Below are 144,179 nucleotides of genomic sequence, written 5' to 3' on the forward strand. Positions count from 1 at the left end.
TTTGACCGAGTGAAATGAGAGAAAGTGTTGGAAGCTTTCGGTGGGGTTTTGTCTTTAGGGTTTTATCGCAGAATTTTGGGGTCCTTGTGGCCCTTTCTTATGCTTTGATTTAATAATGTTGTCGTGGAAAAAGTTGATAAAATTTCTCACGAGACGTTGCTCTTTGGTTTATTGCGTCTTGATATTTTCGAATCGCCTTCTCATTCGCATTCATCCCTAACCAGCTACCTGCTGCATATATAGTATTGCTAGTTCAGTCCTTCAAACTGAATTGATTCAATTTAACCGTAGTTAATATTAGTAATAAAAAGTGATTGATGCGATATAAAGTAGAAGAAATTTGTACGAAAATGTGAAAAAATTTTATATTTTAGTGAATTTTTTTTTATTTGAATAACAATAAAAAATTAAAATGTTTTAAGGTCGATTGTTTTGAAAAAAATGAAAATAAATGAGGGGAATGGGTTCGTTGTTTGTTGCCAAACACTCCCTATTATATTATGTATATAGTTAGATAAATAATTTTAAAGAATAATGCAATATTTCATAGTTTTATAACAAAATATATATTAGTCAACTTTAAACCGTGCCCTTCTATTTCAAATGAAATAGGAAGCTTATATATAAGTCAATTTTAAATAAAGTTAGGATCGTGTGATATGCGTCATTATAACTCAAAATCCAGTTAAATTTATAACAAAAACCATAAATATAACTTAGAAATTAACCTTGTTATCTTCCCGAGATGAAATTCAATGACAAATTTTGATAAACGTACATTATCTTGTTATATCAAGTTAGAATACATATAATCTAAGAGCTGTCACATGGAAGTTTGTTTTCTACCATGCTTCCTAGCTATATATGTTTTTTTTTAGAGTAAAGCTATTCCTCGCACAATCATTTATCACACCAATTTCAACAACGGCAGATATATATAATGCATTTTAAGTGATTGATTAAGAAAACTACTTAAAATATACAACATCAATCAATGTGAATGGGTGTAGCAAAAAGCTTAATTAATTAATTAATTAATTTTTTTTTTTGTGTTTGGTAGCTCAAAAAATATTTTAACTTGACCTAAAAGTGAAAATAGGTTTAATTTTTTTTTAATTAATATCTGTATTTTAAAAGCAGAAAACAACCAAAATAAAAAATAAAAGAAAAATAAAATTTGAAGTAAGATATCCTGATGATTGCACCTTGACGCTAAATGTATTTCCAGCTTCCCAGTCATGGAAAGCGGCAACTTCTTGGACCCCACTCTGGTGCTGTTATACAAGATCCCACCACGTATGTATGGATTAGGTTTCACCTTTTTCTTTTCGATCTGCTGGTCTTTATTAAAGACTTTTTGTTAAACCCACTTTTGACCATTTTTATTTATTTATTTATTATTATTATTTATGTATGCCGTAATTTTGAGAAGTTCACATGCAACTCTTCAAATAACAGCTTTTAATCTAAACAAAAAATTTGTCGGTTGAAGGTACTTTCAATTTTCTTTTTTGAAATTACCAAAAAGCCCCCCTTGGTTTTCAGATTTTGTTAACAAAAAATGTTACTCGAATGTTTTTATTTTATTGTGGTGGCATCGTCAATTAACCTTTGAATTAATTAACGATTGTTTTGCTTAGTTCATTTTCCGCCATTGGATCCGTCTATCTAATTTTTTATTTGAATTTTAAAATGAAGTCTACCAGATGGCCTATTATGCATGCATGGTGCCTCCGAGTTTGGGGGGACTTTCATTTTCTTTTTTCTTTTTTTAAGGGTTAAGCATCTATGTCCCCGACAAAAATAGAATTAAAGCCCTCAAAAACATTTACTCTACTATAACTACTACTATAATTTTTTTTTTTTTTTTTTTTTTTTCACAAGGAAAAAGGAGGCAAAATTTACTTTACAACAACTCTCAAATTTCCCTCAAACCCTCAATCTCACATTCAACCCCAAGAAAAAATAAAAAAGATGTCATGCTTGAAAATACTGCGAGGCGAGAGAACTGAGAAGAACGGCTTTGGAAACACCACGAGGTCCACGATCTGGTTGTGCATCCACTGTTGGCCGTCCATCCACCGGTCTACGCACCACCTGCAACAGTCAACACTCATCACCGTGAGTTATCTACTCTGACTTCTCTGTAGGCTCTAAATCTCTAATATGATTTTGCTTTGAAATTTGGCGCTTTTTTAAAAGAAAAATTCTAAGGTGACCATAAAACTCTGAGGAACGGCAAAGTCGGAGTGGGGGTTGAGGAGAAAGAGTGAAAGATACCATTTTTTTTTCCTGTGTTGTGTTTCAAACTTTTCGGCTAAGTGTTCACTGTGTAGTCTGTGTCTGGTTCTGTGATTTCTTTGAGATGGCGTGACTCGTGAGGTTGAAGACAATGAAGATTGAAGAGAGAACTGAGGTGCAGACAGAGGGAGGGGAGGCGTGAGGTCAGGGACGGAGGGAGGGGGGGCTGGCAGGGGCCATGCCCCCCCCCCCCAAATTTCCTAAAAAAAAAAATTTAAAGGTGAGAAAAAAAAAATAATCTAAAAAATTAAAAAATTTAAGGTAAAAAAGAAAATTTAGCTTACTTGGCCCCTACCCAAAAAAAATTTTCGGCCCTTGGCCCCTGCCCATAAGAACTTCTGGCTCCGTCCCTGCGTGAGGTTGAAGACAATGAAGATTGTAAGAGAGAACTAAGGTGCAGACAGAGGGAGGGGAGGTGTGAGGACGGTAAGGTTGAAGAGAGAAATTAGAGTTGATAGTGATAAGAAAAGACATACTTAATATTCAAGAAGTCTGATTCGTCTGAAGAAGATAAGGAGACGGGCCGAACAACTGAACAAGGTTTACCTTTAAAAAAAATGAAAAGATGAGTGGCGTCAGGGCATGGGACTGTGGGGAAAGAATTGCGGCTTTGAGTATTTGAGTGGATTTTGGAAGGACTGAACAAGGTCATTTTCTGAGTTGTACTTGTCTCCTTGACTAATTCATATTGACCCTTGAGATTATGAGAAGAAGGGGATTGCGAATTGGGGGGGCATGGGTGGGAGTGTGCTGTGTGGGACATTGTATTCTTTGATCAAACTTTGAATTGGTCAAATATTGTATTCTCTGGTGGGGGAGAGAAATGAGAATTGAGGAGGATTATGTATTGGGGAGACATTGTATTCTTTGGTCAAATTTTGAATTGGTCAAACATTGTATTTGTATTCTCTGATGGAGAGATCGACACTAATTTATTATTTGTTTTTATTGGTTTGCAGCATTCCATTAGCACATTATTGTCTTTAGTTTGTTTTCAAGAAATCACTCAAGCTCAAGATAACGTTGATTCATTGAAAGGTACTCATTTTGCTTAGACCCTATTAATTGTGCATAATTTATTTGTCAAGTAGTTTATATTTTTCTGTGTTTGCTATTTTGATTAGATAAAAATTTTTAATAGTTACTTACTTTGATTATTGGATTTTTTTTTTCTTCCTAATTTGATGGGTTTGATTTGGTTAATTATTCGTTACTTTTTCGCTTGTTAATGCTAATAAGAACTATTATAAGTAAAAAATTCTAACAAATATCTTATATTTCGGCCCCCCCACCAAAAGATTTCTGTCTCCGCCCCCGTATACTTGTAAAACTGATATGAAAACTTCGCGTGTAGTTGTTGGGATTATTTGTTTGTTAAACACAACAGAACAGAACAGAAGAATTAGGAATTAGCTTCAAGAGAACATGGCATGAGTATGCGCATAACAAAAACAAAAAATAAAAATAGCATACTCACATAGTTGCAATCGGCTACCACTTGTGCAAGGAGACTGATTCTATTTCTCTACCAAAATCACACAATATGGCTAGGGTTAGGGTTAGGGTTAGACACCTCTACACTTTCTCCCGAATATCTGATTAGTGATCAAGAGCGTGGACTCTCAAGTTTTGTGCCTCTTATGCCAACACAAACTCCTTATGTATAGGCTCATGTAACCTATTGGAAGTAGAACTAGAAAAAAACCATAGCACCACTCCAAATACACCATCACTTAGGGTTATAGTGCTTGTGTATATTACGTCAAACCCATTATAGGGCATAGATTATAATCAGCTTAAGGAGGGACCTAGAAGAAAAAATATAAAACTAGCTCTAATAGGCCTATGATACTTTTCATCTGATGACTTGTCCTAGGTTACTATATATTAATTACAATTGATTCTACTAAAGAATTGTAATTGCGCTTATAATATTTATTTTTGGGTTATTCAAATACTTCCAATGACTTCTTATATTTTGCATTTGACCCCTCCCTAAAATAATTTGTGTCAAATTAAAGTCATAAAATAACTGTCACTTTAATTCACTACCTCTTATCATTGAGTATCCAATTTAATCTGTTGATTATTTTCATACTTATAGAATCTCATTTCACGTTGTACATAAAGTTTTAGTAACTCTTATTAAAAAATTCAGGCCCGAGATTAAGAATAATAAATTCCATTAAATCTATCTAAAAGTGGATATTTCATATAGTTTTGATTGAATCAAAAGATTAAAGATTCCATCTTAAGGAGTAGTATTCCTACAATGTTATATGTGATCATCAAAACATTGAGATTTTGAACGCTAACTAATTAAAATAATTAATTTGAAGTGTAACTCATAGTGCCTCCATACTAATTAACATGTAATTAGTTGGATTTACTATCTCAAACACTAATTATCACTGTAAAATATTGCGGAAAACATAATAATAATGATCTAAGCGACAATTAAATATCTCATTTATCATTAACTAGCATCGATACAAGCACAGAGCTTCCAAAGAATTATAAATAAAAGGGAAAAATATAAAAAAAAAACCCATGAACAAACAACCCTTTTTAAAATAGCCCCCGGAATTTCCCCATCAAGTTGGATGGAAAATGGACTACGTGCCGTTCACGTGACAAATACTGACCTGATCTTCCCATAATGCCCTTATTTTTACATTAAGGCTCGCCCGACATCGTTTCAGCTATAAGATGAATGCTATGAACATTAACCATGCTGTAAACGATTTGGAGCTCTGCCCACACCTTCGGTGATGCCCACCCACCGCACCAGCTTGAGATCTAGCGCTTGGCCATTGAACGCCACCCACGCACCAGCTCGGCGATACCACATCAGTTCCAAATCTAGCTTTCTTGATAGTAAGTCCTCTCTCTCTCTCTCTCTCTCTCTCTCTCGATCTCTTTATGTGGCCCATGAGCCATAGTCCTTTGCTTTTGTTTAAGGGGTGGGTTGTTTTGTTTGATTTTGAAAATGGGTAAGATCTTTTTTGGGTTTCCTATGTTGTTTTTCTTTGAGTAAGAATCTAAATAGTTGATTTTTGGATAGAATGTTCATTTTCGTTAGTCTCTAAAAGAGAGATTCTGTGTTCTTTAATTAGTCTCCACAACGTGATTTTTTGGTTTGTATGAGATTACAAAAATTAGAATTCATATAGGCTAATATTATCAGTTTGGAGTGTTTGTCTTGAACTGGTGGAATCACTTGAAATATGGATTCATTGTATATAATTCAATTCTGAAATTTTCTTGTAGAATACCAGGCTGTCAAATATTGAATTTTGCATAAGTACTTTTGAGTGTCTTTGCAAAAGCATTCAAAATACATATGATAGTTATTACATTCATGGAACAATATTTACTTGTAGTTGCACTTTGCTTAGTGCATTAGTGCTTGTTTGAAAGCATGTCATTTTCAATGCATCTACATATAAATCTAGTTTCCAAAAAATTATCTTTTGCGTAGGCATGACCAAATAATGTCGGCAAATAGTGATACATCAAGTCAATATCTGTTATGTTACTGTGGAGTTCTTGCCCGTGTAAGGAACTCTTGGACTACTTCCAATGTTGGCAGAAAGTGGTACGGCTGTATAAACTATAAGGTAATTTTTAAAATTAATTTTGTGTTTTATTTTTTTGTTAGTAGTTTATGACATTTTTGCCTATTTTTTTCACGCAGAAAGTTGGTGATTGTGAGTTTTTTGGGTGGGCTGATAATGAAATGTCCACGTACGAAAGAAAAATGATGGAACATCTGAAAGACATGGAAGAAAGAAGACGTGCCGATATTGATAGACTTGAGAAATTGATAGAAACAAAATACAAGGAGAATATGGATCAATCTATTAAACTTCGGCGACATTTAGAGTTATGCCAAACTAGTGGGAAGCTGTACCAATCTAGGGAGAATATGTATCAAGCTGCCTTAACTCTTATCATTTTGCTTTTGTTATTTTATGCTATTGGTTATAGTAGATCTAGTGGTAGTAACTTGATGATAAGATGAACTTATGGAAAGCAATTCAGTTAAATTGGTTTTGTACTTTTTGCTTTACTACGTGCGCAACAATGGTAGTTGAAGGCATGTATTAATTTTTGATTTGGATCTAGTATGTACTTATGATTATCAGTTATGAACTAAATGCTTTGTCCATGAAGATGTTGGAATTGTTATATAGAATGCCATTTCAATCTGCCAATGAAGCACAAAACAATAGAAGCTGTAGAAGTCTTAACACTAAAACAAAACCAACACATATTATGACAAGCTTTAAGGCACTTGTCATGGGCTCAAGCTTTAAGGCAACAACAATAATGGTAGTGTCGTTTCGTCTCTGCCTGCCAATGATACACACTGAAAAGCACAAAGAATTCCAAAACCCAATATATATAAAAATAATAATAAAAAAAAAAAGACAAGCGTGAAACCTACTCTGCCAAAAATCAATCCCTTCCCACCTTTTCTTTCAGACACTCTTCTATACTAGTCTCCAAATCCTCACAAAGTGGAGAGAGAGAGAGAGAGAGAGAGAGAGATGGGTGTGAGACTGGGCTTTTCCTTTGTATAATGAATGGAGGACTGAAACTCTTCTTCTCAAAAGAAAATGGCAATTCAACTACATGATGAGCGACAAATAGAACAACAAAACTCTTCATTCTTATTGGATGCTCTATACTGTGAGGAAGAGAGATGAGAGGAAGAAGAAGAAGAAGAAGAGGAAAAATGAGAGGTTGTACAAGGAGAGAGTGAGATATACAACAATAAAAGCAAAGGTATAAAGAAACCTTCTTGGAAGATGAAGAGCTTCATTACCAAATTGGTCTAAAACATAATGATACTAAGAGTATAGCTTTTACAACAAAAGTAATCCATCACACAACATTACAACAATACAACCCATCACTTTGATATCACAAAACATAGCCATCACTGCTATGAAACAAGCAAAAAAACAACCGTACTATGTTGCATTCCATTCCTATACTTTGCAACCACAAAATGTATGCTCTAATATTTTTGCCATTCCGCTTTTTCCTCTTTTTCTTATTAGACTCCACTACTTCAATTGCCTTCTTGATTGTCGGTACAATATTTTTGTCTCTAGAGACAGGCTTTGATGAACATGCAACTAAACCTCATTTTCCTGGCTGAGAATACCCTAGTGGCTATGAAGACCATTGTGGCTAAGATGTAGTTATACATCATTTTCCTAGCTGAGAAGACCTTTGTGGCTGAGAAAACCTTACTGGTTGAGAAGGCACTTCATACAACCTCATTGTGTTGACATTACCTTGAAATTGTACAGACACATTAAAGCAGCAGACCAAAATTACATAAACCAATAGAGTTAAAAATCAAACAAGGTACAACACTTGGAAGATGAGTGTTTTGAGTACTCACAATAGCATTGGTCTTAGGTTGAGGCTGTGACAGAGAAGACAAGTGTGGTTGATGAGGTCCATACAACCTTACTATGTTGACAATACCTTGATACTGTAAAGACATATTAAAGCAGTATACAAAAACTACATAAACCAGCGTAGTTTTTTAAAAAAAAAAAATGTAGAAGAAGAAGAAAAAAAGAAAGAAGAATAAGAAGAAACAACACTTAAAAGATAAGTGTTTTGAGTACACAATAGCACTTGTATGAGGTTGAGGCTGTGAATAAGAAGACAAGTGTGTTTGAGGAGGTCTATACAACTTTACTGTGTTGACAGTACCTTGAGACTGTAAATGACACATTAAAGTAGTAGACCAAAAATACCTAAAAGATGAGAGTTAAAAATGAAACAAGGTACAACACTTGAAAGATGAGTATATTTAGTACTTACAATAGTATTGGTTTGAGGTTGAGGCTGTGATTGAAATTGACCTAAAATAAGCATTATTTTAGATATATAAGGCAAATGACAAAACATTACAATCAATAAGCATAGAAAGCAAACAAAAAAGACATACACTGAGCACATAATCCTACTCCCAAAATCTAGGGCATTATAAAAGGGGCTTTCAATTTAAATAAAACCCTAAACAAACAAGAATCCAGAAAGCACATGGTCTTACCCGTAAAATCTAGGTCATTATAAAAGAGGTGTTCGATTTTAATAAAACCATAAACAAACAAGACTCCAGACAGCACGTAGTCCTACCCACAAAATCTAGGGCATTATAAAAGGGGGCTTTCGATTTTCTCATAAAAACCAACTAAGTAAAAGCATGATTGTGCTTCAAATCATGCAGATTTTTTTTGCGAAAACATAAAAACCCAAAACAAAGAGCGAGATTTGTTATGGGTACTCAAATTTTTTTTTCCCAAAACCCAAATTTATATATCAACAATTTACCTTTAGTAGACCTTTAGTGGCCAAAACCACAGATGATTTTGGTATTGCAAGATTGAATCCTTTAAACCCTCAGATCGCATCCACTTCATTTTTTCGTTTCTTCCAAGAAACTTCGAGAGTCTAGGTTTCACTCAATGATGATGGGTAGACTTTTAGGTCATTATCCAACCTAAAACAACCATTCGTCTTACCCGTATGGCAGAATGGTAAATTGAAATGAGATTTGGAATGCCTTACGCTTCTATCAACTTCCATGGGCTATTTAGGAACTTCACGGTGTAAAAATAAGGGCATTATGGGAAGATCAGGTCAATGAACGAAATGTCGTCCATTTTTCATCCAACTTGACGTGGAGACCTAATGGAGTGGCCTTTTTAGAACACAATGGTAGTTTGATGGGTTATATTAGCACACTTAGAAATTTAGGGTGCTATTTTAAAAACGGTTGTTAATTCAGGGTTTATATATATATATATATATATATATATATATATTTCCTAAATAAAATAAGGAAAAACTTCACTTACCACCTTCGATCTTTTATCGCTTTTGCAATCATACCCTTAATCTTTAAAAAGTTTTAATTTAGGGCCACAATCTTTCAATTATTTACAATGTCAATCTTTTCGTTCAAATTCAGCGTTACATCAAACGGTTGACAAGTAAAATGTCCCTTATACCCTTAAGATGTTTATAAAATTACAAAAAAAATTAAAAAAAAAAAAAGAAAAAGAAAACTAAAGTCTAGTCCACAACAGGTTACATTTCCTTTTTTTTTTAGAAAGGTAGGGTATTTTGGGGATTTCATTTTCTCTGTTAGGATTTAAAACTTAATTTGGATAGGGGGTTAACATTGGAAAAAATAATAATAATTAAAAGATGGTGACCCTAAATTGACATTTTTTTTTTAAATTTTTTTTTTAAGGGTATGATTACAAAAATGATGAAAGATTAAGAGTGGTAAGTGAAGTTTTCCTAAAAAATAATCACATTATCTTACTATACTATGCAAATCTAAGTATATGAGCCCTTCGCCTAGGTGACATCTTCAACCCAGTGAAATGCTCAACCCAACAATCCAGAAAAACCTACTAATTTGCAAAACACCAAGGTGTTTCACAAGTGGAAAAGCAACTACTTAAGTCCATGACTTAGTAAGTAAATTATCACGAAACTTGATGCAATGAGTCTTAGGTATCAAACCATATTATGTAAACTGTAATAATTGAAAATATCATGGGTTTTACAAAATTAATAAGTGTTACATCTGTTATTATGCCAATAGGAAAAATTGATTTATTTTGATATAGAAAAAGTATAATTCCACAAACAATTCACAATATAATGTAATACAGAAATCATGCTAGTGGAAATTGTATACGTAAATATACATAATCATAGTTTTCAACCATATGGTTTATTCGACCTTTTAACCTCTTCTCTATAGGGTTGGGTTGTACCAAGGGACCTGTTGTACAACATCGGTGCCTCGATGTTGCTGCATACCATCTTTTACTAGTAGTCCGACCAAGTGTGACCTCATTTGCTTACAGTACAAATGATGTCTATTTGTAATGACCACCAATCAAAAATGGTTGTGCCACTCACACTATAAAACCATCGGATCTAAGACCAAATATACATATAAATATCTGGACCATAGGGTCAAGCCCATATACATATGTGCTCGTCAATGACAATCCACACTTATACTATAATATGGGTATATAACTACTATTTTGACTTAAAAACAAAATCTACTATCTAAAGCTCATGTGAGAATTATTTTCCTTAAGATAGAATATCAACTTAACCCATATCATTGGAAATTAGCTAAGCATGATTATATACATAATTAAACAGTAAATGCATGTATAAAAATGAAGGATTTTAGAGCTGGGTTTAGCTTATTACCCTAAGATAGAAATTTTCCAAGCTTTGAGAAGCAAAATCCTCCAATAATAACCCTATGTCTCTCCTCCTTTCTCTCTCTTTTTCACTCTAGGGTTTGGGTGTCTAAAATGGGCGAAAATGGGATCTAGGTTTAATCCTGTGTCCTTTTATATACCTCTTCCTCGCTGTATGGTTCTAGAAAATTCAAAAAAAGCAAAAAAAAAAAAAAAAAAAAAAAAGAAAAAGAAGAAAAAAAAAAAAGAAATCTAGAATGAGAGCATCGAACGTGGCCTTAAGTAAATCGCTCGTTGATCCACGTGTATCAATAGATCGATGGTAACATCGATCTTTCCATTATTGCGGATTTCTAAATTTTAAAACCCCTTTCAACATCTTTTGTAAACCATATTCTCGTGGGTGTAAAAGTATATATATTTTATAGAAATTTCTATACTAACATAATTTAAATTATTTAAAAGCTAGTGTGACTTGTAGACCAATATTTATTTTAAAATAATTGTCACGTAATTATGTGGAGTGTTAAATTTTGACTACGAAATGTCTCAATCGTAAATGTATGAAAGTGACTTATACTTTACATTTGAGTTCATATTTCTCTCACGATTGAGAATCAATGCTATAAGTAGTCGTAAGTTCAAGTTATTATTTTAATAGAATATAGTTATCAAAGAATAAAAACTCATGCGGCCCGTTTAGTGCATCATATATGCACCAACATATTAATCACAAGTGTAACACCCCGATCCCATATTAGGAAGAGATGAATAGCTCACATAGAGTGAGTGGTTTATAAAGATACTCATAGATTCTAAGTCCCACATTGGCTAGTTACCAAGTGAAACTGGGCTTTATAAGGGATTCTAGGAAAGTTCTAAATTGACTAATTCTTTTGGTGTCATAGCGCAAATGTGGCTAGCGCTTTTTCCAAGGTCGTTACAAGAAGTCTTCATTTCACATGACCAAGATAGATTATCATGATTGATATGTTATAGTCTTACAAAAGGAATATCCAATTCCGTTATTGATTACAAACTATAACTTTACAAGTTATAAGGTTTATCATTTAAGATTTTCGTGTGATAATTTCATTAACACACCTCAAACCATATTCAATATAACTTATGGATATACATACATGTATATGATAAATAATAATCAATTGATGCATACATGTAAACAGTAATAGGCCTAATGTTCTTGAAATAAATGAGTAAATAAACAACTTTATTTAATAAAACTAAAATTTCATACAAAGTAATTGAACTTTAGGGCATAAACCTTAAAAATCTCTTACTTTCCCTCAATTCCAATTCAACATACATTTGACATCCATTCCCTCTAAGTGAGGATCAAAAAACTTCTAATTCAAAGTCTTAGTGAAAGATTCTGCCAGATTCTCAGCTAAGGTGATCTTTTTCCATAAGATCGTCTCCCTGATGGACTATCTCTCTAATGAGATGATACTTGCACTCTATGTGTTTCCCTCTCTTAAAGTTTCTCGGTTCCTTGCATTGTGCAACCACACCACTATTGTCCTCGGGGTAGTAATTCCTTGCTAGAATCTCCTCCTTTGAAGCCCAATTCTAATGGTGCTCCTCTTGTTAACTTAATAGGAAACTGCTCCATCCTCATAACACCTAGATCCATCAAGAACTTCCTGAGCCAGACAACTTTCTTTGTCGCTTCACAAACCCATAACATATTCAACTTCCATGGTGGGATCAAATATGCAAAATTGCTTTGCATTCCTCCAACTAACAGCTCCACCACACAAGGTAAAGACATACCGTGAGGTGGATCTCCAGAAATCAAGTTCTCACTGGAAGTCAGAATATGTGTAACCAATGGCTACCAAATCCCCATTCTGGTACGATCAGATAATCTCTCACTGCCCATGCCAACTACAAAACATATATTTGGTCTAGTACATAGTATGGCATACATGAAGCTTCCCACTGCTGAAGTAGTAAGAGTCGCTTTCATCCTCTCTTCCTCTTGACGTGTCTTAGAACACTGTGTCTTAGAAAGAGAGACCTTATGCCTGAAGGGAATTAATCCCTTCTTGGATTCCAGATTGCTAAACTTAGACAAAATCTTGTCTTTGTGTGCAAATTGGGATAAGCCTCACATTTTACTCTTGCGATCTTGCAAAAGCTTGATTCCTAAGATTTAGCTTGCTTCCCCCAAGTCCTTCATATCAAACTGGTTAGACAACTAGATCTTGATTGTTAATAATGTTCTTACATCATTCCCAATTAGTAGGATATCATCAACATAAAACACTAAGAATGTCACTACCTTATCCTAACATGTTTTTTACACACATGGCTCATCAGGGTATTGACCAAAACCAAACGATTTGATTGTCTGATCAAAACTAATTTTCTGTGATTTGGATGCTTGCTTAAATCAATAAATGGACTTTTACAACTTGCATACCATATGATCCTGGCTTTTAGCTACAAGCCCATATGGTTGCATGATATAGATGTCCTCGTCAAGATGACCATTTAAAAATGCCTTCTTGACATCCATTTGCCAAAACTCATAATCTAGATGAGCGGCAATGGCCAAGAAAATCCAAATAGACTTAAGCATGGCTACTGGTGGAAAGGTTTCCTCATAATCGATCCATTCTTTTCGAGTAAAACCTTTTGCAACAAAACTTGCCTTGAAGGTTTCAACCTTCTCATCTACCACTCTTTTCCTTTTGTTGTCCCATTTACAACCTTCGAGTTTAATGTCATTAGGTACTTCTACAAGTTTTCAAATTTTTTTGGAATACATAGATTCCAACTCAATTTTCATAGCTTTGACCCATTGGTACGCATCCACATCATTAACCACCTCATCTTAGGTCTTGGGATTCGACTCAAGTTCTTCCAGGATAGCTTCATAAGCTCTCCCAAGAACATGAATATGTTAGGTACTCTAACAATCCCCTCACTACAATGCGCTATGATGATACTAGGTATCCCATTAATAGTAACTTGTGGTGTATTTGATACAATCATCTCATCTCCAAAAATATCTGGAGATGTGTCTGCTCTAGCATCTGACATTAATTCTAGAACCACCCTATTCTTTGACTTGTAATTGTTCATATAGTTATCCTCGCGGAATTTGGCGTTTGTGATAGCAAATACCTTCCTATCCTCAGGATTATAGAACAATTGACCCCTTGTACCTTTTGGATATACAACAAACAAGCATACTTCTTTCTTTGGTTCCAACTGATGAGTTTTCTTTCCCTCTTAGCACATGTTAGGTTCAAGAAATTGGCTTCATTCCGTGTCCAAAATCTTATGTGTAATTGTTTTGTTGAAGGCTTCTGTGTAAAAATGTTAATAGATTTGAGGTATTTCAAAGTTACTAGTACGTCCCGTTCAAAGCCCGTCACGATGAAAAAGCGATGTAAAGCCACCGGGAAGTCTTGGCCTTCTCCCATTCAAAGCCTATCACAACAAAGACGTGACGTAGAGCCGCAGAGAACTCTTGGCCTACTTTCGTTCAAAGCCCGTCACAATTGAGACGTGATGTAGAGCCATAGAGAGAAGTCTTTGTCTAGTCAACCATAGCAACCCATCATGACGCAAGATGACTCCATCATGACGTGAAGACAAAATTATGTGCGATTAAAAATGCTCATTTTGGCTCTCTCTTTCCCATAGCTCTGAAGCAAGCTTTGGATGTTTTTGGTTAGGAAGATTGAGAAATCCTTGTTCCTAGAATCCTTCTAGATGTGTGCCTTCCTTCACCCTTGTGTACTCAAGTGAATATTTCTAAAAGCTTGCAGCTTTTCACTATTTGGGGGTTTTTGTTATTGAGTTGCTCAAAGCATATCATAAACATTGCTTGTCCGCAAAGAGTCTACTGAAGGAGTCGTTAAGGAAATGCACATGAAGAAGATTGGCTAGCTAAGAGGCAAGCGGGAAGCTTGTTGTCGTACATAGTCTTAGATTTACAAATGGGGGTTTGTAAGTTTCTTTGTCTGTACTTGGATCTTCTTCATGATAGTGATTTCTCGAGTTTGGCTGCCCCGAAGTGCTTTTTTCTTCTTCTTTTCTCCTTTGATTTGTTCTTAGGATTTTATACTTCGTAACAAAATTGTTTGTCCTTGAGTTCCATTAGGAGCCGAACAACCCCAAATATGGATGTATCTCATACTAGGCTTTTGCGTAAACCACAATTCGACATATGTTTAGGGAACAAATTTTGAAGGAACCAAATTAAAAAAGTATGTTGCAATATTTAGGGCATATCCCCAAAATGACTTAGGTAGAATAGCATAATTCATCATAGCCCTTACCATCTCTAAAAGAGTCATATTTCTTCTTTCTGCCGCACCATTTTGCTGGAGAGTCCCTGATGCTGTCAATTGGGATAAAATCCTAGCCTCTAACAAGTAGTCCTTAAAGTTCATGAAGAGGTATTCGCCACTTCAATAAGATCGAATAGCTTTATGTATTTGCCTAATTGATTTTCAACTTCCATCCGAAACTCTTTGAACTTTTCAATGGCTTCAAACTTCCAACACATTAGGTATACATAACCATACTTGGAGTAGTCATCAGTGAAAGTAATGAAATACTCATAACCACTCATAACCTCCTCGTGCCTTGACACTCATAGAACCATATACATTAGTGTGTACTAACTAAAGCAAATCATTGGCCTTATAAAATTTTCCTAAAAATGGTCTCTTGGTCATTTTACCCTCCAACCAAGATTCATAGACTATGAATTCATCAAGATCCAATGGGCCCAAGAGCCCATCCTAAACTAGTCTTTGGATCTACTTGGATTAATGCGTCCAAGATGTAAATGCCAAAAATACGTTTCGTGAGTAGAAGTTATCTTTCTCTTTAATGATAAAGAGCTAGAACTTAGTTCTAGAATAAACTTATTAACAACTTGTAAATCAAGAGTAATAACATACAGACCATTAATAATATTTCCAAAACAGAGAAACATTTTACCCTTCTTTATTACTGTGGTATCCTTCAAAATATAGGTATAACCTCATTTACCTAGATGTGTTATAGAATTAAATTTCATAGAATACATGGTACATAACAACAATGTGTCAAAATTAATACTCTAGATTCAAAATATAAATTGAAAAGACTAAGGATTGTGTCCTAACCCTAACATAAGCACATAAAGGGAATAAAAACCACACAATAAGAAACACTTATTGGACAATAAAAGACATTCACAACACAACCACAAAATCAAAACAAAGATTCTGGTTATGAAATGGAAACCCTTTGAGCACCTTAAAGGTAAGACCACTCCAGGACAACCAAACTCAGAAGATAGCTATATTGAAAAAAATTAAAATACAGGCAAAGTAAACTTACAACCATGTGAAATACTTAGAACAGCTGTATGACAATAAGCTCTCCATTGGCCAATCTTCTTCAGTTGTCTCTCCTTACTGACCCTTCAGTAGACTTCTTGGTGGTAGAAAGTTGTGTATGGTGTGGTTTGAAGGAAACAAGTTCCAAGTGAAAGAAATCTTTAAGCTTTTTAGGAATCCTCACTTTGGTCAACAATGGAGAAGGAAATGATCTTTCTCAAGAGGTTTTAGGCCCCAACAATGGTTATTTCTTCCTTAGAGAGCAAATGGACATTCATTCCTATTTATAGGAAAGAGGATAAGGTCAGCTAAAGATCCAAAAAGGTGGGATTTCAAAGTGTAGAAAATCTTGCGACGTCATGACAGCAGCTAGGGTTTCATCGTTAACTTTCTGACATTTGGAAGGCAACGTCATGACTTCTATCAGAATACTATCTGACATTGTCAAACAGAAGATCTTGGATCTCCTCAATGTTAGCACTTGAAATTGGCGTTGTCAAACAGTAGCTCTCTAGAGATCCAACATCATGACGTTTATCTGACAGCTATATGATGTTGTCAAATACTATCTCTCTGGAGCTCCAACGTCAAGGCTTCAATCTGACGAGCATCTGGCTTCTAGCACTCTTAGTTCTTCAAAGCTTCAGATAGGCGACGTCAGAACGTTCATTTGAGGTCTTTGCACCAAACAATTCGATGATGAATAAAATTTACAAGCAAAGTTTTGAACACCGAATAAGGTCGATTTCTAAGACCTAACATAAATTAACAACTTCTATGGATAGAAATGGAACTCTCGTCCCATCTCCAAGTGTCAGGTACATCTCTCCTTAACTCAACTTAATTTTCACTCAAGCTTACTCTTTGAGTTTAAGGGGATACTAAAATCCAAATGATATTCTTGATTTATTAGATTTTGTAATTAGATATTAGATTTTGATCATTACATAATATCAGAATATGATCCTTATCATGTAATTTACATTTCTTATATTTTATATTCATATGGCATAGAAATAGTGATTATCGATGTACTATCAAAAGAAGTCAATAAAATTAAAATGTAGCCCTAAAGGGCATTAGTATAGTGGACGTAGGCCTCTAACGTCGAATCACCTCGAATCTATATATATACTTCTTGTAATGTTCGGAACATTATTTAATAATTAAAGTATAAAATTTGAGTAACTAATTTGTTAAGTTAATTTAGTGTCATTAAAAATGCAAGAGAATATTTTTAAAAGTCCAAAGAAAAGAAAATAGAAAAGAAATAGAAAATAGAAAATAAAAAGAAAAGAAAAGAAAAGAAAAGAAATAAAATAATAAAATAATAAAAAGAAAAGAAAAGAAAAAGTAAGTTAGAAGAATGAGGTGCACAGACGTGCACCTCAATTAAAGAAAAAAAAAAAAAAAAAAAAGGGTCGTGCAGCAGTGCGCCTCTTTTGGGACCCGTCTGGATGGCACTTGTATAATAGAGGCAATGCGCCTCTTTTGAGAATATTTTTGGGATTCTTTGGCTTTTCTCTCATTTTCTCTTAGGGTTTTCTATGAAAACCTTAGATCTACGAAAACTGAAGCCCTATACCTTAAATCTAACTCCATAAACGTGATCTACATGTGATGATCTACATTTTGACCGATTATTTTGAGGTAAATCCTTAAACTCGTGTTTTAGAGATTTTTGGTTAAATCTTGTAAAATATGGGTTTAATCTTGATTATTATTTAGGTTTTGTACTATTTAGAGCTTGAAAAAATTCCCCAAACTCCGGGTATTGTTTGGGTGAATTTTTGGGTAAGTTTCTTCAAACCCTAATTCATGAGTATTTAGTTTAAATGGTATTTTATGAGATTAACCCTAAGATTCTCTTATGGGTTAATATTATTTTTAATATTTTAGTATTATATAAGGTTAGGTTAGTGAACATAATTTATGGGTTAGTGTTTATTATTATGAGTATGTGATTAGGATGTAATTTTAATGTCTTAACCCTAAATAAATATTTTGGGTTAGGGTTATTTGGATTGGGTTAGCATTTTTATATTATGGGTACGTGTTTGGGAACCCTAAAAATTATATGGGTTTCCCATGGGTTAGCTTTTTAGTAATTTAAGAGCTAAATATTAGTATAGTGTTAAAGGAATATAAAATAATTACAATGTGTTATTTTTACAGTGGCACATTGCAAGAAGTTGACTATGAAGCTTGGTTAAGTTTGATATCCGCGTAGCCATGTGAGTATTCTACTCACTGAAGAATCCTAAGAATTTAGGTTTACATTTTGATAATATTTGGTTGTATTTATGATTATGGAATTTGTTGATAAAAATATATGTGATTGAGTTGTGATATATTGGATTGAGAATTGTGATGATAAATGAATGTTGATGATATTTGGTTGTATTTATGATTATGGAATTTGCTGATAAAAATATATGTGATTGAGTTGTGATATATTGGATTGAGAATTGTGATGATAAATGGATGGTGATGATATTTAGTTTTATTTATAATTATGGAATTTGTTGATAAAAATATGTGATTGAGTTGTGATATATTGGATTGATAATTGTAATGATAAGTTGATGATATTTTGTTATATTTATGATTATGGAATTATGGATAAAAATATATGTGATTGAGTTGTGAGATATTGGATTGAGAATTATGATGATAAGTTTATATTGATATGCTTGGAATTGCTTAGGGTTGAATAACATGAAGTTGGATTGATGGTTTGAGTAGTATGAGATTATGTGTTAAATATGTTTTGTTGTGGAATGTGGTATGTGTTGAAAGAAAGATATTTGGGAATACATGTGTAATAATATGGATATGGTGTGGATACTTTGATATAATGAGAACTCAATAGTTGATAGATGGTAAGCCCAGTGTTGTAGCATCTGGTACAGTGGTAGACTATAGGGTTGTGGCTCTTGGTTGAGTGGTCTGCCCTGCAGGTTGTAGCCTTACGGGTGTGACAAGGTAAATCTAGAGTTGTAACTCCTAGCACTTGTGAGTTGGTAGGCCAGAGGGTTGTAGCTCTTGATTGAGATATGTGCCCTGCGGGTCATAGCTTTACATACGGTATTGAGGTAAGTCTAGAGCCGTAGCTTTAGCACTCGTGAGATATGTGCCTTGCGGGTCATAGCTTTACGGGCGGTATTTAGGTAAGTCTAGATTCGTAGCTCTAGACACTCGTGAGATGTGTCCCCTGCGGGTCGTAGCTTTACGAGCAATATTAAGGTAAATCTAGAGTCTTAGTTCTAGCACTCGTGAAATGTGTGCCCTGCGGTTGTAGCTTTACGGGCAGTGTTAATGGTAAGCCTAGAGTCGTAGCTCTAGCACATGTGAGTTGATATTCTTGAGTTCTATGCACAAGTCTAGGGTTGTTGTTCCTAACTGTGGAGTTGGTAAGTCCGGAGTATTGCTTATGGTTCGTGTGGTATATTGTTGTTAGAAACTATGATAATATATAAGAGTGTGATGAACGATGTGATTTGTATTGGATGATGTGTTGTGTGTGGACTTATGATTTGTGAATAACATTAAAGAATCTTGCATGCATATATGTTTGTGTGCATTATTTACTTAGAGAGTCTTATAACATTGAGGTCTTGTTACTCCATATCGAGGCGGTGAACTCACACTTTCACGTATATGGATGTAGCTAACACCACAACTGTATAGATGAAGCTTCTTTGGATGCAGGTACTTGTGATGCGGAGGATGATACCGTTGTAAACTACTTGGGTACTACGACTAAAGCTTGTCACTTGCGTCGTAGGGGTATCGGACATGGATAGTCCATTTTGATGAATATATTGTATATGGCTAGTGTGACTTGTAATACTTTGATTGTAGCCATTCTTTTGTTATGTATAACTTATACTTAAGCCTTAAACAGATAGACATTAATTGGTTCTTTTGTGCAATAAACAGTTTATACTTATGATGTTGACTTTCGCTGTTAGATTTTATATTCTGTTACTTGAATTCTATTACTATGATATATCAAGTACATGTTAAGGAATCTGTACTATGAGTTGGCTTAGTGACACGTAGTCATGCCACTGTGATGACTCATTTGTATGTTTTCAAAAAAAAAAAAATGGGTCGTCACACTTCTTGTTTCTACTTCTCCTATTCTATCTTTTCATTGTTATTTTAACATGATATCAAAGCATAGATCTTGCGATCGAACCTTGATACCACAGCTTACTCTCAAGTTTAGTAAAAATATTTGACGTATTAGATCTCACTTGTTGAATGAGAATTTGAGCCCACAAGTAAGGGTGAGTATTATAATATTAATTAAATTTAACATTTAACATTTTTTATTATAAATTTAAGTTTTTGAGATAATTGATGATTTAATACCCTTTATTTCAAAATTAGAGAACATACATTCCTTTTTTTTCTTTGAATTTAATAACGCAAACCTTTCATAGATGTAGAACTTAAATATTACGGCATTCAATAGTTACAATGTCAAGAATACAAAGAAGGCTTTCCTCCATATTAACTTGTACTTCTATAAGAGAAAGCGTTTCCTTGGCTAGCCTATAAGCTACTCCATTTGCCTCCCTCCTAACATGATTCACTCTCTATAACTACAAACTATTAGGCATAACTCAGGCATCTTCAATCAATCTGGATTGCTTCACCTCTAGTTCTATATGTTGATGTCTTAGTTCCCTAGCAAAAAATGTTGCCCTTAGAGTTGTCATAGCTTCAGCCATAACAGGGTCAATGATATGTTGTCGAAGGGCTAACAAAATCGCCAAAACCTCTCCTTCGTGATCTCTCACAATCACCCCAATGCCCATCTTACCTCCAGTCTTATCTATCGCTGCATTTCAATTAACCTTCAAATGACCCACTGCGGGCGCTTTCCACTTTTGAATAAGAACATACATTCCTTAGTTGCTTTAGTAAGCATCATATTATTTCTAACCAATAATATAACATCAAATTACAGCATATATATCATTTTTAACCAATAATATATCATGAATTTAAAACGATAAAATTCCAGAACTCCCTTTGCAATGTTTAACATATGGTAAAGCTCAAGTCCAAATGTAGCATATATGATTAGGATGAAAGCAAGTAGAGGCAAACCTGATAACAGGAGAGAAAGTTTGCTTATAACCTACACCCTCATTTTGAGTTTGTAGTTCTCTATACAACAATCTTCCTTTTCTTTTATCTTGAGAGCTCATAGATATTCTCGATGGCCTTTCTAGCAGGAGGCAAATCTAAAAGTTTCCAATTTTAATTTGCGCTCATAGACTCCCCCTCACCTCTCGTGGTAGTCATGCGTTCATCTCTAAATTATTTAGATCATTTCTTACCCATTTTTATATGCTCTATTTTCAAATCTACTATCGAATTTGTGGGACGTAAATGTGAGTTTCACAAATTTAATGGTGAATTTGAAAATATGACGTATAAAGATGGGTAGGAGATGGTTTGGGAATGAATTTGTATCATTTTTCATTTCAATACTATTTTACTATCTTGATGCCGCATTGTCAATTTGCTGTCGATTTTTATTTTTCCCTTTTAACAAGAGCTGGTCCAACAGTAGATTAGCAAAGCCGCGTCAAAAGAGTGAGATAGTCATATGGTATATAACATTACTCTTTATAGTACGTATGACTCATGCAAAATACTATTATCCACATTCCACTAGGCTAATGTGGCAATGCCCATCAGCTCTTGTAGGTACTACCACATCAACTCAGTGAGACAAAGATTTTTCGTAGACCAACTCAATCTATAAAAATAACATGTGTCTCTTTCCATGTGAGGTGTACATTCTTTGTTTAATAGTAAAGACAAAGTTTGATAAAAAAAATTATTAAAATATATTTGCTTCTCACATGCTATTTAAAAAGAAATCCAATTTGGATGAAAATTTTATCCTGTGTTATATTATCCATGAACTCAAAAAAGCAAGAATATTTTTTTTGGGGGGGTTGAGAGAAAAGCAAACAGCCCACATTGGTCAAATAAAGGTTTGAGCCCTATAACCCCCTGGCCCAATGCCAACGGCGACGAAAAGGAATGCTGGCCTAAGATTCATTAGCAAGATTAAGCCATTTGTGCATGCGGTGGCATTGGATCAGCTCCTTAAACTAAATATTTTATGCATTTTCTTTTTCTAATTTTAGTAATAGGTTTTAACAAAGAGTAAGGATTTTTATTCTTCATATGTGACGTGACTTTTAAAATAATCATAAATCTAATGATAATTTTAAAAATTACATCACTTTTAGAGTATAAAAAGGGAATAAAAGTCATTCGTTTTTTTTATCTCGGGCTGTATGAATTGTAAAGACGTATACAAATATGCTAAGTCTTACATTATGTTAAGAGTAATGTTGTTTAATAGACTGTTATATGACTTTCATATAATTTCATTAGATTGAATACATGGAGTCCCATACCTAATGCTAAAAGCATACACTTGAATGCGTTATATATATATATATATATATCTTCTCCACAATCACAGTTTTGTATGAAAATTTCGAGTTGTCAATCGAGGGGAAAATCAATCTTCTTCTTTTCTTTTCTTTTTTTTTCTTTTTTTAAGACAAAAAAAAAAAAAAAAAAGAGTATGCCATATATGCTGGCCGGGTTATGCAAATGATATTTGTAACACACTAATTGTTAATTAAACAATGAATTATGTTCTATTTTATTGAATAAATTCGAGATATATGCACTACTTGCATTTTTTAATCGAGAAAATTAAAGGTCAAATATTTTGAGTATCACATGCACTACTCACTCATCAAGTCACTGAACATTAATTTCCTTGTCACCGTCCTTTGAACTTCATTTGAGGAGCAAAACTCAACTAAGAAATGGGGCCTTTACAAGTCATCTTCTTTATGGTTGCTTTCACCACATGAGCTTGGCTATTTTGATATTTGGTTCTCGTAATTAACATGGCATCTTGACTGTGTTTACCATTATTTACTGGTGTGGAGATAATTTATCATGGATTCCACTCAAGCAACTCACTACATGAAAAATAATCTGGCAGTCATTGATTCCACTCAAGCAGTCCACTACATGAAAAATAATCAGACAATGATAAGCCCGCCAATGAACCAAATCCAAAGAGCTTCAAATTTGAAAGGGCCAAATATCTCTAAAATCAAGTATTCTCCTCCTCCCTAGCTCTCTTTCCATTTTTTTTTCTCTCAAATACTCCACTGACTTAAACATTAGAGGCTCTCCGGTCCCTAGGGAGCCAACAGTTTTCGTTGACTTTCTTTCTTATTTTGCAAGTGATCCATTGTCCGATCTGGCAGTTCGGAAATCTGTCCTCATTTTTCTGAACATGCAAGAAGGATTGGGTTAACTGGCCTCCTCCTCCTTCTCCAAATGTATGATCATCCATGGCAGATCTGCACTGTACTCATAGCAGCTTTGCACAGATCTGTGCTCATCCATAGTAGATATGTGTTTGTCAGTTTCAGATTTGGATTTATCCACCCCAGATTGTATTTATCAGCATCAGATCAACAAGCTACATTCAACCCTTCTCTCTTATTCTCTATATCTGCGTTTAAAAACTCACAAACTTCATAACCTCTCTTTTACTCCCAGTGAAAATCCATTTTTCTGTAACGCCTCCAAAATTAATTAACTGGTAATTAATTTGATGTGCCTCCTTGACCCTATTTACCAAGTAAATAAGCTCCAAGGGATTTAGGACACCTTGACCAAACGGCTAACAGGGGAAGGCTGGGTCACTTGTATTATAAGATAACTATCACTACACCAAATCATAATAATAACCAGGACAATAACTAAAACATCAGAACATAACTTAACATTGGAATAACATCAACTACCTCAATTAAAGACTGGTCACGATGTCAAATATTAAACTATTACAACACAAGTCTATTAGTTATAGGAACATCAAAGATCCAGAGATACCTAGGCCCTTTGATCGGTGCGACAAAATACATTGTACAACACCCACAAATTAATGACCTGAACTTATCTACTAAGTTTTCCTTATATTTGAACCAACAAATTCTTAATTTCTCCTGCTATCATAAACTGTCAAAACAAGCGTAGCTAGTATGTTCGGTGTCAACTAACAGTGTATGTTCCGTACTGTTAGAGCATTCCCCAATCGAGGGGAACCACGTGTCCAAACGGTCTACACAAAAGGAATCTCCCACGACTATAACAAGGGGTACCCCTATAGTAGGTAATTATGAGCTTCTTATTCACTACTCTCTACATCTTCCATTGTCTTTTTTCACACAAATTCACTGACTTAAACATCAGAGGTATCCCTAGCCGGCAAATTCAACAAGCCTCCTTGCTCACCCTCTATCCATTTTGTAGGCATCCTCGTTTGACTGCAATTAGGTACCTTGGGTAAGAGAAAGAACGGGCCAAAGGGGAGCTCTTGGGTTTTGGAAAGAAGAAAAATGCTAGCTACTTGTATAGCCATCAGTCGCAGTACTCCTAGATCTTGGCTCAATAGGTAAAATAATAGACTGTAATTATATTATTTCATACTAGTTGGGCTAGCTTGTATGATGAACGACTTCACCCTCGCCTAAGAATAAAAATTGTATTATATTCTCGAAGAAAAATATTAGACTTACAAATCTTTTATAAGTATTTGTTGACATGTACGTGTTAGCACACGATTAGAAGGTGTTAAAATTTCTAAGTGACTAATGTGGTTCGAATCACATGCCAATATTATTTCAAACAAAATAGATACTGTCCGCATTAGGATTTAAAGTTGATACATCTAACGATACATATAATGTCAATATTGACACATCTTTTAAAAAAATTAAGAAAAAAAAAAGTGACATCGTACATACCGTTAGATGAACTAACTTTAATGCTATCGATTTCATTTAAAGCCAATTACATTCATCAATTAATTGTCACCTAACTTTTGGTCAGGCCTGCCAAATTAGGGTTTACTTTTCTTATTTTAAGTGAGAACATACACTTTTGTTGCCACTGAAACCCATGTTTCACATTCAAAATTTCTTTCGATCTCTCTTCATGGTCTCCACAAAAATCCAGTCTTTCACGTAACTTTACAACTCTAAAAACATATTGTATAACTCATACTATTATATATAAAAGAGAAAACATGGGTGGAGTGATTCATCCAACATTTCCCAAGTACACTTTTCACTTTGCAAAGGAAATGAACCATTGAATATATGTTGAAACTTCAGAAAGGCAAAACCAGACGGAAACTCAGCAGAGAGGCTCAATTAGTGAAGTGAAGTGGCACATGTGCTACACATTCATTATAATAAGAAAACATCATTAGATTCGCTATGATCATCTCAAGTTCATCAACTTTTTTCGTATACATTATTCCAGTTCGTGACCTTGAATGGTTTTAGGGTTTCACCATACTTTTTTTTTTTTTAATCTCTTTTTATTGTACTAAACAAGGAAAAAAGATAGCACGGCTTTAAATAAACAAGCAAAACAGACAATAGTTGTCTGCTTTGATTTAGAATGGTGTCACAGAAAAGGAACCTTTTTTCTTTTTATTTTTCTTTTTCTTTTTATTATTATTATTTTTTATTTATAGTTATCACTATCATAAACTGCATTTGCAGGTCATGAGTGGAACCCAAAGACACAGAACTGCTCTCTCTCTCTCTCTCTCTCTGGTAGTACTATATATTTTATTACTGTCCCTTAAATCTAGCATGCTTTAACTGAAAATACGGCTTTTGATGGACTGAAATGATGGAACATGATTATGGTGGGTGTAATGAGATGCAGGGAATCAGTTCAGACTTCACATTTAAATTCCTCAAGATTTTCTTTTTCTTTTTCTTTTTTTTAGGAGTTAAGAGCTAGAGGAGACGATCTCAGCAAAAGCAATTTCAAGAATTTGGGGAGAATTTTCAGGGTCGAGAAATCTTATTACAAAAAACCTTTATTTACCATCCATTAATCACAAAAAAAAAAAAAAATACCAGTTGTTTTTGGGTCTTTTTTTAAATGATATAAACAGTAGAATAAATGACGCCAAAAAATTAATTTCGTTTAGTCCATCATCATTTGCCAACTACCGCAAAATTTGGGGTCGAGAAAAAATTGTAGTCTTTTTTGTGCAAACGATCGATGTAAATTATTTACGTCGTTCTAGCTTGCTCAATGACACATGCAAGGGACCAAGATAATTTTTGTTATTTTAACAAAAACAATGAAGACTATTTTTCGTTGTTTAGCAAATTTTAAACGTTGTTTCTTTCTGATACAAATGATAAAACCCTAAAACTATTTTTGACAGTCTAAACTTTGATCAATTATGAAATGGTCTTTTTATTGTTCTTCACATAATTATCAGACTATAACTGTTTTTTTTTTAAATATATATATATATATATATATTAAAAATCACTTGGCTCCTCAAGAAATTTTTATGGAATTAGCTTTGTTCTAAATGCAATGATTTATTTGTTTTGACTTTTGAAATAGGAAATCATAGTTTGCGAGATGCCCTATTATAACCCTATATATATATTTAAAACAAAAAATTAAAAAGAAAAAAGAAAAAGAAAAAGTACATGGTTTGACACTACCTCTGATTAAAGAAAGAGCAAACATAAGGAGATAGTAGTACAGAGTGATGTGAAGTAAATTAAAGAGGTACAGGTTTTTGTCTACCTAGCTTTGGCCTAAAAAGACGCTTCATGGCCTGATGTCCTATCATATCATCAGACAGCCTTAGCAACTCCAAAGTCCACCACATTACTTGCTTCCCACTCGATCATTTTAAACCAAAAATCAACCTTCTCAATAGTCTTTCTCTTCTTTCTTTTATTTTTCCTCACAATTTTTTTTTCTTTAATTGAGATTAACATAAAGTGACTTGATTAAATTGTTAACAATTTAGATAAACAACCAAGGAGATCACATGCAAATAACTTTTTGACTGTCGGGCCATCCATCCAATTCATCTAGATGCGGGATTGTATAATTGTTGATATAATGGAGCTAAAGTAAAAAAAACACAGTTAATTAGAAGGTAAAAGTTTGAATTGAAGTGGCAACTTTTGCCAATGCCTATCTCCATACAGAATTGATGGCGACCCTGTCTCTTGGAAGGAGCTTTCTGCCAAAACATAGCCTGAAATTGAATACAACAAGGCCTACTGAAACAAAACCCGACATGGGCTACTGCAGCCCCCATCAGGCTATCATAGTGCTATGCTGAACTGCCAGCAGGCACTGTTTGGTTTCACACGTTTCTTTCCCTGCAAAAATCGCTTTTGCCCGACTTTCTTGCATAGAGATTCCAATTGCCTTTTAAATCTTTTTTTCAACATAAAAAAGTTAGTGGTAAAAAAGTAGCTAGTGCTGTCTCCAACTACAAACAAGTTTTCACTTCCCTCGTCAAAACAACAAAAGCAGTAGCTAGCAGCAGCCTAGCACAAGGGCTCAGTTAAACAAAAAGGCAAAAAATGAAAACAAAAGTTAATAGCAGCTCCCCGAAGTGCTCATCATTATGCTTCAATTTCTCCTCACTCTTTTCCACTTGCTTCTCCCTACTTTCTCCTCTCTTCTCTAAATCACTGAAATGCTAATGTTGTTCATCTGTTAGAGAGCCAAAAATAAAAAAAAAATACTAGTGTAACTATTTCCCTAACAGCTTCAGTGTCTCATCAACTTCAAAGTCCCAGTAAGATGTAGTAGACTAGTGTAATAGGAAGAGCTATTAGCATCCCAAATATAACCCTGCAACAAAATCAACACCAGAGTTCATATTAATATCAAAAAATTGTTGTGATGTTGTTCATCAGAAATTAAACAAGAATCAGACTAGTGTTCTAACCCAGTGCTCAGAATGTCAGGATGAACATTGTATTCCTTAGCAAAGACAAAGGGGACAATCCCTTGGGGAAGAGCTGCCTGAAAATATAAGAGCATATTTTACATTTATCCACAGGCAGAAAAACCAGACATGGTTTAGTTTTAGGAACACCATTTCACCTGTACAATGGCTATGTGCAAAAGAACTCCTCTTAGTCCAACAGCAAATGAGGCGGCAGCCATGACCGCTGGACCGGTGACGAAACGAACAGCCATGGCAAAGGTAGCTATGGAGTTCCCACATGCAATAATTTTGGGCTGCAATGCCATGAACAAACCTGCAACCCCATCAAAGAAACAATGAGACAAAAATCCAGCCATTAAACACCACTTTCTCCTCCCATCAGATTAACATACCAAGACTAAACATGGCCATTCCGAGACCAGCATTAGACAGAATGGCTATGGACTCGGCTATGATCTTAGGCATTACAACGTTCCACCTGTAAAATTACAGCACTGGTTAGTGTTTTCTCATGTGTCTTTTTCTCAATTGCTAATAATAAAAAAAAACTAAAGCACTGATTAAAAGAACTAAATTAATAATTAAACAACTGCTTTAAAACTAGTGGACGATTTAAGTTTACATACTTGAATGAGACCAAAGACCAGGTGAGGCCAATCAGGCTGGAGTAAGTATTGGGATTCCTAATGAGCTTTCGCCAGACCATAATCAAAATGAGTCGGGTCATAACACTAGCAGGCGGCATAGATGTTTGCTTTGATTCACCGTGAGCACCACTCTTTGGGTGGAGCTCCGCCGTGGAGCTCGAGCCGAGCTTCGAAAGCACGGGGCCTTCCCGGTCAACCCCATTCGCCGCCTGCCTGTTTCCAAAGCTGAACTCGTCCCGACCAAACTCATCATAATCTAAATATCAAACACGAGAGAGAACTGGATTACTATCACATAAAACATGAGAAAATGACACATCAAAAAAGTGTTCCTAGTGGTGACAAACATGGGGCCAAGAAAAACAGGGGATTCTGTTCCGAATCTGCACAGAAAATACGTTGAACAACAGACAAAATACAACAACCCCCACTCCAAAATTAACCAAAACCCACATTCAGTCGGGCACATCAACAACCAACAAAATTTCAAGGGGGTGACAAACTCACATTCAATCATGCCCAATGGTCAACAGTGTCAAGCACATCATGTGAAAAAAAAAAAAAAACAGCAACCAATGTCAGATTAGTTTTCAAACCTTTTTGGTGACCAACCCCACCAAGCTCATTCCCATATTCTCCACCCCTGAAAACATGGATCCCACCTTCGGAAACAGGGGAGGCGCTTGAGCTCCAAACAAACATGTGAAGGTCCTTACCTCCATCACCACCACCGCCCCCATTGACCTTCTTCTTCGCACCGGGAGAGAAAATACCGGCACTCGGAGGAGCCGGGTAAGCCCCATTTGCTCTCGCCGGGTTCCCGAACACGCCGGCTCCGCCGCTCTCCTCGTCGAAACACAGATTACCGAAATTGGATTGCCTCGGGCTCACATTGGTCGCGTTCTTGCCGTTCACCATGGAGTAGAAATCAGTGTGGTTGAAACTCGAACCTCTAGGGGTGGGATTTCTTGAGGACTGGAGCGAGTAAATCTCGGCATTCGTCAAATTAGATGGCCGTGGAGTGAGCGAAAGACCGGAATTAGGCCCATGGGAACGCCGGGAGAAGATTTCAGAGCGAGACGAAGTTGATTTTCTCACCGTAACATGGAGTTTCCCATCTTCACCTACTTCAGCTTGGGTTTCAAGCGGTTCTTTCCCATCCAAGGAAATGATATCAGAATCAACTCTGAAGGAAATAATCGACCCAGCAGTGTCGGGAAATTGCTCAACGATCAAAAGCCTGGCTCCCCTGTATTCAAACAAAAATAGCATCAAAGTGTACCAAATGATGCATTGGAGGACCACTATCTGAACCATGAGGGTCCCTGAGGCGTCTCCGTACATTCCCTTGAGCAAAGGGATTCCCATGACGAGCGTGTTGGGGAGACTGGAAAGAGAGAAGAGGGTGATGGACCATTCCAGAGAGCCTCTCGAGCTGGTTTTGGACCAGATGGCTAGGACCACCAAGACGATGACTTTTTGAAGAGTGTCAGCGGCTATGAACCTGTAGTTCATGGCATAGGGGTCGTTTGTTGAGATGAAGTGAAAGGAAAGGAGCGGGACTGCAAAGAGTGCGACAAAGCGGTTGATGCCTGAGCATTGGTCGGGGCTAAAGATTTTCCACCATTTCACAGAGCCGTAGGCTAAGATCATAGCAACATACAGCGGCACAACGGCTGTGAGAACGTGGTACATGTCTGTGAGGTTAATCATTTTTCTTCCTTAAATTTTTTCTCCGATGGGTTTTTGGTGGGTGGTTCCCAGATGGAAAAATGGGGTGAAACAGGAAACCGAGATGAGGAAAAACCAGTCCAGCACTTGATAAAGGGAGGTCCTTTAAGAGTTAGTCTAGTAAGTACAGAATATAAGCCCAATAAGTTAACCCATTTTCTTTAGAAACTCAAAGAGACAACGCTAAGAAAAGAAGAAAAAAGGAGTGGAAAAGGGGGAATCGCCGGAAAAGACCGGAAAGTTGATTTGCCGACGAGCGTTAGTGGGAGAGAGAGAGAGAGAGAGAGAGAGAGAGAGAGAATAGCAAGTGGGACTGGGAGGGAAGCCAAGTGTTATATTATTATGGCATTTTAATGGCAGACAAGGAAATAAAAGCTGAGGGCTTTTGTTAAGCTTTTTTCTTTACTGCTAGCCTTTTTGGATTGGGAAAATGAGAGAGAGAGAGAGAGAGAGAGAGAGAAATGGGTATCTCAGGGCAAAGGAAAAGTGATTCTTTGAGAGAGATGAGAGGGCAGAGGAAAAGCAAGAGGAAAGGGAAAACCCAGAGCCAGAGGAGAGCTTCCAAAGATTCTTTTCACTTTCTGCAATTTATAGACTGTCCTCCCCATGGGCTGATCAGAAAATATTTCCACTTTTTCTCTCTGTCGGAAGATATATTTTGCACTTGATGTGGACCCCTTAATCATTTATTTATTTTTCTATTTGTGTTCATATATTTATTTTACTTATATTTTATCATATTGCACATATGAGGATGCAAGAATTCGTGTGAACAAGGCTAAATCTTTTTAGTAATTAGTTTTTTTTTTTTTTTTGTACTTTTAAAATAATATTACTTTTAAAATTATTATTTAATTTATAGTAAATTACTATTAAATTTTGATCAAATTATAATTTTAAAAGCACATCAATTTTATAAGGATACAAGAGAAATATGAGTATAACGACTAGAATTCCTTTTAAATTTATATGACAAATTTTTTTTTTTTTTTTATTATTTTCTCTTTGTCACATAATAAAAATAAATAAATAAATAAATAACCTTATAAATGTTAGAAAAATAAGTGAATTGTAGACCATTTCGCTTCGAAGTGCGAAGGAAAATTGTTAAAGGGACACATAATTGGTAGAAAATGATTTACATGGTCGATATTATAACATAATTCTTTTAGCAAGCAATTGAAAGAACCTGAACTCAAAATTCCTACAACCATAATAGATTGAACCATCAAACATTCCCCTCACATCAAAACAAACAAAATAAATAAAAATACCACTAAACTATCACTCCAATAGTTAAAAACAGCAAGATAAAATATAGGAAAAAAAAATTGATTTAGGTGCTAGAGGAAAAAAAAAAAAAAAAAGGGAATTAAATTTGGACCATTAAAAAAAAAAAAAAAAAACTACAACACGTGTTATAGTTTATGTTTTTTTTTTTTTTTTTTTTTTGGCATATGCGTATATGCCCAAAAATATATATATATATGAAAGGAGGTTGAACCCTTTCTAGAACTTGAGACCCGAAGAATATTTATTGGGCCTTAGTGTCTCCAATATTCACATATGCCTTTAACCTCCAAGAAAGTACAAGTAGCCGTGTTGAAAAGGCACCTTTTAAGTGGATATTAAGATGCTTTTACTAAAACATGCCATATTAAAAACATAAATTATTTGAAATAGTCTTTAAATCGCCATTTAAATTTAAAAATAACATTGCATAAACCAGCAGAGGTTTCAACGCCAAATAAGGATTTGCCCGGCTCTTAAAAAGACTCGGCTTGTTTATGGTTCTTTTGAAATCATAGATGAAACTATTGTCTACAATTTGTCTATTTCTGTACTATCTTTTATGTTTAGGCCCTTTTATTGAGGTGCCAACCCATTTATAATTGTTCGATTCCATGTAACCCATTTCTCATATTTGAATAGAAAAAAATAAAATAAAATAAATTATTTTCTATATAAAATACAGAATATGTATAGATGATCTTTGCATAGCTGAAAAATGTTAAAATGCTTAAATCTTCCTGAATCAATCTACATTATCAATTGTTTTATTTGTATCAAATTCTAGATAATTTATTGAGTCTACGATTATTGTTGATTTTAATTGTGATAACAAAGATTACATTTACACTTTAGCTATAGGTGCACAAAAAAAGGAAATTACGTATCTTATATCTTACAAAGAATTTTACATTTACAGGTTTAATTTTTTTCTTGTAAATGTCTAGTGCTTTATTATTAGGGGAAAATACTATAAAGGTTTTTAAGGTTTAACATTTTATCAAATCACTTCATTGGATTTTAAATTGATTAAATTACTCCTTATAAATGCTCCGTTATGGAATCGCTCCCACCATACACTTCTTGTTATGATTTTTAACAAAAATTGTGACACGTAGGCGTAAGACCACATTATACCCAATAAAATAGCTTAACTTGTATAGAAAATGTTATTACACTTGACACATGGCCAAAAAAATCCCCAAAAAAGTAACCAAAAAAAAAAAAAAAAAAAGAGGAGGGGAAGGGAAGGGTGGTTGGTGGGGTGGTTAACCTTGACCCTACGGAAGGCATCAATGGGTTGCGACCCACCCATGCCCATTCGTGGAAGGCATGGGTCAAGACCTATCCATTAGGGATAAAAATGCAGATGGATAATAACCACCCAAATCCGCTATCTACAAATGCAAATACGAATAGCCTTTTTAAAGTATGCGGATGTAGTTAATAACCGCAACCACATCTGCATTCCATTTTATATATATATATTCATCGTGTGTCGTAGATCTGTTGCCATCAACATCCACTTATGAATGTGTTACATTTAGACTTAATTTAAGTTTTTTATGTTTTGAATTTCGGGTTTTGTTTTTTAATGTTTGCTGAATTTGTAATTTATGTTTTTTTATATTTGCTGGATTTGTCATGTTGTTGAATTTCACTGCTAGAAAAACTGTTCTTATTTGTTTTGATTTAATTGCCTTATATGCTCTTCCTTTATTATTATTTTTTCAATAGTTTTTTTTTTTTAAATCCCTTTTACCAATTATAGATAGATGATGCAGGAAGCTAAATAATATATGAGATGAAAATTTCATGGCAAAATTATTAATAAGTATGATTTGAATAATAGTTTCCACTATAGATAATGCATTTTTGTATTTCTACAAGAATGAATTACAACTTCAAGGCCCAAAATACCCATTACCTTATACGTAGATAACGGATGATAACTGCATTTAATAACTGCGTAAATGCGGATAGTAATGATAACTGTATTACCTAAAAGTGATAACTGTATTATGCGGATGCAGATGCAGATATTGCTAATAACCGCATCTGCATCCTCATTTTCTCCCCTACTACCCATACCTCTCAAAAGTAGTAGCACTCCTCTTCTCTGCTTATCCCAACATCTTCTCCACCAAACACCTCACAAAGACTCACAAATTCCCGCACAATATGATTCTTTCTTGGACGAGTCCTGCAAGTTGCTACTACCCTTTAGAGTCATCTAGGAATAGAATTGGATTTTCAGGGGTTCAAAAGTCAGAACCAGCTCATTATTCCTTTCCTCCATCTCGTTGTCAATTATCCTCTCACTCCTCAATGGGATGTTGGCCTGGATTAGTTCATAATGAGAACTGCTTGAAGCATCTTCATCAATCATGTAGTATGTAAAATTGTCTTCAAATTGACTCCAAAGCTCCTCTTCCTTTACCTAATATGAGTGCATGAACTAGCTGCTCCACTTGTAATTCTAGCTTGGCTATGGATTGAGAGTGGGAATGCAACAATTGAGTGGCTGCCACAAGTTTGCCAAGGGCTGCCAACACTGTATCTTCAAAGCTAGCACTATATAGAAATGATTGCCATTGCTAGTGGGGGAATAGACATCGAATGGAGGATACGCTTGATTGTTGAATTACGGATATGCTTGATTGTATAGTTCGTGACATTGTAGGGCAGAATTTCCCGTGGCTTGATCTTGCCAAGAGAAATTAGGATGGTTTCTGCATCCCGAGTCATAATAATCGGAGTAAGGATTATTCGCTGGTCTGGAGAAAGCAACTATCTCTAAATCAAAGTGAGTTTGATAACCTTTATATGGGTCCATAGCCATGGTTCAAGGTCAAGGTCGCAAAGATAGAAGTGACAAAGAACAACAACTAATCATAACTAAGTAAAACAAATAAATATATACAAAAAATAAAATAAAAATACAAAAAAATTAGGTGTATCGCTCTTTGCAGTGCAGTAGCTTCAGTACTACTGATATGGGAAGGTGCGCTCAAGCCCAATATGAAAGTGTTGAACCTGAAACAAAAAAAAACTAGAACAAAAGTTTAAAAATCAAATATACACAATTTCCTAAACTACAAATCAAATTAGATTTAGTCCCAAAAACTTAACAATGTGACTGTAACAACTCCAACAACGGCACCAAAAATTGATAAGGTTGTAAGCGCATCAATAATAAAATAAATCATTTACAATAGAACGAATCTTTATAGGATAGGTTCTATGTGAAAGTGTCAAACCTCAAAGACTATGTGTTGTTGTTAAGTTATTGAAATTAACTTTAATCTAATTTAGAAAAGATATTTGGTTTTGATTTTTTAATTGAAACTAAATAAAAATATAAAAGTAATATAGTATGGATAAGATATAGGGAATTGATTTCACCACTAACATTATAATAATGGTAAATTGCATTTAACATGAAAATTTTACTTACATGAATGATATGACTTGTGTGTGTTTGTCGAGCACCCAACGATGTCGTCAAGAAATTTCTTTTATTAAGAAATAAGCATAATTCATCTTTCGGCAAGATATGAATGCTCTACCTAAACTAGGGTGTAAAACAATTCATCATCCCTAGGCATGGGCTATCAAATATCTTAATTAGTTTACACATAATCAAGGGATAAGCATAACTTATCTTTCGGCAAGCATAAATTGATTTACCTAAATTAAACTAACTAGGGTGTAAAACAATTTATTCTTCTTAGGCATGGCCTATCAAACCCTCTTGAATTGTGTCCATTTATACTGTTGTAAAATCATCGTTCACGTAATTACAGAAAATATGCACTTTGAGTTCAATTAATGTCACGCCCCCATTTTGGGATATAAAGGGAAACGCGAACTTGAGTGCTAAAAATATTTAATTGGAAGCGTGCATTTACAACAGATAAATTGGAACTTCCTATTTGATTATTCTTGTCTATTAAACTATTCTTTACAAAGCCATGAACTCCAAAAAGGAACATACTATACAAAGTAAAGATTTGATCGGTCTACAATGATCTATTACTCTTAGCGAAGTCTACGCCAATACCAAGAAATGACATCGTCTTACTGGGTCATTTGAAAAGATTTGGGGGAAAAAGAGGGGTGAGTTCGACAACTCAGTAAAGAAATTACAACACAAAAGAAATAAAACATGCTATAAAATCTTCATACCATAATCCTTAGTCATGCATAATGACAGTTTATGCAAAAATATCCAAAATGAACAATTAAACAGAATTTATGAGTAAGTGAATGAGGAATATGAGTAATGGCATAAGAAATTTAGTTATGCATAATGACAGTTTATGCAAAAATATCAAAATGAACAATTAAACAGAATTTATGAGTAAGTGAATGAGGAATATGAGTAATGGCATAAGAAATTTATAATGATCCAGTAAATTCTTTTTATCTATTTTTTCTTAAAACTGTAACTGTGGTTTAACCCTTTACAGACTCTACACCGCTATTACCCGTGAGCGGAGCACGTTGGCTTTTGTCCCAATGACCTATGGACTCAGCTTGTCGTCACAGGGCAGAGTCACTGAGTTGAGGATCTTCCCTAGGTGAAGGCCAACCCCGACCTGTAGCACACACCGTCTTTCGATATGCTTGTCTTGCTACCCTATATGGTACTGATCATAACTGTAATAGTGCCTCAGGGTTAAACAATTACTGCACATGAACGTTTTTCTGTAATACTGTAGGCTCTGCTATAACTGTACACTTTACTTTAAAACTATAAGAGCCTCTTTCATAACTATAGTCATGTGCAGAATTTAGATCATCTTTTCATTTCAAAATTGTATTCATGTATAAATCATAAACTTTGGAATGCTCTATAATCTTAACCTTGAAATGCTCTTATTCATAACTGTAAGTATGCATAATCCATTACTTTGAAGTGCTCTTAATCATAACTATAATTATGCATAAATCATAACTTTAAAATGCTCTTAATCATAACTGTAATAACTTTGAAATACTCTTATTTACAACTGTAATTATGCATAAACCAATACTTTAAAATGCTCTTAATCATAACTGTAGTTTATGCACAACATTCTTGAATAATAACATATGAGTAATAAAGCTTGACATTAAAAATCACATAAGTAATGCTCCGTAAAATTCTCCAACATTTTTTCAAAAGATTTGTAATAAAATCTTGTTGGGAGTTTTTCGGTGTTGTATTCCCTTACCTGGACTTGCCATTAGCGTTAGAGTCGACCTTCTACCTAAATAAATTGCAAGAAGAAGTTTATAGAAATATTCTGAAATTTGAAGTCTAAAACTTAATTAAAAAATACTTTATGTATATATATATTTCTACATAGCATGTAACCAGTGGTCACCAAATTGTACTGCCTATCAATATTCATAAGTCCACATTACTACTTAGTGACTAACTCACCAACAAGCATAAACTCACTCTGCCTAAATCATAGAAAATCTCCAAAAACAATAACTCCCTTGAATCACTTAATCTTTAGTCCAAAATTCCATAAACAAACCAACATCAAGCCAAGCTCATGGCAACATAATAGTATCCAACAACATCACTTATTTCAAACCCAAAGGAGTACACAAAGATTCCGAAATATTAGAAGCCCAAACAACTTTGTTATGCTAACAAACTAAACTATTGAGATTCAGCACAACTAAATTCCCACACATAATCCATGAAATTTCACAACAAACTCCTTACGGCATTAAGACAAACTACGACACAGTTTCCTTTAACAAAATCTTATCCAAAACATAAACACTAACCGATCATCAACAGAGAATTCGGTTCTCATCAATTGTCCAAAACAAGGTAAATCCTCAAACCTTAAACCATAGACTCAATGCAATAAAAATCATCCAACAATAAATCATAAAATAGAAAACCAACATTCTCAAGCAAACCCAGAATTTATTCTAAAAAAATTTTCAATATATTGAATCCTAAGAAAATTTTCCATAAACAAGATTTCAACCCAATCGGCCACTAACCAAAAGTCTTTCTTAAAAATTTCCAACAAGATCATTTAGAAAAATTATCACCACAGCAAGATCATTTAAATATATATATTTACAAGGACATAGCGTCATGAAAAGAAAGAGACAACATATCATCTAACAAAAAATTCTTAAACCGTATCATTACCCTTCTTCCCATCAATACACTGACACCAATTTATATATCCACAAAAAGTCCTTCAACCAAAAATAGACCCAAAATCATAATCAATACAACTCTCAAATCACCCAACCAACATTTCAAACCCCATGAGCTAAATCAGGAAACCAAAATTACCTACTAATCTCACCTTCTAGCATTAACAACCCAAACCAAGCTTATGACCTCAACCTTAAAATTTTCAAATAGAAATCCATCAAAAATCTTCACACAAAAATAAACCCAGAATCTCTATAGGCTTCATAGCCTATTTAGCCATTAAAAGAAACAAACACAAAACAACCCAAATCAAAATTTTCTCTTGAAATCTCAGTTGGCTTGAGAGCCCAGAAATTCTTCATAAAATTATTCTACTAAAAACTTCACAGAAATAGTCACTCGCACAGCCAAGAAATCAATTCATCATTAAAAATTTTAAGCTTCAACCTCATAATCAATCACCATCCCATTAAGCAATTTAAGAAAATTCCATCGTTTTTTTTTTTTTCCATACCCATATTGTTACATCGAAGATTCCGCCAGAAAAGTTGCCGGATTTTGGTTCAGGTCACCGATCATAGAGGATCGGGTTTGGGTCTCACGAGTTCAGGTCACCTCCGGTTCTCTTCCTCGGGTCCTTGGGTTACGGGTTCACCGGAATCGCCACAGGAACCGCCGGAATCGCACCTCCGGTGACCCATGGAGGATCGGGTCCTCACGGGTTCACAAACCACCCGGGTTCTCTCTCTCGGGTCTGGCGGGTTGCGGGTCACAGGTTTCACGATCGGAGCTCCTCCCGGGTTACATCCGGTTCACGAGCTCGCCGGAAATCCACATTATAGGTCGCCATAAGTCACAGAACTAGGATCTCCGGCTGTCCTCTGGCTCTCGGGTTGCTGGGTTCCGTTCGGATCCTCTCCCGATCTCTCTGTCTCATGATCTCTCTCTCTCTCTCTCTTAGGTTCTCTCCCTCAGCCGATCTCTCTTTCTCATCTCTAATCTCACTCTCTCGGTCTCTTTGATTCAGCTATAAGAAGAAAGAATGAGAAAAGAAGTAACAAGAAAATAAGAGAAAATGAGTGAAGAAAGAATAAAAGAGAAAACTAACTTGCACAGCAAGTTGTTTTTTTTTTTTTTTTTTTTAACTTGGTGATTAAGTAAACTTCTTTGATAAATTTTTATATTATTATATAATTTAATCTACAAGATATTTTAAGTTAACTTAATACTTAAGTTTTGTAAGATTTTTATCACAAACTTACTAATTACTTTTTACCACTGATATTTTTATCTCACATTTTTACTATTTTAATCTAATCGATTAAAAATCAAACTAAATCCATTTTGAGTTCAATTCGTTTCATTGTTAATATTATTTTCTGAACAAGATTATTACACTGATAATATTATTATAATAAATAATACTGTGCCAATAATAATTTAAAAATCTGGGCATTACAATTAAGATAAACAATTTTCTAAAACAAGATAAAAGGTTTATCAAAATTGAATATAAACATTAAGGAATAATCTCAAGATTAAACAACCACCATTCATATTCATAGAATTCCCAAAGAAAAAAACAATTACACCTCATTACTTAGAAAGGACTACATTAATACCCTACGGATGAACTAGCCGCTCATGGAGTTGCTGGAAATCGTCTTTGTTAGAGAGAAATCCATCACAAAAAGTTGCTAGAACTTTGAAGCACTTTTCTCCCAAAAACTAGCCACTAATCATATTGATTTCTATTCTTTATTGTGGCATACCCTTAAAGCACGAACTATAGGTCTATTTATAGAGTACAAGAATAACCCTAGTCCAATTTGTGGTCTTCTAGGACTTCTAGTCCAAGTAGGAGAAGGAAAACTCTTTCCTTTTCTGATTTTTTTTTCTTGCGATCAAATTCTGCCACACGACTGAACTCAATCCCATTTGGATTTGCGCTCAAGCTCAAGTTGCGATCGAGCCCTTTGCCTTGCAAAATGCTGGATTTTGCTTTTGCTGCTCTTAAAGCTTAAAAACCAAAGAATTACTTGTGTTTTTCGTTAGGTCCTGAGAATGTTGTTAACATAAAAATAATGCAAAGCATCATATCACAACGAAACTAAGGGCCTAACATATGCGAGTTAAGGAGGTTGAATATGCAATATTCAACATTTATCTAGTAGTAACGGATATCAGTCCAAAGACTATCAATAAATAAACAAGATGGGGAGTCACAGCTACCAGTAGACTAGGAAGTAACAGCTAGTTGTAAAAAAAAACCAATAAGATTTCTGTGGTGGGAAAGAATGGCTTCCAAATCTAATACGCTAAAACGAGCTGGTATTTAGCCTTGGTACGAAATGAGTGAAAGAACATAAAATATAAGACTTTCTCGAACTAAACGGTCCATTGTATATCATGCACATTATCTTTTGTTATTAAAACTGCCTTAATAAATTAATAGTCGTTTATACTATGAAAACATGAAAGTCACTTGTTTGCCTATGTAAATATAATCATGTCATGTTTACATAAACCTTGATGCAGGTCTCGAGGTTGAGGGCGAGGTCCCTTTGCCAGCTTTGATGGTTACTAGACCATCGGCTATGAGTCTTTGCCAGATAAGGAGCCTGTTTTATATGGTCATATTTATGTTTATTTTCTTTAGTTTATGTAATATGACAAATAACTCAATTTATATTAATGATGTATGCTTAATTGTCGCTTGTGGCACATACTTTTACTTGATGCTTGTTGTATGCATTAACATGTAATTAAAACCACGTTAATATTAATCTATTGATGTATTTCAATTAGCTCTACATATTATGTGAGGAATTCCCAGTGTTTATATATATATATTCTGTTGTGAAATTCTATCTTTGATGTCTTAACGTTAACTGAATGATTAGATATCATCACTTAAGCCTTGTTGTTCCAAGGCGGGACGTCACAAAATCTCCTTGAGATTTGGTTAACTCTGGTAAATTAGTTTTCCAAAAACTAAAGGAGCTTGAGTGGGATCATTAATGCTTACGTCGTAAGTTGGAGAGTTCGAGTAAGATCAATCATGATGTGCATCCAAAAACAATTGGTTGATTGATAAGGTTAAATGTCTCATGATAAAATATTGTGACATTAGAAATTCCTTTGAATGAAGAGGGTGAACCGTTGTAGTTTGAAAAGTTTAGGAAGTTTGTTAAGCTCAACAAGGGTTCTAAGAACCCTAAGGTTGATATTGCTAAGGGTGATTCCCTATGAGACACCTAAGGTAAGAGACACATGGCCAAGCAGGAAATGTACCCTCATGGAGCACGCTACTATGAATGTGTGGGTGTCTTCATGTCAAGATTGAATGGCCCAATTTTCTGAATAAGAAAGAGAGAGCCTTTGTTGATTGTTTGAGTGACGAGTCCGAGTCTGATAACTCATAGGACTCTCAAGAGGAAGGGTACGTGAAACTTATAGGTATCTCTACCTCGGTTGAGGAAGGCACTTGTCGTAGTAGGGAAGAGTTTCCCGTTCCTTGTGTGACTTATGGTGCTGAACCATAAGGCAAGCTTGAGAAGAAGTCTGACCTCCAGAAGGTTTACAACCAATTCTATGAGGACAATGATGATTTGACTATGAGAAATATTTTTCTTTTAAACAATTGGATGAATTGGAATGTGAAAATGAATTCTTAAGTGCAAAACTTGTTGATTTGACTAACGTTTGTGATTCATTACATATAGAAAACTCCAATCTTATTGATGAGATTGATTGTTTGGTTGCATTTCAATATGATGTGCCATGTGAATCTAATGAAGGAATTTAGTGATATAGCAAAACAATTGCATTTGCCATCAAAGAAATTGGTTTTAGATGTTCACACACGTTGGAATAGCACCTACTTGATGTTGGCCACTGCAATAGGGTTCAGAGAAGTGTTCACAAGGTATCATCAAGTTGATAAGGCATTTCAGTGGGTTGTGAGTCCTGAACAATGGGACAAGGTTGAAAATGTGAATCAGGTTCTGGCAATTTTCAATGAAGTCACGAACATGGTATCCGGAAGTGATTACCCTTTAAATCTGTTTCTACTTGAGGTATGGAGGATGAAAGAAATTTTGAATTTGAAGTGTGTGGATAGCAATGAATACATAAGATCAATGGTAAGTAAAATGACTCTAAAATTTGATAAGTATTGGGGTGAATGCAATTTGTTGATGTCTATAGATGCTATCTTGGATCCAAGGTACAAGATGAAATTGATCAATTTATGTTTTCCTTTTATTTACCCTAAACCTGAATCTTCTATGCACATATAGAAGGTGTTGTCTGTTCTGTAGGAGTTGTATGAAGTGTATGTCACCGCTCATAATTCTTTTGTTTTGAAACTAAGAGTTAATGACAATGCGGCAAGTGTTTCAACTATTTCTACCCCACATTTTCCCAAAGTTTTCACGGGTCGATCAAGGTATCAGGATCAAATTAGAAGTATTGACATCATTCGGCTCCTTAAATCTAATTTGATATTTATCTTGAAGAGGATGTCTACATATGTGAGAATGATGACAATGGAGAAGATATTGATACAGAATTTGAGGCTTTGGCATGGTGAAAATTCAATACTTTGAAGTACCGCATCTTGTCTAAGATGGCAAATGACATTTTAGCTGTACCCATCACCACAATTGCTTCTGAATCTTCATTCGGTGCAGGTGGTAGAGTCATTGATCCACACCGAGCATCCTTATCAACTGAAACCATTCAAATGCTATTATGTGGTTCCGATTGGGTGAGAGCAATACATGGAATCAAGAAAAAATCTTCAGAAGTTGTAAGTGGCATTTTTATCACATAATTTACTTGTGTTAAGTGATTCTTATTTAGGTATAAACTCACTTTATTAACTTTATGCTTCCTTTTGTAGAAGCTCGTTGAAGTTGAATTGTCGACAACATTTCCGTGAATGTGATTCAGATATTCAGACTTTATTAATTTTATATGTTTTTTTTTTTTTTTTTGAGAACTATGTGATATGAATGTAACTAATTTATTTTGAACTGATGCATCACCCTTTTTGTTGGAAACTTGGAATGTTGGACAATCTGTGTAAGCTCTATTGCCAGTTGAGGACCTAAGGTAATATACCTTGTTTCGGTGTTCCCTAATATATTTTAAGTTTTTTTTTTTTTTTTAAATGAAATTTCTTTGTTATTTTAACCTCCTTGACATGTTTATCAAAGGTTGAAGAACTTTGAGTAAAAAAATGTAAGGGAATAAAACTATCTAACAATTTTCTTTGGTTTTTATTTTTGTGTATGCAGGGCAGCAGCCAGTAGGGCATATCCATTGATTCTGCTATTAACCTTCCTTAAACATGATATTTTGGAACTTGATAGATTGATATTTTTTACTAAATTCTTAGGCCCTTACTTAATTAACATTTAATTTCTATTAATCGTTCTTGTTGGTTCCCATGATTCTACTACTGCTTTTTACTTTGTTAATTGTTACCACTTACCAAAAACTAGAAAATGTTATAGACTTTTAGTTGTGTGTGACAGTGTGAGTATGTGAAAGTGAGTGTTTTCATTGTGAATCTATGATAGTGTGATAGTGTCAACTCAGATGACATGTTTAGTGCATGTATTGGGTCTGTTCTGCAATTTATTTTATCCCCATATATGTGTTTTCTTTTATAGTGTTATGTGTTTTCATTTTAGTTCTACTTGTATCATTATTTGATTCATATTATTCAAAAATCATGCATGTAATTTGTAAAGATCAAATATGTAATTTAGCCTGTTCTGTAGTTAGCAACTTAACAAGTTCTGTTTTTGTTGACCATACTGTTCTTGTTGAATGTTGATGGCCGGGTATTGGAGAAGTTTTAGTTGATTGGAAATTTGGAATCACTTTTTTTTTTTTTTTTTTTGAAAATTCGAGTATCTATTGGGATTTGGGATAAATTGGATAATGTTTTAGTTGATTATAATCTACTTTTGAAGTTAGCTCTTATGGTTTGAAGTTTATCTGATTGTTTCTACTTCTTAACATTACAATTGCTATTGTTGGTACTGCTTCTTACTTTGTTACCAGAAAGTAGAAACTGAGCAAGTGACCATACTATTTTTGTTGTCTATTTGTGGTTGACAATATTGTTATTTTTGAATGTTGATGGCCAAGTATTGAAGCAGTTTCAGTTGACAAGTTAAGTGCATTTAAAACTTTAGTATACAGGCTATTGAACTTTATAATTTCTATTTTAGCTGATTATGCATGTATTGGATCAAGTTACATTCATTCTCCCCATCCCCAGAATTGTTCACTAATCTAGTTTTAGAAAAAGTCTTTAAAAGGACCATGCTAAATGCAAGGTATGAGCCTATGAGGTATCAAGTATGTATTAAGACTCTTAACTCTTAATTTTAATTGATATGTCTATATAAATTTTAAGTGATAAATCTCCTCTGACATGTTTATCAAGGTTAAGAAAACTTTGATTAATCATGCAAGGGAGTAAAAATACCTAACAATTTGTTTTGATTGAGAACAGTGTGGGCTTGTGGCATTTGACAAGTGGCAACTGAGATTGTTTTTAACTTTTTATGTTCACACTTTTCAAATTGTTAATATGTTGTAATTTAAGTTGAATTTTAGTCATTTATGTAAAGTAAATTTGATCTCTTTGTATTTTGTTTATTTTGGTCATTTATGTAAATTATCTGTATTTCCCTTTTTATTTCTTATCTGTAGACTATAGGCTGTAGCTGTAACTGCAAGCTTGCAAGTTGCAAATGGAATTCTGGTGATTCAAGTATTCAACCTTAGAATTAGCTTGCTACTTATGTAGTTCTATTGTATCATTATTTGATTCTAATTTGTAAATGTTAAATATGTAATGTAGTCTGATATGTAGATAACAACTTAACAAGTTCTGTTATTTTTGTTTTTTCTTTTTGTTCTCTTATTCTTTTTTTATTTTCTTCCTTCAGTTTATTTTCTTTTATTTTAATTTACTTTGGAACTGAAAACCATTTTCACACTAAACGAGCTTTAATTGGGCCGAGCTACCCAATTAAGGCTCGAAAGACTTCTTAATCGAGCCGGTACTCGAGCTCGAGCTCAGATCGGTCATCCAACAAATTTCTAAGTGTGTCCAGAGCCTAAATGTCTAAATGTCTCCAACAGTCGAGTTCAGACAAAGGATTTTTAGTCCGGCTCGAGCTCGGAATCAACTCGCTTAGAAGTCCAATAAAACGAGCCGGTCCGAAATGCCATATCTCGACTCGTTTACAGTCCTATTCACATCGGTTTGTAGCTTGAACAAACAACAATTTCGCACTTTCTCTAATAGCACGCCTCACTCAATGTTCAAAGCCCCTTTTCCATGTTCAACGCAGACTGTCTTCATGACCCAATTCTTTCCGTAGCAAGCTCAAGATCACCATCTTGAGCTTGAGTACCATCAACAGTATCTGCTCGAAACGTGGTAGAGAATTGTATATCCAAGCGTGCAACCTTCAAGTTTTATGTGCGACAACAAATTCTACAGTTAGTCAAATGGAATGAGTCCATTGGCAAGGGACAATTGTCTCTGACACTGGACCACCCCAGGAAGAGGACCATGAAAAGAAACAAATCACCACCGACAAACAGACAAACAACAACGTACAGCAACAAAACAGATCAAAAAGAAGCATGGAAACCCTCAAATGCTGGAATGATTGCAGCATCCTAAAGGGAATCTGAAAAATCCTCACGACTTCATGCGCAACAATTGGCATGTGTCACGTTCTGATGTAATCATTGTATATCTATATCTAGTCGCCGCCCTATTTCTTATTTCTGTTTTGTCAGCTGTATGGCCTCTGCAATGGCCCATTCGCCCCTTGCCTCGACAAATACATCTATAAATATTAGTGAAATGCTAATCACTCTTCTACGTTATGCTAAAAATTATTATTGAATTTAAGATATAATAATAATTTTTAATATGCATTTGAAAATGTTAAAGTATATATATATATATATATATAGTATATCTTTAAATATAAATGTACACGTAAATTCTTTTTTTCTTTTTCTTTTGTCCTTGCTTTTCATATCTATTTGGTTTATTCCTTATTCATGTATTTGGATCCCTAACCCAACCCACTTTTTAAATAAAAAATTATTTTTCTTGTTTTTCTCTATTATAATTGTTGAGGAAGTTATCATTCCCAAAATCAAATGGACCAATGACCGAACCAGGGATCCAGTCGGTCAAACCGACCCGGCAAGACCGGCTCAGTCAAGAGGGTCTTGGATATTCTTTGCAGAAACTTGTTGATATTCTCGGTCGGTAGGACCGAGGATAGGCACGCTTCAATGATCTCGGTACATCATCATCTCAGGAATGTTAGAAGAACATATTGAAGCCCCATTTCCAGTTCATCCCAGGTACGAAATTAACTCTAATCTCTCTGACTTTATTCAACTCCCATTACTCCTTGAAATTATCTACCAGAATCTGACTTAAGCATTGGAGTGGGATCAGTCGGTACCCTCGACAAATTGTTTACTATTTTGTAGATCTTGGAGAAAGCAAATCAAAAGGAGACACATCATCAAACTGAAAATTATACCAACAGTTTGACGCCGTTTGTGAGAAACTTTTATCGTTTTCTAGACAAAAACAAATCCACAATGGTAACTACATGATTGAATATCCATGATGACGGAGTAGCTCCTAATCTTGCCTCAGGAATTATTAATTATTAACTCATTGAAGATGAGGACTTAATTGCCTACATTGTGTGTAACGTCCAGGCTTGTTAATATGCAAGTCGCAAGTGGAAATTATATATCTAAATTTTTTACGTGACACTAGTATATAATATAAGTTAAGAACTCTTGCAACGGAAATAATCATGCACAAAATTTTTTGTTCTTTTTCCTTTGACACACAAACTCACCTAAAAAAATATAACAGAGCTTTTAGATAAACTTAGGCTTGGCAATTTTTGACACGACTCGCGAACCCGGCACAAACACGATACAAAAAATTCGGGTTTGGGTTTAGCATTATCGAATTCGGATCATAATCGGGTCAACCCGATTATGACCCGGTTATAATCGTGTTTCGCGGGTCAACCCAAACACGATTATTAAATGGTTACTTAAAAAAAAATAGGAAGCTTGATTCGTGAACGAAGAAGTGAGAAGCAAAAGAGAAAAGACTAAGAACCCTACTCGCTGACCCGCACGCCCTTCATCACTTTCAGTCTCTATCTCTCGAGTCTCGACTCTCTCTCATTTCTGCGACTCTGCCTTCACTCTTCAGTCTTCAGTTAAACTTGGCACCTCCTCGCCGTAGACGTCGTAGATCTGACGCTTCTGAGGGTCGCTGAGCACGTCGTAGGCCTCGGAGATCTGCTTAAACTTGGCCTCCGCCTCCCTCTTGCTCGCCGGGTTCTTGTCCGAATGCCACTTCATCGCCAGCCTCTTGTACGCCTTCTTCAGGTCCTTCTCGTTTGTGTTCCGATTCACCTTCAGTATGTTGTAGTAGTTTGTAGTCCACTCCCATCTCTACTTTTCTCCCTTTGATTCTCTCAAACTCTCACAAATCTGCGAGTGTTCTGATTGTTCAATTTGTTTACAGTTCGGTGGCTTCAGCGGTTCCGTTCAGCCGCCAGCCCTTCAACCCTTCACAGTTCAGTAATCGTGTTTATAGGTCGTGTTCGGGTCACGGGTTCCAACCCGATTAATAATCGGGTCGGGTTCGTGTCGAACCCGTTTACATATTCGGGTCGGCCGGATTGACACAAATCCGACCCATGAACCCGAATTGCTAAGCCTAGATAAACTTTACCTTATATTTCAACATTGTTATTACAAGCCTTAATATTCTTACTTGAACGATAGAGAATTTTGTACCTACTAGAAATATTAAAACTGAAACTTGTTACTAGCTTTTGCTACTATCATGCTCAAAATATCAAACAACATATATATGTACAGATACTGATACCATTCAATTCATTTACCAGCAGATAATTATGAGCAACATACTTGAAACAAAGCATGTGATAAATATATATATCTTCTTGCATTAGGAATATAGTTCTTTTGAACTCGTCTAGGGTTTCTTCTAGCATCTTAATATGTACCTACTATTGAATTAGGGTGACTTTCTCATGACCATGCACCATACTGGCATCATGAATAATCGACCACATCATGATCGAGCAGTAAACCATCACCACATGTGATTCCCTATAACTACAACTGTGACCAAGCTCCAAAACAACCAAGCTCCAAAACGACACCAATGGAGATTTCTTCATGACCACACAACAAACCGTCATCATGGGGAAATCGACCACAACATGATCGAGCACCAGACTGTCACCATGTGTGATATCACTAAAAATATCTTTCTTCAAACTTTTCATTTGAAATTGGACATAAAATGTTTATTATAAAAATGATCTTGACACTGGACTTTGAAATCTTTATCTGAAATTCTTTTTTCTACTGATCATGAAATTGCTTAAGAACATAGTATAATGCGAAACGACCAAAAACATGGGCACATGTCATAGGTAAATAATACATGCTTTAAAACTACTCATGCTTACTATCAAACGCATTTCATGCAAAATACATTTAATTATGATTTGAATGGGAGTTTACTTACATGTCAAGATTAAATCTTGTGTCACTCGGCCCTATGTAACGTTTTGTCCGTTGCCTGAAAATCGCACTCGTATTATTAGTCGTGGTTTAACTTCTGAACGATAAAACCTATTTCATAGTCAACCATTCCTAACTCCCATGTAGCATTTCTCAATTTCCTTAAAACTAGGTTGGGCTCTATTAAACGCCTTGGTTATTCCCCTATTACAATTTTTTGATTAAGGGCTTCCTGAAACCGTCCCACTAGCTGTGTTTCTTCATCATCATTAAAATCTTAAGGCATACTTCTGTAACGCCCCAAGAAATTAATTAACTAATAATTAACTTTATGGCTCGCTTAATTCCCAATCTCATTCCACAAGGAATAAGACTTGAAGATATCTACTCCTCAAAAAGAGAATAATACTCAGCCAAAACAAAAAATATTCAATCAACATTAATTACAACCAGAGCATCTACCAAGAGTCATCGCATTAACTGAATTAACACTATACGAATCATCGATATAAAAGATACAGACTTAAATCCTTAATACACAATTGAGCCTTAAATTCTAAGCCTACAACATCACCCAAAAGTACTAATTAGCATGAGCGATCTTTGAAATCCTACAATTAGTCCTCAAGCATAACTAGATCGATTTCACTACGCCAAACGGCCACATCAGCTTCAAGGTCCATTTCAAGTCCAACATATAAAGGTGGTCCAACTATAAAATAATACATGTTTCATAGGTGGAAAAGATACAAGCGTAAGTCCACAACTTAGTGAGTAATAATACATACGATGACAGGTTATCGTGTAGTGAACTCAGTTATTTATAAATTACATGCAGAAATGCAAGGTTACAGTTTATCATTTGACAATGCCATCATGGATATAGTATAGATATAATATATGTTGTAATGAGAGAATCATGTCATACCTCAACACCGTAAGGTCTACCCAAGATATTAACCATTCCCGACAGGGTTGGCATTGTTCTGATAGACCTGTAATACAATATCGGTGCCCCACATATTGTACGCTATCATCCATCATTATGAATTTTCAATTTTTATAAAATGTCATGTTCCTTTGTTTTAAAAGCTAATTTCTTAGCTTGTTAAGTTTTAGATTGATGACACAAAACTTCTACTCTTTTCAATCGGTTTCCCTATGTCAAGTGGTATCAGAGCAGGCGTTATCTCGATCCGATGGCCTAATAGCACAACGGTTGCAACCTCTTTAACGACGTCTATTATAAGCGAGCGGGTTTCTTGAGAGCCAAATTCATGGAGTTCCATCATGAGATCTTGCAAGTGGAGCGTGAGACACAGCAAGCCTTACACAAAATCCGAGAAGCACTTGCTAGATTGACAGGGAGCCCATTTTAAATCGTGGTGGTGACAGAGTTCGTGGTAATGATGGAATTCGCACTTGACCTATTCATAACCGTAAGCTTGAATCTCAGAATAGGCAGCCAGCCTACAAAGAGAATTTCAAATACTGCAAGGATTATGTTGAGGCTATTAATTTGGCCATTAAAGCTGAGCTGCCGTTAGAAAAACTACTAGTGCGGTCACAACCCTTTGAGCTGTCAACAAAGCCAGTTGAAATTCACCCACCACCTCTTCAACAACAAGTGCAATGTCTCAATACACTCATTGCAACAGAGGAGAAAGGAGACTCATTCGAAAAGGGCACTGGGGTTGGCACAGAGTCAATTGAAGACCATCCACCACATTTTCAACGATAAGTGCAACTTGTTGCAGTGGTTGTTACGACACTTGGCACCTATATAATTGAGTGGTTCAAGTACCATTCCCGAAGGTGCCGCCATATCCAAGCAATATTGTTCTACGTATATTTTGCATGTGAAATGCCCTTGGATTACATTAAATATGGTCTATCGTGTGAGTAAAGAGTTATCACACAAGATCTTAATCTATAGCCCTTGTAGTCTTAAACTTTGGATAGTTTGCAGTCAATAATGAAATTGGGCATTCCATTTGCGAAGATTGTTATAAATCGAATCTTTATGATTTATCTTGATCATGCGAAGTTAAAGGCTTCGGGTTGATGTGTAGGTGTTATTTACTGAACGTACCTTGAGTTGTTTTTCCATAAAAATACTGTTAAAGGAAATACTCATACTCTTAATATTACTTATGATATTGATTATAAATCCTGAGAGGATTGTGTACTCAGATGTAAAGTGTAGACCACTTTGATACATTTATGGGTGAGATCATATTGATGGTCAACATACTCAATGCGTTGGGTGATCGCAATTAACATTGTGAGAAAGCTCTTTTCAAGAAGAAATCCAAGTCCTTTATTAAAAGGATAAGAAAATTCCCCTTGAGATTGGTTTTATAGATTGGGTTATTCTAAGTCTTTGGCCGCAGCATTTTGGTATGAAATACTGAAATACAAAGTACATGTGATAAGTCTTTCACGAGTATGAGAATAATAAATAAAATTATGGGACTAAATGAAAATGAGGTAGAGAATTAAATGGTAGTATCTTGACTTTAATTCTGCTACGGAAGATTTCATGGAGGATTCAAAAGTCAAAATTAAGTAAATTTACAGTATTAATTGTTTTAATAAAAAAATATAAACTAGAGTGCAATTACAATTGTTTAGTGGAATCAATTGTAATTAAATAGTTATTGGAAGAGTCGAAACTATTTTGGCTAGTTTTTATTTTTCCTTTAGATCCCTTATCAAGCTGATTTAATTTTACTATGTTAGGCTTTTCATTTATTGAGCTGGTTGTTTTTATTATTTAAAAATATGGGTTAGAGTGAAACTATGCATCAGATGTAAAGAGTAGATTGGGCTTTGGGATAAAACCCAAGCCCACTAACAGTGCAGTTGACATATGGGCCAGGGAAAAATAACCCAAGCCCACTAACAGTGCAGTTGACATATGGGCCAGGGAATTTTTCCCTGGCCCAATGCGTCAACTACAAGGGTGGAAGGCTAGGGTTTTCCCTAGCCCTAGCCATCCACCACAAGGGCATGCGCAGTTCTAGTTAATCTAGAACTGCTGCTACAACTTATCCCACATTGCTTAAATATCCTAGTATTCTGAGCCTATAAATAAATATGTATGTAGCTCTTTAAAACATAAGTTATTTTGCTATAGTTCTTTAGTTTTTACTAAGAACTAATATTCTTGAGTTAACTCTCAAGAATAAGTTTAAATTTTGAAGAGTAAGTTGAGAGCCACTCTCTTGGTTATGATCTAAAAGCTCATTACATGTTCTTCATCAATGAGCAAGGAGCTTAATCTTGCCCATTTAGCCAAATAGTGGCAATTTATTTTTAAATACGTTCAAGTAAGTATTTTTAATTTGCAGTTTATTTTTAAAATAGCATTGTTCTTCACCTATTCTTTATAAAGTTCGTTCCTGAATTTAGGAATTTTATTTTCTGCTGTGCAATACTGTTTTTGCAAACCAATTCCCAACATTCTTTTCGAGTGGGGCCTGTTAATGTACGACAGCCTCCGAGCATCTCTCAAATGGTGCCTTTCAACCATTCAAGCAGGTGCAATAAATCGGTGGAAACAACTTGCACTGCTCGAGCGCCGCTCAATGGGTACTAGAGCAGTGGCAGGCGCCGGAGCAACAAATGCTTCGCTCGATGGGTGCTCAAGCGGAGCATCAACAAGAAGCACCACTGGACGTTAATGGTCGAGCAAATTTGAACAACTTATTGGGAAGAAACCTGAACTCACTAATAGATACCAGTTATCTTTGTCCTCTCATATTCCTTATTTTCGTGTATTACTTCTCACCACCAACGTTGCTCCATGGGATCATAATGAGATATTTACTAAGTAGTGGGAACCGTTTTTCAATGCCATGAGTGAACATGCTAGGATTTATCTTCTTGTCTTGATCTTCAGGAATATATTGAAAGAAGATAAGTCCATGACATAGTGGAAGACTTGGTAACAACAATAAAAAACGTTTGCATATTTTGACCAAAAGACAAAACAAGCCCGCAAGCTTAAAGGAACAATAAACTTCACCGAGTGTTTGAGAAATTCTCAGATTTGATAAATAATTCAATGGTCTTTATTACATTACAAAATCACCTATAAATAGTAGAGAAATACTTATAGAGAAAGTAAACATATTCTTAGTAATGAAAGTAAACCTAATCCTAGTAAGGAAATAAAATAATTGAAGAGAAAGTAAACATATTCCTAGTAATGAAAGTAAACATAATCCTAGTAAGTAAAGGAAATAAATAAAGCAAATCTAATTCTAATAAGGAAAGGAAATAAAGACCTAATTGTAAATAAGAAAAAAATAAAATAAAATCTCGGCTTGACGATCAAGTCTTTCATTTTGTACTTCCATTGTCTAAGAACATGTATAATTCTAATCAACGGCACTGCTCCAATTTTATTTTATTTTTGACATTTTTCTTATTTTTTTCGTTTTCGCAAAAAATATGAGTAAATTCATTCTTACATAAGACACCCCTACTTGAAAAAAACTCTTCCTTGAGTTTTCTTTGTGATATGACACGCATGGCTCCTCCGGAGAAAGGTTCTTGGACAAATCTACGTAGATAGCACCAAGATACGCTTTCCCTTTTCATCTCATTCCATACAAATTCCTCAAACGATTTCATTTTTGATGCCATCTTCAACGTCCATGTTTTCTTTAAAGGAATCGCCATTGACCTTTATTTCTGCAATGATCGTAATGAGTTCCGCTTATGGTGGAAGAGGTGGTGGATGTTCTTCTAATGGTGGAGTCGTTGGAACCATTGGTTGTGGCTGCACATATTGTTTCTCTGATGGCAACTCCACTTTTTCAACTAAATTAACAGACTCCACATCTTTTTCACCGTAATTAATATTGTATTCATAGGCAGGGTGCTTATTTAGTGATTTAGGATGACGGTTGTGGATGGCTCCAACATGACCTTCAGTGGTGTTAACAAACATGTCGATACAGTGAACTGAATGGGCTTGCTCACTACTCGCATGAGATCGTCCAAGAGTTCACGTACCACTTGTAATTGCTCTTGATCTAGTGACTATTGTAATCGTGCCTTTGATCGCTTGATGTATCGCTGATAGTCGGCTCTTGAAACAACCTCTCTCTCATGAACAACATCGTTATAGAAGTTGTTACTGTAGTATAAGTTGACCATCGAATTCAGATAATGCCGACTCGGATACCCCATGAATTCGGCTCTTGAAAAAGCCCCTCCCCTACAAGCAGTGTTGTTGGAGAAGGTCATCACCGTTGTGTTGATTGGCCATGACTAAGATAAAGCCTGCTCTAATACCAACTGATATAGCGGAAGACTTGGTAACAACAATCAGAAGCGTCTGGGTCTTCGGACCAAAAGATAAAACAAGCCCGCATACTTAAAGGAACAATAAACTCTTTAGAGTGTTTGAGAACTTCTCAAATTTGATAAATAATTCAATGGTCTTTATTACATTGCAAACTCACCTATAAATAGTAGATAAATACTTATAGAGAAAGTAAACACATTTCTAGTATTGAAAGTAAACCTAATCCTAGTGAGGAAATGAAATATTTTTAAAGAAACTAAACATATTCCTAGTAATGAAAGTAAACATGATCCTAATAAGGAAATGAAATAAATAAAGCAAATCTAAACCTAGTACGAAATGGAAATAAAGTCTTAATTGTAAATAAGACAAAATAAATTTAAATCTCAGCTTAACGATCAAGTCTTTCCTTTTGTACTTCCATTATCTGAGAACATGTAAAATTCTAATCACATGGCGCTGCTCCAATATTATTTTTGACATTTTTTTTTTTTGTTTTCACTGAAAATATGGGTAAATTACATCCTACATCAATTCACTTCTACCTCTAAACCATTTTCCAGTAGGCTTGCTTATCATGAGAGCAATATTGGCTTCGGGAGTTGAACATGTGACGTTATGGACATTATACTCAGGTATTCAAATTAATCTCCTTGATTTTCATAATATATATATATATATATATATATATATATATATATATATATATATATATATTCATATTGAATAGCACATTGAATTTTCTTTTTTTTTTTTAACGAAAGATCTGAGTATAATTAGTATTTTATTGATCAAAAATCACGAGCATAAAGCTCTTACAACATAAAGCATAAAGCTCTGCATAATCATAGCCACATGATATAAGGTTACATAGTCATAGATACAAATAAAGTGCTATCTAATATCTAGGACTTTCATCTTCCGCTAACCCATGTACAAAAATAGTTAAAGAGTAGATTTGCTCCGAGTAAACTTAATTTAAGACAATGATAGCCAAATATCATAAAGATTTAATTAAACTGTCTGTGAGAGATAACCCCTCACACTTGATTAACCTTTATCTTATAAATTGCTCATAAGGGCAGATCTAAAGAGAAGAAAACTCTTATTTAAAGCAAAAATACAATCAACAAACAGTAGCAGTGGCCATGGAGGAGATGAACGGCACAGCACGGAGGGAGATGGACGGATACATAGCAGAAAGGCAAAAATTGCTGATCTATTCGGAGAACACCTACAAAAAAAAAAAAAAAAAAAAAAAAAAATTAGAATGGGAGGGAGAGTGTAGGGTAGGAGTGAGGAGTAGAATGGAAAAGGGATCTGCTTCCTCCCTCTCAGATCTCTTTTCTTAAGGGCGGGCCAGCTTCAAGGGTTTTTCCTTGTTTCAAGAATTGAACATTCCACATTGGATTTTCTTGATTGTCTTTAAATTGTGTAATTTTATTAGCAAGACCTTTTCAACCCTATTTTTCCCACTAGGCAGCAGTGCAAGTTATATTTACTGTTTTGGATCGATGTTTTGGCGGAAGAACAAATTCTCCACATGGAAAATATATTTCCTCAAGTATCAGAATCACGTTCTACCAAGACCAAGAATAACATAAAGTGGAAAACTTTGATTTTAATGGGAGGCAGGATAAAAGTCAATGGTAGTGTTTTGGCTTTGCAAGTATTAGCTAACATAAATTAATATATTTCTCTAAACTTTTAACTAAAAAGCATGATCTTAGTGATCCTATGCAAACAAGTCAAAAGTGCACCAAACAAATATTTGTCACCACTAACATGTTACATGCATGCATCATTGTCTTTCAGTCACCACAGTAATCAATCATTGGAACATTTCATTTGGCCTTTGTCAAATTTTTCTTCTTCTTCTTCTTCTTTTTTTTTCTTTTTTTTTTTTTTTATTGGGTTTTGGCGAGTGACCTTTTATCAATTTGAATTGGACATACTTTAATTAAAAGCTTAATTTGGCTACTTTTTGATTGAAGATACATGTGCAGCAAGGGTGATATATACAATAATATATAATAATTTGGTAGACTTTGTGTGGCTTATTAATCTAGTTTCAAAGGAATCGGCTTCTTTTCAAGCAACTCTTATTTGACCACATGCAATTCCTTCTTATTTCTTTTTGTACTTTATATTAAGTAGGTAGACTCTGCATCCAAATTCCAAGGGGATGCTTCTTCAAGTCATTAGCTTGGGAGAGAGACTCAAATTTTTTCGGGTGTGCCTTCTTTCTTTTTCTTTTTTTTTTCTTTTTTTTTCTTTTTCTATATATATATATATTGCAATCTCACCCTTTAGAAATTACCAAAATACTCAGTATTTTTTTTTTAAAAAAATAATAATAATAACTTAAGGGTAATTTTGTTATTTCATAAAGTTTTCAAGAATATAATGGTCGTTTAAAAAAAAAAAAAAAAAACACATGGTATTAAGGAAAAGGGTTACAATGAAACAAAAGTCTAAGAGGGTATTGACTCACTCCCAATAACAAATCCAAACAAAAGAAACAGTGCAAGAAAAAAAAAATAGAAAATGGGTCTATAATCGATCCTAAATGGATCATAAATGACTCGTTCCTCTATTTCTTGGACAAAAATTAAGAGAATGGCCGCATAAAACAATATAAGAACCAAAGCAAAGAATGCGAGCATAGGCATGACCCTCTCAAGGTCCTTTAACATTACCTAAATCTTTGCTTGGTATCTGCAACAACCACCAAAGGGAGGTTGTGAATAAAGAGACATTGTCGAAATCAGAATAGGATCCATTGTTGAAGAATAACAAACTCCAGATATAAAAGTCTCCACTATAATATATAAGACTATTTTATGACGAATAATATTTCCAACTCCTAAAAAGTGTTCGTTTTGCAACTCTCTCAAGGGGAGTGGAATTAAAATGAGAGAGAGTTGTGTGGGAACAACACTTTTTGGGTTGAAATAAGGCACGCTTGTTTTATTAGGGGAATATATATAAAACTTTGGCACCATATATAACTCTCTTCTAAGCCAAATTATATTCCCTCAGTGTAGAAAAATCAACTTTTTAAGGGGATATTATCTGATGCATTATCTTTTAAATAAAAATATCTAAGCTTTTAAAACCATTGTTCTTAATTTAAACTCAAATAAACAACCAAATAAGTATTAGCTCTTCAAATAAACAAAGGACGAGGAAGAAAAGTTACTAAAATTGCTTCTATTAATTTTTTTTTTTAAGGGTGCAATGTTCTAGAATATATCAAAATAGAATAAATAGAAGATAATAAGAGAAGAGTATATATCGTCCATCCACAAAAAAAGATAAATCTATCACCTAAATTTATTCTTTTACTTTGTTCTCTTTTTTCTTGGCTCTCCTTTGAGAACATAAAACTACAAATTTATTCTGTTAATCCAGCCAATTAGGATTCTTTCAATTTCAAATAAAATTGATAGTATTTATTTTAAGATTATAATTTAAAGTTTATACATCGAAAGGTATACATAATTTTATATTATATAAATATTTTTCAATGACTTGTCAAACTAAAAGTGTTGGGATAGTCTCCAGTATGGTGAGACAGGCTTTGGTAAAATGCTTCCTTCATCCTACAAAACAATAAATAGTAGCAAAGGAACTCATTGGGGTTGCCAGCCGGACCCACTTTAATGCCTAACTCAATGTTTAGGAAATAATTTAGATCAAGTCTTTATAATAAAAAATTAATCTCTCTCATACTTGGTGGTTTACACTTATTTATAGATGTGGTTTCAACTGTTATTCTGGATAGGGTGGGAATTGATTTTCTGACTCCGAGATTCTTTCCCAACATATCCGGGATTCATATCTCCAACGTATAGCCCTGATATATATCTCGGGATGTGATACTTTTGAGATATTTTTGGGCTTCTATTGAATTTGCCTCTTGATGGGCCTTAATCTCAATTAGTCTTTCAAGCTTCACATATTAATGGGCGTATATAAATTTAATAAGCCCATTTGCTCACTATTAGGAATATTTCCTAACAAAAAGTATCTTACAACTAATTTCACTAGTAATGCTACAAGCTTGATGTGTGTAGGCTGTGTAGCTGTCTTAACTAACTCTTAAATTAGTTATTGTTAATAATATAAAAAATAAAAATAAAAAATAACCGTTGATCAGGACTGCCACATCAACATTATAAAATAGTTACAACATAAAAATGTGGTATATTAAATTACTCTAATTTCATATACAATAAATCACAAATTATGTCAATAAATGAATTATATCTCATATATTGATTGAAATATCGTATGATATTATCACTCGCTTTTTTTTTATCTTTTTTTTTTTTTTTTTTTGAACAGGAAAATCAATCTTTATTGATATATCAAAAGCCTAAAGACAAATACAGTGAATAGAGGTACAAAACTCCATACATACTAAGCCAAAAAAAATTCCGACTATGTGCTGCCTACAAATACCAAATATTACAGGAACAGAGATATGAGCCCCTCTTCAACAATAAAGCGCCACAACAAAGGAAAGATCTATCTTGCTATCAAGCCATTTGATGTCCAATAATATCTAAAAATTTAACAGTCAAACTTGTAAAAACCACTCTAAAACACCGAAAAACCAAAACAGAAAACACCAAATCACAGATCTGGCGTTGTGGGAGACTGCCGTCGCCGGAGACGGCGTGTGTAGACCAACCGTCGTCCCTAGGAACCCCATTGCAGCAGGTCGACACCAGGAACCACTGGACACCATCGATCACAACCTGGAAGACGGAGCGTGACTCACACGCGCGGCTACCCAAGGAGAAGATCCCTGGCGCGTGCTAGCCACGCGCTGGGCACTGAAGTCTGAAGAGGCCGTGCCTTGAAGTGGCAGAACCGGATGAGGCCGGCAAACACCATAGAGGGGCGTGTGTCGTGCTGGCTCCAACAGATAGACACATATCTAGCTTCAACAGTAGTTGGAGAAAGAAGAAAGCCCCGCCACCTATCGCCGGTAACACACCGGTGCCGCTTCCCGATGCCTTTTTGCCAGAAAAAACCGAATAGAAAAAACAAACAATAACACCATAGCCTTTGAAGGACTAGGAGAAGATCCAACTCCTCTAGATCTATCTAGGGAGAAACAAAAACTCCATAGCCCAAAACGGACTAGGAGATAACCAAAACAAGAAATCTAAACCACCATGGGAGGAGGGAAGCATGGCGCCTCCCTCCTCTCCGAACACCGATCTCGCCCTCCTCTCTCTTTCTCTAAGCTCTCTCAAAGCCTAGCGGCGTGACCACTTTTCTTTCTTTAATCTAGATAAGAGGACTAAGAATACAAGTGATTTAGACGAAACTGAATAGGAAATAGAATGACAATAAATAAAGAAAATACATAAACCTATAATTTTTTTTTTAAAATAAAAAATTACTAAGGAAAAGAGAAGACATTTAATTTAGACTCCATTTACAAGATAAAAAGTGAAAACCTAAATCAACTTAGGACCCTTAAGTATAAGGGATAAGGATCCTTCCATTTCAAATGAAATTGTTTTTATTTATTTTATGATTAGGATTGAAAGTTTGTATATTTAACAGTACGTGTATATAAAATTAATGTTTACACATTTTCTAAAAAATTGAAATAATTTGAAAAATGTTATTTAGTATTCTTCCATCAATCTTTTATCCGGTTGATTTTCAAGAAAGAATGATAGAAAATGATGAAAGAATACTAAATAGCAAGTTTAAATTAAGGGAAAACTTCATTTAACCCATTGAATTGTTGTTGTTTTTGCAATTACTCCTTTAAACTTAAAAAAAATTCAATTTAGTGTATTCATCTTTCAATATTTTTCACTTTCACCCATCCATTAGGATTTTCAATTAAATCTTGTCAAAATTCTCAAAATATCATTTTTTTTAATATATATATTCAAAGATTCAAGTGTGGGTGTTTTTTGTAAATTTCGTTAAATCCTAACCAACGCCTAAGGCCTCGTTTGGTTTGCGGAATAAATATTCTATTGCAAAATGGAATAGTTATTACGGGGAATAAAAGAAAGAATAGAATGGTTATTTCTACTTTTTAGTTTGATAACAAGTTATATATTTTAATTGCAACCAATCAAAATTATTAAAAAAAATAAACCCCACATTATTATTTTTTTTTTTTAAAAAAAAATATATTGAAAACTGGAGTGGCCGCAACCACCCGAGAAGTGGACCCTCGAGGCGTTCCGGGGGTGGTCGCGCCACCCCCGGATCCAAATAGTGGCCGACCGACCACCCCAATGGGCGGTTGGCCAGCCACTGTTAAGGTAGATTTTTTTTTTTTTTAAAAAAAAAAAAATGAAAGAGAGGAAATAAAAAATATTAGTGGTTATTTCTAAAAAATGTAGTATATTCCTTTAAGAATAGTTGAGAGGAATAAATATTCTTCTTCGTAAGAAAATAGTTATTTCAATGGGAATAACTATTCTTAGAAATAGACCTATACCAAACAAACTAATGATTATTCTTACCTTTCAGTGGTCTATTATACGAACCAAACGAGGTCTAAATTCTTACAATTTTTTTTTTAATGAATAATTATAAATGTACCTAAAAATTTAAAGAGTTAAGTAAAATTTCCTCTTAAGTTTATGTAAATCCTTCGATCTTAAATTATGACAATAAAATAGTTATTATTCCTTTCATTTTAAAAGGTTAATAACATAATATCCATTTTAAATGACTTTAAAACCTATATATATAATTCCATTTACCAAGACAATGAATGAGATATGGGACCATTCCTTGAATTTGCGTACGAGACCGATGTCGCGTGTTCTACGTTATGATTGGCAGCGCGTGCATTATTGTCCTTTGAAACGCCCATTCTTTATTGGGGTCTGACAGTTTCCATCGCTATCTTTAATACGGTCTGCCGTTTCCCACTCGCAGGCGGCGCCGCTTCTACCAGTAATTACTAATGAAGTGAGAGAGAGAGTAACCACGCTCACTTTCACTCTCTTCTGTACACAAAATAGCCTGTACTCGCGCCTCTTCTTCGCCAATCCCGTTGATCACCAGCGACACGTGGCCCAATTCCTTAAAACACGGGTTTAAGCAGAAACAAGAATTAAAATTAATTAAAACAGCCTTTAATTCTTGGATACGTTGCTTTTATGTTGCAATCTCCACTGTCAATTCTGTCTGTAAATTCCTGCTAGAGGACAAAACCTTTCGCTTTCACTGTCCCCCATGGTTCGGACCCTATTTACCACATTAATCTCTGTTTGGCTCCCTAGAAAAGAAAACCAGTCTTTGGTAATGGGGGACGGTCCCGTTGGAAGTCTGGCCCTATGTTCTTAAATGATTTTTCTCATATTTCACGTGTGTATTTTTCTTAAGCAACTTGGAAGGTTCAAATTGCCCACTTCATCCTTTGTGGAGTCCCATAATTTTTTTTATTATTATTTATTTAAGATTTACGAGGACCAGTTTAAGGAAGTTTTCCTTGCATCGAAAAATAGTCCTATCTTATATCTACAAGTTTTTAATTTTTATCCTCTAAAGTTTCAGATTTAATTTTAAAATTTTGAAAGAGACGTGCTAAATCAACAATTCAAAGTGCTTTATTTATTTATTTATTATTTTTGGCATATTCTTGATAAACCAGCGTTATATATAGATGTAGAAAGATCTGATTCGAAAGTAAGAAGCCCCTTTAACATCTCTTCATCCACAAAGAATCTCAGAGTGAAAACACAGAGACAAAGAGCTGATCGGTGAATGGGAAAAAAGTGGATCTGCAAGACCCCAAATGAGTTGGCTCATTAGAAAAAATACTTGTTCTTGGAAAAATCTATTTCGTGTTTGGTACTGCACAGTTCTATTCTGCACCATTGGATAATTTTATTTTTTTTAATTAATATTGATCTAAAGATTGATTGACAATGTCACGTCAGTAGAGAATGACTAAAGAATAATGTATAGTATATTTCTGAAAAAAAAAAAAGGTGAGAAAATGAGAAAAGAGAAATATTACTTTGTATTTTTTTGTCTTTTTTTTATTATTCTCTGTTAATGTGATATTGTCAATTTACTATTTAATTTTTTTTAATTAAAATTAATTTAAAAGTAAATCTAGCCGATATGAGAATTACTCGAGAATGATGTAATGGTGCATCTCTCACAAGAGAAACACAAAATAATAAAATAAATCATTTCTTTTGTAAAAAGTACGAGGAATACATGGTTCGTAAAAGGAAAAACTATTTAATACAGTGTAATGCTTCTTTTAATCGGTTGAGTTTTTTTAAATATTTTATATTATTAAGAAAAAATATAAATATTTAAATGGTTAATATTGTCCTCACATACTTTAAGAACACATACCATTTTATTAAAATAGTTTGTAAGTAATTGTTACAAATTAATTTGTAATTAATTTTTTTTTTTTTTTTTTTTTACATATTCTCTGTTTTAAATAAATTTAATGATAAATTTAAAAATAAATTATGTAGAAAATACAATTTTTATTTTATTTTACGACTTTTTTGGGATTGTGTGTATCTTGCTTCAAGAAGCATATGAAGAAAATGGGGAGAATAAAAAAAAGAAATAAAATTAGTTAGCAAGGCCAAAAGACGGATGAATTGAGTTACATCAAAGTGACGTGTAGGAATATTTGGCGGGAGGACACATGAATGCGCCAGGTCACCGTCATTTCCTGCATTCCAAAGATATTCTGACGGGAAAATCTATGCGCAGCATTTAAGGACGAGTTTCCTTAGAGAAATATAAAATGGACAAGATTCTCTCCATTTATTTCAAGTTGGTGTACCATTACTATCTTAATTACGCCAATAATATGTAAACAAGATTTTTTTTATTTTTTTTTATTTTTTTATTGAATTACGTTTTTACATCATTCTCCCTTAATGGCTAAAGATTTTATTTAATAAAAATAAGAGGAAATTTATACTTTTTAGTTTTTATTGAAATAAATAGGGTTAATTATTTTTTTTTTCACAAGATGTTTTTATGAACTGACACGTGTCACACTCAATTGTTTTAAACTACTATTTATTTAAAAAAAAACTTTAATACTTAGGGAATCTGGTTAAATCAAACCGAATTTCTATCACATTTGAATTTATCTCCCTACTTTACCCTCGCTTTCAATGTTTGGGCTATTTTGTTCCTTTAAGCTAGAAACATTGCTTTAATGATAAAAAAAAAAAAAAAAAAAACCTCATTAATACAAAAATATTCTCCTCCACCCATTATAAAAGCCACTTCAAACATTTACCCTAAAATTTCGAAACTCTTTTCAACCGACGGTGCTCCCACCAGTAAACGACCACTCAACATAAAAAATGTCAGATTCAATAAAAAGTAAAGCAACATTTAGGCCGCCCATGTGCTGCTGTGGATTACATACATGTTTGAAGACTGTCTTTACTGGAGATGATCTCGAACAAAGATTCTATGGTTATGTCAATCAAATACAAAATGATTAAAATCATACTCGAAATTTTTTGAAAGTTTTCTTCGGACTTAAGTTTTAAAAAATGGATGAAATTTTCCAAATATGCACATATATATACTAATGGCATAATTGGATCCTAAATTGACATAATGTGTGGTCTGCTATGCAAATTCTCTGAAATTTCTTGTATTTGTTCTTGGCTTTTTTCCTTTTTCCCATTGCTAATATATATATAAAAAAAAATCTTCACTAGGATATGGGCCAATCCCACCCTAGGGTATCCATGGATTGAGTGGGCCAGTTGGTTGTGTTTCCCAACACAGCCCAAAAGTTTTAGCAGCTTGGTCTTGAGGTTTTTGTCCGTTGGATTCCGATGGGCTAGCTTCTCTTGGTCCAAGTTGCACCATTTTGTTTTTAAGAGCAATTCCAGCAGATATTTTAATCTCAAATTTTTATATTGTGTATATTTAATTAGGGAAAAGTACACTTTAGTCCCTTAATTATTACCACATTTTCATTTACATCTTTAAACTTTAAAAATTGGCATCTAATCTCGAGAATTACAACCGCATGTCAAATTAGACACTTTTACATTTTTCTACCCAAAATACCCTTAAAGCTATTAATATATATATATATGTAAGAATAACCGTTGAAAAAAAAAACTAAGGGAGCTAATATGAAAAAGGCCACCCCCCCTCCCTCTTCTTTTTTTTATTTTTTATTTTTTTATTTTTTCTAGTTTTTCTCCCTTTTACTTTTTTATTTTTATTTTTCAAATGGTAATTTTTAAATAACCTCAAAAGCGTTTTGGGCAGGAAATGGAAAAATGTCTAATTTGACACACGGTGGTAGTTCATGGGTCCCGATGTCACATTTTAAAGTTTGGAGGCGTAAATGAAAATATGGTCATAGTTCAAGGTGCTAAAGTATATATATATATATATTTTTTCCATTTAATTAATATGAGGTAAAAATTAAGTTTCAGTAACTTGTCTTTTCCTTATTTAAAAACGTATTTTGCTTTTTGATTAGTTACCTGTGAGCAAACATTACAACTTAGGTAATTTTTTAATCATTTTTCTTTACCTGTCAAGAGGTTGGCTTCTTTGATGTTATCTTTGAAGGTGATGCTAGTCAAGTGGTCTATGAATCAGAATTCACCCAACTATACCATGGCCGGCCATTTTATTGAAAGTATTCAACAGGATATTATATTCTTTCGGGCTACAAAATTTGTTCATGTGCCAAGAATTTGTAACAAAGTAGCTCATGAGTTAACAAGAGAGGTTATTCGTAATAAGGTTGATTGTATTTGGTTGGAAGAAATTCTACCAAGTATTTTTTGCATTGTTTGTAGGGAGCTTTCCTGCCCCCTAGACCCTATATTGGGGTCAATTGGATGTTACCCTTTTATGCAAAGATGCAGTATTCCGTTCAAAAAAAAAAAAACAAGACATTAAAACAAAATATTGAGAAATAATATTTTAAAAAAATAGAGAATGGAATAAAAAATATGTTGAAGTATGTATTAAAAAAGTAGTAAGTATAGTAGAAAATTGTACCTTTTTATTAGCTAAAATGCATAACATTGTTGGAGATAGAGCATCTCCTGTATATGCTCTAAACTCCTCATATTATGCATATTTAGCTAATATGGGCCAAAAATTAGGTTTAGCAGTTTATCTTCATATCATGTAAAAAAAAAAAAAAAAAAGCTACAGTGATTAGTGTCCTTTGGGCAATCACTATAGCAAAATGTTCCTTTATTTTATGGGTTAAATATATTTTAACCCTCCAAACTACCACCCTTTCTCCGGATGGCCCTCCAAACTACCAATGCTTAGATTCTGGCCCCCCAAACTATCACTTTCTGATTTTTTTGGCCCCATCCGTCTATTTATGCCGTCAATTCTAACAGAAATTGGCCAAAAACCCGAAAATATCCCTCCCTTAACCGTGGGAATTTCAAAGTGTAGGAGGGGTATTTTCGAATTTCTGTTTAGAATTGACGGCATAAATGAACGGATGGGGCAAAAAATCAGAAAGTGGTAGTTTGGGGGCCAGAATCTAAGTATTGGTAGTTTGGGGGGCCATCCGGAGAAATGCTAGTAGTTTGAGGAGCTAAAATATATTTATCCCTTATTTTATTCATTCTCAAAAATACTTTTTTGTTGTTTTATTGTTTCTTTTCTCAACAACACTAGCAAAATCATATGTCGCTCACTCCTCAATCAAGTTCATATCACAATCATCCATGCGCTCGCTCTCACCATCTCAGCTAGAAAAATATGACAATTGAAGGATTATGACCGTTTAGAAAATATGACCATTGGCAAATATTCATGAAGATGAATGATGGTTGTTTAATTTTGAGATTATAGTTTAATGTTTGTATTCAATTTTAATAAACATTTCGTATTGTCTTAGAAAGTTGTTTATTTCTATTGAATTCAATTTTCGTATTTACTGTGATTGTACGAAGGATGATAAATTGCATTTAACATGTGAATTTCACTTGTATGAATTATATGATTCGTGTGTGTTTGTCAAGTACTTAATGATGTCGTCAAGAAATTTCTGTTATTAAGAGATAAAAATAACCCATATTCGATTTAGTACGGATCGTCTACCTAACTACTAAGATGTGATACGATTTGTCTTCCCAAGGTATGAGTTATTAAATCTCTTAATTAGCATACACGTAATCAAATGATAAACATAACTCATCTTTCGGCAAGTATGAATTGATTTACTTAAATTAAAATAATTAGGGTGTAGAACAATTCATCCTCCCTAGGCATGCCCTATCAAACATTCTTGGTTCCATGTCCATTAAAACCTTTGTTAAACCATCGATCCTTTATACAATCGAAGAAAATATGAAGGTGGAGTTCAATAGAAATAAATAATTTTCTAAGATAAGAGAAGAGGTTTATTAAAATTGAATATAAACATTAAAGCATAATCTCAAGATTAAACAATAACCATTCATGTTCATAGAATTCCCAAGGAAAAACACGATTACACCATATTTCTTAGAAAATCTACATCAATACCAATGGATGATTTAGCCGCTCATGGAAATGTTGGAAATCGCCTTTATATATTGAGGAGAATTCCATCTCAAAGAGCTATTGAAACTTTTCTCCTAAAACCTAGCCACTAATTCTATTGATTTCTTCTATGTTACGTGACTTTTCTTTAATGCACGAACTTCGAATACAAGAGAAATCCTAGTTGATTTCGTGGCCTTCTAGGACTTCTATTCCAAGTGAGAGAAGTAAAAATTCGTTCCTTTTATGATTTTGCTTTGTTGTCAGTTTCTGCCGCACGAGTGCGCTTGAGCCCATTTGCCTGCAGAATGCTGAATTTTGCTATTGAAGCTTAAAAGTGTTAGATTTTCTTGTTTTTTCTTTAAACACCTTAGAATGCTTAAAACACCAAAAACAATACAAAACATTATATTACAATGAAACTAATGAGCTTGAACATGTATATTCAACGCTTATCAAGCATGTCAGGTTTAGGTTGACTTGACCTGCCAACCTGTTAGGGTCAACTAGAACCCAACACAATTAGCTAAACGAGTTGATACCTTAAACCCGAACACCACATGCTTATTTGCCGAGTAACCTGACACGACATACCCATTTAGCTAACGGGTTGTGCCGGGTTGATCTGACCCGACTGACACGATTTTTTTTTTTTTAGCATTTCTCTGTCTTTTGTTTTGTCATAAACCTATCTCTTTTTTATTGTTATTGTATGGTTTATCCGATAAGAGATGGAGGAAGGATCCTAGAGTTCATTTACAGCAGCAAACAGTTCAAAACAAAGGGAGGATTAGCAATAGTAACAACCACAACACATTACTATGCAAGCGAAGAGACGAAGTCATTCACTCGTAGCCCAGAAGAAGTAATTTCAAGTGGAGATTACAAGCAATCCACCTACTGCCATTTCCTCCTCGCCCTCTTCTTTTCTAAGCAAGTAGAGTTTATAACCTCCATCTTTGCCTACAGCAAGCATAGTAGCTTTCAGGGTGTTCGAAGAGAACTGGGAAGACATATGCAATGACATTAGAGAAGGCAAGAATGGAGTGGTGTCTCATCTGCGACATAAACATACAAAATTGCTAGTTTAAATTGATCTATTGGAGAAAGTCTTGTGATGCTTCACAGGGAAACTCTTGTGAATCATTTTTTCCTTTTTCTTTTTATTTTAAAAAACAGGTGGATGGGTCAATCCGCTTGACCAATGGGTTGACCCATTTGACACATTTATAAGCGGGTTAATCCATTTATGACCCGAATCCTTTTAGCCTAAACTCAAATCCTATAATTTCGTATTGTGTTCGTGTCAGAGTCGCTGGTCGTGTCAAAAGTTTCCAGCCATGCAGCTCCACCTTTTTCAAGTCTAGCGCCAAAACTCGCTACTGCCACTTGCTCTGGCGAATCCATCGTCAAAGGGGGTTGCAGTAGCCGCCCCCCAATTTTTATTTATTTTTTTTCTTTTAAAAAAAATATTTTAAGTTTTTAAGTTTTTAATATATTTTTTATTAAGATCAACACATGTCGCATTTTTATTGGGACTGATATAGCAGCCTAATAGTTTTTGTTAAGTAGTGTACAACAATTGACTTTGGGGAATAATTTGTCAATTTTACCTACCACAGGGACCTCTCAGTTATAAATTAGACTAACCACAGAAACCAATTTTGCATTTTTTCCATGTTTAAAACCCAAGCCCATTTAAGGCCCATAGTTGGCCTCAATTCAACCATTTGTTGGCTCTCATTTTGTCTCATTGTTGGTTATCTTTTGGCCTATTGTTATTATGGATAAATACAAAATTACTCTATGTGGTTGGCCTAAATTACAAATCGTTCTATACAGTATAAAAAATTATTTAGATGTCCTTGGGGTTGGCCAGAATAACGATTTAGTTTCTGAAGTCAAATTCTGTCAAGACACTTGATGGATTCTATTAGTGTGCCATGTAAGCACCAATAGAATTATGACTCGTGTCACTCTTAATAAATAAAAAATATAAATATATAAAACTTAATGTTGATGCAAAAATTTGGATGTGAGACGTGTCAACTCCTGGTTGGTCTTCGGACCCCGAATAGATGGAAGTGGAAAACCTTGAAGCAACCTCCTCTACGTCCTGTAAGACAAAAGGATCGGCGGGGTTTCCGGCCGAGCCCCCTCCGACGATCAAATTAGTAAGAGCTCAACAAGGAGAACGAGAGAATTTTTTAAGATCAGAGAGTTAAGGAGTTTTCCTGTTCCGTATTTTTTTGTATTGATCATCTTTTATCTGTTTCCTTTTTTTTCCCTTTCTTTATCCGTACAGCCATTTATTATCCTGAGATGCTTATCTTTTCTCAATTAATTTCCTTCGGCGGTCTCTGATAGTCATCTCAGGCCACAGTTCATACTTTCTCATATGGTGGCGGTGGTCTTTGATTAGCAGGATCAAAGTCTTTAATGAAGTGATTCCCTCATTAAAGTCCTTATTTAATGCTCCGTTCCTCCTCTTCCTCCGTCCAAATTTATCCTGTTGTAGCCGTTGAACTTTACGCTCTTCCGGGGTACATAAAAATGTTTTTTTTTTTTTTGGGGGAAATTTCCCTAACAATTATCCCCCGAATTCTCTCTCCTTTCTCATAAGGAGATGGGAATTCCCCCGGTGCTCTCCGGAAGATCCAGAGGTCGGGCCTTACAATGATCTTTCTTTGACGCTTGGGTCTCGAGAATTAGGTCTTCAATGTTGCAATTTCTGGTTATGGATCTCAGGTATCTCAATTATTCTTCGGCATTATACCCACTCCTGTTCAGGATGATGAAGCAGCGCGTCCATTACTTTCCTTCCTTTAAAGCGGGCATTTACGCCACCTTAACCAAGGATGAATCCTGGCTGCCTGAATCAGGCGGCTGTTGGGGTGCCTTTGCATTGGTTAATTGTATCTGGCTTTTAAGCTGGATGCCCCTAAAATAGGCAATTATTCAATGACTGGAATATACCTTTTCAGTTACCGCGCTGACACTATTAGACGCCCGCCGCCATCAGTCAGATAGTCACGTCCCCTCGTCTTCCAGAGGCTGTCGGCCTCGTTATAAATATCTCCCTTTGGCCTCAGCTCTGGTCATCTCTTCTATCGCTCATTCTCTTTTCATCTTCTTGTTTTCTCGGCTTCTTTTCTTCGTTGCTTCCTCCGACCACCACATGGCCATCACTCGCAGAGGAGACCCAGCACCCAGGGGTCACGTGGACGCCCCCGAAGAGCCTGTTCCTTTGGCCGTCGTCCACCCTCCTAATGTCAGACCTGGGGCCGTTCATTTGGTACCGCTGAAAGACCGGTTAGAGTCGACCTGGTTGGCGAGCCACGAGGCGACTCTTCGGAGGGCTTACGATATCGGCCCGTCTATCAACGTCTTCTTTCAAGAGCCCGGATCGCTGGGAATAGCCGGGGGCGAAGTTACCCTGACAGAGCGAATGCTTATGGCAGGGGTACGACTCCCATTCCCCAGGATCGTTCGCGAGGTGTGCGCGTTCCTCGGGGTTGCCCCCGGCCAGATCGCTCCGAATGGCTGGAGGTACGTGGTGGCGTCATCTATCCTGTGGCGGCAGGTCCTCGGGACTGAGATGGATGCCGCTCAGTTCTTCAGCATATACCGTCCATCTACCAAGGACGGGGCCGTCGAATTGCGTGTGCGCCAAGATCCGATATTCATCTACCTCGACCAGCGCAAGTATGGGAACAACAAGGGTTGGAGACAACAGTTCTTCCGGGTTTCCGGAGAATGGGAATGCCCTTCCCAATCGGCTATTCTGGATTCCCAAAGGGTTCCTAGAGAGTGGAGGCCGTTGGTCAACGACTTACGGATCTTGCCCACGTTGAGCATCGCCAAAGTCAAAGAAGTCAACGCCATGCTTTCCTTTTCGGCCAGGGCAGTCCAGTCATCGATCGACTACGAGAACCTCGTTTCAGTTTAGAGCCTGAATGAGTGCTTTGGGTACCAAATCCCAGAGCGAAAAATTATCCTGGACAAGCGGGGGGCTCCGATAGCTGGGTGGTCTGTAACGACCAGCAGACCCATTCCGGGCAAGGTTCCGAAGAAGGCCACTCAAAAAGGGAACACTTAGGGGAGGCAGGCCGATCAGTCTCCCATGAGGACACGCGCCTCAAAAGTTTATCACCCACAGGCCCCGGCTTCCTGAGCTCCTGAGGCTTCCGATTCGTCGATCGGTTACGACGACTCCATTATGAGGGAGATCGACAAAGTAGTTGAAGCCTCGTCCGAGGGAGAGGAGGGGAATTCTTCTCCGGCTGTGACGATCCTTCCCCGAGATCATCGTGCGGGTCCCCCTTCCCCTGGTTTGAGCGCTCGCTCACCTCCCATCTCTTTCGAGGATGTCGCCGAAGACACGGTCACGGCTGCTGTCCTAACTGAGGTGGTCGGGTGTTCCATCGTTTCTCCAGTTGAGCCCAACCCTCCTTCAGAGAAGCAAAAAGGGAAAAGGGTCGCTTCAGAGACCGACGAGGGTCTTGAACCCAAAAGACTTCGAGCCCAGCGGGACAGTGGGTTCATGGTTGACCGGATTTTAGCCATGGCCAAGGTTTATGCTCCCCCGAGCAGCCGGAATCCTCTAATGGCTACTTCTCTTCCTGCACCTACCACGCTTGTGCCTTCTTCAGATGATCCGGTCGACCGCCCGGAAGCCGAACCGACCTTCGGTGTTGAGGTTATTGAGGGGGACGAAGTTCTTCCCGGTAGGTCACCGACTCACTCACTACTGGGGGAAGACCAGGATACCTTCTCTCAAGAATTTAACAAATTACAAGAAGAAGTGGCTTCCGAAAGGGAGGCACTCGAGTAGGCCTCGCCGACACTTATTTCTCCCACGAGACCCGAGTCCCCAGCTCTGGTTTCAGCCCACGCGGTCCCCGGAACTTCAACTTCCGCTTCTCCAACCATCCCTGTAATCACCAGGCGACGGCCGGACTTCCAAACTGAAGGTTTGACGGGATGTCCCTTGGAAGCCCTGAGTTCCCTGGTCACCTCGGACTACAGCCCTCAGCTTGGACAACTCCCAGTGGAAGGCTACGCCGAACAGCTCACCGGAAAGATCCTCCAGGTACGTGGTTTGACAATCTCTACTCAGATAGTAGTTTATCCCTCATTTATACTTACGCATCGGTGCATTATCCTTGTTTAGTTCGCCGTGGATGTAGCTACATCCTGGAAAAGCCTCCGCGGCCCCGAACAAGATCAGTCCGAATCCATTCGGTCTTTAAGGGCTCGCGTGGAGGAGCTGGAATAGGAATCCAGGATGCAAAGGAGAGCCTTGGCCGAATCCGAAAAGCATCGGCTCAGGCTTCAGAAATTGTCCGAGCTCCGAGAGAGTACATTGCAGAGCACCCTGAACAGCTGCGAAAGGATGGTCAATGACATGGAGACTCTGGAAAACAACCTGTCTAGGGTCCAAGCTCGCCTAAAGGACGCACTGTCCGAGAAGGTCAGACTTGAGGCTACACTAGAGGTCGAGCTTCAGTCCTCCGGCTCTTTAAGGGCGACCATCCAATCTCTACAAGCCGAGAATTCGGCTTTGAAGTCCGAACTACAATCAACCCAAGCGGCTAGAGATCGAGCCGTGCTTGACAAGGAGAAACTCTCCAGGGAAAGGGATCAAGCGTTGTCCGAGAAGGGAGTGGCACTTACTGCCAGGGAAAAGGTTAAGTCGGAGCTCGAACAGGCTATCGCGGATAAGAAGCAAGCCCTCGACCTTCAGATCAGCGCGTTCGAGGAAAGGAGAGAAGCTGTGGAGAGAATTGAAGAGCTTCATCTCCAAGTGGTCGAGCTTACCAAGGAGCTTTCTCAGGTTCCGGAACTCCGAGATGCGTCATGGGCCGTGGGTTTCAACTGGGGTTTCGAGCATTACAGGGGTGTCGCCAAAAGCGCCCCGACCGGTGACGAGTCCTTCAAGGATCTCGATATCAGCACCATCCATATCCCGGACGAGGCCTTGGAGACCATGGCCAAACTAGGAGTAGATCAGTTCCCCCATGTAACCGACTGGGGTCCAAAAACCTCTCAATCAGCTCCCGCCGGAAATTCAGAGCCAGGGTCTACTTCCTCTACGTTTGGAGCGGAGCCACCTCCGGTGAAAGGGGACGCCCATCTTGGAGGAGAAGGGGCTCCTTCCTCCAGCAGCACCCCCGGCAACCCCTGACAGCTCTTTTTTTTTTCTTTTTTTTTTTTTAAAAAAAATATCTATGTACTGTTTCACTTTGTTTTTTAATGAAAAGAAACTGTACGTTTCACTTATTGCCGCCATTGATAACCATCTTGTCTGGCCTTACCCCATTAATGGCTACCGGCCTGAATTCATTTCCAATCTAACTTTTCAGCGTTAGGTATACCTGCTATCGTGGGAATCGCAAATGCATTAAACAACTTCACGCCTATATATATGTACCTCCAGACTTCCCTCACCCATCACATCTTCATTTCAAGTTCTCGCACTTACCTTTTCTCATTTGAAGTCGCGATGCTCTTGTTGTTCCAGCACTTAGGCATGAAGCTAAGATTGCCCCAATTCCAGCATCTTGACCCACTTGGATGAGCGATCTTCGGCTTTATCTAGTAAGGGAGGCGCGATCTCCGGCTTTACGCCGGAGATATTCCACTGCTTATCACGCCCGGTTGGGAGTCGCCGGCCCTTACTATGAATTCCTCTCCATGGAGATGCTGGCGGTGAGGGAAGATGAGACCTCATCTCTATGGAGACGCTGTCAGGGGTCAACACGCCAGGCAGACGGGAACCCAACTGTTCAAAGGCATGAGACCGGCGACCTGTTACCGCACGACTTGTCTTCATGTATGCCAGCCCAAATATTTTACAACGTGTAATTGTATATTCTATCAATAAGCATGTTCTTTTTCTGCTTTGAAATATCTCCTTTAAAGGTTATTCCTTGGTTGTTTTCGAGCACTCATTTGCACTTTTAACTAACACAACCAAATAAAAATATACAAACGTCATAGGGAGTGGGTCCACTTACCTCACCCTTCCCCCCCAAATCCGTGCGTTGCTACTGAAAATGAACGGAGGGATTTGCTACTGAGAGGGGTAAGCCCACGTCATCCCAAACCAAGAAGTCGGATGTTAATCTATTATTAGGGACTTGGCCCCCTCCTGGTCTTGGACAGGGGGGTGCAAAGGAGCCCGCCCTTAATAGGGAACTAGGGGTGGAAAGGAGTCCGATCTCCGATTGGGACACCTCCTGGTTTTGGACAGGGGGTGGAAAGCCTACGGACAGGGTGGGAGTACGTCGGATAATCTCCCGTTAGTCCCCTATTAAGGGCGGGCTTCTTTCCACCCCCCTGTCCAAGACCAGGAGGGGGCCAAGTCCGAGATCGGACATTCTCCCGTTAGTCCCCTATTAAGGGCGGGCTTCTTTCCACCCCCCTGTCCAAGACCAAGAGGGGGCCAAGTCCGAGATTAGACATTCTCCCGTTAGTCCTCTATTAAGGGCGGGCTTCTTTCCACCCCCCTGTCCAAGACCAGGAGGGGGCCAAGTCCGAGATCGGACATTCACATGGTTGGCTCTAATACAGTAAGAATAGAAAAGTTACTTTATAAGAACAGAGAATTTCAAAAGTAGTATTTTTTAAAATGATCTAAATTCCAGGGCCTTGGCACTGTTTTCCCTTGTCCTATGGCTAGGCGGTAGGCCCCATTTTTGTTGGAGCTGACTATCCGATAGGGCCCCTCCCACTTTGGGCCCAATTTTCCATCGGCTGGCTCTTTAGTCATCAGGTTGACCTTCCGCAGGACCCAGTCGCCAACACTGAACGCCCGAGGTTTAACCTTCTTATTATAATACTTAGCTACTCGGCTCTGATAAGCTGGACACGCGGCATTGGCATCTTCACGCCTTTCCTGCAACAAATCCAAATGTAGATTTATTCCTTTTTCATTCAACCCCGGATTATAGTGGGCTACCCTGAAACTTGGCGATCCCACTTCCACAGGAATTACTGCTTCCATCCCATAGGCTAAAGCGAATGGGGTCTCTCTGGTAGCAGTTTTGACCGTAGTTCGATAGGACCAGAGCACCTCGGGGAGATACTCAACCCAGGCTCCTTTTTTCCGGCCAAGCTTCTTCTTTAACATCTGGATCAGCGTCTTGTTCGTGGCCTCAACTTGGCCGTTGGACTTCGGGAACACGGGGGTTGAAAAGCTTTTCCTTATGCCCAGCTCGGCACACCATTATCGGAAACGGTCACAATCAAACTGCTTCCCATTATCGGTCACCATAGCATATGGGATACCGAATCTACATATTACGGACCTCCAGAGGAATTTTATAATACTTTCGGTTGTGATTGCGGCCAATGCCTCAGCTTCAGCCCATTTGGTGAAGTAGTCGACCGCAACCACAATGAACTTTCGATTACCTTTTCCCGGCGGCATGGGTCCGAACTTTAGGGCATATCGGAATTCTTCTCGATTGGGTCCCCGGAAAGCTATTCCGGCCCCACATCTTCCCCTCGCTGACGAGCCGTCTACATAAACAATCCAAGTTGAGCCCTTCGGCAGTTCCTCCGCGTTCGATGTCTCATTCATTTCTACCACGAAATTCGCCAAAGCCTGCCCCTTTACAGCCGTCCGGGGGTGGTATTCAATATCATATTGCCTTAATTCGATCGCCTAATTGACCAATCTTCCCGACAAATCTGGTTTCTGCAATATTTTTCTGAGAGGGTATTCTGTTAATACCCGGACAGCATGTGCTTGGAAGTAGGGTCTTAATCTCCGTATCGAAATTACAAGAGCATATGCCAACTTCTCTATGTAGGGATATCGTTCCTCCGCTCCATGCAGTATTTTGCTCGTGAAATATACTGGCCTCTGCTTACCTGACTCTTCTCTCACTAGCATCGAGCTGACCGTGGTCCGTGAGACTGCGAGGTACAAATAGAGGATCTCTCCTTCTACTGGACGACTCAAAAGCGGGGGATTGGTTAAGTAGGTTTTCAACTCTGCAAAGGCTCTCTCACACTTTTCCGTCCAGCTGAAGGCTTTCTTCAGGACCTTAAAGAAAGGCAGACACTTATCCGAGGATCGAGAAACAAAACGATTCAGTGCCGCCAGCCTCCCCGTCAGCTGCTGTAGCTGTTTGGTTGTCCGGGGGGATGGCATCTCTAGAATGGCCCTCACCTTGTCAGGATTCGCCTCAATTCCCCTCTGCGACACCATAAACCCCAGGAACTTTCCCGAATCAACACCGAACGCGCACTTCTGCGGGTTCAATTTCATGTGGTACTTGCACAGTGTATCAAACGCCTCCACGAGGTCTGCAACATGATTATGCGAGGTCAGGCTCTTGACGAGCATGTCGTCGACATACACTTCCATGTTTCGTCCAATCTGTGCCTGAAACATTTTATTCACAAGCCTCTGATAAGTGGCCCCAGCATTATTCAATCCGAACGGCATTACTTTGTAGCAATATAGCCCTCGATCGGTCGTGAATGAGGTTTTCTCCTGGTCAGATTCCGCCATTCGTATCTGATTATAGCCGGAGAAGGCATCCATAAAGCTCAACACCTCATGCCCCGCTGTCGAGTCTATGAGCTGGTCAATCTGGGGAAGGGGAAAGCAATCTTTCGGACAAGCTTTGTTGAGGTCTGTAAAGTCTACGCACATCCTCCATTTTCCATTCGCTTTTTTCACCAATACCACATTAGCCAGCCACTCCGAATAGTCAACTTCTTGAATAAACCCAGCTTCAAGCAACTTCCGTACCTCATCCGCAATCGCTCGGTTATGCTCAGGTGCAAAAGTCCTTCTCCGCTGTTTCACTGGCCTGCAACTCCGATCGACATTTAATTGATGCTCGATGACTGAGGGGTCTATTCCCGGCATTTCATTGTGTTCCCAGGCGAAGACATCGATATGGTCACACAAAAACTCCACCAACTTCTTCTTCTCTGCCTCCGGAAGCTGCGCTCCAATCCGAAGCTTTCGACTTTGGGGTCCGACCGTTACATCTTCCAAGTCTCCGGTCGGACTCCTCGTCTGTAATTGCTACTTGTTAGAAGGGCCCACCCCTACGTCGGGGCGCGCTCCACTGGAGGGGTTTCTTAAGGAGATATTATAACACTTACGAGCTGCTTTCTGCTCCCCTCGAACTACCCCCACTCCATCATCCATCGGAAACTTCATGCAAAGATGGGGTATTGACGTTACTGCCTTTAACTCGGCTTGCGATGTCCTTCCAAAAATAGCATTGTAGGCTGATGGTTGATCAACTATAAGGAACTTCACCGGAATTGTCTTCTGTGTTGGGGGGCTCCCCATGGTAACTTGCAGCTCAATCGATCCCAAAGGCATCACCTGCTCTCCGGCAAATCCTACCAAAGGGAAGCGGAAGGCGGAAACCTTATCCTTGCTTATTTTCATCAGATCGAAGGCTGACTTGTATAGAATGTCGGCAGAACTGCCGTTATCCACCAAGACCCGACGTATTTTATGATTTGCTATCACCATGGTCACCACTAAGGCATCAGAGTGGGGAAGGTAAACCCCTTCATAGTCTTCATCCGAGAAGGTGATAGTCAGCTTCTCTCGCTTTGTAGTCTTCGGCGGCCTTACGACCGAATAAATAGACACCTCCCTCATCTCTCGAGCATAAGATTTTCGGGTCGAGTAAGTTTCGCCCCCTCCTCCGAAACCTCCAGCTATAGTCTGAATTTCTGGGAAATCACCCGACCCATCCTGCCGGTCGCGACTCCTACTCCGCTCTCGTTGAGGCACCCTCTCCGCCCGGAAATCTCTGTCAGGTTGTCGAACCAGCCTTCTCTCCTGGCGGTACGAGGGTTGGCCCGGACGCGCATCCTGTCCGATCGATCCTTGGCCTCCTCTTGATCTATCCTGCGGAAGTTTCACTGTCAAATCTTCGCGCTTTCCCATAAAGCATGTCAGCTTACCATCAGCTATGTACTTCTCAATTATCTCCTTCAGAGCAACGCATGTGTTGGTCCAGTGGCCGAACGAGTCGTGGTAATGACAATATTTATGGCGATTGTGCGGATGTGGCCGGCCCTTTATCGGAGACGGATCCTTGTAATTTGGGTCTTTTCTAATCTCCATAAGAATTTCTTTAGCTGGAGCATTAACAGGCGTCCAACTGTAATTTTCAACCCTCTTGACGGGTTTACGCTGAGCAAACTCTTTCCCTGATGGAGCGACCCCTTGTTTCGATCTTCCTCCATCCCCGCGACTCCCTTTACCAGTTTCCTCCGTCTCTCAAAACGCCCGGAGGGTTTCTTCCTGGTTCACGAACTCTTCTGCTCGATCGTAAAATTCCTGCAACCTTTCCGCCGGTCTCCTTGCCAGGTCCGCCATGAGGGCACCATCCTTCCTGATTCCTTGATAAATAGCAAAGTGGATGAATTGCTCATTCTGAGTCTCCGCGGCCAATCTCTCTTGGTTGAAGCGGAGCAGGTAACTTCTCAATGACTCCTGGGGGCCTTGCTTAATGGTCATCAATTGTTAAGCAGGCTTCTTCCGGACAACGCCGGCCATAAATTGAGACACGAACTTCCTGGCGAGGCTTTCAAAACTCGAGATCGAACGAGGCAGCAAAGTCCTGAACCATTCCCGAGCTCCCCTTGCCAAAGTAAGGGGAAATGCTCGGCACGCAACCTCGTCCGGAGTAGCGTGCAGCACCACGTGCGCACGAAAACTTGCCAAATGTTGAATAGGGTCCCCCAATCCTGTATACACGGGTATTTCAGGCATTTTGAACTTACTTGGGAGTTGGCATGACATAATACGGTCAGTAAAGGGGGACACAGCGGTAGAAAACAAGCTATCAGTCAACAAAGCTTTCCCCTTAACTCCCGCTTGAGTGGATCCCATCAAGTAATCACACTGTCGCTCCAACTTAGTCAATTTCTGAGCCCACTCCTTTTTCACCTTCTTATTCTTTCCCATAAGGTCGGCAAGCTCGGCATCACTGTCGGACTCGCTCTCACCTTCGACCGCTTCTTCCGAACGTCCATCTTCACGTTCGAGATTCACCTGATCACCCTGTGGCCGGTCCTCTTGAGTTTTTGGCCACTCCGTTTGGTCTCGCTCCTGCAACTCCCTCTCGAGTTGCGCTACTCTCTCATTTAAGCGAACTATCTCGGCCTGGGGGTCATGTGAAGTCCCTGCTTCTTCACGTATATTTTCTTCAGTCATACTCCTTCGAGTTAACCGCGTACTCACCATAGAAGGTTCCAAGTATTCTTGTATTCACGGGAACACGTGACCACGTCGTTCCCACGACGGCGCCAAAAAGTGTTGATGCAAAAATTTGGATGTGAGACGTGTCAACTCATGGTTGGTCTTCGGACCCCGAATAGATGGAAGTGGAAAACCTTGAAGCAACCTCCTCTACATCCTGCAAGACAAAAGGATCGGCGAGGTTTCCGGCCGAACCCCCTCCGACGATCAAATTAGTATGAGCTCAACAAGGAGAACGAGAGAATTTTTTAAGATCAGAGAGTTAAGGAGTTTTCCTGTTCCGTATTTTTCTGTATTGATCATCGTTTATCTGTTTCCTTTTTTTTCCCTTTCTTTATCCGTACAGCCATTTATTATCCTGAGATGCTTATCTTTTCTCAATTAATTTCCTTCGGCAGTCTCTGATAGTCATCTCAGGCCACAGTTCATACTTTCTCATATGGCGGCAGTGGTCTTTGATTAGCAGGATCAAAGTCTTTAATGAAGTGATTCACTCATTAAAGTCCTTATTTAATGCTCCGTTCCTCCTCTTCCTCCGTCCAAATTTATCCTGTTGTAGCCGTTGAACTTTACGCTCTTCCGGGGTAAATAAATTTTTTTTTTTTTTTTTTTTTTTGGGAAATTTCCCTAACACTTAACTTATTTTTTTAAAAAAAGAGAATAGGGTGATTGCTGATTCCCTCTTAGGGAAGGGGGTGGCTTGCCACCACCAACAAGTCACCCCAACCCCATCTAGTGTGGCTCGCGGGCCACTTAAAAATTGGACTTTTAGCGGCGACATTTTGTCATTACAAATGATCTGTTATTTTATACTGTATCATTTTCCACCCAAACAACAACCAAGAAAACAACAAAACAAAAAGGCTGGTGTAAGAACACTAGCAGCAGATTCCCAACCATTTTCCCTATATTTAGGGAACAAAACTACTTTTTGCTTCCCTAGAAAAAAATACCCCATAATAAATTCCCTTACATTTCCCTATATCAATTAAATATTATTTTTTTACTCTTAATTTATTCTTTTTCTCTCTTCCCTCTATCAATTAATTGTACTTCTTTTATATTAAAATAATATATAGGGAAGGAATAGTAGACATGTATATATAGGGAATTACTATTCATTCTCAACTCCCTCATCTAAATATAAGGTATTTGTTGTGGGAGGTTTTTTGATGTTTTTCATAAAATTTTCCTTAAATATAGGGAAGGGAACCAATATAGAGTAACTGCTACTAGTGCTCTAAACCTACTAAGCTTTTGTTTTTTCTTTTATAGTTGAATCAACTGGGCCAGCCTGTACCGTTTCCCTCTTCTCCTCGGAAAATGATTTGTAGGGACCAAAAACGTCTCCATCTCCTTTTTTTTTTTTTTTTTTTTTTTAAAAAAAATTTTTAAATAAAAATAAAAATAAAAAAGTGTTCTCTAATATTACATCAAGAGAAACTTTTTTGATTTTTTTTAATTTTTAAATAAAGAAGAAAAAAAAAAAAAAAAAAAAGGGATGGGAGACGGAAAACCGTCCAATCTATCAGCTCTCCTTTTCTTCCCCACAGATACATATTTGCCAAAAGAGAGCCCCTTCTATACGGCAGTGGTAGAAAAGAGGGGTTTTATGCCCACCAATTATCACTTGACACATCAGCTAAAAGCAAAAAAATGCAAAAAAAATTGAAATTTTGTTGAAGTAGGCAATCCTCTCACAACAGTACCAACATTCCAAAACAAAAAAAAAATTGCACTGCACGTCCGCCCAACGCCGCCCATCCGCTGTCCGCCCGTCCGCCCGTTAGCCGGTCCGCCGGTCCACCCCTAATCCGCCCCAAATCACCGCACATCCGCCTGGACTGAAAAAAAATATGAAAAAAAACCGAATCTCCTCAACCCAACCCGTCAGCCGACTGCCTCTTCCCCGTCGCCGGACGGCCAGTCCTCCAGCCACAGCGATCCGGTCACAAAGATCCGGCGACCACCAACGAGCCTCTCTATCCTCTTCCCCACGACCTCCCGAAACCGTCGACAGAGATCAAGTCACAGATATGAACTGAGCCTCCTCTCCTGGGATCTCTCCCTTTCGCAGGCCGTTCTCCCCTCTCCCCCCTCTGGTGGTTTTCGGTGATCAGATTTGGTTCGGTCTGGTCCGGTGATTTGGTGCTCTCGGCATTCTGGTTCAACCGGAGATGTTAAACGGCGATGTGGTCGGGGTCGAACTCGGGTCGGGCACGTGGTGGCGCGGCTTCCATGGGCTACGCCAGTTTGGTTGTCTGGGTCGGGGTCGCTGTTGGGGGTCGGTGGTCGATGGTTGGGGCTGGGTTTCCATCTCTCATCTCTCTCCCTCGACCTCTCTTCATTTCACTGCAAAGAGAGAAAAAATAAAATAAAAAATCAGGTGTTTTGCTTGTATGTGATTTTCTTGCTCCAGGCTTACGTGTCAATTTTTCATTGGTGGGCAAACAAAGCCTACTTTCTTCCACAACCGAATTGAAGTTATTCTCTTGCAAAAAATATGTGTAAAATGAAATATATTTAAAAAATATTGACAAATTTTGACCGGATGCTAATATTATAGCAGTATAAAGTTTGGTTCAACGGTATGGATTGGACCGTGGTCGTTGAAGAGAGTACGTGGATTTCCGATAAATTAGTAAGGAAAAGTTGGAGGGAGTTCGTGAGGCTCGTGACCCTTCACAGCACGGCAGGCCAACGCGTAACTTCTCCCTCTCCGTGCTGTCTCATTGTGCGTGAGAAGAGGCAAATGGCGACGCAAGAGTCGGAGGCGTGGAGGGAGCTCGGGGGAAAAGTCGTGATGGTGACGGGGGCGTCGTCGGGGCTAGGCAGCGACTTCTGTCTCGACCTCGCCAAGGCCGGCTGCAGAATTGTCGCCGCCGCTCGCCGGGTGGACCGCCTCGTCTCTCTCTGCGACCAGATCAATAACATTACTCTACCTTCTTCTTCTTCTTCTTCGGCATCCGAGCCCAGAAGCCCCCGAGCTGTGGCTGTGGAGCTGGACGTGTGCGCCGATGCTCCCACCATCGAGAAGTCCGTATGCAAGGCTTGGGAAGCGTTTGGGCATATCGACGCGTTGGTCAACAACGCAGGATTTAGAGGTAATTTGCTTTTTTTTTTTTTTGTTTTTCTTGTTTTTATAATTTGGTTTCTGTTTGGTTGTTGAGAAAACCAAAAAAAAAGAAGAAGAGGAAAATGCTGATACTTAACGATGACGTGAAACCGTTATGATTTGATATCTGTTCCTTTGATTTCTTAGCAATTAAAGCGAACCCAAATTTCTTATTTGTGATTTACCTGCTGAGCCTTAGCCGAATTTCCAGATGTGAATGAAACAGCTCGTTGATGGTAGATCTCATTGACGGCTCTTTTCTTTTTGGTTCGAGCTTTTTAGCTTTAAAAGGAGACCAAGTGTCCTTTGCATAAATTGGGTGATGATCTTCATTATACAGTTTAGCATCTGAGACATATATCTACGAATTTTCACTCTTTTATTCACGAGACCAATTGTGCTCTTGTCCTCTCATTTTTGAAGGTTATATTTTGATACTTGTTCTTAACTCTTTTTAGGTAATGTGAGATCTGCATTGGAATTGTCTGAGGAGGAATGGAACCAGGCTGTCAAAACAAACTTAACAGGAACCTGGTTGGTATCAAAATACGTCTGCATACGCATGCGTGACGCAGAGCGGGGAGGATCAATCATCAATATATCTTCTATTGCTGGCCTTAACCGTGGGCAATTGCCTGGAGGTGTAGCCTATTCTTGTTCAAAGACAGGCGTAAACGCCCTGACAAAGGTAATTGCAGTTCTTTGAAAATATGGAGACATTGTCATTAACATGTTTCATAATAATTGTTTGGAAGCAAAATGGTTACTTTTCGGCGAAAAATCATACTTTATGTGAACCTGAATTTTGCATAATTATTATATCTTCCAATGCAGATCTTTTGCCATTTGAAAAGAAAAATGAAATTCCAAGAGGAAGCCCTTGAGTGTAGACACACAAGGGAAGACTCGAGGATGCCCTTGGGGTCAAATTAACCTTTTAACTGCATGTCCTTAAGTTTCTCTTACTGTTCCCTTTTGGAAATATTTGCTGCAACAGATATAATTTCCACCTCCAAACACCATCAATTGCATTTTCATATCATGATATTGTGGCGTAGCATATATGTTCATGAAATTGGGACATTTATAATATGTTTGATGACTGTTCTTCTTAGATATTGGTTTCTTTTTCTTTTTCATTTGTGTTTGATAAGTAACTGGTCTGCCCCCGGCCAGCCGGGCTAGTGTCCTCTACTTCATGGGGCGTGTCCCATGCCGCTGTGCTATCTCTTGGGTTGTGTTTTGACTCGGCTGCTACCTTTTTCTGCGATTATATGAGGACATCTTAAGATGTTTGTTTGGGTTAAGCCCTGAACTCGTTTGGAGTAGCCAGTGTCCTTTGACTCTCTGCCCGTAGAAAATGTATTGTTAACATGCTAGTCTGTCTTTTATTCATCTGTTTCCCTTTTCTGTTTCCATATTATAGTGCTACATAATCTGTTTCTTTTTTGTTTTTTCAGAAATTCATTTTATAGTTTTGTGAATTTATGATATTATATTTACATTTATGATTCCCATGATGAAGGAATAAGTATTAATTCTGTCATAGCTAGCCCTTTATTTTCCCAGGAAAAAAATAAAAAAAAAAGTTATCTGTTTATTTATTTATGCGTTGATAGAACTTATCATAACAGGTCATGGCTGTGGAATTGGGAGTATCCAAAATTAGAGTGAATTCGATATCACCTGGGCTTTTCAAATCTGAGATTACTCAGGGTCTTATGCAAAAAGATTGGCTGGATAACGTGGCCAAGAGAACTGTCCCCTTAAGAACCTTTGGCACATCAGATCCAGCATTAACATCACTTGTTCGATACTTGATACATGACTCTTCTGCATATGTCTCGGGCAACATTTTCGTTGTTGATGCAGGTGCCACGTTACCAGGTGTCCCCATTTTCTCTTCCCTTTGAAATTCATGTTATCTAATGACATACAACTTTGTATTAATGACATAAGTCAGTATTCTGGCCAAAATTTGTTCTGTTGATTTCCTTTATAGAATATTCTATCAAATACTTCAGTGCCTTATCAACATCGCAAGTTAACTGGTTGGAGGAAAGATATATGGTAGTTTATATGGGTGATCTATTATTTCCTTGTATATTAGATGAAAACCGACCAATTATTCTTGCTGAAATGGAAACCCGCCTATTAGATTGTAAGTTGATCCAAGGGTTGGTTGTGACTTTCATGTCAACGATATAGGATAAAATGTGGTTTCTAGCATTACTATTTACCATGTGGTATTATTTTTCTAATTTCTTTTATCTGATCAACATCTTCTGAAATTCTTAGGGTATTTAATTACATAAATTTTTTCAAATCTCAACCATTGTTTTCAAGTTGCATGGTTGAAGTTTTGTCAGTAGAAGCATTTATCACTTTTGAAATACTGAAAAATATGAAAGAGCAGCCCCTCTGCAAACCACCTTTCAAGCTTCTGAAGCCTGTTTTAGGTACACAGACAACCTTAAAATCTAATTCATGAGCATTCGTTACAAGTAGATTGATAGCCAAAAGACTGGATGCAGGGCTTCTAAGATCATGAAAAATGGCAAATTTTCATGTCTCCATGGCCAGTGATGCCGAATGACAATTTGTCCACATAGCACAAATGTGGGAAGTGAAGTTTACATGATGATGAATGACCCTTCCAAAATAAAGACATAACCCCCAATATAATTATAAATAGGAAAAACTTCGCTTAACTTCCTTAATTTTTTTCACTTTTGTAATTTTTCCTCTAAAGTTCAAAAACTCATAATTTAGTGTATTGAACTTTCATTTTTTGCAATCTTACCCCGCCTTTTAGGGTTTGGGGTTAAACCAAACAGTAAAAGTGTAAAATGATTCTTATACTACTATAAACTTTATAAAATTACCCTAAAATTACAATTATTATTTTTATAAAAAAAACTAGGGTATTTGAGAAATTTTTCACCAATCCGTTAGGATTTAATGGAAAATCCTAAGTAAGAGGTGAGATTGCAAATTTTTTTAAATTTTATACACTAAATTGAGAGTTTTTTAACTTTAAGAAATGAAGAGGAGATTGCAAAAGTGGTAAAAGTTTAGGGAAGTTATGTGAAGTTTTTCCTAATAAATATTAGCAAATGATTCATTTGATGTCAAAGTAGAGCCGCAGTTTAGAGACGAGAATTTGTTATACTTAGGTGCTCGAATTGCTAGCAATTCGAGAACTTTCATAAAGTAGGAGGCTAAGGGGCCTACTTGCCCGAGCCTCTGCCTCAGGCAGGTGGGGACTTTCCGGAACAAGTGGGCTCTGCAGTCCCCTTCTCTATAGGGTTGTCCAAATTATTAACAATTCCAACATTTCAAGTGCAGGAAATCCGAATCCTCATATTATTGAGAGAGAGAGAGAGAGAGAGAGGGAGATTTATATAAATCAAGATACGTCCGTAGTCATAATTATCGATCCCAATGGACAACAAGCCAGACCTCCATTTATAATTGTTGCAACGTGTATGCCCAAAATAGAATAGTTTTCGAGTACATGCACTTGCTCTGTTTGTTAAACTACTATTTAAGTGTTTCTCATTACAATTTGAATTTTGGGAAAAATATAATTTGGCCCCTTAAACTGCTATCCTCTTTTCTTTTGCGCCTCCAAACTATCAAGTGTGATATTTATACATGTCAAACTATCATCATTTGTTAAAGTCAAACGTTAAAATTGATAGAAAAGCCACTCTAACAAAATTCATCTCAAAATACATTCACTTTTAAGCCTTGAAATACTAGAACTGCCCCTTTATAATTAAAAAATTAAAAAATAAAATTGAACAAACACAGAGGGGAGGTTGAGCCACCCTTATTTTACTTCTTCTTCTTTTTTTTTTTTTTGGGGGGGGGGGGGGGGGGGGGGGGGGGGGGGGGGGCGGCTTGAGAATAGAATATAATACCCTAAAATAAACACACACATTTTACTAAATGTTTATGATAATTTATAAAACCGAGATCCTTAGTTTTAATTCACATCAAACGTTCCATCCCAATGCCGAACAATCGACACTTGGTGGTCGAACGATCGATGAAGGCAATAACTATTTTTAGGGTTAATTATTGCATGATTAGGGTTTTTGTTCTTAAGTTTAAGGTTTTAGCGTGCTACATGTCTAATACAAGAGTTTGATTTGCAATGACATGGAAGTTAAGATATCTGAGAGTGAGAAGGATCTCCCAAGATAAGTAAATGCTTATGGAATCGTTCTATTTTACAATGTGATATGTTAACAAACTGAGCATACTATTATTCCATGTTTCAATAAGAAAATAATGTCATGAGTCTACTAAATTTATCAAATGCTTATAAAAGCCTCAAACGGATATTTACTTATTATGCGATTTATAATAATTAAACATATGGTGTGGATCATCATGTACGGATGACGAACACATTATTTATGGGATTGACTATATGGTCAAAGAGATTTATTTTTAGGGTTATACCTTTTTGCCCTTGGGTTTTAACAACTTTAGTTTTTCCCACATTACTTTCACTTTCGATCACAAGTAGTACCACGCTTATGGGCATATACCCAAATAGTACCTCTGCCCATCTGCCGTCAAGAAAACTAATGTAATTCCACGTCAAACCAATCAAAACTTGACACATGTCATTACTTCATTAAAAAAAAACTTAATATTTAAAACTTAATTAAAAAATCAAGAAAAAAAAAGATAATTAAAAAACCTTTTTTTAAAAAAAATATGAAGGGGTGGCTCGAGCCACTCTTTTAGGCAAATGGGGATGGCTAAGCCACCCCAGGACTGATTTGAGGGTGGCTGAACGACCCCCAAGGCCCATGGGAGTGGTTCAAACATCTTCAAATGGCAAAATAAGGGTGGTTTAAGAGTCTTCGAGGTGGCACGACCACCTTTGTTTGGCCTGTGGATGGTTTCAGCCACCCCCTACGACCAATCTTGGGGTGGTCAGACCATCACCATGGCCCTTGAGGTCATTCAGCCACCCCCAAAAGGCCAAAAAGAAAAAATAAAATAAAATTTGGGGTTTGGCCCCTTGGGGTGGCCAAACTACCCCTATGGCCATGCGGGTGGTTTAATTGCCCATAGATCAGTTGTAGGGGGTGGCTGAAACAACCCCCATGGCCCTTGGGCTGTTTTGGGATGGAGATTACCTCTCTCAGAACGTCTGGGACCCTCAGGAATTGGACCTCTTCTGGGGATAGATGGGCCGGCGAATTTTAGAGTATAGATTTTTGAGAATCGACAAAAAAAATGGTTTAAAGGATATGGAGAGAGAGAGAGAGAGAGAGAGAGAGAGAGAGAGAGAGAGAGAGAGAGAGAGAAGGGACGGGGGAAGGGGGGGCTGGCCATGCCCCCCCCCCCCCCCCCCCCCCCCCCCAATTTCCTAAAAAAATATATATTATAAGGTGAGAAAAAAAATTTAAAAATATATATAAAAAAAAAAAAAAAATTAGCCTACTAGACTCTATCAAAAAACTTTTTTTGGCTACTAGCCACTGTCCATAAGAACTTCTGGCTTCGTCTCTAAGAGAGATGAAATGTTTGTAGAAAGTTCAAAGAAGATGATTGAAGAGAAAGGATGTCGATGGCGAGAGATGATGATGTGCATAAATGGCATTTGAGATATTTGGAGCACATTTTTTATGCATTTGGATCTTCTCTAGTTGAAATGAACCGGAAGGGATCCAGTTAGTTATAGTGAATGTGTATGATTGTCTATGAAAATATAAAATTACAATTATGCCCCTCTAATATAACTAACTGGATTCTCTTAGTTCATTTGAAATGGAGAGGATCCTTGTCCATTTTTGACATGGAGAAAGATGCTTTTAGAATAAGGTTAAAAAGAAAAAAAGAAAAAAGAAAGAGTACAGGGTAAAAAATATTATTTTAATATATAGAGAAAGATAAAAAGAAACTATTGTGAAATATATTTGTATAGGGAAAGAAAAAGTGGTTTGATTCCCTAAATTTAGAAAAAATGTTTAAATGTCTGTGTTAGTGCTCTTATACTTTACTAAAGAAGTTGACAACAAAATTTCTAGTAGGGCCCATAATTAGATTGAGATTGTCAGATCAGGATCCTCTATGATTATTTGTTCTAAATGAAGAGAATTTGGGCCAGTCATTGTGAGAGATCACTTATGGGACTGACCTGATCAAATAAGTGGTTAGGCAGTCCAATTTTTATGTAGTCAGTGAATCTTATAAGTGATATCTTATAATTATCTACCAATTTTTTTTCAAATTCAAACAAATAATTACTCGGCAGAAGAGTCGTCAAAAGCTTTGAAAATGGAAAGAGATAATGAAATGATTATAGATAATGAAATGATTATAGATAGTGTTACTGTATAGTTACATCAACTGAAGTAGCATGGATCGTTTATTTCTTTGGGAATTGAACCTACACAACCACTCATATCGGTGGGATCCACATATATGGATCCCACCGATGTTAGAACACTCCCAATGACTCATGTATATCTCAATCTAGAATAACTAACAAAAACTCACTTTATCTAGTTTAACTAGTAGGTTTTAAAAGGTACTATACATCCGATTATTTATTTTTAACTCTATATTCTTTCTTTATTATTTTTTATTACTTTTTTCATCGTATTTTTTGATTGTGTTTTTTTTTTTTTTTTTGAAATAGTCATATTTGTCAACGGTCGTATTGTTAAAACGATCATTTCTCTAATGTAAATTTTTTACGGTCATTTTTTCTCATATGATCATTTTTCTAAGTCATATTTTTTAACATCATTTTGTTAAATCTGTCATTTTTATAACACAATAATTTTTAAACAATCATACCAATTTAAAGAAAAATATTACCCTTTTATTATTACTAGTGATTATACAAATGAATAAGTGGCATCGATAAACAATAGACGTAAAACAACTTGGAATATTCTCATTGTGCAAGTAAAATATCGCAACTAGTTGAGATATTTTATGGAATCTCATTGGCTGCTTATGTAAAACGTGGAGTGAAAAAAAAAATGTGGAGGAAATAAAGAAGAAGAAGAGTTGCACTATTTAAAGAATTAAGTAAAATTTATTATAAAGTAATGTGAATAGATAAGCTAACGAAGGATCTTTATAGCATTTTAATTATCTATTCTAACATAAAGATGAAAATACGTAAGTAATTGAGATTGCTATTAATGTTCGTGCACAAATTGAATACTACAAGGTGTGGAATAGAGTTGGCAATTTTTGACACGACCCGCGAACCCGACACGAACACGACACGGGAAAATAGGATTAGGGTTTACTGTAATCGGGTTCGGGTCATAATCGGGTCAACCCGATTATGACCCGATTATAATCGTGTCTGGCGGGTCAACCCGCAGGTTGACCCGCCAGACACAAATGTGACCCGATTAGGGTTATAAAAAAAAAAAAAAAAAAAAACTAGTCTAACGGTAAGTTGTCTAACCCGGCTAACCCAACTAACCCGAAAGCAAAAAGTGAGAAAATCTCAAAATCAGATGATATTCTGATTTCTGAAATGAGTGAAATCTGAAGTCAGTGAAGTTCGAAACCGACGAAACGGTGGAACTGGAACCCTAGCCTGCCCGCACTCCGCCCGCCCGCCCACCGGCCACCGCACTCCGCACACCCGATCGGCGCGACTGCCAAGTGCCAACCATCCGGCCTTTTCCGTTTTCCCCCTGTTTGGCTCTTTCTAGTTTCTACGCCAAACTTTTCACTGTTTTCAGTTCCAGAGTTCCTCAACTTCCTCCTCAAGGTATGGCCGTATGGGTGTTGGTTTGGTTTCAATGGTTTCGCTTAATTTATCCTGTGGATCTGATTTGTTCTTGTTCTCTTTAACTTGAATTTCGTGGCATACTACACTGTAATGGATTCAAAAATTTTCACAGATACTTTTTGGATCTGGCAGGCGGCAGCTGCTTATATGTTATTTATTGTTGCCGGAAATGCATAGTGTAATCTGGCCAAGACACCTGCTTTAGTACATTCATTGTAAATTTGTAATATTAAAAATAACCCCAACTTTTTTAGAGTAGCAGCGCTAAAAACTTTCAGAATTTGATGGAGCATGTGACTTGATTGTTAAAATGATATTATGTGTCTATCTGTCTGAGACTCTGAGTACACAGTACACACACATCTAAATCATTGCCATAGTTTTTCTTTATGTAGGGAAAGAAGCTCATGTATGTAGCTGCATGCAGCTCCTACAAGTTTGAAAACAAAAAATAACATAAATTTATCTGGTTTTTTCTGTAATGCAAAATTTAGCCTCAGAAAAAATGCGGTGATGTAAAGGGCAGAATCCCAACACAACTTGAATCCCATCCACATTAAACAGAATCCCACAACTTGAATCCCCCCAAAAAACAGAATCCCACAACTTGAATCTCATCCACATTAGAAACCCCCCAACACATACATAACTCAACAATGGAAACTGGAAAGAGAATTAAAATATATATATATATATGGAGAAAAAAAAAATGTACCTTTAGGAGCCACTGCACAATGATTAGCCTTTTAAGTGTACGTTATTAGGGCAGCTTTCCTAACTCACTCCTTCTTTGTTAGGATTTTAACAAATTTTTATAAGATTTACAAATTTAATATGAAATAAATAAATAAAAAATAAAAAATATCAGGTAGACTAGATGGTATGCACTCTTCACATAGATATATGAGTCTGTGGCGCACTAACCATGACCTTGGTATTTGATGAAATTTTTGGCAGGTTTCAAGTCTCTTTGTACTTCTTTCGATCGCTAGCTTATAGACGGTCATCTATTGTATGACTTGTGTCCAATCATGAATCAAGATCAAGAGCAGCCTGAGCAGGTAAAATTATTAGCCTTTTAAGTTTCAAGTTGTCTTTGTGAGCTAGATTTTATATACTATCTAATTTGGATTGAAGAACTAATTTACTAATAATGATATTTGCAGATGAGTAATGAAGTACTTGGTGATGATGATATTGTTGGAGACTTTGAAGATGATGTGATTGAATTGACTACGAGAGAAGAAGAAACGACTCTGTTTGTGTGGAGAAGGAGAAAGGGAAAAATTCGAAAAAAGACCAGAAGCGTAGAAAGACTTCAGCCGTTTGGGATCATTTTGATGCCATTCATGGTAAGGAGGGTGAGAAGTTAAAGGCAAAATGCAAGTTGTGTGATGCTGTGTACTTAGCTCCAAGTACTTATGGAACTGGAAATTTGAAGCGCCACATAGAAAATTGTCCGAGGAGAAGCACTCGTGATGTTGGGCAGATGCTCTTATCTAAAAGTCAGGGATCTCTGTCTGTAAGTAACTCTAAATTTTGTCTCAAAAAATTTAGAGAACTGTTGGTTGCTTTGGTTATTAAGCATGATTTGCCTTTTCGATTTGTTGAGTATGATGGTTGGAGAGAGATGATAAAATACTTGCATCCTGATGCACCTCTTATTTCTAGGAATATCCTTAAGGCTGATTTGAAAAATTTGCATATGAGGGAGAAGCAAAAAGTTAAAGTTATGTTGAATGGTTGTCCTGGTAGGATTTGTTTAACATCTGATTTGTGGACTTCTTTGACTACTGATGGATATATGTGTCTCACAGCACATTTTATTGACAAGAATTGGGTTTTAACTAAAAGGGTGTTAAACTTTTCATTCATGCCCCCACCACATAATGGTATATCTTTGTGTGAAAAGACGTATAATTTGCTAGAAGAGTGGGGGATTGAGACCAAGGTTTTCAGTATAACATTGGATAATGCTTCTTCTAATGATGTTTGTGTTGGTTTATTAAGAAATCAATTGAACATAAAGAAAGCCCTTGTTTGTGAAGGCGGGTTTTTTCACATTCGTTGTTGTGCACACATTCTTAATTTGATAGTTCAAGATGGTTTGAAAGAAATTAATAGTGCACTTCAAAAGATCCGTGACAGTGTGAAGTATGTTAGAGGATCACAAATTAGAAAACAAAATTTCCTTTTGGCTGTGAATAAAATGTCATTAGATAGTAGAAAGGGGCTAAAACAAGATGTGCCAACCAGATGGAATTCTACATATCTTATGCTTGAGACTGTTATTCATTATCGGAGTACTTTTAGTTATTTAGAGATGATTGATTCAAACTATCAGCATTGCCCTACTGCACCTGAGTGGGAACAAGCTACTCATATATGTTGTTTTTTTGCTCCTTTTTATCATGCTACATGTGAGTTTTCTGGCACCAAGTATCCCACAGCCAACCTCTACTTTCCTGTGATCTTTGACATTTATGTAACCTTGAAGGAAGAAGTTGAGAGCGAAGATGAATATAAGAGATTAATGTCAGCACAAATACTCTCTAAATTTGAGAAATATTGGTCAGAATTTAGTGTAGTATTGGCTATTGCAGTTGCGTTGGATCCTCGTTACAAGCTTGAACTTGTAAATTTCTGTTATACGAGGCTTTATGGAGTTAATAATTGTAGAGAGTATTGTCAAGTTCGTGACAAAATGATCCATCTTTTTTTGGAGTACGGTGGTTCCTCATCTACATCTTCAAGCGCCATATCTCTTGATACAAGAAATGTTAATTCCCAAGCATCCCAACCACAAGTCAAGGCTGTCAAGCGGACTTCCGCAACGATTAAGGTAAAATTATATGTTTATGTTGTGATTTATGTGTTATTGTTAGTAACTTAGAATATAATATATATACTTTTAACTACTTAGTAAATTATGTTCACGTTATCTTTTTAATTGTAGGCGTTTTTTAATTCTGGCGGGGATAATGCTCATGCAAATAAGAGTCAATTAGAAATTTATTTCGATGAACCCAGACTGATAATTGCTGAGGATGGAGATTTTGACATTCTTTCCTATTGGAAAGGAAATGAATGTCGTTATCCTATTGTAGCTGCAATGGCTCGTGATATTTTGAGCATTCCTATTTCCACGGTTTCTTCAGAATCTACATTTAGTGTTGGTGGACGTGTAATTGATCAATATAGGAGTTTGCTCAAACATGATATTGTTGAGGCACTAATATGCACTCGGGATTGGTTATTTGAAGAGGAATGTAATATTTGTTATTTGTATATTTATTTTTTTCATTAACTTATATTATTTTTTTCATTATACTAATTCCTCTTATCTTTTGATGTAGAATTGACACAAATGAATGTTGAAGAGCTTGAAGAAGATATTTTGACTTTGAATCTCAATTCCAATGATGTTTCGGTTCCAAGTTCATCAGGAACAGCTTCTATTAATATTCCTTGACATTGGCTTATATGTGGATGTGTTCTTTTTATAGGGTTTATTTTAATTATGGGTTTTGTTTTGCCCTTACGAACTGAAACTGAATTATGTAACTTATGTCTTGCCCTTAGTAGTTAGTAGTTGTAAAAATTTTAGTTATGTTTAGTTAACTTAAGTTTAACTTAAGAGGAATAGCTTAGCATTTTTCTTTTTGTATTCCTCTTAAATTTTAACAGAATATAGATAATTAAATATTAAATATTTGATAAAGAAGCTTAAATATGGTTGATGAACTTGATGGGGATATAACCGATTATTAACTCAGAATTGGGCCAATTGGCCCCCTTAGTTGGTAGATTCACTACCTAATATTAGTAAAAGAAAATGCAATTAAGTAGAGTAGGTTTCAAATTTTTTTCATTTTTTGGTAGTTGGTCACTTTCACAAGGCATGCAGAAATTTGGTAAGATAAATAAATATGACAATTTATGCGTTATATTTTGTGTAAACCATATACTACGATTCTCGTAATATTCTAACACTATGGGTTGCTTGAGAAAAATTGATTAATTTGTTGGACAATTGAAGTAATGAAAATAATGTTGATTTAATTTGCACTTACCAAGAGCCAATGTAATTGTCAAAAATTACTGCAATTTAACCAACAAGATGAATTTACAAAAATAAAAAAATAATTAAAAAAAAAAAGAAATAAGATGGGACCAGTACGCCAATAAGTTGGTAACAAAGATGAGAAAAAGGTTAGAAGACTATTAAATCAATTAGAAAGATATGAAGAGGCGCCATATCAATTTCCAAATCTGATTATAATAGAATATTAATTAAAAAGTTTTGTTTTACACTTTTACTAGTTTTAAATTCTAATACCTTAAGAGTTGTGTTATTATTAATTAACCAACAGATTTGCGATTTGCCGAATTTAATTGTTTAGCACTTTAGCTACCTCAGTTTTTATTTTTAAGTACCTTTTTGCTAACCAAATTTCAATTTAGGAAATTTTTAATCGTGTCGGGTCGTGTCGGGTAAACGGGTGACACGTTTATTAGTCGTGTTTGTCGGGTCGTGTTCGGGTCGCGTGTCACAACCCGATTAATAATCGGGTCGGGTTCGGGTTGACACGTTTATATAATCGGGGCAGTCGGGCTGACCCGAACCCGACCCGTGAACCCGATTTGCCGACCCTAGTTCTGGAAGGGGTTTGTCCCTATCTCTTTTCTTCTCCCTCTCGGATGGTATTTCTGTCGGGGCTCTCTCGTAGTGCGTAGGTGTGAGCGGAGGCAAATGGCGAGACAAGAGTGGGAGGCGTGGGGGGAGCTTGGGGGGAAAGTGGTGATGGTGACGGGGGCGTCCTCGGGGCTCGGCAGCGACTTCTGTCTCGACCTAGCCAAGGCCGGTTGCAGAATCGTCGCCACCGCTCGCCGGGTGGACCGCCTTGTCTCCCTCTGCCACCATATCAATCACCTCCCTCTATCTTCTTCTTCTTCTTCTTCGGCGTCCGAGCTCAGAAGCCCCCGAGCTGTGGCTGTGGAGCTGGACGTGTGTGCCGATGCTACCACCATCGAGAAGTCCGTATACAAGGCTTGGGACGCGTTTGGGCATATTGACGCGTTGGTCAACAACGCAGGAGTTAGAGGTAATTTTTTTTTTTTCCTCTTGTTTTTATAATTTGCTTTCTGTTTGGTTGTTGAGAAAAAAATGAGGAAAATGAATGAAAGTTTGTGTTTGGTACTTAACAATGCCGAGAAACCGTTATGATTTGATATCTGTTCCCTTGATTTCTTAGCATATAAAGCAAACCCAAATTTCTCATTTGTGATTTACCTGCTGAGTCTTGGCCGAACTTCCAGATATGAATGAAAGAGCTCGTTGATGGCTCTTTTGTGCGCCTTTTGAGCTAGAGCTCAATGACGGCTCTTTTATTTTTGGTTTGAGCTTTTAAGCTTTAGAGAGAGAGAGGGAGAGACCAAGTGTGCTTGCATAAATTGGGTGATCGTCATATATATATATGTACTTTTTATGCTGGAACCCCAGATGCTAAACTAAGCAGCTACCTACAAACAACACCAAACTCTCAATATAGACATCACTTGCTAGACACCCACTTGTCTACAAGCAACCTGACAACACAAAACACACTCCAGCAACTAAACCACCACCAAACTTTATACAAAACAGCTCACCTCTCTACAAGCAGTAACCACTAAGAACAGAAATTAACTACAAACTGGTTTGTAGTTAATTTTTACAAACTAGTCTAATAAAGTAATATGGATTCATTAGCATGTGAGAAACACATGTATTTTTAATGGCATGTGCTTCTCATATACTTTTTTAATAGTATTAATAAGAAAGCACGTGCTTCTCATATGCTTTAAGAATACGTGTCACTTTATTAGTCTGATTTATAGGAATTAACTAATTTGTAGCTAATATCTGTCCAACTACTAATACAGAATTTGATATTACAGCAACAAATGCAAAACAACTCTCCTCTCCACAAGCAACAACAATTACTCTATACAAACAACAAAAACACGATATGATGAGAAATATCCCGATTGTTACATACAGCTAATTTTGCTTCCCCTTCCCCATAATTTTGCTTCTAACTTACCAAGCAATCTTCTGCAACACTTTCTCCTTTGAATTAATTTGATTACCGTGCTTGACATCGTTTCTCGGCCTCCAAAAGTTGTAAACTGCTGCCCCCCAAGTCAACTTACATGTCGGAGCTCTTAAACTCTTACTCTTCCATTCCTCGATTCATTCGCTTACAATTTCCTCCCAATCAGTAGGAATATCAGACAATAGACATTTCTTCATGTAACACCCTTGTCCTACATTGGGAAGATGAGGAGTAGCCCACATAGAGTGGGTGATTTATAAAGATAGCCATGAATGCTAAGTCTCTCATTGTATAGTTACTTGATGAAATTAGACTTTATAAGGGATTCTAGGGAAGCTCCAAATTGACTAGCCCTTTTGGAGTGATAGTGCAGATGTGGCTAGGACTTTTCTCTGATCGTTACAAATGGTATCAAAACCACCTAGTAACACCAGACCATTTGTACTGGAGCACCGCATGACGTGCATGACATGGCCTTGACTAAGACATCATGGGTTTAAGGATCACTTCCCAATCGCCTTTTGATTCAAGGATCACTTCTCCCGACTTTGATTCCGATCGCTTTTCAGAAAGATTATTCGAGACAACACTTACATCTGCTCTCATCTTCTTTAGGAACTTACACGTGTCCCGATCTACACCATCCTCCCCAGGTTGGTTGGAGAGAATTCGCCCTCGAATTTAATTCCTCATTAGAAGAATCACCAGTGAAGGGAACCAGATGCTTAACGTTGAAAACGTTAGATGTTCGAATGTTGCTCAGGTGTTTCAGCCGATAAGCATTAAAATTGATCTTCTCAATAATTTCTACTGGGCCAATCTTGCGGCCAGCTAACTTATTATACTTTCCCACCAGAAAGTGATCTTTAGTTAAGACAACCCACGCGAAATCTCCTCCGTCGAATTCTATAGCTCTCTTTTTATCCGCACTGGCCTTGAACTTCGCAGTGGATTCCTGCAATTTTTGAGTAGTCATCTGATGGACCCATTGTATTTGAGCAATTAAGCCTTTTGCCTTAGCATGTACTCGCTTCAAGCCTGGTATAGATGCCAAGTCGATTAGTGCTCGAGGATTAACCCCATAAGTAATATTGAAAGGACTATGCCTTGTACTTCGATTAGTTGGCCTGTTATAGGCAAATTCAGCTTCAAACAACTTATGATCCCAAGATTTGAGATGTTCGCCAACTAAACTCCGAAGCAAAGCTTCCAATGAAAGATTGACGACCTCTGTTTGCCCATTGGTTTGAGGATGATAGGCACTGCCGAAGTCAAGCTTAGTGTTGGCCATCCTCCATAAGCATCGTAAAAAATGACTCAAGAAACGCGTATCTCAATCGGAAACTATGGACAATGGTAACCCGTGAAGTCGGTAGACCTCTCGAAAATACAATTGGGCCACATTGACAGCATTGTAGGCAATAAAATGAACCATCTTAGAAAATCGATCAACCACAACAAAGATGGAATCATTACCCTTTTGTGTCCTTGGTAACCCCAACAATAAATCCATGCTCACGTTAGTCCAGGGACCCTTTGGAATAGGAAGTGGCATATACAACCCCGCGTTAGTAGTAGTTCCTTAGATACTTGGCAAATTCAACAGCCACTCACAAATCATTCAACTTCTTTCCGCATGCTTGGCCAATAGAACTGATCTGACACTAGTTTGAACATCTTGTCCCGACCCATATGCCCTTTGTTATGCAGCTCTTTTATGATTTTCAATCTCAAGCTACCCCCATGAACACAAAGTTGAGTTCCTTTGAAAAGAAATCCATCATGGAGGCGATAATTACTCTAATTCTCATTCACCTCGTTGTTGAGCAGGGGACCAAAAAACGGGTCAGTACATAATGCATCTTTTACAAACTCAAAACCAAGTACCTTTGTCTTCATTGAAGTTAGTAGCAGTGTTTTTCGACTGAGAGCATCCGCCACTTTATTCAGGACTCTAGATTTATGTTTGATCACGAACGAAAACTGTTGCACAAAAGCAGCCCACCTGGCATGTCTCGAGGAAAGTTTAGTCTGACTATTAAGATGCTTCAACGCCTCATCATCCGAATACAAGATGAACTCATTATAGGCGAGGTAGGAACTCCAATGCTTCAAGGATTGTACTAATGCATAAAATTCCACATCATAGATGGTTATAGTTGAGCTTTGACCCGCTCAACTTCTCATTTAAATAAGCTACTGGTCTCCCATCATGACTCAACATCGCACCAATACCAACTTTCGATGCGTCTACCTATTGATATAACAACAGGAGAGTGATCTGAAATTCCACCTTGAAATTCTACATTAGTCTTACAGAACACCTCCATCAAAACTTCTTTTGCCATCACCCTATCTAATTTCCTTGCTACAAGATCGTTCTCCACCCTTTTATTAGTCAATGTAAAAAAACAACCATTAAAAGGTAAATCGAACATTTCAATCTGATTCACACACTCTCCAAATTCAGACTCATAGCAATTCAGCTTCTCACTATCCCATTTTTCTTTCAAATTCTTGACTACGTTGAAATCCCCAGTTAATAATCAAGGGACTTTACCAATACGATTTTCCACAACCCCCAACTATTGCCATAAACTTTTCCTATCCACCCCTTTATTTGCATCATAAACAAAAATTTGTGTAACGATTCAGTGAAAGCGCTAGTCATATCTGCACTATCATTCTAAAAAAACATTTAGAGTTTTTTAGAATCACTTATAAAGCTTAGTTTCACCTAATACGTAAGCAATGTGAGACTTAATACCCATAAGTGTCTTTATAAATCACTCACTCTATATGAGTTACTCATCTTCCCACTATAAGACTGGGGTGTTACAATCTCCCTCCTTAAACCCTCTAACGTCATTTTCAGGGCCACATTATGTAGTGTTCTAGTACCATACGACGCTACTAGGTTGCTTTGATTCGATTTATAACAACACAGAGAAAGTGCTAGCCATATTTGCGCTATCACTTCAAAAGGATTAGTCGATTTGGAGCTTCTCTTGAATCACTTATAAAACCCAGTTTTACTCAGTGAGCAACGTGGGACTTAGCACCCATGAGTGTCTTTACAAACCACTAACTCAATGTAGGCTACTCATCTTCCAAATATGGGATTGGAGTGTTACAGTTTGCACCCATCTATACTCCCCCTTCTCACTACTAATTGCATAGCTAATTGACTGCTCATACTTATGAGGTGTACTTCTACCACATCTTTATTCCAACAAATCCATATTCTTTTTTTTTTTTTTTTTTTGATAAGTAAGAGATTTTATTAAAAAGCGTAAGGCGCCCCTAAGTACACACAGGAGTATAAATTGAGCAACCAAAGCCGACCCACAAAGAAAAGCAACAAGCCCAAAAGAGCAAAACCCTAAGACTCAAAAGCAACCCACAAAACAAACCCAACTAAACCAGAAGGAAAACACCCAAAACCCGAAGACAAAACACCTCAACAACACCCACAAGTGCCTTTCTTTTTGCGAGCTATCATCTCGTCCAGGATGCCCAAGAACTCCTGACGGTTACCCTCATCCAACGCCCAATCCAAGGACAGCCTTTCCCAAAACTCAATACCCTTGTTCCGAACATCAGCCTCCCACACAGCATCTAATCTAACATCCCGTAAGGTAGAGTGTTGAGAGCAAGCCACTGGTTTGTCTACCAGAGATGAAGACGAACCAGATGGTAACGGAGAGACTGCAGAATCTTGCACAGTGGAGTCCACCCCATCTCCTACCGGAAAAGGGACAGATCCCAGCGGCGCTGCCGGAGAATGCGCCAAAGAAGCTGCCGGAGCCACTGGAAGGAGAAGAATCGGCTCTTTCAGAGTGGAGAACGAAAAAATGTCCAACCCAGACCTAGGAGAACCCTCTAAAAAGTCCAGAGGAGAATCCTTTGAACCATCAGAGCTGGAACGGTTCCAACAAATCCATATTCTCCAAAGATGATGGCTATCATAATTATGAATAAACTTCCATCCCGGAACATTATTTTCTTTAATTTTCTCAGCCTTCTCAATTTTTACTCTTGTTTCTAATAGACAAATCAAAGACACTTTAGCTCTCCTCACAAAACTCCTGACCTCCCTTTGCTTCAAGAGGTCATTAAGACCACTAATATTGCATACAACCAATTTCATTAAACAGAATTTGTAGGAGAAAACCCCCTCATGGACTTATCCACATTTTTCCCCATTTTACTCTTCCCTTTATCCCTTTGAGTTATACTCTTCCTGTGATCTGCAAACAAAGCAGCCTCTAGGATTTTTGAAGACTACCTACCTCTTATCCTTAACTATTGATACCTCCCCTTCCTCCATTTCAGATCTACCTTCACAGCAAATGAAATTGGACCAATCTCTCTTCTCCTTATCCTCAATAAACTTCTCCCTTTGTCCTCCAATTGGTCTCTTAATAATTTTATCAAAACCTATTTTACCTCTCATCACCATCTTACTTTCCTCCTCCTCATTTTTTCCAAGTACCTTATCAATCTAATCAACAAACTTTTTAGGCTTCCACACCCTTCTCTCCTCTCTCATACAAGCATAACTTGGATGACCAAAAGCTTGACATTTAGAACACTTCACTGGAATCCACGGGTACTCAATTGCCACTGTAATAAGTTTTTCTTGTCCTACATCCAATTCAATTTCCTTCAGAAACTCAGTCGACATTTACATCAACCAAAATTATTGCATACCCCTACCTCATTGGCTCCTCACTGACAGAATCCACATATAAAGGCTTCCTTATCCCACTCGCCACATGACTCGGATAAACCAGGTTCTAGAATTGGCAAATGAATCAGTTTGATCCAAATTGGAATAGAGGATAAAGAAAGTTTCAGTAATTGCATACCTGGTTGCCTTTTCCTGAGAATGATTAGCTGGTTAGCTATACGCCAAATTGTTGCCTCTAGCACTTCACCTCTCGTTTTCTCATCGTTAAATCGGAAATTATACATCCCATTATCCATAGAGAAAACTTCAATTCTTCCATACTGATTCCACATTTGCTCCACAGCCTTTTTTACAAGAAAGAAAGGAAAGCGGCTTATCCAAGAACTTCCCCACCAAACTCAGACTCTATCTTGCTATAGCCTCTCCCACGACTTCCACATGAGGTTTCACCACTCTTTTGCCATTTATCTTTACTGACTCAAAATATTGCAATCTCCCCTGTAATTTCTCATTCTTAAACAAACCCCTCCAATCCCGTTTAAAATTTCTGTTACCAACCCCCTTCTGCGTCACCATCTTCTCACCCATTTCTCCATCACCAACTAACCCAGCTTCTTCAATCCCTTTCTTTGCTTCCCCCATATCCAGAAGCTTCTCCACCCCCTCTTCCTCACCATTACCCATACTGCCTTCATCACAATCGACTTTAACTTCCTCAACTCTGTTTAGCAAATAACAGAGTTTCCCCCTCTCCACTTTCATCACTACTCCACAATTTCCTCTAATCCACTATCATCTTTACCCATCTCCACCTTCTCATTAGCACCTTCCATAGCTTCTTCCACAGAATCAGAAAGTAACTCATCAATAAGCTTTTATGCTCTTCCCTTCCTCGTCCCTTTCCAGCTTGTCTTGCCATCACCCCCAGCGAAGCCACAGAACCCATTGGTGATCTTCATTACACAGTTTAGCATCTAAGACATATATCTACGAATTTTCATTCTTGTATTCACGAGACCAATTGTGATATTGTCCTCTCATTTTTGTTATTTACTTTTGAAGGTTATGTGTTGATGCATGTTTTTAACTCTTTTGGCGTGTACTTTAGGTAATGTGAGATCTGCATTGGAATTGTCTGAGGAGGAATGGAACCAGATTGTCAAAACAAACTTAACAGGAGCCTGGTTGGTATCAAAATACGTCTGCATACGCATGCGTGATGCGGAGCGGGGAGGATCAATCATCAATATATCTTCTGTTGCTGGCCTTAACCGAGGTTATTTGCCTGGAGCTACAGCCTATACTTCTTCAAAGGCAGGCCTAAACGCCTTGACAAAGGTAATGTCATTTGACTTGCAATTCTTTGAAAATATGGAGGCATTGTCATTAACATATTTCATAATAATTTTTTGGAAGCAAAATGGTTAATTTACGATAAAAAATCGTACTTTCTGTGAACCTGAATTTTGCATAATTATTTCTGACCTATGAGTAGAACCATTAGGGTGTGTTTGGCAAACATTTGTGATTGTGGAATTTTTTTAGTAAAAAGTTTGAATAGTAGTAAAAAATGATTGATGTGATATAAAGTATATAAAAGTTTGGAATTGTTTTATAGAAAATTGAAAAAGTTTTGTTTTGTAGTGGGTTTTTTATTTGAATAGTAACAAAAAATTATTGATGTGATATAAAAAGTGAAAAAAGAGAGAATGTTTTGGGTTTGACTTTTTTGGGAGAAGTGAAAAAAATAGAGAGGGAGTTGGAAATGTTTGCCAAACATCTTTGCAGAAAGAATGCACTGTGGAGGAAAAAGAATTCTAGTAAACAAATGAAATTTACATCGACTGATTCAAGAGAAGTCAGTTTATGTGCGCTTCCTGGAAAAAAAGAAGTGAAAAAGGACATATTAAAATATACTTTTGCCATTTGAAAGGAAAAATGAAATTCCAAGAGAGAGCCCTCGAGTGTAGACACACAAGGGAAGACTCGAGGATGCCCTTGAGGTCAAACCTTTTAACTGCGTGTCCTGAAGTTTCTCTTACCGGTCCCTTTTGGAAATGCTTGCTGCAACAAATATAATTACCACCCCCAAACACCATCAATTGCATTTTCATATCATGATATTGTGGCGTAGCATATATGTTTTGAAATTGGGACATTTATTATGTTTGATGACTGTTCTACTTGGATGTACGTTTCTTTTTCTTTTGTGTTTGATAAGTAACCAGTCTGCCCCCGGCCGGCCGGGCTGGTGTCCTCTAATTTGTGGGGCGTGGTCCCATGCTGCTGTGCTATCTCTTGGGTTGTGTTTTGACTCGGCTGCTACCTTTTTCTGCGATTATATGAGGATATCTTAAGATGTTTGTTTGGGTAAAACCCTGAACTCGTTTGGAGTTGCCAGTGTCCTTTGAGTCTGTGCCCATAGAAAATGTATTCTTAGCATGCTAGTCTATCTTTTATTCATGTGTTTTCCCATTCTGTTTCCATGTTATAGTGCTGCACAATCTGTTTGTTTTTCAGAAATTCATTTTATAGTTTTCTGAATTAATATTATATTATATTTACATTTATGATTCCCATGATGAAGAAATAAGTGTTCTGTCATTGTTATCCCTTTATTTTCCCAGGGAAGAAAAAGAAGTTATGTTTGTTTATTTATATGTTGATAGTGTTAACATAACAGGTCATGGCCGTGGAATTGGGAGTATACAAAATCAGAGTGAATTCGATATCACCTGGGATTTTCAAATCTGAGATTACTCAGGCTCTTTTGCAAAAAGATTGGCTGCATAACGTGGTCGAGAAAATTGTCCCTTTAAGAACCCATGGCACAACAGATCCAGCATTAACATCACTTGTTCGATACTTGATACACGACTCTTCTGAATATGTCTCGGGCAACATTTTCATTGTTGATGCAGGTGCCACGTTACCAGGTGTCCCCATTTTCTCTTCTCTTTGAAATTCATGTTATCTAATGACATGCAACTTTGAATAAATGAGATAAGTCAGTATTCTAGCCAAAATTTCTTTTGTAGAATATTCTATCAAATACTTTAGCAGCTTATCTGCTGTAGGCTGTAGGGAAAGCAGCAGGAGATCTGCTGTAAAAATAACAACGGTCCAGATTTAACTCCAGTATCCTACGGTGCGTTTGGGTATCGAATATTTCGAATATGAATAATATTCAGAATCTGATCACGGATTTCAAGGCAATGAAAATGTGTTTGGATGTTGAATATAATTTTAGATTCTTTTGAATATGTGTTTGGGTGTTGAATTTGGAAGATTGGAAAAAAGTGTTTTATAATAGTATAAAGTGATTGGAAATGATTTGATTGTATGAAAAGTTGTGTATAATGATTGGTATGGTAAAAAATAATAATAAAAAATATATGATGGGTTTTAAAAAAGTGTTTTATAATAGTATAAAATGATTGGAAATGATTGGATTGTATGAAAAGTTGTGTATAATGATTGGTATGGTAAAAATAATTAAAAAAAATATATGATGGATTTATTCAAACTATTCAAATTTTATTCAAGTGACCCATGGGTTTTATTCAATTTGGATCCGGGTATGGGTTTTTGAATAAAAACCCGGTTCGAATATTGAATATCACTACAAACCAAACGCACCCGGACATACGACGTTGTGGAACTCTGACACAAGAAGTTCTTCCAGTTTGATAACAATCCGAGTTCAATCGGAGCAAGATCAAGCTTAGAACTTGTCGAAGAAGCGGAAGTTGAAGATTTCAGTGAAAACAGAGAGAAGTATGGAGAGGGTGTGAGGAAAAAAAAGAAGAAAAAGAGAGAGAGAAATGAGAAGCTAAGCAAGAGAGAGAGAGAGAGAGAGAGAGAGAGAAGGCTCGAGGACAAAGCGAAACAGAGGTGCAGACTTGTCATCAAAGATCACTTTTGCAGTAGAAATTTCTTACACTCCTTAACTAGTCAGCTTTGCTCTTCGTGGGCAAAGCACTTCAATTTTCATATTCGTGGGCAAAGCGCTCCTTAACTAGAGCTTCCATTTTCATATTCGTATGGGTCTTCAAACAAAACGTCTCCTTACCGACAAGAAGCACTTCAATTGCGGCAAAGGAGAGTGGCGATGACCATCAAGAGATCACACTGTGTAGGGTCAAATCTTCATGAATGTAGTTCCTTCAACGGCAACACAATCTTGAAAACAAAGGCAATACAAACCCATACTTTTGTGCCCTCCAATGAAAGAGTGACAAGTGAGCTTGGAACAACTTAAGAAAAATAAACCAAAACACCATATTATTGCAAATCTGAAGAAAAAAAAAAAATTATTTCTCTCTTCATTTTTTTTTTCTTTAGGATTCACTTGTGGCTTTAGGGTAAACCTCTGGCTCGCTGCAGAGGATGTACAGATGATGCCAATGTTAAAGTACTAATTATATATATATATATATATATATATATATATATATATATATTTTTCGTCAGATTTGCAATAATCTGGTGCTCTTACTTTTCTTAAGTTATTCCAAGCTAACTTGTCTCTCTCTCATTGAAATGCACAATAGTATGAGTTTGTGCCACAACCCCATAGAAGTCGCTCTCAATCAAGAAAGTCCTCGGAGTCATTGCTGCATGGTGCCGCTCCTAGCCGGAAGTAAACTTATACAATAGACGCTCAAGGGCGGTTATATATGGTTAGGTCGTTAAGACCGTTGTCTAAGGCCCTTCAAAATACAAGTCATGCATCTGAAAAATAGTATTACAATTTAGAAAGACCACTAAATGAGACAAAGCACATAAGTTCATCCTTTTTTTTAAATGATCTACCTAAACAATTCCTAGAGACTACTAGTATTTTTTTTTTCTTCTTCTAATCTCATCTCGTGTTCACTTTTATCTATGACTTTATTTCTTATAAAATATTATTGAAAATATACTTAACAGTTGATTTTGTATAAAGAGGTTTTCAAAAATAGAATTGTTAAAATTTTATTTTGATCGATTAAATAGATTAGTCGTATTATTTATTGAAAATTATATGTTAACGAAACTTGAAACAAAATTTCATTAGTAATTTTGCATTTCAAAAAGTGAGAAGAAGAATTTTTAAATAAAATTTTATATTTAATAATGGGAAAAAAAAATTTAAATTTAATCCCTGTATAATTTTCTTTTAGTTTCAAATAAGTTAATCTATCAACCTAGCTTTCAATTAATTAATAATGTGCCACATCAGACCAATCAGTTAATGTCACATGGCTTTCTTTTGAGACGTCATATGCTAACTATACATGTCACATGGCATAGTTACTTCAAATTATAAATATACCCTAAATGAAATTTTTAAAAAAGTTCAATATATATATATATATATATATAAAAGAGAGGGGGCTGGCCAGCCTTGGTGTAATGTCGCACCATGCGTAAGGAAATGCTAAAAAAAAAGTTAGAAAATAAACATAAATAGATAAAATAATGAAAGTACTACATATTAATATATTATGGTGAAAATAGATTGACCAGGGTGAGGCTCGTAAGGTTTAAGACTTTAAAATTTCAATTACGTGGCATCTCGTTGGATTGAGGTTGGAAGACGTTCGAATGAGAAGGAATCTCCACTTTTTTTATTTTTTATTTTTTATTTTATTTTTTTTATTTTTTGAACAAATAGCATGTGCTATTTAAGATCTGAATGCCCGAAGGCTACATCGTGAGTAATGAGGGACATATCCCCCCACAAAACTCTTAAGTCAGAAGGATCTGACTTAAAAAAACAATTACATATGTGGAAACTCAAATTTCACTAAAATTACAATCAGCCCCTAAACAAAGAAAATTCTAGTAAAACTTGAACCACACATAGGCAACTGTACCTAGAAACAAGGGAATACACAAACACAACTAGCAGAAAATACAATCCAAAAACATCAGAGGGGAGCACTGTCTTCGCCGGAGACCGGCGCGTGTACAACACGCGCCTCCCCTGAAACCGCCAGCTAGCAGATCAGCCACCCAGTGCCCGACCGCCGCCATTGCACGGCGAAAAAACGCCAGAACGAGACCTCCATGCGCCGGTAGAAGAGAGAACTTCACTGGCGCGTGACAATCACGCGCCGGTCACCAATGATCCCGACAGCCGGAAACAACAGCGGCGGAACAAGGAAACGCCGGTGAACCCATCTGAGCGGCGCGTATCTCTAGAAAGCCGATGGATAGCCGTAGATCTAGCTTCAAAATTTGAAAACAATTTAAGCACAATCACGCCCGTGACAATCACGCGCCGGTCACCAATGATCCCGACAGCCGGAAACAACAGCGGCGGAACAAGGAAACGCCGGTGAACCCATCTGAGCGGCGCGTATCTCTAGAAAGCCGATGGATAGCCGTAGATCTAGCTTCAAAATTTGAAAACAATTTAAGCACAAATACGCTCCACCGGCGAGACAAAATGAAGACAAGAACACCACGCCGGACGCCTCGGGAAGGACCTCCTGCCAGAGAACAAGAAGAACAGAAAAGAAAACAAATACAAATAACACAAAAACTTCAGTGTCCAAAGGACTCGGAGAACAAAACTCCATAGCCTAAACGACTGGGAGAACGACTACCATCCCCATGGTAACACCATGGAGGAAGCAAAAAAGTCCACCTGGAAAGGAAGGCTTAGAAGCCCCCCTTCCCGGCCATCAACAGCCTGAAACTTTGTTTTGCAGACAGAGAGAGTGAGAGTCGAAGAGAGAGAAAAGAAAGTCTTTTTTGGGGTGAGAAGGAATCTCCACTTGTTATAATTGTGCGCAAGAGCGGGAAGGAATAGACGAGTTGAAATCAAATTTGAGGAATCTCGTTCGAACGAGTAAAAGCATCTCCACGTGGAAAATTTTACGCTCCGCCACCTTCGGGGCCAAATTTTTTATTTATTTTATTTCTCTTTCTCTTTAGTCTTTGGGGTGGCCGAACCACTCTCGTAGCCCTTAGAGTCACCCCCAAAGGCCAACCCCTCTAAACTTTTTTTATTTTGTTTTTTGTTTTTATTTTTATTTTCTCTTTGGCCCTTGAGGGTGGCTGAACCACTCCCACAGGCCAAATCCCCCTCAACTTTTTTTTTTTTTAAAGCTCTTTTAAAAAATAAAAATATAGCAATGACATGGCACTGAATAAGGGTATTTTTTAATTAATTTTTTATTTAATTTTTAAGAGAATAAGGATATTATTGAAAAAAAAGACATTTTTGGCACATCTTGATAGTTTGATAGGCCACATTAATACACTTAAAAATTCATGAAACTATTTTAAAATCCTCTATTAGTTGATGGAGCTTTTTTATATTTTTCCCTATAATATATATATATATATATATATATATATATATTAAAAAAATATTAAAATAACAAATAAACTATTTTTGTTTATCTAAATTTATGGTATAACTTTTGGTTTTTTTTTTTTTTTTTTTTTTTTTTTTTTTTTTTTTTTGCGTTTCTTTAGTTTAAAAAATGACAAAAAAAAAAAAAAAAAACAACAAAAAAATCTGATTTTATAGATTTAGAGAAGAAAATAAGATTTAAAAAAACTGCTCTTAGTGCCCTTGCGGAAGGATCCTCAAAACACACTTTCTTTCTCTTTAATACCCCGATTTCATGCCACGCGGCTTTTTCTCATTGGAAACCCCAGACCACCGCGATACGCCTCTGTCTGGGACACCGTTTTGTCAAGTTCAGAGTTATCCAAGCGAATTTTGATCAGGTTCCATTTTTCCGATACTTTATCAATTTTGAATACTCTTATCATTCATCGAAGAAAAAAAAAAAAAAAAATTCTGCAGTATTTTTGGTTGTGTCAGTGAATTGCTTGTAAATTGTCTAAATTCCAGTCAAACACACTTGTTGGATGAAATGCCTTTTGAGACTCTTGAGCTTGTTTTCTGAAACCTACGGAATTGAAGTCTAATGTTGGTATTTGGAAGAAGGAGTTCCGGTGTCCGATTCACAGGTAATTCTATCATATGAATAATTTTCGTATTGTCAAAATTCTGCTTCTGTTACGGGTTTTGAATTTTTTGGTGGTCCAATCGTTGGTTGTCACAGCTGTTTCTTTGCTTTCGTTGATGCTTTGAATGCTAACTAAACAAGAATGATAAAAATGCTTGTTCTATGCGCCGATAGTATTTTGTTTACAGTGTTTCAGGAGATTTTACTGATCACCCATAAGCATTTATGTCCCTTTTCTTTTGTTGTAGTCAGAGAGCTTGAATCAGGAGGGAGTTGAACAGTTTGTTCAAGAGACAAGTCATTTGGGCTGTTGATGCAATGCCAGCAGCGAGGGCTTTGTATAAGTTTTCGTGGGGAAGCACATTCTTGCTGCATAAACTTGTTCCAGTAATGCTCTCAAGCGTCGGAGCCGATACGTTCAAGAGGTTTTCTTCTACTGATTGCGTGGCCGCAGCTAGTACAAGGTTGAGTATAAACTAAATGTTTTTGTTTCTTCTATTGATTTTTTTTTTTGATAATTTTTTTCTGAATAGAATAATCAATATGTTGTTTCCAGTCATGAGGAGATAAGAGAAGAAGCATACTTGTGGAGTAAACAAGCAAGGAATGTGTCTCAGGGAGATACCGTTAATGGGGCTCTTGCAAGGGGTTTGAATTATCAGGCGCTTGGTAATGCTCGTGATGCTTGGTGTTTGGTAAATCGTCATTATAGCGCCCATTGCAATGATAAGTGCACAGGGGAGTTTTCTAATAAGGTGCATCAGATCTTATATAAACTTTATTTGTTAACTCTACATTTTTACTGGAAATTTCATCGTAAGTTACAGAGGGAAGAAGTGGTTGAGTTCACCAGTTCTCTAATTGTAGGATCATTTTGCTTCTTGTCCTTCCACAATGAATAATATATACTTTAGGAAGTTTATCTTGGGTGTGTACTTTTCTGACCATCAACTCTGTGTTTGATGTTTTCAAGAATCATGTACTTATATCAATTTCCATATATCCTTGGTGCAGTTACAAATTCCATTCTGGTTCTTTTTCCATGTTATAGAGGTTGTATTTTCTAAAACTATATATGATACTGCAGTTTCTTGGAAGTATTCCAGGATATGTGAAGATAGTAGAAGTTGGTCCAAGGGATGGATTGCAAAACGAGAAGCAAATTGTGCCTACTACTGTAAAGGTCGAGTTGATAAAAATGCTAGTTTCTTCAGGGTTGCCTGTTGTTGAGGCCACGAGTTTTGTTTCCCCAAAATGGGTACCACAGGTATTCATGGCTTGGTCATTTTATAGGAGAGAATCTGCCTTGTAGTGCACTTCTTTGCGTTGAGTGTATATTTTTCAGTAGCTCCTTGATCTCTCTGTTCACTTTTATACAGATTGATTCTCCTCCTGATTCTAGTACAACCTATTAAGCATTTCTTTCCATTTCTCCCCTTGTACTCTCTTTTGGTTTTGATTTTTTTTTTTTTCTCATTTAAAAGGAAAAAATGAGCACTTTTTCTTTCTGTGTTTATTGATATGGCTTGGCATCTTCTGCATTTGGATGTCTTTGAGGTTTATTAAAATCCTGAAGTTCATTTATTGCATGTGCATCGCTTGATCTGGATTCAGGAGACAATTCCGTTAATAATTGTTTTCCTGGCTGTACACTTCTAGAAGTATGTTTGAGATAAAGCGGCATTGAACAGAATAACATTGATCTATAGGGCAATGCCGTAATCGAGTCTAGGAAAAGAATATTTGATGAGAAATTCTCCAATTCTGAGAACACAAGAAAACTTTGATGACAATTGGGTGTCATCACACATTTTGACAAGCTAGGATTCTTCTAGTTAGGGTGTAGGCTGTGGAGGTAATTATGTTTGAATTGCCGAACTAAAACAGGCCTATCATGGTATCGAAAGATGAGTTGCCTAGTCCTTCAATGCTGATACGTCATCAAAACAGGGGCTTTGTTATATGATGTCAATGTACGGCTTTCCCAGTTTCATGGGCTTAAAAAATTTGAGTAAAACATATGGAAATGGAAATGCAAAAGAGGACACATCATGAATTATATAGGGTCGTCAAATTTAGAAATAGAAAAAATAGGTTGACTAAAATAATCTTGTTGTGTGGCCTTGGGACTGGCTGTAACACCTCCTTATAGGGATCGTGGTTGTGACACCCCAATAAGTTAGTCTTACATTGGGAGGGTGGATTTCCCACATTGAGTGGGTGGATTATAAAAGTGCTTATGGATGTTAAGTTCTAATTGGTTCCGTATTAGGTGAGATTAAGTTTTATAAGTGATTTTAGGGAGCTCCAATTTGTAACTTGACTAGTTTTTTTGGAGTGATAAAACAGATGTGGTTAGCGTTTTCCTTGATTCGTTATAATGGTGGTACTAAGGGAGGTTCTACAAAGATATGAGGGCTGCTAAAAGATATGCATTGAAGTTGCTTGCTACAGTGAAAGATGAACAAGCCCTGCTTAAGTGGGATTATTTAAGAAATATAGGGATGCGGCAATATAATCTCTCTCTCTCTCTCTCTCTCTCTCAACCAGTTTTTTTTTTTTTCAATCATTTCTACTTCTTTGCTTGATGATACTACAATCACTTCTTTTATCTTGGTAATATAATAAGTGCCTTAAAATTTGGGTGGTCGAGTTCAGATGTCTTGAAGTGTTTGGCACATCAATTATATAAAAAAAAATGTCTTAAAAATAATAGTGTAGTTGTTTCTTTTCTTCTAGATTAAAAGTCATTTTGTTATTTCTTCTTCTAATCTTTGCGTCACTATGATCGTATTATTTTGTGTTATCTCCTTTCAAATTAGAAGTCTAAATATATTTTTTCTTTACAGCATCTTCAAATTTCAAGTATTCAATGAATGTATGATTCTGGCTTCTGTACTTATACGTGTAGGTTTGTTGTATGGATTTATGAATTCATTTGTTCTTTTCTATCTTTGAACGGGCCTATCCTCCTATAGAAACTAAATGCTGCCTTTTGGAACTCTTTTGTGTTTGACTTAGCTAGCAGATGCCAAGGATGTGATGGCAGCAATTCATAATGTTGAAAGTGCTAGATTTCCTGTCTTAACTCCTAATCTTAAAGTAAGCATTCTTTAGCAGAGAACACACAATTATATATTAATGTAGAATCTGGGGAGGGCATTTTTCATTGTTGTATTGCTTTCTTCTAGGGTTTTGAAGCAGCTGTTGCTGCTGGAGCCAAGGAAGTGGCCATCTTTGCTTCAGCATCCGAGTCTTTTTCAACATCAAATATTAACTGCACTATCGAAGATAGTCTCACTCGTTACCGTGATGTTGTTCTTGCAGCTAGCAAACTCTCGATTCCTGTTCGTGGGTAAATTTTCCGACTCTTGTTCTGATTATTTTTAATATACATATGTGTGTGTAGCTTGTAACACATGGCCATTGGATTACCAAGATCTTCTAGTGTTTGAGTATTGAGTCATATGAAGAAATAAAAGCTTGGAAATAATTAGATATTCTTAAAACCCACCAAGATTTTCATTACTCCTATTGTTGGCCTACTTGAAGAAGAAATTCTAACCCTCAAGTAGCGGCTCACTCAAAGATATTTTTTCCTTTTAATGCACAATTATATATATATTTTTGGTTCTTTTATGTTAGTATCTTTCAGTTAGTTTTACTTGTAATTGGCTTTGACCTTCATCTTTCAAGGTTCAACTACCTGACTCAACTAAGGAGTGGCTCACCATTTTATTGCTTGTGACTGTGGAAATATACCAAATACAAGCTGGCTTAGAGGGGCCCCAATAAAGTTTCTCACTAGAAGATTATATGGCTTCCTTGATTGCTTAGGCAGTTATTTTTGGAAGTTGGCCAAGGCACATGGTGGGAAGGATGATCTTTAGGCTTGGGGTATACTATTAAAGCTGCTCATTCACACAAAAATTCATATTTTTAAAATATCGTAGTAGCATAGAAGATCACCTCATTGACGGTGTTAGTGGGTTGATGTTTGCATCCTTAGCCCAGATTCATGTCTAGGTGTAGGATCATTGGGCCATAAATTGCAGTAAAGACACTAGGCAACATTGCCTTCTGAACTTAACTTGACCATGCCAAACAGAAGTGACCAGCCAAAACTTAATGCTTTTAGGACATTTTTCCTAATCCTAATATCTTCCTATCCAGTTCACCTACCCAAGGAAGAGAAACACATTTGTGTTTGAGATCCCAATCAATCCTGGTTATCTTGTGATTGCATTTAAAGACACTAGGCAACATTGCCTTCTGAACTTAACTTGACCATGCCAAACAGAAGTGACCAGCCAAAACTTAATGCTTTTAGGACATTTTTCCTAATCCTAATATCTTCCTATCCAGTTCACCTACCCAAGGAAGAGAAACACATTTGTGTTTGAGATCCCAATCAATCCTGGTTATCTTGTGATTGCATTTAACGTGATTAGAATAGCTTTCATGGTTTACGCTTTGCCACCCTTCACTTTTGAACCAACACAAGATAAATTTGGCATAGCAGTGAGCTGAAAATAGTTACAACTGGAAGTGAAAACTTTTAGATGACTGCATGATTGACATATATGTAACCGAGGAAGACAACCATCATTCCATCATCATTTTTGAGTTATTGCTGGGGTTAACTTAGACGTGCGTGACCATCTGTCTGAGTTTGTCTTTACTATTTTCAAAATGTCAGTAGATGTTTTGTTAGATAAGACTTTTTGTTTGTTTTTTTTAGAACCATGATTTCAGTAATTTTTACAGTTCGGGGACCAAGTAAAGCTTGCAATGTATGGGGTCTTATGTTTAATTTCGAAATCTCTTCTGATGGGAGAAGTATATGATGCCTGGTTTTCCTTACTATATCTTCTTCTTCTTCTTCTTCTTCATTTTTTTTTTTTTTTTTTTTTTGAAACAATAAATTTCAGTAACGTCAAAACCATTTTTTGGTTAATAAGGTGACCAATGCAACACTTTCTTGTCTTGTTAGATATATATCATGTGTTGTGGGGTGTCCAGTGGAAGGAGCGGTACCTCCAACTAAAGTAGCATATGTGGCTAGAGAGCTTTACGATATGGGTTGCTCTGAAATTTCCCTGGGTGATACAATTGGTGTTGGTACCCCTGGTAACCTCTTAAACTGCCTTCTATTTTATCATCTTTATGTTTGTGTTAGTATTGCCTTATCAGTTTCTGGTTTTAAAACTTTATGTCTCATATGCTCGTTTTTGTTTTCTTAAATGGAAGCAGATATGGGTGTTGGGTGCAAATAAATGGATCTGACCTCTAGAGTAGGTCTTAGTTTATAACAATTTGGTTGATGAAGATCTGAGGGAAGAGAAAGAGCGTGGGGGTAGGGGAGAAATTGCTGAAGTTGATCTAAAAATCATTAGGGTGTAGGGAGATCTAGAACGTTAAGACCAAGAACTTTGAGCACATGATCACCGACTTGAATTGCACAGAACTTTAGCACCTATCTTACTTGAAAGGTTTAGTTAGAGACCAAAGAATCGAAAATTGAGTGATTCCTATGAGGGAGGGAGGGATGGAGGTAGAGCAAAGAATGAAAACATTAAAAGCTTGAGAATGTGATCATGGATTGAATTGAGACCTTTTTGCACCTCAGCTTGGAGGAATTGATTGGAGATAGAACTTGGGGGCCATTAGGTTGGAGGGAAGTCATCAAAATTCAACGTTCTCATTAGAGAATTGTTAGAGAGAGATGCTATGCCATGTTGTACTCTTCTAGAAGAACCACTTGGTGAGGTGTCCCTGTACAGCTGTCCCCACCAGCTGTTCCTTTCCAGAATATTATTACATATTGCCATATTGTAAATGTATGCTTCTCTTATATATGTGGAATGAAAAGCAAGGGCTGAAATAGAAAACAGCTGTTCATTTTCATAGATGCTTTTCATATTTCATCAACAAAAGTATTGATGAGGAAGGGTGTAGCAAGTGAGCAAATCTTTAAGAGAGTTGAAAGTAAGTGTGGACCTGAAGATTTCCAAATAGGTTAACATTTCAAACTATTGCTGATACATGGGCAAGGACTAAGATCAAGCCGAAAGGCGAAAGGCTCTGCCTTCTTATATTTCTACATCTAGGATCCAACTTAACTTGTACCCGTGCGGTTCAAATTCGCCTAGATTTCTCTCCCTTTAATTTTCTTTCTCCTTCATAGGGGAAATAAGATAATTAGGTGGAAGTAAGTTGGGGGATAAAGTTTGTAAGCCATCAGGCTCAAGGAAGGCCATTAGAGTTAAATGTTTTCTTATGACGTGACAAATGTTATCAAGGCAGTGGTTTGCATTATCAAGCAGAGCCATCTATGGATTCCATTATGCCAACCAGTCAAATGCAGAAACTTTGTAGAGCAGCAACCTTAGATGTTTCTGCCAGACCGCTTGTATCACAATGTTACAAATTTAGAATTAATACGGTGCAGCTACTGCATTATGAAGTAAATTTAGGAAGCAAATAACTCACAAGTACTTTGCAAGTACTGTAGAAGCTAGTGCGCTCGTTTATGTGATGTGACCTGGTAACTTGTGAGCTACTTCAACCTAGAACCTTGGAGAGTACTTCCTTATAGCAATCTCTACCATAGAGGGTTGTGACTGCTACTCTATATTATGAATCTAGGTACCATAATTTGTTTCCTAAAGGGACAAAGCTGCTCTCAAATCGTGTTCTCGTATTTTCAAAGTGGTTATGTGGTAAATCTTTGTATTTATAGTTCTTACAATGTGAATTCATCATGTTAAATCGCTAATTATCTAAAAAACTTAAAGCTGATAGGAAAAATATGAATTTAATAATATAATTAATATTCTGAAACTCTCCTTCATATATGGGCCTAGACTCTTCCTTATAAATAAGATATAACATGTGAAGTATTTAACTTAAATAGAAAGGTATGAAGTAGAGTCAATGTTCGAATTTAGGACCTCTATTCTGATACCATATTAAATTATTAATTATCCTACAAGCTTATGTTGATTTAGGAAATTATGAATTTAATCATTTAATTAATATTCTAATACATCACACACTCAATTGTTGAGGAGAATTTTAATTGGTTAAGAGCACGCGAATATTGTGGGGGAAGCATGATATTCTTCAATGAAATGATGTAAAGGGGGGCCTCAAACTCAGGCCTGTGAAGTTGAGTAGGCTGGTGCTCAACCAATGTGCTGGAGTAAAATTTAATTTTTCTTGCTAGCTTGCATTTATTTTTTACTCTCAAGCCACTAGACCAGTATGTTTGTATCGTATTTATAATATTTATAATATATACAATACTTTTTAAAATATATCATATTTATAAATATATGCCACCCTGGAGGGTGCGTCTGCTGTCACTATAGTTTGGAAATCGATGCTCTCATGGTCTTGCTTCTCAAATTGCTCCTGCACTAGCTCCACCAATCGGTCACCTAGCTATGACTAGTGAAATTCGACTGTGTATTGCTTTGAGCACCTTGCTTTTAGTCCTACTTTCACTTATATTTCTTCAATTCTTTTATTCTTCAAAATCTCCTACTCCCTTTTGTTTCTTGTCGAAATTCTCAGCATTACTCCCTTTCATTCTTGTCTCTCCTCCTGCCCCAGTTTTTAATTTGTCTTCTCTAATACTTTCATACCTGATCCTCACCACCTTTCCAGCAAAACAGCCCGTTAATCATTAAGTTTCAAAGCTGTCCTCCTTCAGCGGTATTTGGTCCTAGGTCTTTGATACCAATAGACTTCACCAGCTAAGCTAGCTGCCACGTCTATTCATTCAAGAAGATGGGGGGAAGAAAAAACATGGTCCTATTGGAAAAGTGTTTTTGATAGTTTGGAACTGGAACAGAGATATTGTGAAGGGAATGGTAGAAACTAGGTGGTGTGTTTTGCAACAGTGGCCTGGAGAAGTATTTAGTCTGTGTGGATGTGGTCTTCAGAAAGCTGTTGCAAGACCTAGCTCTGAGTTACTCCTTTTAACTTGGAAACCTATTGAAAAGATTGCTTCAGGAAGGAAGACTTTGTCAAAAGAAAAAGAAGTTATTCTTCATGGCGCAAGTAACGTGGCTTCCTATTTCTAGAAGAAACTTGTAGTATAGGTGCTGTCTTTTCAGGAAAAAGTACGATGAGCTGTTTCCCAGTGCTAAATTAGGATCTGGGAATTTAGACCCGAAAGTACTATTCATGGATCAGTCACATTCTTTGCAAAATACTGTCACCTATATTGACAACATATGAAGGTTATCCTTGTTTAACTTAATTTGTAAGAAGAGAAAATATTGGTTGTCTTGATATGTAGTTGAAATCGTAACTCCATGTTTGCGTTACAGTTGACTTGCATCTTATGAAATAATGAAATGTTATTACTTAATGGACTTGACTTTTTTGTGGTGTTACCTTTTAAATATATTTATCTTTCCAGGCACTGTCATTCCAATGCTTGAAGCTGTTTTGGGTGTTGTCCCTGTTGATAAGCTTGCTGTTCACTTTCATGACACTTATGGCCAAGCTCTGTCAAATATTCTGGCATCACTCCAGGTAAGCAATTTTTTTCATCATAATTCTTCATGGAATCAAAACCACGTGTGTGAATGCTCATCATATTCTGGTGTTATGACCGACACTTGAAACGATTAGTTTAAGGTCATTGTTATCCCTCAAAAACTGATTGGGGGACATAACTGTTGGTTTGCTACAAAAGCCTTAGACACAAACCCTTCCATTTAAGGTGCCTTGGCGTTTTAAATTTTTAATTTTTGCTTTTACTAAGAAACCGAATTTTCTTCATGCATTTAATTGGAAGTGGTATCATTTACAGTGCCGCGTTCATAAGTGTAGGATGCAATATGTAGAATGTCATTTTTGTTAACAAAACAATCAGATACATTTGGTAAACTGAGTGAGTTCCGTGTGATACGGCTGAAGATGACCTTGTGGTCGTTAGTGTTCGACTTTCTTTCTTTCTTTCTCTCTTCTTATATATATATATATGTATATATTGTGTATGTTACTTGTAACCTCAGGAGGTGATTTATACTAATGGTGTGGTGCTTTCTCTTGTATATAATCCTGACTTTGGCTTTGCTGCTTTTGCACTGAAACTTTTTGAATTATCTAGAAGAAAGAAAACAACATAGCATTGAAGAGGTCCACAAACATCATAAGCTATGATACAATTGTTGTATCTTTGCAAATTAATGATCTCACGTTGTAGTTCTGCGAATGATGAATTTCCAAACAATCTAGAAACAGGTGGTATTAGGACAACGACATTCGGCCAAGCCGATATACCAACGTAGAAACCTTTTTTACTCAAACAATGATGCTTGACCACTTGTGTGCCATGGTTGAAGCTATTCTAATAAGATTTGAAACTCAAATGTAAATCTATTAATCTCTTTTGCAGGTGGGGATCAGCACAGTAGATTCATCGGTTTCTGGTCTTGGGGGTTGCCCGTATGCCGTGGGTGCGTCTGGAAATGTTGCAACTGAGGATGTTGTTTACATGCTCAATGGACTTGGTGTGAAGACGAATGTGGATCTTGGGAAGCTCATGTTGGCTGGGGATTTCATCTCAAAGCATCTGGGACGCCCGTCTGGTTCAAAGACTGCGGTTGCCTTGAGTAAACTCACAGCTCATGCCTCCAAGCTCTGAGCTACTTACATCTCCCCATTTTGTAAGCTACTCTCTGTCTCTGTGCACTCATCCTACTGCGGGGATATTAATAAGCTAATTGTATTGACTTCTATAAAATAATAATAATAATAATAAAAAAAGCTAATTGTATTGGCATTTTGGTACCCGGTGCACATGTGTCATAAATGTATTATATGCATGGAGAATGCATATGTTTACTTGTTCATCCCCCTCGAAATGAGAAAAACAAATACGAGAAAGAGAAATGCTAGATACTATAAGTTTATTCAACATTCATTCAAATAATGTTGATGAGACACACTCAACTAACCTTTAGATTAGTTCTTGTTAAATAAATAAATAAATAAAAAAGTCTAATAGTTGATTGAGACTATCACGTCAACATTGGTAAATAGAATTATAGTACCTAGCATTTCTCAAAGGAAAAGAAGCCAATTTGGTGGAAGTGTATATTTAAGCTTGAGTAATGCTACTTTTTACACCCATGTCACATTATCCAATGTGACGTGTTTTAAGTGTTTTTTCATGTCAGTTACTTTTAAAAAAAAGAAACAAAAAAAAAAAAAGTTACTTTCAAAAACATCACATCAACGGGTGTGGCATAAGTAGAGAGCATGTTTGACGGTGGAAGTGAATTCCCTAGCAATAATGGAGGCTTTTTCTGCGTAATAAGAGTCGTATATCATGATCATCCTAATCATCAAAACCCATCTACATAACTGAAGCTCTAGTTCCATGGTGTTAAAGAACGTTGGTTTCTCCTACCAAGGGTCTTTTTGGGCCAATATACCTGTAGATAGTAAAGTTTAAGTTAGATCTCATTTTGGTATTTGTAACACCTATTTTTTTTTTTTTTTTGCTTTTCTAACCGCAAGGGCCAATTCCTCTGCTGATAATCCAATAGTTTGAGCTAAATAAGCATTAAAATCAGCGCAAGTATTGACATCTGCTGATAATCCAATAGTTCTGTCTCAGAAGTAAGGGTGAAAATGTAGGTGCGGATGCAGTTATTAGCAATATCTGCATCCGCAAAACGCGGTTACCAATATCCGCATCCGCATTCATATTATATGATTACAATTCGCAACCGCACAGTTATTGCGGCTATTATCTGCTATCTATATATGAGGTAATGAACGTTTTAGATTACTATCTAAATCTATATGCAAGATTAAATAATGCAGTTATTACTACATTTAAGCTTAAATAAATTAAGATTTAACTTGTTACACAATTCGTAATTATCAGTCATAGATGGTCATTGTCTCATAGAGTAATTGAGATTTAGATTAATAAAGAAAAGAAAAGAAAAGAAAAAATGTAAATGTAATGAGATATGACTTTGATTGAGATGATAGTGAAAAAAACCTAACATAACCTAAATGTTCTAAACTTACCAAATTCAAAATGTTGTTTTTGTGAATTTAATTTCATATATATATATATATATATATAAAGGAAATGCGGATGCGGTTATTAATTGCATCCGCATTCTCTAAAACCGTTATCTGCAATTGCATATGTTGATATTACTTTTTGCTAATCGCACCAGCTATCTGAACACATTTTCACCTCTACTCAGAAGTATGAAACATCTCATTTTTATTATCATATACGGGGAGTATCCATAAGTGAAAACAGTGAAAAAAATAAATAAATAAAGGAGAAAATAATTGTATTTGAATGATTGGCTGGTTGTGGGAGAGAGAATGGTGATGCCTGTACGTGGGCTTCAGAAACTTTAAGCATTAAATCTCTTCTTTAATGCACTAACACTAAGGGACTGGTCGATCCAATGGTGGTAACTGTTGGGATTAATCCAATTCAGACTGGCCCATTTAAAGAATCATGGGCCTTCAGGTCAGTATCGGCCCAAGGAGAATAGGCGGACTTAAAGCCAAGACATCAGGACTCCCGGGTAGTCCTATCCTGGGAGATAGATACCAAGAAGCTATTCCCAAGAATACGCGACAGAAGGTACATTCTGAATTGAGTCCCAGGAATGTAGACATCCCAGGACTAAGTGTCAACTTAGCCAGCCAATGCCTGGGAGTTCGGGCCGGGACACGCATGTCTTGAGGAAATCAAGTATTAGTCACACCCCAAGAAATTTGGACTAAAGTCACAATCCGTGTCCAATCAGGACTCCCCAAAGAATTCGGTCAACAGTCCTACTCCAAGTTGAATTGGGATAGGACTCCCGGTCCAACTCTAATTCCCGAGAATCCGGGATTAGAGTCATACTACAAAAGTGTTAGTTTTTGATTGGCAGCATTCTGTTGACAAAATCACTATTATGTAATGTTGCTGCTTTCACAGGGATGTCGTATATTTCAGAGTCTTCAGATATTCAGAGTTTATTTCTTTGATGTGGAAATAGCCGTATTATGACAAGTTGCAAGTGTCACAAGCTTCATGAAGGCTATTTCAGTGTTTAAGGAAGATTCTCTGCAGATTGCAACTCAGAGAAGTCGGATCCCAAGCAACCGTCCCGACGATGTGGTGTTCCCGTCCAGACACTCATCAGTTAGCAACATCCGTTCGAACACCTTGCAGTGTCTTATAGATAAACATTGAAGACGTCCGGACGTTAGAGCAACACCGTCCGGACAATAGATCAATCAGTATTCAACAAGGAGTTTGATTTCAGAAGTCGACACTGTTTGGGAAGTCTCTACAAGCCGTTCGGACGACGTGACAAGACGTCTGGACGATGTCCAGTAGTTCAGAATATTCCAGAGTTCCGTTCGAACGCGGAAAGGATTTTAGCGAAGACCGTCCGGATGCTCGGTCAAGCCGTCCGGATGTAAACCTGATAAAGATAGAATCACGCTGTTTTTGAAAGGATATCGCAGAAAACCGTTCGGACGTGGCTAATTTCTGTCTGGACGCTCGCCAGCCAGAGTCCGAATCTCAGCAGTTTTTGAGGTCTCTTGAAGCCTATAAATAGGGGACTTTAGGCCAGTGTTTTGTACAAAATTCGACAGTGAATTCCATAGTACTTTGAGAGGGTGTTTAGGGAGAATTGAAGATCCACTAGCTCTCAAGCCGTTGCCGGTGTGTGCTCAAGTGTTCGTGTGAAGTCTATCTTAGGGGTCGGCCCTAGGGTAAAGGAATCCATCAAAAACCCTTTCAAGTGGAAGATCTGGTTGGGAAGCGTTCGTGTTGCGTTACACGTCAGTGTTATAGGTATGACTACTGCATAGGGTTATGTGAGTACGAGTGTCTAGTAACTAGCTTTGTTTTTGGATAGTGGATTTCTTGGGTTTGGTTGCCCCGGAGTGATTTTTTTCTCTTCATAGAGTTTCCACTTCGTTACAAATATCTTCTCTCATTTAAATTCCGTATTTAAGATATTTGTTTGCGCACAAACACACACGAGTGATTTTTTTCTCTTCATAGAGTTTCCACTTCGTAACAAATATCTTGTCTCATTTAAATTCCGCATTTAAGATATTTGTTTGCGCACAAACACACACACACACACACACACACACTTGGTTTAAATTAGAAGTCAATAAATTATTTTCAATTGATATCAGAGCTTGGTACACTCTGTTTAAGATTTATTTCTTGAGTGTAATCTTTTTGACTTCAATATTTTTGTATATAATGTCTCAATCTCTTCATTGCATTCCTGCCTTTGATGGCACGCATTATGGGTATTGTAAAGCTTGTATGTGCTTCTTTTTAAAATCTATTGATGTTTGGCAAATTGTAGAAACTGGTTGGATTAAACCAGAGGCTATAATTGTCAAACTATCTGTTGCTCAAAATAGTGCACGACTTTCCAATGATAAAGCCCTCCATGCTCTATGTTAAGCGCTTTCCCTATCTGAATTCGCAAGAATTTCAAATTGTGAATCCGCTGAAGAAGCATGACAAATCTTAGAAACAACATATGAGGGCACCAAACTTGTTAAATCTGCCAAGCTCCAGATGTTGATTTCTAGATTTGAAGAAATTAAAATATTAGAGAATGAGACATTCGGTGAGTTTTACACCAGGATCAACAACTTGAGAAACTCGATGGTGAGTCTCGGAAAGAAGGTCTTTGATGCAAAACTCATCAAAAAGATTCTAAGGTCTTTGCCAGAGCGTTTTGGGATTATAGTGACTTCCATTGAAGAAAGCAAGGACTTAGACTCTATGAAGATTAAAGAGTTGGTAGTATCTCTTCAAACTTATGAGTATTCCCTACCCCCAGTCAAGAAAGCAAAGGGGATGGCCTTCAAGGCAACTAAAAGCAAAGTCTCATCAGAGGAAGACTCGGACAATGAAGAAGAATTAGCCCTGATCGCCAACAAGATCAATAAATTGATGAACAGTAATAAATTCATTGAAGGATTGAGGGAAACTCCCAGTGAAGCCGAGCCAGAAGAAGATCCAAGAGGTCAGAGATGTTGTGAGTGCTTCAGCTTTGGGCACATGAGAACTGAATGTGCAAATGTTACGCAGGCTAAGGGGAAGGCCTACATTGCAACTCTCAGCAATGAGTCTGAGAAAAAAGAAGAATCTCCTGAGAAGTGTCTAACACGTGACTCCAGGTGAAAAACCATGACGATCTTTACTACTCTGAGCATGGTGACATAGAACTAAAAGAGGAATATTGTGTCATGTACATGGAACTCATGAAGCTGAGAGAGTCCAATCAGAAGAAGGTGATAAAGCTGAACACGATGAAGACAGAAAGAGACACATTACTTCAAAAGATCACGGACTTGGAAGATAAACTGATGGATGCACAGTTACAGTTGGAGAAGTTCTCAGACAACAAGATAACTTAGATGCTGATAGGTCAGAAGTGCTCATCTGACAAAACTGGTCTCGGGTATGTAGCTACTGATTCCTCCAACATTGCTTCTACTTCTAGAACTGTGTTTTTGAAGCCCTCAGGTTCAGAGCCTTAGAATGACAAAGGTAAGGCTATTGTGGTTTCTTGTGAGAATGATAATACAACTCCTGTGAAGTCTAAGCATTCTACAGAGAGAAGCCTACCTACATGTCATCATTATGGGATAGTGTGACATATTAGACCAAATTGTGGTCAGTTAAAATTCCTAAGAACTTGGAATAAGAAGAATGCTCCTAAGAAGGAAAAAGATGTCGAAGAACATTCCAAGACAAAATATGTTCCTCCACATAGGAGACAATTCATTTAGAAGTTTGTCCTTATTTGCCATCACTGCGGGTTAAGCGGTCACATTCGACCCAAGTGCCCCCACGTTCTTGTTCAGAGGGTCCAAAGTGAAGAAGGATTTGTCAAAGAAAGATTCTGCTAGCACCAGACCTCTTAGGAAGCATCAGGTTCAGAGGAAATTATCAAGGTATGCTTCAGTGTACAAAACTCCCATATGTCACCAATGTGGAGTTCATAATCATGTCAGACCCAAGGGTCCTCAGCCTCAGAAGGACCCACCTAGAAAGACTGGACCTCATACAAGATATCCTGCTCCAAGGCATCAGCGACAACAGCAGAAGTTTGCTCCTGTAAAACAGGCCTGGTTGCCAAAGAAGAACAAATCTCAGCATCATGAAGAAAAGTTGCAAAAGCCTAAAAAGGATCCATCCTATGAAGAATTACCCATTGCTAGTAGCTTTATGAGGAGCTTGAAAGATATATGGAATTACAGCCGAAGGATGGAGGACAGGATAGGCACACTCACTTCCCTAGGGGGAGCAGACCCACCTAGTAGGTGAGGTCACACATGCTTAGGATTGTGGTTCTTAAATCCTAGTGCATGTCAAGTACACTTGCATTTCATTTTTTATATTGTCATATCTTGTTCATGCTTTGCATATTTGTTATGGAACCATTTTTTCTATCCCTATAGTTTCTCTTGTTATCTTGAGAAAATTCTGCAGGTATTTCATAGGGATGACAGAAAAAGCACGTCAGATGGCTGCTTTTCTGTCTTGATATAGGTAAACCTCTCTCCCTGAGGTCAGGTTTGCCCTTACCTTACATGCTTGGACTAGATTTTTCTTTTCCTGTGTAGCATGTTTTTGTTGTTTTTCTACTTTTATTTTCAACAAAAAAAAAGGGATTTGTTGCAAGGTTTCTTTTAAAAGTTTTCAGCTATCTCATGTATATTTATCTGTTTTGACAGTTCTTTGTGCTTTGATAGAATATACATACATATGGTTAAGATTCTAAATCTGATATGTGTTGAGTTTTCTTGCTGCATCTTTACTAGATAGTTGTTTTTCTCATGCGATGAAAAATGTGCACTATCCAAAGCTCCCCTAAGGTATTTTTCTCTCTCTAACTTTTAGCTTCTGGAAATTCTAAAGAGAAAGATTTTTTTTTTGCTAAGATGGTCAAACTGACCAACTTGCTAGTTGAACCTAGAACCTATAAATTCTGGCATTCTTTCTAGGTTGTAGCACCTAAGTGATAAAAAGCATTCAAATCTGAATAAATATAGATAAATAAAAAGATCCACTGCTTTTGTGCTATAAATCTGTTCTTGAACTTGTCCCTATAGAAACAGTCAGTGACCAAATCATTGGGAAATAGACAGTCACTAAGGGACGAAGTAAAAGAAAAGTGATGCAGCTTAGGGGGAATGTATCAGATAAGGGTGGCTAGGCCCTAGTAAAATAAGGTTTGACCTTTGACAGATCTAACATTGATTTTCTCTCTTATTTAGAAAATCCGGGTGATTTAAGTCATATCAGTAAACTTCTTACCTTATTGAGAAAGCCTTCACACATACACGCATTGCATGAGTTAAGTTTACTATTGAAAAATTTCTATCTGCAGGGAAATTTTTGTTCTTATTGACTCTTAACTCTCAATTATATCTTGGTATATTTTTGAAATGCTATTTGACTGTTTTATCAATTATTTATACATGCGTGTTCTGAAGCTAACGTTAGGAAATTTTTGTTCTGCATATTTCCCTCTACTTTTCAGCTTCTAGTGTGAAGCGTCTGGACAGACATGTTCTTGTGTCTGGACGTGCTCGGCTCTGCCGATCTCTTATCTGACAGCATGTCGTCCGGACGAGTATGTTCCACGTCTGACGCGAGCTTTTTGCTTTCTCTGCCAAACACACACACTACTTTTTGTCTGTTCTATCATGTTGTGTTGTGTGTGTTTTCTCTTGGACTGATCTTGAGATTTTGGCATTCTCTGCACATCTTTTCTCATCCCCAGGTATTTCCTTTGACTTTCCTTATTCTTTTAAGCTTTGGTTCTTTTTAGAATATTGAAATCTTTAATTGATTTTGATTTGAGAGATTGTGCATGAATATCTTTTTCTGTCTTTATGCTAGATGGATATTACTAATCTGTGTCTTTTGGATTGCTATATCTACTTTTGTATTTCTTTATGCATCCAATTGATAGCCATCATAATACCACATTATTTTTGAAACTAACAGGATCTAATATTTCATTGTGGTGTTATTTTTGGATAGATTTCTGTTTAAATATTTTCAGGAATATGTTGTCCAGCGGCTTCCAGCATAGTGTCAGACAGAGGGCTCTTTGAAAAACAGACCAATGTTGAAATCATATGTTCCAAAGATCTCAAATTTTAGATGAGCTCATTCCCTCTGCTCATACAGAGTCTTCTGTAACCTTTTCCTCTAGATCTGCACCAGTTAGAGATTCAGGGGTGAATCTTCTTTATCATCTTGCAGACCACTTGTCTAGAGGATTTCTTTCTGCGGATGATCAGTTTCGGACAAAAAGACTCAAGTGACTGAAACTTTTCAGTCTATGGTTTCCCGGCTTCAGGAGCTAGAAGCTGAAGTAGTTCAAATCCAGCTTTTTATATGGTTTTCTCTCCGTTACTTGATTTTAGTGGATCAGCAGGATTTGGTACTTGGAGGATTTTTGTTCCTCACTTTTGGGCCACTTGCAGACTTTTCTCTAGTTTCCTATTGTTTCGGATTTTAGAACGTTTTTGTCTGTGAATTTTATATACTCTGTTTACCCTTGTTCTGTTGAGGCATCAAAGGGGAGTATTTTAATACTGTGGTCTTTCTATATTCTGTTTACCCTTTGTCACTTTGAGACAAAAAGGGGGAGTATATGTTAGTTTTTGGACCGGGAATGTATTTTTAACCAGTCTAGTGATTTTTGTCCCAGAATGGCCAAATGGGGAGTTTGTTAGTTTTTGATTGGCAGCATTCTGTTGACAAAATCACTATTATGTAATGTTGCTGCTTTCATAGGGATGCCGTATATTTCAGAGTCTTTAGATATTCAGAGTTTATTTCTCTGATGTGGAAAGAGCCATATTATGACAAGTTGCAAGTGTCACAAGCTTCATGAAGGCTATTTCAGTGTTCAAGGAAGATTCTGTGCAGATTCCAACTTAGAGAAGTAGGATCCCAAGCAATCATCCGGACGATGTGGTGTTCCCGTCCGGACGCTCATCAGTTAGCAACATCCGTCCGGACGCCCCGCAGTGTCTTACAGATAAACATTGAAGACGTCCGGATGTCAGAGCAACACTGTCCGAACGATAGGTCAATCAGTATTCAACAAGGAGTTTGATTTCAGAAGTTGACATTGTTTGGGAAGTCTTTGCAAGCTGTCTGGACGACGTGGCAACACGTCCGGACGATGTCTAGTAGTTTAGAATATTCTAGAGTTCCACTCGAACGCGAAAAAGATTTTAGCGAAGACCGTCCGGACGCTCGGTCAAACCGTCCGGACGTGAGCTCGATAAAGATAGAATTATGCTGTTTCTGAAAGGATATTGCAGAAACCGTTCGGACGTGGCTAATTTCCGCCCGGACGCTTGCCAGCAAGAGTTTGAATCTCAGTAGTTTTTTAGGTCTCTTGAAGCCTATAAATAGGAGTCTGTAGGCTAGTGTTTTGTACAGAATTCGACAGTGAATTCCATAGTGCTTTGAGAGGGTGTTTAGGGAGAATTGAAGATCCGCTAGCTCTCAAGCCGCTGCCGGTGTGTGTTCAAGTGTTCGTGTGAAGTCTATCTTAGGGGTCGGCCCTAGGGTAAAGGAATCCATCAAAAACCCATTCAGGTGGAAGATTTGGTTGGGAAGCATTCGTGTTGGGTTACATGTCAGTGTTAAAGGTATGACTACTGCATAGGGTTATGTGAGTACGAGTGTCTTGTAACTAGCTTTGTTTTTGGATAGTGGATTTCCTGGGTTTGGCTGCCCCGGAGTGGTTTTTTCTCTTTATAGAGTTTCCACTTCGTAGCAAATATCTTGTCTCATTTAAATTCCGCATTTAAGATATTTTTTTACACACAAACACACACACACACACACACACACACACACACACACACACACACACACACACACACACACACTTGGTTTAAATTAGAAGTCAATAAATTATTTTCAAAAAGGAATCAGGAAAGAATCACACTCCAGGTTTGATAGGGAATCCGAGTTCATATTAAACTCTGATAAGCACTCTTAGATCAAGTAGGAGCAGGAATCCTAATTCAGGTTGAACTCCACCTCTTTGCCTATAAATAGGTTCATACCCCACGTATAAATGATAGACTGATTATTTTATGCATTGAGCATACTTTTCTCTTAGAAGCTAATTTAGGCATCGAGCGAGACCCCCAGAAGGGTCTCTTAGTCTTAGTTGTTTTGCAGATTCTTGAGAAGTGTAAAGAACATCGAAGAATGTGCTGTTCACACTGTACTCGAAACTATACCAACTCTTCTTCAGACCGGTTGGGAAAAATACAATTTGGTCAAGGACATATTGTAGTACCCAATTGAGAAAGGCCAACTAAGCACATGGATCTTGAAATTTTTAATAAAATCATGGGTTAAATATGTTTTTAGTACCTGAGTTTTGAAAACTTTATTTTTTAGTACCTGAGTTTCAATTCGCATCACAGATGGTACCTCAGTTTTGGGAAAAGACCAAATTAGTACCTCAATCAAGTTTTTTGTGCAAAAACTAACGGCCCGCCATGTCACTGCCACTTAGTACCACTAGGAACATGACACATGTCCAGTCCGACACGTCAGCACCCACATAATTGCCAAATCACCCAAACACCTCCACATCACACACCCACGTCATTTACTGATTTTGGGGGGAAAATATTTTCTGTAATTAAAGAAATTTAAATCTGAAACTCAAATATTTCAAAAAAAAAAAAAAATGAAAGTAGAAGAGAAACGTCATTCATTTCAAAGACAAATTGTGGAAGAGAATAGGACGAACGAAGAACCCTGAAATCCCTAAACTCCCTCCCGAACTTTCTCCCATAGAATCCACAGAACCGGCCGGCCGGCCAGTGTTCTGTATCATTAATTTGCGGTTGATTTTCGCTGATTTCACACCTAACCTCGGCCGGACGTAGAAGAAAGGGGATTTCGCTCATCAAATCGGCCCATTCCGACCGACAACATTCCGAGGTATTTTGCTGCAACACCATTTTTGTTTTTTAGAGGACTTGTTTGAAGTTTGTTTTGTGCTATATATATGGGTTGTATATTGTGATTGTCGGTTGAATCTTTGTTTTGGGTTTTGGAACAAATGCTTGTCGGTTGTTGGGCAAAGTGATGAGGTTATAAAAACCAAAACTTTCGGTTGTTGTGGGTTCTTACTGATCAGGTAGTGGTGGAACCCCAAAAAGGGACTTGCTTTTTGTGATCCTCATTGAGATACCCCATTGCTTTTTTCTTGACCCCAACTACTTGCTTTTTGTGGTCCTCATTAAGACACTAATATATCATAATTTATGCTACTGTAAATTTATGTGTTGCAAAGAAAAAAGAATTTGGCAATTAATGAAAATCGACCATGTTAGTTTTTGTGTTGGCTGCATTCTGTTGGACAAAATCACTTCTATGTAACGTTGCTGCTTTCACAGGGATGCTGTTTTATTCAGAGTCTACACTTCAGTTATGAGCTTCAAGAAGACTCTGTGTAGAATTCAAATCAGTTAGTTCAGTTCCCTTGCATCCGTCTGGACGACGTGGTATTCCGTCCGGGCGCTCTTCAGTCAGCAACATCTGTCTGGACGATGAGAACTTTCTGTCCGGACGCCCATCAGTGTCTAGAAGCTTTGAACAGTTCTAGGCTGCATCTGTCCGGATGTAATGGCAAATCCGTTTGGATGACGTGGCTATACCGTCCGAATGACTTTTAGTGTTCGACCAAGTTTCAGGATTTCTTTCCAAAACACAGATATGGGAAGATTGCTGGAACCGTTCGGACGACGTGGATTCCCATCCGGACGCGCTCATCCATAAGGCAAGTATCGCAATTCAAATCCAGATGTCCGGAGGCCAGTCAACATGGTCCGGACGCGCGTGCATCAAATATGGAAATTGCGTGCATCAAATCAACCGTCCGGACGACCATTCCCCCTGTCGAGACGCGCGAAGCCTTCATATAGAAATTCCTTGAGGCGGAAGTGCGACCGTCCGGACGACAGGGCAATACTGTCCGGACGCGGCTCAGAAACAGGAAAGAATTTCAGCGAAATTCTCGGACAATTGATCGCACAGTTGTCCGTCCGGAAGGCCCATGACTACCGTCAGGACGGCTCCCAGTTTTTATCAAGCCAAATGCTCATTTGAACCGTAGGCCTATAAATAGAGGTCCCTTGGCTTGAGAACAGCAATAATTCGGTATTGAATTCCATTAGTGCTTAGAGAGATATATTGTGAGATTATTGAGTTGAGTTGATATCTCTGAAGCCGTTGCTGTGTGTGCTGTTGCTGCGCTTAATCTGAAGTCTATCTTAGGGATTTGCCCTAAGGTAAAGGATTCCATTGAAGACCCTTTCAGGTAAGAGACCTGGTTGGGAGGCGTTCGTGTTGGGTTACACGTTAGAGTGCAAGGTACGACCACTGCATCAGGGGTATGTGAGTGCTACTACTTTGTAACTAGTCTTGTCTTCTGAATAGTGGATATCCTGGGTTTGGTTGCCCCGGAGTGGTTTTTCTTATATTGAGTTTTCCACTTCGTTAACAAAAATTCTTGTGTTATTTAATTTCCGCATTGTTATTATTTTGTTAACACTTTGTGCACACACACACTTAGAAGTCAATTTCAATTTTTCAGACCACAAAACTTTCAATGTGGACATGGATTGAGAGCACATGCATGATGCATCATATATAGAGGGTTTTGCAGTCTATAATAAACTCTTTTAAAAGGATTATGTTGGGAGGGCTCATGTCAGTCCGAATTTAAAAAAATTTAGTAAGGGTTTGAAGTTAACCATTCACTCCCTACAAACATTATTGTATGGCATGGTTGGCAAACTTTATATATTATATTAATATATATCTTCATGCCCTTAACAAAATGTCTTAGATTTTCACATAAACACCCTTGTTTTGCTGTAAACTGAATTAGTATACTTTATATATTCTTCATATCTCCTCATCATTGGATTGCGTAAATATATATATATATATATATATATATATCATAAACATGCTGCCATCTGCTAATTAATCTAATTGAGGTTGATGCTTCTTCTTTCTTTCATATATATCAAATCTGTCATTAATCATTACCATAATATTGGTTTGTTAGAGGGTCCTACCTAAACATACTCCTGGATGATTAATACAACCTCACTCCCATGATCATATCATATCACATTCCTTTTATTCATTTTGGACAAAAATAAATAAACCCTAACAATATTGGGTCAAAACTTAATGGAGAAGAAATAATTCTTGTCTTAATAAAAATATAATAATTGATTGGAACTACCACGTCAATGGGAATAAATCTTAACTTGTTTTTTTACATTTTACATACTTTCTTTGCCCATCTCTTTGGTAGTTAATTTTACATTTTTTATTGCTAGAGTTTGATGATTCTTTTTTGTTTAATTCACAGGGTGTAGAAATGTCAGATCCAATATTTGAGCTACTCGTTTACCATCATGAGTCACTGTCTGGACACAGGATGGCTTATCTTGGAGGAGACATATTGACAACAGCCGGTATAGATGCATACTGGTTCAACTTCGATGATTTGACCAACATTCTTGAGTGCTATCTAGACTATGAGTACAACAAGATACCTAAAATGTATTGCAAGTTTGATGACGAGAGCAACGAGCAGATACACATATTTATGGATCATGAAGAACATGTTCCCATTGAAGTGGTAAAACCTGTTTTGCTTTTGACATAGTCTCCTTCAGAAAGTTGAGATAAACTATGCGGAGGAGGACTTGTCACATCAGCCACCCCAACAGCCAGTAATGCAGTAGTCACCCCAGCAGCTAGTAGTGCAGCTGTCATCCCAGCAGCCAGCAGTGCAGCTGCCTCCCCAACAGTCAGCAGTGTAGCAGCCACCCCAGCAGCCAAGGAAACAGCCACCCCAGCAACCACCACATCAGATGGATGAGGAGGAGGAGGAGGAGGAGGAGGAGGAGGACGTTGAGTTGAGCGATTTTGAGTTGACAGACGGCGAGGAGGATGGCATATTTGTAGAGAAGGAAAAGGATGTCCTACACGAACCTAAGGATGAAGAATTGCCCATTACTGGTAGCTTTATGCAGAGCTTGATCAAATATATGGAACTATTGCCGAAGGATGGAGGACAGGATAGGCACACTCACTTCCTTAGGGGGAGCAGACCCACCTAGTAGGTGAGGTCACACATGCCTAGGATTGTGGTTCCTAAATCCTAGTGCATGATAGGTACACTTTCATTGCAATTTTTATTGTCATATCTTGTTCATGCTTTGCATATTTGTCATGGAACCATTTTGTCTATTCCTATATAGTTTCTCTTTTTGTCTTGAGAAAATTCTATAGGTATTTCATAGGGATGATAGACAAAGCATGTCGGGCGACTGCTTTTCTGTCTTGGTATAGGTAAACCTCTTTCCCTGAGGTCAAGTTTGCCCTTACCCTACATGCTTGGACTGATTGTTTTTTCTTTTCCTTTTATGCATGTTGATTTTTCTTTTGTTTTTGTTTTTTTTGTTTTTTTTTTTTTTAAAAAAGGGATTAGATGCAAGGTTTCTTCTAAAGTTTTAAGCTATCTCATGTATGTTTATCTGTTTTAACAGTTCTCTGTGCTTTGATAGAATAGGCCTACATATTATTGAGATTCTAAGTCTGATTTGTGCTAAGTTTTTCTGCTGCATCTTTACTAGATAGTTGCTTTCCTCATGCGATGAAAATGTGCACTATCCAAGACTCCCTTAAGGTACATTTTTTTTTTTTTTTTTTTTTTTTTTTTTTTTTTTATCTCTTATTTTGTGCTTCTAAAAATTCTTTTTAGAGAGATTTTTTATGTGCTAAGATGGTCAAATTGACCAAATCGCTAGTTGAACCTAGCTCAGAAATTCTGGCTTCCTCTCTAGGTTGCAGCACCAAAAAGAAACAAGCAGTTATACTTCTGAGCTTAATGATTATATGAATAAATTCACTGCTTCTATGCTGATTCAGCAATATATCTTGTCCTTCATGGTGCAAGTAAAAATTCAAAATAGTGCTGCTTCTTCGGGGGAGAGTATCAGATGAGGGTGACTAGGCCCTAGTAAGATAAGGTTTGACTTTTGACTAATCTAACTTTGAATTTCTCTCTTATTTAGAAAATTCAGTTGCTTTAAATCATATCAGCGAATATCATACCTTAGTGAGAAAGTCTTCACACACATACGCATTGCATGAGTTAAGTTGACTATTGATAAATTTCTATGTGCAAGGAAATTTATGCTCATTGATTACTTGACTTTTCTTTATATGTTTGTATATTTTTGACAAACTATCTGATTTTTTTTTTTAGGTTTAGATACATGTGTGTGTTGAATTCTTGTTGAAGCCCTAACCTTGTTATCTTCCTTTGTTTGTTTCTTTGGAAATGTTTGGTTATGGTTTTTCTCTTATACTCTGTTTACCCTTTGTCCTTTTGTGACAGAAAAGGGGAGTATTTTTTTTTGTTTTGGATTGGGAATATATTTTCAAACCAGTCAAGTGTTTTGTTTGTCCCAGAATGGACAAAGGGGGAGTTTGTTAGTATTTTATGTTGGCTACATTTTGGATGACAAAAACACTTTATGTAAGGTTGCTATTTAAATTGGATTATCGGTCTTATAAAGAATCTTCATGTATTATGGACAAATATGTAATTCGAGCTATGTCACAAGTTTCTAGAAGATGTCCATGAAGATTCATGCAAATTCCAAGCCAGCTAGCCAGTTGTTGTGCAACCGTCTGGACGGGCCTTTGAAGGCGTTCGGACGCCCGGCAGTGTCTAGAAGCTTCAACGTTGAAGACGTCCGGACGTCAGGACAACACTGTCCAGACGATAGGTCAAGCTTCTCCAATTTCTACATGGAGTTGGATTTCAGTCGACACTATTTGGGAAGTTTCTGCAATACGTCTAGATGACGTGACAACACGTCCGAGCGCTGTCCAGTATTCCAGAATATTCCAGGTTTCCTTTACAAGCGCAGAAAGGAGTTACAGCGAAGACCGTCTGGACGCTCGGCCAAGCTATCCAGACGTGGACCTGATATGAGAAGAAATTGCGCTAATCTGGAAGGCGGTCGCAGAAGATTGTCCAGACGAGGCAATCTTCCGTCCGGACGCTCCACAGCCAGAGTCCGATTCTAAGTAGAATTAGGTTTTCTTTAAGCCTATACATAGAGGGCTCTAAGCTTGTTAATTGTAAGAATTCAGTACAGAATTCCATAGTGCTTAGAGAGGGTGTTTAGGGAGATTTGAAGATCTGCTAGCTCTCAAGCCGTTACCGGTGTGTGCTCTTTGTTCGTGTGAAGTCTATCTTAGGGGTCGGCCCTAAGTTAAAGGAATTCATAAAAAACCTTTTCAAGTAGGAGAATTGGTTGGGAAGCGTTCACGATGGGTGTCGTGTTATAGTTAAAGGTATGACTACTACAATAGGTTTTGTGAGTATGAATGCTTTGTAACTTGCTTTGTCTTTGAATAGTAGATTTCTTGGGTTTGGCTGCCCCGGAGTGGTTTTTCTCTTCACAGAGTTTCCACTTCGTCAACAAATATCTTGTCTCTTTTATTTTTCGCATTTAAGACATTTTGTTGCACGCAAATACACACTTGGTAATTTAGAAGTCAATATTTTATTTTCAAGTGCATTTAGGGACATTTTGTAGACTAAATCATATTGAGGTACAATTGGTGATACAGATTAAAAACTTAGGTACCATTTGTGTTATGTTTCAAAACCCAAGTACCTATTGTGATAATATGACAAAAGTTAGGTATCAAATGTGATACACAAGAATCCATTCAAACCAGCAGCTCCATCCATAAAACTTACATACTTCCCATACATATACAAGCTATATATTCAAACTATATAATCTACAATTCATATCTCAAACTGCAGTTCATTTCATAAGTGCAACGCAAGCAATCAACAAAATGGTAAACCATGACAAGAACAAAGCATACATTAAAAATTTCTCTCTTGCCCTATAGTTGTCATTTTCCTTCTCTAGACGCCTGATGATTTCCATTTGTTTATCATCCCCCTTTTGTGATTGCCTAACCCTTTCCATGCAACTGTCATTTTCATTCTCCAAATCTTTAATCCTTGCTTCCAAGGTACCATTTGCATTCTCCACTTCGTTAAGCTTCTTGGTAATCTTATTTAAGACCTCCACACCCCTTGCACAAGTTGGCTTGTCTAGCCATTTGAAAAATTTGCATGCAGCTTTTGTTTGTATGTTAAAGTGTAGCATTCAATCAGCAAAAACTCACTCAAACTATCTATAATTATAACAAAATGCTTACTCTAGAGTTGTAAGTGGCGCAACCCCAAAATCTTCTTCTAGGGTTTTTCGTAGTTCACGAGGTCTTCAATGGTACGGGTAAATCGCAAAAAGAGAAATAGGATATGTCAACACGGCCCATAGAGGACGATCTGGATGATGACTTCAAGGAATGAAGAACACAAAACACATAATAAACAAAAAATTGTCTAAATCTTCAAACGAAGCATTTTGTTTTTAAAACAAAAAAAAAACAAGTTTTAAAAAAAAATTAAAAAATCACAAATTTTTTGCGCCTAAGAATCGACCTTCTCTACACCACGGGAAACTTCCTTCCCATGGAATCTCGTGTGCGACAAGAAGCCATCTCGTCCAGAGGAGTAGTCTTCTCAACAGGGAGCTAAAAATCGGCTGATCTACTACAGATTTCGGAGATGGTTATGTCTGAGTTAGGCAAGTCATCCAACTTCCGTTCACCTCCGGGAGACTTAATGGAGGAAATCGGCAAGTCTGCAACTCCAAAAACATCGGCCGGCTTCGTCTGATCGTGTTTGGGAGAGAGTCCGGGAGAGAACTCGAGATATTTCACTTTTTGATTTAGGGATTTAGGGTTCACACTTTTTGTTTTTGAGTTTCAGATTATAATTTCTTTAATTATATAAAATATTTTGCCCCCAAAATCAATAAATGACGTAGGTGTGTGAAGTGGAGGTGTTTGGGTAATTTGGCAATTATGTGGGTGCTGACGTGTCGGACTAGACATGTGTCATGTTCCTAGTGGTGCTAAGTGGCAGTGATGTGGCAGGCCGTTAGTTTTTGGATGGAAAACTTGACTGAGGTACTAATTTGGTCTTTGCCCCAAACTGAGGTACTATCTGTGATGCGAATTGAAACTTAGGTACAAAAATCATATTTAACCCTAAAATCATTTGTTGGCTGATGTGTTTGCTTATAGTTAGCCCCCTTCTAGGCTTTCTCATATTAAACGTTGTTCGTGGCGGAGCTAGGATCTTATTCATGAAGGGGCGGGAGTGACAGTGGCTCTAATCGAGCAGAGCCGAGCCAAGCTTTAAGATTTCAAGACTGGCTCGTTTATGAGCCAAGCTTAAATAGTCGAGCTCAAACTTGAGTTGAGCTATGAAATGTGTGTTCAAGATCGGCTCGTTTAAAACTTGGGCGAGCTCGAGCTTAATCTCGAGTTCGTTGAGAATGCCATTCGAGCCGAGCTGGGTTATTCAACAAGCTCGACTCAACTAGAGTTCGAGCTATGCTATTAAATTTTTCAATGTGTGATCAAAGTGGAGTTCAAGCCCGAGTTTATGAACAACCTCTATACATTTATTTATAGTATAAATATATAATATGTAACCATATAAGGTATATTATAAAATATAGTACATAACTATAGTATATAAATAACAAATTAACAAAATTAACAAAATGTTATTATATATAACTAGAGAATATAAACTATGGTATATGTATAATGTGAGAATGAAGAAAGGTCTGCGTGAGCATAGAAAGATAGGATGAAAAAAAACTAAGAAGAAAGAAAAAGAGGCCTGCGTGAGAAGAAGAAGAAGAAGAAGAAGGAGAAGGAGAAGGAGAAGAAGAATGAGAAGAAGAAGAAGAAGAAGAATGGGCTAGGAGAAGGAGAAGGAGAAGAAGAATGAGTAGAAGAAGAAGAAGAAGAATGGGCTAGGAGAAGGAGAAGAAGAAGAAGAAGAAGAAAAAGAAGAATGGGCTAGGATAAGGAGAAGAGGAATGAGAAGAAGAAGAATGGGCTAGGAAGAGGAAGACTTTCAAGACTTTTGTAGTGGCAGGTGCCCCAGCCAGCACCCCTCTGTCACCGCCATTGGATGTTGTATACAACGGAATAGTTTTTGAGCTATAGAGCAGTTTTGTAGTTTCTGGACCTTATTAATGGAATTTGGCTTTGGTGGTGTAAAACAAACTATATGAGAGCTTTTGTGGTTTTTTTAACTGTCTATATTTAATTTCAAGTTTTTTTATTAGGAAGGGAGAGAGTGAAATTAAATTTGGAGTGCGTAAGATAATTTTAAGACTTCCTATCTTATCTTTAGCCTTGGTGCCTTAGGTAGTCCTTGATTCTCCCTCTCTCCACCCCTAAAAAAAAATAAAAAATAAAAATAATAAGTTGATTCCATTTCGATATGAAAACCTTGGTTTTCCTCCGAGAGACCCCCATGTCTCAGTATTGATATTTCACTCCGGCTCCAATGAAAGCCTTCCTCCCCTCTCCTGTGAGTGTCTTTAGGGAGGAGGTGGAGCCATCTCTTCCTCTTCTCTTAGTTAATGTCTTTTTCATTTTCTTTCTCTTCATTTTTTTGTTCTTTCTTTTTCCTTATCACTTGCCTTTCTCGCCCCACTGCCTTGTCCTTCAGCCTCTCCATTGTTCCTACTAGAAACCTTACCTCTCATCTTCATTTTTCAATGGTGCATGCTCTTCAAGTGTGCCTTTGTGCATGGACCTCGCTTCTCACACCCCTAGCTAACACACCAAAACCCTTTCTGTGAATGCAACGCATCCCCCGAACCGGTATCACTTCCCTTGCTTACCCTTTCCCTTTTTGTCTATGTTACTTGAGGATAATTCAATAATTTTTGTAAGAAAGAACAATGGATATCAATGGATGAAGGTCGTATTGAAAATCAATGGAGATAAAGAATTACAAGTATGATCTAATTTGAGGTAGATCGGGCCTCCAATTATCACTAAGCTAATAAAAGAACACATCAATTCGCATGCCAAAACTAATACAAGAAAACAGGCTTTATACACTGTTCACAGCCCAACTAACTAATAGACTAACAATAAGCCCAATTACAATAATCGACCCATTCGTCAGCCCATATCCAAGCAATCTCACGGTCCACTCCTGGCTTGACACGTAAGATCTTATCCTTATCTTTGTATCTTCACCACTATTCCGCATTTACTGCCATGTTTCATCTGCAACGTAACTTTAGGTTTGAAAATGAATCTTGTCGAACCATTCTGAAATATCTCGCCTTTTTTTTCTAACCTTCCGTCTTCTTCTATAACCTTCCAAACCCTAGAATGGTGACACCTCACCTCCCTTTCACGCACTGACTCTTTTCATCCCTAGTCATCCCGTCATTTCCTTCACTAGCACACACCTCCACTGTGACGTCCCACATCGCCTGGGAATGAGGATGTGCTTATATGTATAAATGCACCCTTTATGACACAACTCGTTTTAAAGCCGTGATGGTCATGAACCTATCAGAACTCCGCAGTTAAGCGTGCTTCTGCGAGAGCAATCCCAGGATGGGTGACCTCCTGGGAAGTCTGGTTCGGGGAGCCAAAAGCGGACAATATTGTGTCATTGGGGGTGGGTCATTACAAATGGTATCAGAGCCATTGCCCAGCCTGAGATGGTGGGAGCGTGCACAAGCCCAATGAGGGACGCCAGCGGGGACGCTGGGTCCAAAGAAGGGGTGATTGTGACGTCCCACATCGCCTGGGAATGAGGATGTGCTTATATGTATAAATGCACCCTTTATGACACAACGCGTTTTAAAGCCGTGATGGTCATGAACCTATCAGAACTCCGCAGTTAAGCGTGCTTCTGTGAGAGCAATTCTAGGATGGGTGACCTCCTGGGAAGTCTTGTTTGGGGAGCCAAAAGCGGACAATATTGTGTTATTGGGGGTGAGTCGTTACATCCACCATCGGTTAAGAATCAAGCCAGACGATATATGGGTTTTATACTTTTGCTTTTGGATGTCAGATCTTGTGAAGCCCCTTGAGCTGATGCGATCCGCCTTTTCTAAGCTAGCTTCATTGAAGATTCCTTTTGAATGGCTTCTCAATCAACCAGCATAAGTGGATGTCTCCTCATTGCAACCTTGCCTCTGTGGTGAGCAGTCATGGACCCATCTCCTATAGCTTCTCCATGTTGGGGATCGTGTGCTAATCAAAGTATGCGCAAAAGAATACAGATTTCAGGAAAATTTTCTTCAAGATAAACAAGGCTAGATCAATTAAATATAAAAATTCAGGTACTTACAATCGAATTCGACCTCTCCTAGGCAATTAGAGCCATTTGATTTTGATTGAATTGTTTCTTGCATGTTGAATGAAGAACATGTTCTTGATGTTCTTCGTGTTTTTGGCTCAACCTCCAGATCTTCTCTCTTATGACTGGATATGACGATGAGTGTGGACTCACAAACTTGAAGTAATGAATTGGTGAATAATACTTCACCTATGGCCCTCTATTTATATACTTGGATTTCTACTCATGATAGGGTTACGAGATAAGCTGGAGCTGTAGCTGAGATCGAACTCGAGTCATAGGAGAACTAAAATTCCTAGCCCTACAATCTAAGATGCATGGCCAAGGAGAGAAATTACTCTCCTTGCCTTTACATCACACGGCCACGAGGATAAATTATTCTCCTCATACGTCTAGGGCTAGGGTTTTAACCCTAGCCCACTGCTACTAACTCTTAAGCATGGGCTTGAGTTTTATCCCTAAGGCTCAATGCTCCTTTATCTCCACTTAAGCCTTTCGAAATTAATTCTAAAAGCCCAAAGCTCCTTAGTTGCTTAAACCCTTAGGAAACAAATTCCTAAGCCAAATGATCTCTAAGTAATGAGCAACTTAGGAATTAAATTTCGTTGGCCCAATGTTTTATCAAATAAAACAATCTAAATAAATAAATGCATAACCGAGGCTTATATTAACTGGTCAATTTACATCAGCTCAAAGAGGGACCTAAAAGGAAAAATATAATTATCTTCAAATAGGTCTGTGACAATATCACACGACATTATTTAATCACAATTGATTGCAATAAACAAATGTGACTGCACTCTAATATGTATTTTCAAATTAATGAATTAATCCCCGCAACGTACTTATTTATTACATATTACCCTTCCATAGAATCCTTCCGTAATTGAACCAAAGTCAATACACTGTTACTTAGTTCACTACCTATTTTTCTTGATACTCTTAATTTAATTACATGATATATCATTTTCGTACCTTCTGAGATTTTCATCTTACATTGTACAAAACAAACTTTCAGTAAATTCCATTGAAACACTCAGGTCCAAGCTTTAGGATAATCATTCTCATTAAATCTATATCAAAGAGAATATTGCTTATCGTTTTGTTCCATGACAAAGGATTTAGATTCCTTCTTGAAGAAGGTGTTCCCACATTGCTACATGTGATCACCCGATGCAAAAAAGTCAACACCAGCGATTTGATCTCATTTTTATACATCAAGGTGACCTATACTTTACATTTGAGTTTAAAATCTTCTCATAATTTAGATTAACTGTTATATGTCATCATGCATGTACTTCATTCTTAATCACAATGTTGAAAGAATGATGACTCACGTAGTCCTTTCGGTGCATGGCCCTACCTTGCACTTATTCAAACATATCAACCCGAAGCCATTTCTGCATCTCCTAATCAAAATAGATCATTAAAGGTTGACACGTTATAGTCTAGATGGATTTTCCAGTTCCATTTACAACTGCAAATAATCTTTTATAAATTACGAGGACCTATGACTATGATCTTTTGTGTGATAATCTCATTACTCACACCATTGTCAAATACAATGTAACTTAAGGACCTTACACATATTTAATATGAAATATTCAATCATATATGTATATATAAAACAATAATGTATCTGTCCAATGTTCAATATTGTACAATTATAGAAAAGCAACATCAATGCAATTTTTGGACACCAGTGCCAACACTCCAAATCCTCCACTTGTTTGGCTACAGTGGAAAAGCCACCTTCTACGGTGGCCCATTGCTTGGCCTTTGAGCTAAGAAACTACTAGACCATGCTTGAGAGTTTTATTTTTATTTTTATTTTTTTGCTTTTGTTGGCTTCGTATTTATTCTCTTAAACCCTTTACATCTATTATAATGATATTTTATCTTGGATTTTCTTTATGGGTGGAAAAACTATTTACACTCCAGTTCAGCATTTACTAATCCTAAAAATAGTTAGTGCTATATATATATATATTTAGCAAGATAATCATAAAATTACAAGAGGAGAAGATAGGGACCTTAACAAACACCCGAATACAATCATTATAATGCATGAAATAAAAATTAGGAAAAATTCATATTTTCCTTTTTTTTTTTTTTTTTTTTTTTTTCGTATTTCATTTTTTTTGAATCTTTTATTTTATAAAGGGGTATTTTGGTAATTTTTACTCCTCCGTTACGATTTAGCAGAAAATCTTATTAGAAATGAGTAATTGAAAGGGGATGAAAGATTATAACCCCACATTGTAAATTTTAAAAGTTTGAGTTGGACAATGAAATAGACTTGGATTCAAAAAGATCAGGTCCCATAATTCTTTGACCAAAAGGCTGAGGAGAGGGCCATCTTGAAAGCAGTATGTTATGCAATCTAATGGATTGACCACTGAAAATAAATGTGCAGTTACAATGACTATGATGAGGCGGTTGATGAAAATCACCTTTCTCGTATCCTTAGATAAAAGGAGCATGCTTTGCAGTAGCTTTAGACAAAACAGAGAACCGATCTCACTTTATTGAGGAAGGAGGTGAGAATGGACTCCGTGAGGGAAGAACTGGACCTGGACACCACAAAAGAGGGTGGCACGTGGGCCTCACACGTCGGTGGAGAGGCTGGATGGTGGGCAACTCAATGTGGAACTGGGCCGGGGGGGATAGTGGAGGGGCACATGTGCGCTGTAGATGGATGAGTGGTGGTAGATCTAGCGCTTCCAACATCCCATAAAAAAGGGGAGGGTAAAAATAAAAAGAAAAAGAGGCAAAGAGAGAAAAGGGAGAGGAGATGGCAAAGAAAGTAAACTAGGGGAGGGGAGGGAGAAGAAGGATTTGACACCACCAGGGGACGGGGGCTCATGGGCTTCACATGCTGGTGGGGAGGTAGGGTGGCTTGTGGTTCATAGTGGGTAGAGGGCGAGGAGACCAAGGGAAGGGCGCGTGCGTGCTAGAGATGAACAGAAGACAGTAGATCTAACTTCCAACTTAACATAAAAGGAGAGAAAAAACAAAGAAAAAGGAAAAGAGAGAAAAGGGAGAAGAGGTGGCAAAAAGAATTTTTAAGAATTGGTTCTCAGTTGGTAAAGTGTGAGATCTTGGACTTTTTAAGAATTTCATATATGGCCGAACGTTCGAAGTTGAATTCGAACAATTAGTGGAGAACATTTGAAGTTGGATTCGAATGATCGATGGAGAATGTTCGAAGTTGGATTCAAACATAGGTGGATAATATTCAAAGTTGTATTCGAACGTTCGATGTTTGTCTGAACATTTTTTTTTCTTTTTAAAGTTGGAAACCTCAGCCCTTATGTGCGTGTATGGGAGGCCTTATAAGCGCCCTTAAGTTCCTTCCCACCCATTTTTGGACACTCCATTGCCCCACAAACCCTAGAGAGAGAGAGAAAGTGTGTGTGTGTGTGTGTGTGTGTGATTGGAGAGAAGAAGGTGGATTCTTGGAGTTCTACCTTCAAGAAAGGTAACCCCTTCTCTTAATATATATATATATTTTGTTATTAGTCTATTAGCATAATGATTAGCTGCTGCCTAGGTTGTAATCTCATAATCTATTGTTTTGGGTTGATGGTTAGAGTTTTTAAGTTTGATATTAAGAATATGATGTTGGTTAATATATGGGTAGTTTATGTTTGAGTTGTTTTGAAAGTTTTGTGATAGATCTAGAGTTGGGTTAAGTTGGATATTTAATAATATGTTGGTGGATAGGATTATAGATGGAAAGTTTTCACATAGGAGGCTATATGGTGCAGACTTCTTAAAGTTAATTGGTATTCTATTGTCTGGTTTACCATGGCTATTTCCTCGACATGCCTTCATATTATGGCTTGCTATTAAGGATAGCTTATCCACGACAGAGAAATTGGTGAGTAGGGGTTATCCAAGTGCTGTCCATTGCTAGTTTCGTAGGAGTTGTTTGGAAAGCCGTGATCATTTGTTTTTCCATTGTAGTTTCAATCGTCAAATATGCCGAGAAATCATGAGTAGAAGCTTCATGGATACGCTGCCTATAAGTTGGGATGAAGTCCTTGATTGGAGTATAAAGGAACTAGAAGGTGGGGGATTGAGAAAATTGTTACGCAAGCTTAGTTTGGGATCTGCTGTTTATAACCTCTAGAAACATAGGAATATGCTAAAACATGGAGGTCAACTGATATTGGAGGACCAGATTGTCAAAACTACTCTTGTAACTTGGTTTTTTCTAGTTAGTATTTGGCTGGAGTGTTTTGTATTCGGTTTTTTTCTTAATGGAACTACTCATTCATCTAGGAAAAAAAAATATTCGTAATGTCATATATAAAATCATAACTATTATCATTTCGTTTAATACTTTGCTCGTCTCATTGCCTCCTTTTAGAACTGATTTTGTTAAGTGTATTGCCTCCACTTAATGTTGGGTTTGCTAGTCATATTCCTCCTCCAACCACTAGGTTGTTGAGCCTATTCCTCGCATTCAACACTAGGTCATGACAAAATATTTTCTTATAAAACTTTATGACTCTCATGGGTATGCGATCTTTTTTAGGAAAAATTGCACCATTGATCCCTGTGGTTTGCCTAAATTATAAATCGCTCTCTCTGATATTAAAATTAATTCAGAAATCCATGTGGTTGGTTTGATTTACAAATCATTTGGCATCACGTTAGTGCCAATAAGATAGGGACACGTGTCGATCATAATAAAAAACTATAAATATATTAAAAATATAAATAAATATATATATATTTTTTAAAAAGTTAAAATTAAAAATAAAAAAGTGGTGGCCTGGCCATCCCTAAAGGGGTGGTTGCCAACCAGCAGCCATCCTTTTTCTCTTTTCAATATATATATATATTTAAAAATATTTTTGTAAGTATTATTTATTTATAATTTTAATATATTTATATTTTTTTTATTATGATCGACATGTGTCGCCATCTTACGGCATTGATGTGGCGCCTAACAGAATCTGTCAAAATTTTTAATGGAGTTTGACTCCAGGGAGTGATTTATAAATTAAGCTAACCACAATGATATTTGAATTAATTTTGATACCAGAAGAAACGATTTGTAATTTAGGCAAACTATAGGGACCAATGATGCAATTTTTTCTTTTTTGTATTATATTCTACTATTCTTACTATATTCAAAATTGCGAATATCGAGAAAATTTGTTTTTTGAAATTACGTTTGGATGGTTTAGAGACTGAAATAAAATTGGAAAAATATGTTTGAGAATGTGAACTGAATTGAATATAATTGGGAAAAGTAAAACTAAAAATGAAAAAATAAAAATAAAAAATAAAAGCTAAAAAAACCATCCAAACATGTCTTTAAAAAATAATTAATTTTAATAAAAAAATGGGTTACCCAAACATGCCGTAAAACTGGTCTTTCTATTTCTTAGAACTTATCTATTTCTTTCAAATCATTTTCTTTTAAGTTGTGTAAAGCAGAATGAAATATATATGGCATATATGAACATACTTAAATACTAAGGCTCATAATCTTGAATAAATTATGCGTGTAGAATTTTGTTTGTTAAACAAATTTAATAGTTGACAGGAAAGTTTTACTTACAACTTGCTAATTCTTTCGGCTTATACTTTTTCGGTTTGCATTCGCATTCCTCTACATTTACATTACGATTACTTCTTAGAA

General features: G+C 37.1%; 5 protein-coding genes across 7 annotated transcripts in view; 3 read left to right on the forward strand and 2 right to left on the reverse strand.

The window, feature by feature from the left end:
• LOC133873145 (transcription factor bHLH106) overlaps positions 1-117 on the reverse strand; it is a 1,947-nt gene extending 1,830 nt beyond the window's left edge. The window contains exon 1 of the mRNA XM_062310874.1: positions 1-117. This exon is cut by the window's left edge and continues 323 nt beyond it. The gene's annotated coding sequence lies outside the window, so the exon portion shown is untranslated.
• Positions 118-27,012: 26,895 nt separating this feature from the next.
• On the reverse strand, positions 27,013-30,770 carry LOC133872881 (probable auxin efflux carrier component 1b). Its single transcript, XM_062310518.1, has 6 exons — positions 29,059-30,770; positions 28,442-28,718; positions 28,208-28,293; positions 27,971-28,128; positions 27,813-27,889; positions 27,013-27,715 (listed from the first exon to the last, which is right to left on the reverse strand). The coding sequence occupies exons 1-6, from the start codon at positions 30,173-30,175 to the stop codon at positions 27,649-27,651; spliced, it is 1,782 nt and encodes a 593-aa protein (XP_062166502.1). The 5' UTR covers positions 30,176-30,770; the 3' UTR covers positions 27,013-27,648.
• A 50,255-nt stretch (positions 30,771-81,025) lies between these two features.
• Positions 81,026-83,564, forward strand: LOC133874129 (uncharacterized). The gene is made up of 3 exons (XM_062311964.1): positions 81,026-81,522; positions 81,992-82,221; positions 83,168-83,564. The coding sequence occupies exons 1-3, from the start codon at positions 81,171-81,173 to the stop codon at positions 83,444-83,446; spliced, it is 861 nt and encodes a 286-aa protein (XP_062167948.1). The 5' UTR covers positions 81,026-81,170; the 3' UTR covers positions 83,447-83,564.
• Positions 83,565-94,063: 10,499 nt separating this feature from the next.
• LOC133874281 (uncharacterized) lies at positions 94,064-103,379 on the forward strand. Its single transcript, XM_062312164.1, has 3 exons — positions 94,064-94,430; positions 101,225-101,454; positions 102,800-103,379. The coding sequence occupies exons 1-3, from the start codon at positions 94,079-94,081 to the stop codon at positions 103,076-103,078; spliced, it is 861 nt and encodes a 286-aa protein (XP_062168148.1). The 5' UTR covers positions 94,064-94,078; the 3' UTR covers positions 103,079-103,379.
• Positions 103,380-107,699: 4,320 nt separating this feature from the next.
• LOC133874152 (uncharacterized) lies at positions 107,700-117,894 on the forward strand. Of its 3 annotated transcripts, none has more exons than XM_062311997.1 (10): positions 107,700-107,847; positions 107,945-108,093; positions 108,341-108,556; positions 108,649-108,847; positions 109,180-109,359; positions 111,114-111,194; positions 111,284-111,447; positions 113,086-113,222; positions 116,524-116,639; positions 117,508-117,894. In XM_062311997.1, exons 3-10 carry the CDS (start codon positions 108,411-108,413, stop codon positions 117,754-117,756), a joined length of 1,272 nt encoding a protein of 423 aa, XP_062167981.1. In that variant the 5' UTR covers positions 107,700-107,847; positions 107,945-108,093; positions 108,341-108,410; the 3' UTR covers positions 117,757-117,894. The 3 variants fall into 3 exon arrangements, with proteins under 3 accessions (XP_062167981.1, XP_062167982.1, XP_062167983.1); XM_062311998.1 differs by having other exon boundaries at positions 107,735-107,847; positions 107,975-108,093; XM_062311999.1 differs by lacking the exons at positions 107,700-107,847; positions 109,180-109,359 and having other exon boundaries at positions 107,854-108,093.
• Positions 117,895-144,179: the final 26,285 nt, after the last annotated feature.

The sequence above is a fragment of the Alnus glutinosa genome, chromosome 7 (genome assembly GCF_958979055.1).
Source record: "Alnus glutinosa chromosome 7, dhAlnGlut1.1, whole genome shotgun sequence".
In the NCBI taxonomy this organism is placed as follows: Eukaryota; Viridiplantae; Streptophyta; class Magnoliopsida; order Fagales; family Betulaceae; genus Alnus; species Alnus glutinosa.

Excerpts from the sequence above, each read along its gene's own strand:
- LOC133874129 (XM_062311964.1), top strand. The coding sequence starts at position 81,171 with ATGGCGACGCAAGAGTCGGAGGCGTGGAGGGAGCTCGGGGGAAAAGTC. Across the intron at positions 81,523-81,991 it reads CAACAACGCAGGATTTAGAG|GTAATGTGAGATCTGCATTG; the intron begins GTAATTTGCTTT and ends AACTCTTTTTAG. Across the intron at positions 82,222-83,167 it reads GCGTAAACGCCCTGACAAAG|GTCATGGCTGTGGAATTGGG; the intron begins GTAATTGCAGTT and ends TTATCATAACAG.
- LOC133874281 (XM_062312164.1), top strand. The coding sequence starts at position 94,079 with ATGGCGAGACAAGAGTGGGAGGCGTGGGGGGAGCTTGGGGGGAAAGTG. Across the intron at positions 94,431-101,224 it reads CAACAACGCAGGAGTTAGAG|GTAATGTGAGATCTGCATTG; the intron begins GTAATTTTTTTT and ends CGTGTACTTTAG. Across the intron at positions 101,455-102,799 it reads GCCTAAACGCCTTGACAAAG|GTCATGGCCGTGGAATTGGG; the intron begins GTAATGTCATTT and ends TTAACATAACAG.
- LOC133874152 (XM_062311997.1), top strand. The coding sequence starts at position 108,411 with ATGCCAGCAGCGAGGGCTTTGTATAAGTTTTCGTGGGGAAGCACATTC. Across the intron at positions 108,557-108,648 it reads GTGGCCGCAGCTAGTACAAG|TCATGAGGAGATAAGAGAAG; the intron begins GTTGAGTATAAA and ends TGTTGTTTCCAG. Across the intron at positions 116,640-117,507 it reads ATATTCTGGCATCACTCCAG|GTGGGGATCAGCACAGTAGA; the intron begins GTAAGCAATTTT and ends TCTCTTTTGCAG.
- LOC133872881 (XM_062310518.1), bottom strand. The coding sequence starts at position 30,175 with ATGATTAACCTCACAGACATGTACCACGTTCTCACAGCCGTTGTGCCG. Across the intron at positions 28,129-28,207 it reads AATGGCCATGTTTAGTCTTG|GTTTGTTCATGGCATTGCAG; the intron begins GTATGTTAATCT and ends ATGGGGTTGCAG. Across the intron at positions 27,890-27,970 it reads TGCACATAGCCATTGTACAG|GCAGCTCTTCCCCAAGGGAT; the intron begins GTGAAATGGTGT and ends TTATATTTTCAG.